Source organism: Tauraco erythrolophus, chromosome 22 (genome assembly GCF_009769465.1).
Source record: "Tauraco erythrolophus isolate bTauEry1 chromosome 22, bTauEry1.pri, whole genome shotgun sequence".
NCBI lineage: Eukaryota > Metazoa > Chordata > Aves > Musophagiformes > Musophagidae > Tauraco > Tauraco erythrolophus.
Window position 1 is genome coordinate 4,637,869 of NC_141486.1, and position 144,179 is coordinate 4,782,047.

The 144,179-nt window shown below is 44.8% G+C and overlaps 1 protein-coding gene across 1 annotated transcript; it reads right to left on the reverse strand.

Moving 5' to 3' along the window:
* Window positions 1–34,482: 34,482 nt before the first annotated feature.
* Window positions 34,483–94,715, reverse strand: BRINP1 (BMP/retinoic acid inducible neural specific 1). Its single transcript, XM_009981083.2, has 7 exons — window positions 94,498–94,715; window positions 62,589–62,779; window positions 55,844–56,013; window positions 54,443–54,548; window positions 47,732–47,968; window positions 42,128–42,350; window positions 34,483–35,623 (listed from the first exon to the last, which is right to left on the reverse strand). Exons 1-7 carry the CDS (start codon window positions 94,713–94,715, stop codon window positions 34,483–34,485), a joined length of 2,286 nt encoding a protein of 761 aa, XP_009979385.1.
* Between the last annotated feature and the right edge of the window lie 49,464 nt (window positions 94,716–144,179).

Genomic DNA, 144,179 nt, shown 5'->3' on the forward strand with positions numbered 1-144,179 from the left:
GAGCTATGGCAAGGAGCAGCTCATGGTGGGGGGAGCATGGGCTGAGGGTGAAAGGGAGCCCATGTGAAATGGCAATGGGAAAGAAACCATTATAATGACAGAAAAGAGAACTGGAGGATTAAATGAGCAATCAGAGGGAATGTCCGAAGGGCCTTAACGCAAAGGCAAAACTGCCAAATCCTTGATGTTGCTGATAAACATGAATAGTGTAGGGAAGGAGTGGGGCATCTTGGGGACTGAGATGAGGCTGGAAATGAGGATTTTGAAGGAAAAAAAAGTGCACAAAAATGCTAGAGAAAACCAGAAGCATTAGCCTGAGGCAGAAAAGAGGGATAAAGGATGTAGGACCAAAGCACAGATATGGAAGATAGATTTATGGGGAGAGGAGAGCCTAGGAGAGGAGGACAGCCAAGGGGAAACACTGGCAAGAAGAATTCACATGAGGGAGGAGCAATGCCATGGACAGGGACAGGCTGCCAGATCTTGGTGCTCTCTTCGTTTGAGTTTGTCACTTTGCTGTAATTTCACCTCCATCTATCCCTTCTGGAAGCACCTTGCTGAGTTTCCTAAGGATGACTTGTTAAAAGGAAAAATAAAAGAAAAAAGAAGGGGAAAAAAAAGGGAAAGAAAAGCAACAGCCACCTATTTCTGATCTAAAATGAAAAGGCAAGCTGTGTTTTCTATTTGGGCTAGAAGCTGCCTTTCAGAGCTCAGCTGGCATTTAATTTGTTTATTCTTTCCCAGGACTCTCTTGCCTGTCTCTGCTCCTGTTTTTCGCAGTTACTCCTAAGTGGAAGGCAAAGCCAATAACGGCCAGGTCGGAGGTGAACTTGCAAACCCACAATATTGGAGCAGATTCAGAAGGAAACAAACGGAGGCAGCTCAGGCATAACTTAGGAAATCGCTGGAGGCAGATGGGCATTTGGAGCTCAAACAAGAACAGGAAGACCATGACTTTGGGGCGGTGGGAGGATTTTCTGCTAGTTTAAAGAAGCCAGCAGTGCTGTCCTGGGGATAAAGAGGGGTGCTAACAACATCCCCAGCTGTGGGATGGAGCCCAGGTGAAACTGGCCTTCTTCTTCCTGGAGATGTGACCTTAGCACCGAGATGGCAGTGGGTGACAATTAATGGTGACAGCTTTATGAGCGTATCTGTAATGATGAGGCTTAGCTCCTGAACAGCTCCAAATGGGACTTCTAAAGGCTGTTAAACCAGCTGTGCAGAATTTTCTGTTTCACAAGAACAGCACTGGCAAGGCCTGTGCCAATTTTCAATGTGAGGATGTGCATGTGGGCATGCCTGTGTGTGTGTGAAAACTGCAGAGCACTAAAGCTCTCCCTGCTTCCCAAGGCTACTCTGAGGAGGAAGGGAGCTGGAAGCACAATATCCTTAGAAAGAGGATCATAACTCCCTCTGGCCTCGTCCATAGAAATGGGGACACTGAGGTAAAAGAAGACAGATATTGCCATCTGCCAACTTGCCATGCACAGCCTCATCCCCTGTTTCATGCTGCCCTCTCTCCCCACCACAGACACTCCAACTGCTTCCCCATGTCCTGGAGGAACTTTTTCCCTGAGCTCACACTCTCTGCACTCATGGATGATATTTTCCTCTGGGATAAGGAATTTCTGATTATTCGAACTAGAGGTCAACAGATCAGCAAGGCTTTATGACAGGTTTTAGTGGGGGAAACTGGGCATAGATGAGTAGTTACGAGGACTGGTTAATCAAAAGGCAGTGAAGAGAAGCAAAAGGACGTCAGCCTTTGACACTAGAGCAGATCACTTAAAGATGGAAAATAAGTGTAAAATATGTCCGTGTTTTACCCAGACAAATTCAACTTGAGAAAGGATAGGTCTGGAGAAATCAAAGGAAAGCAGTCAGTGTCTGACTTCTGGGAGATACTTCACAAAGCAGGAATCTCTGCTATCCCATCTGTCTGTCTGCATCCCAGCCTGAGTGCTGGGAGTCACCTCTCACTCAGCCGGGCTAAGCCTAGCTAAGCCACGCTCTCCCGTCTGGCAGAAGACTCCCTGCTCTGTTGTGTCCATGTCTTGCTCTGCCTCCGCGTAGCACGAGTCTCTGCAGAGTCGGCAGAGCGCCAGGATCTCTTTCACTTTGGGTTTGCACAGCCTTTTCCTTGGGATCCAGGGGGCTTGTTTGTATTAACGCGATTGGCAAACGCATTGTTCAAATATTAGCAGTGGCAGCAAAACCATTGTGCGGGGCTAGTCAAGGCGAGCAGTCTCTTCACTCGCAACAGTTAAAACGTGGATGCTGTTGCCAGGCATGTTAGTCACGGAATATGATCCAGAAAAGCCATCCAGCTCTGAAGCTGGCTGAGCTGCTCCGATCTTAGTCATTATTAATTTGACTGGGGATAAACCTACGTACAAAGCGAAAGGCAGTGACGAAGCATTTGACATTACGTTCAGCTGCCCCTGGTGTAGGGGATGAATGAGGCGGTCCTGCTGCAGGAGCAGGCTTAAGGGAGCTGTGCTGAAGGAGCCTTCCCGTGTCTGCATGCCAGGTTCATTGCACCTTCCCCTTCACCAATTCCAGCCATGTCATCCCAGGAGGAGGTGAAGCAGGAGGGTTGCATAAGGCTGGAGAAAGGTTTGAATCAGCAGCTTCAACACCACGGGAAAATGTCCTAATGGCTTTGCCACCACACTGATTATCTAAGATGTGAGTAAGGAGGTTTTCCAGATACTTTGTTGAATAGGACTTCACGGGAAGCGTTTATAGCAGTGAGCCAAATTCCACAACCCCACTGAAATCAATGGCATTTTATACCAGGTATGATCTGGGTCAATATTTTTATGATGATGCCTTCACTGATATACTGTTTGCCTAAAAAGTGGAATGAAATTGATCATAAAGCTCAGTTTATGCTTAAACATATGGACATGTGAAAAATGCAGTTCCTGTATGGTAATAAAAAGGATGGGAGGAAGATCTTTTAAATTCCTTATTGATGAATTTAATGTAGCGGACAATACCAAGTCAATGACATGATGAAGGGGCTGGGGTTGCGAGGTCCACATCTTTGATTTGGGCCAGTCCAATGGTTGATGAAAGTAAGAATTTGGGTCATTAACTCTTCATCTCCCTTCTGAGGCAGTGAAAAGGAGAAGTGCCAATAAGATCACAGAAATCTCCAGCTTACTTTCCTGTAAAATAGAGTGCCAATGATAGGAAGCTGGCAAAAGCATGCACGATACTGAGGATTAATAGGAATGTATTTGGATATCACTGCCCTGTATACAAAAATCCCAGACCTCTCCTCCTTCACCCCACTGTCCAATGGTACCAGCTTTCTTTGGTCTTTCAGGTAAATCCCCAGCTCTTGGAGACATGTACTAAGGAATACTCATTTTTTTTGTGTAAGTAAACATGCAGTGCTTTTTTTCTGTAGATGCAATTGGAAAAAAGCACCAAACCCCAGCTCTCTCCCACCATGAGCCCAGCACATCCTAAAGATTTAAAATAGAGAAGACACATAAACAAGAGTTCAAAATGTGCTTATAAAAACCTCATGCATTTTTTCAGCTATTATCATGCTGTTCGAACAAGGAAAGCTGGGCATACTCTGGATACAGTCAATGTGTCTCCTACTATAACTCTGTTGGAGCTGAGATGAGCTACATAAGCAGACAATTTGGTCCATAATTTTTGTCACGATCAGCAATTTAAAAAATAATCTCTGAAGGCAGTGGGTGTTTGAACACTGTTTTCTCTGCTCATGCTGACACTTTCCTTTTCTGCTCCATCCTGAACCAAGCCGTGTGAGCTGCTTGAAGCCTTGATGGTAATGCAACCTGGAGACGGAGTGGCCCTCCACCTTGTCAGACCACCCAGACCACAATTCTGCTCCACTAGGCTGAGACTAGATTACAACAGGGATAAATCCCTCCAGGTCTGTCCTCTCGCTTCTCCAGAAAACTGACATTTGAAAGAAAATCCATCCAAAGTTGCCTCTGCTTCAGGTACGTCACAGCAATGCCACATCCTCCCTTCCTCTGTGGGTAAACTGAGGTATGGAGGGGACATCTGTTTTGCTGCACATAAAAAAAGGGATCTGTATTAGCAATATGGATTTCTACCCCAAACCACGTATCTTGCTCATTGATACGATTTTTTTCATAAAACCAACCTTACACTTTAACTGAAAGCTTGTCTTTAAAAGACAAGAGAGCAAAACCTGTGGTTTTGGCAAAGTGTTTCTGTTAGAACAGGAAAACCCTGGAGCTTTTGATACATTATTGTGTTCATTTAAAATTTGTTAAAATTAATGGGGAAAAGAAAAAAATAATTAAAGGATGTTTTTTCTTTTAATATGTATAAAGTCAAAGAGATTGATGTACTGATTTTTTTCTACACAACTGGTTTTGTTAATGAAGTATTTTGTTATTTATTTACCTCTACAAATATCCAAGGACAGCTTCACAGCAGGTCTTATTTTATTCCCCAGGAAGCAGAAAGTTTGTGGGTTTAGGGAAATGTTTTTATTTAACATTTATAACAGAATACAGATCCGATTCACATGCAGAATTTTGTCCCACTAAGATATTTCAATATACCAATAGCAGAAAAAGTTAAACATAAACTTAATTTTGTTGCAAAATAGTTAAGGGATAGTTTGAAAATGCTAAAAAAATTATTTTATGTTAAAATCCTCCAAATATGTCAATTTGCCTCATGATAATGATATTTTGAGGCACATTATTCTCTCCCATGGGCTTCAGAGTAGGGCTTATATCTGTTTACCTCAAAGGAGATTTTGAAGCGATTTCTGTGATACTGATTTTTTCGAGCTGATTTTTTTTTTTTTAACTTGACGGAAACCAAATACTTCTTTGCAAATATTTTAATGGAAAATTCCTAACAAATTTCCCACAATTCAATGAACTCAATTGGATTCTTTAAGTGGTTGAAATTCCATGAAAACCAACATCCCGAATCTGTGTCCAGGGGAAATACGTATACATTTTTTAGTAGGTTTATTATGTTTGGATCTTCCTTGGTTGTGTTCCTGTGGTTTCTGCTGTTCCTCTGATTTCTGCTGTTCCCACAGATGATTGAGCACTATTATAATTTTGGGTGCTCCCCATTTGAGTGTCCTGGCTGCTTGTTATGTTCTGTAGACAGTGACCTGGAGGGGTGCAGGGAAATAGGAGAAGAAGAAAGATGCCTTCTGAGGAGCTTCATTTCAAATCCATGACAAACTTTTGTAACCACACAGCCTTAAATGGCATTTGTCTCCCATTTCCCCATCTCCAGACAAATATTGAGAACATTCATATTGATTGCCATCAGGTTGCCAGTCATCTTTCCAGCCTGTATATACTGATAAACCTGTGACAAATGCAGGAACATGAGATCTTGAGATGCAGCTACAGATCCTGGACCATTTGAAATGTTTCCAACAGGCACCTTTTATTATCTCTACAACCTTACTTCTTTGCTACCAAAAGCCAACCAACCATGAAATAGCTGGTTCAGCCACGTGAAGTCGGACACATCTCACTCTTGTTTTTTTCCCCTGTGGTTGTATTTCATACTGACTTTTGATGAGCCTTAGGGATACGTGCCCTTGTATAATCTGAAGTTGATAAAATGACAATGAGATCCCAAAATTACTGATAGGATAATATATGGTGAGAAAAAGGTACTGGGGAGAAAATAGAAACAAGAGACAATATGAAGAAAAGGTGAGGGGAGAGGGACAGGAGCCAAAAGGAAACAAGTAAAGGAAAGGAAAAACAAAAATAGGGGAAAGGATAAAAGGAAAAAGTGTAGATGGAGACAAAACTGAGAAGATGAATGGGTGGGCTGAAGGAAGGCAAAGGAAGGGGAAAGCTGAGTAAGGAGTGATGGAAGGACTCCAGAATGATCGGTTTTGCAGGTGCGTCTCAGCAGGTTGCCTCTGATCGACTCTCTCAGGGACACAGCATGTTACCTGGACTAATTTATAAAGGAAATGAAAAGGAAATGGACTTGTTATAATGAACACCATTAATTCACCTCTTCAGACTTCACTGTTTGAACAGAGAGTATCAAAGTACTCAATTGCCATTTGTCTATTCCATTCTTCTCTGTTGCCTGTTGGAAATGACTGGTGAGCACATACGCCTCCGAAAGGCTGCACAGCCACTAATTAGCATATATATTGTTTGTCCTGGTACAAATTTATAGCAAACAGCAATATTTTACACTCCAGTAAAGTTAATAAATGAGGCTTTAGGCTATAAAAATTCCATGTTCTTTTGTGCAAAGGTCAATTATAAATAGTTAAGCACATATTCATCCAAAAGCTCTGGGCTTCAGCACTGGAAGAATAAAATATATTTTGGTCAGTCTGTTTGCCAGCTGGACAAATGCCTCTCACACAGCCTCTGAGACACCTCTCTCCGAAAGACCGCTCAGTTGTAGAGCACTTTTCGCTGTGAGATGACTAATGTCCCTTTTTAGCTTAGAGGAGGAAGATGCTCTGAAGTGTTGGAGGTACAATAGGATCACACTGGGCCAGGCTAGGGGAGACTTTAATGATTAGACTTTGAGAAAGAGTTCTGGGGTTAGAAAATCAGATGCATTCACTCCATAGCTCCAATGATGCTACTAAGGACAAAAACACAGGAAGAAGCTCAAACTAAGGAATATGAAAGCTCTTCCTCGTTTTCAAGGGAGAAGGAAATGTGGGTTTAAAGATACCTTTTATTTGCATCATGGGAACAGGTAGGAGCCACATTGTGCTTAACACTATTAATAAATGAAAGAGAGGTGGCCTGTGTTTTAAAGGGCATCATCTGCATATGAGTAATGTAAGGAGAAGTTTGGCAGTTATGCACAGTATTACTGGTATTATTCTTTTTTAATACAGTTGCAACAGTAAGACTATATCCTATTATAGGAGGTGACATGAACGTATAAAGATAGACATCTCTCCTCAAGACTGAGAGCTTGTAAGGTAGGGGATCAATGCTGTATGGATACAACCTATTTCTAGTGCAAGGGGAGAGGTAAAGCATTGATCTTTCCTGCAACAGCGTTCTGGAGAACGGAGGCATTAAATCATAGAATTTTTTTTTTTTGACGGATCTTGGGGAAGCTGGTGTGTGACAATGTGACAAGGTAATTCAATCAGAGCACGCTGGAGATTACAGGATAGACTAAACTGAACGCAGGATACAGGAGGCTAGTTACTGGGAAGAGACGCTGCGAACAAGAGCATCTGAAGACTTGACACTGCAGGAGTTAGGAACGGAGCAGGCTGGAGCCCAGCTCACGGAGGAAGCAGTGTTAAACAAACTGTCATCCAGCATTTGTCATCAGTGTTAACCTGGTAACCAGGCAACTGAGAGATATGTAAGAAGCTCACTGCATCATCCAGAGTGAAGGGATGTGTTTGGAAGGGATGAGAAAGGGCTTAAGAGCTCTGTGATTCATGGGATCAGCAGCCCATCATCAGGCCTGTCAGGTTGGCAACTCAGGGGACACACACAGGAACACACAGACTTCATAGGTTAGATCAAGGGTAAAGCAGGAAAGTATGGAAATAAAGGGAAGAAATCAGCACAGATGAGGGCTGTACTGAAGATCCTAAGCTTCAAGTATTACCATCACTAGCTACATCTGAGCAATCCCTGAAGTTGCCTCAAATGCTTTTTCACTTTGTTTTTTTGCTTTCCGCAGGGCTGTGCATCCATGTGTCTCTGTGGAGCTTCATTCTCAGCTGTGGGCCATAGTCAGGCACACGTCATCCCTCCACTGCCCAGAGACCGCGCTGGGCACCACCAGCTCCAGCAAAGGGAAGGAGAGCCGCTGGACTACGGCAAACTTCCCTGCAGCAGCGGGTCAGGATGGAGGAATAAAGTGGTTGACAAGGACTATTGACATCCTGAGACTGGTATGTCTGCAGACGGGAGCAAGGAGACCTCCAAGTTGGAGTGTTTTCATGTAGGGAATGGTTTGAAGTTCCTATACAAGAAGTTTGGCAGGGAACAGAAAGTTCTATAGAGGAGAGAGCAAATCAGGAATGCTTGGCACAAAGAGAAATACAGCAAGGTTTTGGGACAAAGGAAGGGGTGGGAGGAAGGAGGAGATCCATCATGCCACCGGAAGGGTTGTTAACGCTCTTCATGCATCTAGAAAGGAGAACTCAGCAGTCAAAGCCTGGCTTTTCCACTCAGCCTGCTTTTTGCTGGGCGAACTAGGAAGCTGGCCATGTGAGCAGAGGGTGTGCAGAGTTACCAGTTCTCTGCTCTCGGTGAGGAGAAGCAGTGCAGAGGCACCCTGGACACCACAGACTTGTGTTATGCTCTGAATGGTAAAGTTGATTGAAGCTGAACCATTTCCATCATAATAATCTCTGAATTTATTTCCCTGCATTTCTGCCTGATCCATTCTTTTTTGTTTGACAGGAAGGGAGCTCTGCATCAGCAGGCCATCCAGCAGAGAGCGATAACAGGATCGGAAAGAAGAAGCAGTCACCCAAGGTCAGGAGAAGCCTTTGGCGGCTTAGTGCCAGGGTGGCTCAGCAAAGGTCACCACAAATGGGCAGAGATGTCTGGTTTGCAAAGCGCTGGTTAGCAGATAAAAGAGGCCAGACCTGAGCTGGAGTACTTGAGGGGTTTTGGAGATGCATCTGGCACCCAGGAAAGGGAAGGGATGCTGATGTCTGCACTTGATCAGAAAGAGACAAAGCTCAGCAAAGGCACCAATCCAGCTGTGACTGTCATGTTGGCTTTGCTTCATTTACGGTGCCTGTTAATTGCACAAGGTTCGTGTTGGGAACAGCTGGCAAGGTCCCTCCTTCTGTCCTGCTGCTGCATGAGCTGGTTTTGCTGTGTTCTTATCAGGATTTCAGTCCCAGGTTCTGGAGTGATTTATTCATTAACTGTTTGTCTCAAAGGTGACCCAGATCAGACTCAGGAGGTCCAAGAAGCTGGATGCTGGTCATCTTCTTGTCTTTTCTGTGTCCAGGCACCAGTTCTTATTGAACTGTGAAACAATTTCTTTCCATCTCAAACCATAAATGCTGATCCCCCAAAAAAAACAAACAAACAAAAAAAAGCATCTCTTGTGCTTGGATGTTTTCATGGCCCCTGTATTCTTCAAATTATAAGGGTTCCTAGAGCCATAGAAGTGTCATTTTTTAAGACAAAGTCACTTTCAATGGTCCCTAATTTCAGCTGATGTGTCTTTAAACTTGCCACTGGTGGTGTGGGTCTAACCTCCCTCCTGGTATTGCAGAAGTCACCTGGTTTCCAAAGTACCAGGTGCTGGACACTGTGCTGTAGTGAGGGCAGGATGAGAGGGATCAGCCCTGATACCCTGGGGGAGATGCTGGAGGAGGGTACACTGGCTCTACAGCCAATCCAACTCTGCTGCTCTTATTTCCACCTTGGAAGTGGGGCTGCAGGTCCACACAGGAGGCTGGAAGGAGCCTAAGGAGTGTGAGAGGGAGCGTCCTGTGATCTGCATCATCTCCTGTAGCTCCAACTGTGGGGATCTGAGTGGTTGATGGATACAGGTTAGTTGTCCATTCTCTCACCTGTATATATTAACCCCTTAGGAGTTCAAAACCTCATATAGATTCAGAAATTTGGAAGCTCAGGCTGGTCTCATCAAAGCTTTCAATATTATTACCTCTGCTAGTCAGAGGTAGATTCCAAATACCCTCAGGAATTCACCTTTAATAAACAGTCATGGGCTGAGGGGGTGGAGAGCATCCAGCAAGGCCTCCGTTATTGTATTTTCCCCTTGTTCAGTGCCGCCCTCGCTCAAATATCTCTGAGCCGTAGGGGGCTGGTGGTGGTGATAGGAATCTTATTGCAATTCATTTCTCATCCAAATTAAAATCAGCTCGTTCACTTCACCTGGCTGGGCTGACTGAGTGCCTTTGCTGGAGCAGAGTACGGCCAGTGGTCCTTGGCAGTGGCAAAAATGGGAGGTGGACACTGCAGACTCACTGCCTGAGAAGATGAAGGATCACTGAGCTATTGCAAAATTAAAGCTAGTCCAAGTGACCTCCTCCTGTTTCCACTGAAGTCAGCAGTCAAGCTTGGAGAGCAATAAGGTTGCCTTCAGGCCACAGGCTTCTGGGGATGTGAGGTAGCAAGTGTCATCTACATCTGGAGAAGGCTGAAGCAGAAGAAAATATTAGTCCTTTGTTAATTGGCAATGGGTACGGCCACCCGAGTGCCACAGCTAGAAACAACCTGGAAACAACCATCCTATGAGACATGAGTCTACCTCAGGTCTCCCTCAGGCTCTGCTGTCCCTCCTCCAGCGTGCTGCACAAGAAGTGGTCACAATGTCCAAACATCTGCCACAGCCACAAGTCCCCTTTAGCTTACAATGCTGGCAGCTTAATGCAGTTTCCTCACTGCAGCAGGATTTGGCCTCTCCAGGCAATGCAAGGAGATGTCAGGGGAAGCCAGGCTGGTAAAGCCCAGGACTGAGTTGTTTGAGAGACTTGAGAAGGTCATTTGACTAAGTAGCTGAAGGAGTTTGGGTAGTTGTTCTCGGGCTTATTCCCAAATCTTCTATCACCATCACCCTCTATCATAGAGGAATATGGCCTTGGCATCTTCAGTGGGAAAGAGTCAGTAGTGGGGCTCCTCTTCACTGCTGCTCAGAAATCTAAATTACAAATGCTTACCTTTGAAATCTCCTCTCACTTGGGTGTAGAGGCATGGGCTCCAGGGTTTATTTTATGTTTTACTATTTTATTCCCATTCTTTCTTTCTTGTCTTCAAAAGGCGCTTCTCACAATGCAGAGGGAGGATCTGTTTCTTAGTTTAAGAGGGGAAAAAGTAAATGTGGAACAATACTTGACAAAATAAGCCTATAAGGGAAAATCTTCCAGCAGTTTTGCTTTTTATTGCAAGTTATTATGTATACCCCCTGCTCTGATATTATTTTATAATCTAAAGTACTGCCACACAGTGAAAAAAAATTAAATACAAATATATTATTACCTCTTTGCCTGGCTTGATGGTGGACACCTTGGGTAGGGTTACCCACAAGGTGTAAGCAGCTGGTGTCCCTGTTGCCTTTGACAACTGCTCTTGACCCCTGCCCTGGCTCTGTCGCCTCATTTCCATATGCTGCAGAGCCTGTTGACTTGGCCAAGAGCTGGGAGTCTCCCAACTGAGTGAGGAATTTGAGCCTATGAAGCTATTTATTGTCATATATATACAACCTCTGACATCAGTTTCATTTCTTGTTTTTCTTGACCCATTTCGCATTTCTGAAGTCACTTTTCAAAGCCTGTTAGGAGCAGGTGTGCTCCCATGTCCTTGTTAAATGGCCACACTCTTTGGAGCTCCCGAAGAGCACAACCAAGCAGCATCACCTTATGTCCAGGGCTCAGACTTCTCGTGTCAGCTGCTGCACATCTCTTCCCTGGAGTGGGACAGCCTTGGAGCCAGACAGAGAAAAGCCGTGAGAGGCAAGGAGGAGGGGGAAGGACTGGGACAGACGCAAGAAAAAGGAATTGAAATAAGAGAATAGCAGGAGAAAGTGATTTGCCATGACAGATCAAGATGGAAAAAAGGAATACAGACGAATAGGAGGATAAGATAGTGTTAACATAAAGAGAGTGGGTGGGCGAGATGGAGGTGGAAGAGCAAAAGTATGTGGGAAGAAAGGAGAAAAGAGAGAAGACTCAAAAGGAAAGAAAATAATTGAAAAATGAGTCTGAGGAAGACAAAGAAAAGAGAAACTTACTTATTCCTCCTGGAGCTGCTGGATGCAGTTTGTGGATAACCATTCTGGGACTGTGTTTTAGATGCTTTTCTCACTCCATAAGTGAGTGTCAGCCTTTTGGGCTGTCCCTACTGATGGTGGCCTGGCAAGAGGACACTACAGCAAAAACCAGAGTGGTCCCCACCAAAAAGGAGTATTTTTTCCAAGGGTGGACTCTCTTTCAGGGCAAGCCAGGAGATCTCTCTGAGCATGCACGAGAGTCAGGTTGGGCTTTCTGCAGTGGCAGTAACACTCCTGTCTCCGGGCAAATACCCTGGGTCCAGCTTTGGGTCTTACCAGCCACAGCCACGAGATTCATCTGCATAAGGCTCAGCCCTGCAAACTGCTCATCCGTTTGCCCTTGCTCAAGGCAAAGTGCTTCGCAGGGTGTTCAGAGCTAAACAGGTGCTTAAGTACTGCCCAGAATCGGGGCCAGCATGCCCAGTACCTCACAGGATCGATCCCTACCAAAGCAATGGTTTGCCTGGTCATGGACTAGCTTGTGGTGGCTGCTTTTATGTTACAGACATTGTGGATATCACAAATAAAACAAAAATGTAGTCGATGAGGCAGCAGGGATGGAGGGAGAGTCTTTACAAATTTTTGGCTAAATTCTGCTGTTATTACCCTACTACTGAGGCAAACTCTCTCAGGAAGCTTCTGAGGAAAGTACATAAACCCTTTCACTGCCTTTTACCACAATTGTGTCCTTGGATACACCCGTTCCTGGGCCTTGAAAGCTTGAAGCCAGCTAGGACTGAGCAGAGACTACAACCTTCTCCTGCTTCCTCGCTTGAAATCACTGCCTGCCCCCCCTCAAAAACTGCTGAAACATGCTCTCCACACCTCCTCTGAGCTCCCCACTGTCAGAAGCCTCTTTAGATTTCCAATTTAACTCCTCCAGGGAGAGCGTGCCTGGAAGGAAGAAATATAAGCTTACTAAATTAATCTCTTAATCATTGTCATTTTAGTCCTAAAAAAACAGCCAAAACAATGGTGTATTTTTTGCAAACAAATGGAAGTCCAGAAGTGAATTCTCCCTTCATCTAATCACATCACTCTTGAGAAATCTTGCTTCTTGAGCTGATTATAATTATTTTTTTTAATAACGTGAATTTCTTTTAATATTTTCCATATTTAACAAGGTGAAAATGCTAGTCAAAAATGTTTTATTTTTGTACAGGGAGAAAAATAATGCATACACCGGGCTTTGAAGCCTTCTTGACTAAACATACCCACAGCATGCACAGGAGGATCCAAGCCCAGGACGTGTCTTGATAGACCAGGCTGTAACCTGCCACCAGTTTGGGCTGAGACTGAGAGGGCTTCTGCCTGTCATGGGTGGTGGGTGCAGAGTAAGACTGAACAGCAGCACGGGCTCATGTTTCCAGCTCGATACTGATGAAGCCATACTCATGATGGCATTAGTGTCACCTCTAGCTCCCAGTTTGTCACGATTATGGTGCACCCAGTATAAAGTTTCATAGTTAGATGAACGTGAATGGGTGAAGTCTAATCGACTGTCCATGTTAAACTATCATAACACATTCAGGGTCCAGGGGGCTGAAATAACCCATCTTTCTACTGCCTGTGAAGCTCGTAGGATTTAATTATGTTGATGTTTGGCCTGGTGATGCTATGCACCCGTTCTGAGTGAACTGCCTGTAGATTTATTGTGATTCGCCTGAGATTTTGGACGAACAACTGGTGTAGAGATTTTCTCCTTGGTATTAGTTGTCTTAGGGTAAGTCTCACCATGAAGAAATGGCTCTGCTGAGGAGAAAGTCTTTGAAGAAAAGACTGAAGCAAACCAGCAGAAAGCTCAGCAGCTGCAGTGACATTACCTGTATGCTGCACATAAAGAGAAGGGAAGATATGGATTGAAAACTGATCCCTGCTTTTCCTGTAGGAAGCATTGTGCTTCCTGCATCTGGGGAAAGTTTTCTCAGATTTGTGAAACAGAAGAGATGTAAAGAAGCCCCAGTGTCCTCTGCTTCCCCCTGCAACTGGATTAAATTGTGCACTCAGAAAGCAAGCCGAAATGGATTCCGTTTAATAAATTCTGTTTGAAAGCTGGAAGGGGGTTTGCAGCCAGCAGAGGAGGGAAGCTCTGGAACAGCCTTCAGCAGGAGGAATGAGTGGTGAGCAGCAGCCTGACTAGTTTATGATGAAGCTTAATCAGTTTACGAGTGGGATTGTGTGGTGCGGTTGCCTAAGATAGCAGGGAACTGGATGCAGTGACCTTTGAGATCTCTTTCCATCATGTATTTTTCATCTGCAATGAAGTCACAGGATATAAAACACTTAGTTCAATTTTTTTCCTGGAAGCTACTTTAGTTTACACCAGCTGAGAATCTGCCCAGTGTGGCCAGAGTCAAGGCTGGCAACCTTTAATCCTTGTAATGTGTGATAACACCTCAGTCCTCTCTGCCCACACCTGGCTTCCTGATGATACCAATGATATCTTTCTTCTGCAATGTCTTTTTCTATTGTAGAGATGTTAGCAATGGCCTATCTGGTGGCCACATTCAAATATATATTTTTGCCTTTGTCTGGCAATAAAAGATACCTTGAAAGAGCAAGGATGGTGGTGAGAGTGTCAGGTGGGGTCAGGAGGCACAGTCGTTCCACAAAAGGGAACAAAATAACAATGAGAAAATACCTCAAAACACTTTCCAGAAATAACAGCCTAATTAATGCAGCTTTTGTTTGCTCAGTGGCTGAACCTCCTTTTCCTATGCTTGGGAATGGCTACTGGGGAATATCAGAGGGAGCTCGACTTTGTTTCTAGGCTTTATCCCTAACAACCTGCTTTGATGGAGAAATGTGTATGAAATCTGGGGGACAGATAGACAGCATGCAACCTCCAGGTTGTGTCAGAACTAACCAGCGCAATGTGACCATGGGATGCAGAGTACTAACAATGCACTGCCTGGTTTTTTATATATCTATATGTGTGTATATATATATCACAGAGGGACAGTGTGCCCCCAATCAAAGTGCTAGATGGACTACAAACACAGGACAAAAAAAGAGAACCTGCAGAAGCTTACGATTCAATTCAAGTAAGTTATGACACAGAAAAATAATTCCAGGAAAAAAATATTTGGCAAATAAATCTGAAGAATTAATGATCTCGGTTGTAGGAGGATAACTCACAGAAAGACAAAATGAGTCTAATAAATTAGAAAGAAGCAAAATTAGCCTAATAAACCTTTGGCTAGAAGTTAATCATTGCTGTGCACAGGTACAATGTAACTTCCCTCTGGGTGGCCCTGAGCATGGAGAGTGACTCAGTGTGGATGTACCAGTCTGGACGCGTCAGAGTTGGGGAGGAAAGTGGGAGCCGAGGGTTTGTTTCACTCCTCTGTGAAACTCTTACAACCCATTGCTCATCAGATAACAGATGTCTCAGTGTGTACCCAGTCCATTCCTGATAGGAGACTGACACCGGGTGTGTAGATCGAGCTGTTAAGCTTTGTAAGACTTCCAGCTTTGTAGGGCTTTTTTCCCAGTTTCTGTAGTCAGCCAAAACAGCATCTGTTGTGCTGTTGTTTCTCTAGAGGTCTTCAGAGGTCTGCTGTGCACGCACTGCTGGTGCACACTGGCAGGGCTGGACCCATCCCTCTGCGTTTCAGGGCACTAAAAGAACGATCTCATTTTACAACCCCATAAAATAAATTTGTCCAAGCTGCACAGGAAAGCAAGCCCAGTTGCACATTTTTTGGATGAACTGATGCTACAGGGAACAGCCCAACAGTACAAAAGATAACGGTTTCTCTCACTGCCTTGTATTACCAAGAAGCACCTCTACATTTGCCATGGAAATGGCACCATCCCATGTGAAGGGGATGGTGTCCCTCCATCCACCCCTGTGAAGGGGCAGGTTAGAACAGGGAAGGTGCAAGATCAGCACTCCGCAGCCCCAAACTACAGCCGCGGAGTAGGGCGTGATGGTCCCAGACTTGCTCTGGCCAGCGTGTGCAGTCGCGTGTCTTCTGTGCATCCCCACTGCTAGTGAGGAGAGACTGGAAGTGCTGTCTGAAACTCCACTTTTAAGAAACCTCAGCAGCTGCCCAAGGACACTAGTTTGCTTAATTGCTGTATCAGTACACTCAGAGATACTCACTATCTCGCTATCGGCCCCAGCGAAACATGTATTATCCATTTGTCCTTGAAACCAGCCATCCCCTTGGAAGTGATTAAAGTAGTTGTGCCGGATGAACCGTGTACATCTTTTTTACTCCTGCTCCCCCCAAAAAGATATCATCCCCCCGCCTTCATACTAGTCACGACAGAGCTGCTTCTTTGCAATTTATTATGTTTGCACTCGTTTGTTTCTCTTCAGGCAGTCTTTGAGCCACCACATCCAGTGACCTCTGGCAAAGGAATGGGAAGAGCACACACTTTTATCCTGGCACTAGGCAGCAGCAGTGACAAATTGGTTTACTCTTCTGCCTGACACTGGGGGTTGTGAGTAGGGAAAGGGGGTTTTATTAGCCTGGACTTATTTATGCATCTAAATTGTGCTTTGTAATCTCTCCACTCGGATGTTATTTAAAATATATATGTGGGCACGTCTATTGCTGTCTGGGAATGCAGAAAGTTTTGCCTGAATGCATGGAACCTTCTGGTGGGAAATAAACTTGTCAGCACGATATGCTGGGATTTTTTTTTTTTTTTTTTTTTTTTTAACAGCTAAATATACGTGTTAAGCTGTGTATGGATGTATTCAGCTATGCTAGGAAAAGGAACAGCAGACACATCCACAACCACACTTTCCAGCACGAAAATATCCAGCCATTTACCAGTGAAAAGAGATTAGGAGGTGTGCAGAGCCACAAACACTTCTCAGAGCCTATGGGAACATTTTGGAAAGAAAGTCCTTTTCCCACTTCACTCCTAAACTGAGCAGAAATAGCCCAGCAGATGAGGGGCTCTCAGTGATTCCTGAAAGTGCAAAGTGATAATAACAATGATTTTGGTTTCACTATTGCGTGTTTTGTCAGCACCCCTCCTGCCCCCCGGTGCACATACCCCCACAGGCACGTCGACCTTTCGGTGCTGCCCAGCAGAAGGGCACAGGAACTAAAGCGACAGAGATAATTTGTCTGGAATTCGAAATACTGACCCCTTTTTGCAAAGCCTGTAAGATCTACTGATTAAAAGCACTCTCTGGCAGTTGGGTATTGTTGCCTTTATTCCTCATTGATTTAAAAATCAAGGAAAGGTTATAATACTTGAGGACTTTTCTGTAAGAGTCTACGTAACCATTTCTAAAAGGACACTTGTATATTCAAATATTCATCTTCCATTCTGGCTGTGCTGGTTGCTGTTGTTCTGAGGATGATCCGTTCAACATACTGTTCATCTCAGTTTAGTGCGTGATCAGAACGGTATTTTCACAGTTCCCATGTTGCTGCTATGTCCTCACCTCAAAGGGACCATCTCAGAAAACTGCATTTGTGTTCCCTCCTCCGCTTTCTTTTTTGTGGCTGATGTTATCTTGTGTTATCTTAATTACATGCTTTAAGGATGCCTGCTGCACAGATCATTGATGGAGTTTGATGTTTGTTAATATCACATTGCGTTACGAAAATCTGGTACATTAAGACCTTGGTGTCTTTCCAAATTATTCTGAAGACATAAAAAACTTAATAAGCAACCTGCTTTAACTAATACAGACTAAAAGGTTGGGAAGGGAGGGGGTGAGTTTGGGAACATGTTTAATGGAGGGGTTGTAAGTAAAATGAGTTAAAGAGTCCTTGTTCAGGATTTGCTATTCAAGGTCAGGATTTGGTGTCAAAATTAGGGTTAGTATTGGTGGGGATAGCAGATAACAATTTGTGGTCAAATCAAGTCAGCCTTCACGCTTGTATTTTAATTTTTCCCCAACCAGCAATTTGTCTTTAAATGCAAACACTTAACTAAATCAGGTGCAGATGGTTGTTTTTATCAAATGAATGCTGTTTTATCACTTTAAAAGCTTTTGTTTTTAGTCAAGTGAAGGAAGTGGGCAGCACTCCCTTGTTTTTGAAAGAAGAAGAGCATATGCTTTTTAATTTGAAATGTAGCACTAATAGCATTATCCACAGGGGGATAGGCAGTGCAATTGTGGATTGTGGATAATGCATTTATGCTCAAATATCCTTTATTCCCTCCTGAGTGAAAGAATTTAACAGCATATTGTATTACCATGCCGTGGAGAATATAGTTTACTCTAAGAGTGAATTTTTTGACAGTATCAACTCTGGTCTTGTTTTTGTTTTGTTAATTTTTAGGGAAATTCTTGATGAATTTGCAATGTTCTTATAACACTGTTGAAAAAAAACCCTCAGCCTACCGTGAACAATGAAAAAAATACTGTCGAGGGGAGATCTGGAGAGAATGCAGACAAGAGCCAGAGACAGTTTCAAAAATAGCTTTACTGGCATATTCTTTTTTCGCATTTCTCAGTCTCTGCTCTCTTCTCACCAGAAGTTGGTGCTCATGCTACCATGGCGCCAAGCTGGGGACGCAGCAAAACGGAGAGAAACAGGCTTGAGACAAGCAAACTCAGTCCATTTGTGGCTTTCTGTAGCAAACTCCTTTTCCCCAGGGCTGTCAGGCAAACGGTTTAATAACCCAGAATGCTGTGCTCTTTGCTTCAGCAAAGTTGACTCTCTGCATTCAGCCTTATTCACAGGTATCTCCAACAACCTCCCGGGAAAATGCTGAACAAACAGGAGATCACGGCTTGGGGGCCCGCGGCTGGCCTTGCATTGTTTGCTTTCTATTGTAAGGCTTATCTCGCCGTGTCATATGGTTAAAAACTGGAGCCTTGCCTCCAAGATAGCGGTGGGAAAGCAAGAAAAGCTTGTGCACATTTGTCTTCGGGTCAGTTTTATAATGAATGTACTGATGCAGCCCTCAACAAAAATGCAAGGGAGAAACTACAAGGAAGAGAGAGCAAGAACAAGTCCTAACTTCTTTCCCATCGTGCAGTTTTCTGGAAATGAAGAATCTGAACACTGCTTTCTCACCAGAGGACTGGCTGTGGTCCAGTAACCGTGTGAAGTGCTGGGCTGGGTACTTCCACTGTGACACAGCCAGTGCGGCCATCGCTAGCCCAGCTGGAGGGATGTTTGCAAAATTAAACCAGGTCTTGTACTCATTTCTCACCTGCCCCAGGATCTTGGGATGTCCTAGTAGTGTCAGAGATAGTAAGCCATGTCTGTTAGAGATATTGAAATCAAATTGAGGGACTAAGGATGAGAAGCTCAGTGGGAAGAAGGCACCACAGCCCATGTATGGCATCCAATCATTATTAGCCAGCTGGATTGAGTTGAATATAATGAACTAATTAACTAATCAACTCAAGGTACAGACCCTGCCTACAAGAGGCAGGCCATTTCCTCCTGGCTGTGGAAGATGCAACAGCATCCTTGGTGCTGCAGCCCAGGTTGGTGAGCAACAACTAGTGACCCTGATGTGATACATCTGAGACCCTGAGAAGCCCTGACTCCCTCGCTGGAGCCGAGAGCCAGAGCTGAAAGAGCCGGAGCCGGGAGCCCGAGCGAGAGTCCTTCGGAGAAGAAGGTAAAGCTGCAAGCCCTGATGTGGTATTTGCGGGAGGGAAGCATGCTGGAGTTGGATGAATGGACTGGGTCTCTGCTCACCTTAAAGCCTTTGTGAAAAAAACCTTTGAAAACAAAAATTGTAGAACAAAAAGGGGGAATTATGGCATCCAATCATTATTAGCCAGGTGGACTGAGTTGAAGATAATGAACTAATTAACTAATTAATTCAAGGTACAGACCCTGCCTACAAGAGGCAGGCCATTTCCTCCTGGCTGTGGAAGATGCAACAGCATCCTTGGTGCTGCAGCCCAGGCTGGTGAGCAACACCCATGTGGTGTGATGTGCAAGTGGGTTGGCAAAGGAGGTGAAGAGGTTTCTGAAATCAAGCTGGACTCTGAGTCCTCACCCACTACTTAGTAGCAGGAAACACAGAAAGAATTCCTGCTGTCTCCCAGGAGAATTCAGCTGAGGCCACAGCTTGGACCTGAGCTGACTCACTGATGGGCAGCAAGTACTCAGACCTGTTGAGGACAAGACCGGAGGTCTATCCTGCAGCTCCCCTTGCATGATCACAGAGCAACACTGGTTTGGTGTCCCTCACAGTGCTTTATTGTGAAGCATGGTAATGTCTGTGTCTTCTTCAGCAAAGTGAGGATTAAATTTACCCAGTTTTTGCTGTGTAAAAGTTTAGATGTCTAAGCCAGTGATCTAGCCCTCCTCTACAGGCTGTGAAGAGAAAGGATGGCATCTCCAGAGAATGAGTCACCTCTTCCATGTACAGTGTCTAAAGTGGGTGGGATGACTCATCCTCCGAAGGTAACAGTCTCTTTCTATGGCTTAAATGACTAGTTTCAACTGAAAGCCTAACTTTTGGGTGGCAGAAACTAGCCATCTTCACTGTTAGACATATTTGTCTCAAGTTATTTTCAAAATTCAGAGACAGGTGAGAAGGCTTACTTCTCAGTAGACGTCCCCTTCAAAAGACCATTTTGTGCTTTCTCCTCTTTATCCTTCAAAAATGGTGCTGAAATAGTTTGCTCATGTTTCATGGAGGCAGAGAAATTAAAGCCTGTTGAAAACATAAATAGAATTCACCTGACCCATCCCCAATCGACAGGCAGAAAGCTGCAGTTAAGTTTTGTTATTCTTGATGTTTCCTCCTTTCAACTAACTGTACCTTCCAACAGTCAGTAAGAAAATTTCAGTTGTCTTCAACGGGCTTTCATCCAAGCCTGCAGAGAGGGCAACAGAGAAAATTCAGTTGCAGAGGCAAATCAACAGAGGGGAAAGGTAATGACATGAGAGAGCTTAAAGACGTAATCGTGAGAGGGGGGAGAGGAGGAAACAGAGAGTTGCTTTAAAGGTTGAGCAGTAGAGGAACACAGAGGCAGTGCTCGGTGGAGAGGAGATCTGGGCAGGAGGAGAGGGACAAACTCGTACCCTTGAAACACGCATCTCTCCACCGCTGCAGCATCGCTTCCATTTGAAAATGCCTAACTGCTCTTCAGTTTAATCATTGTTGCACTTTTGGGTATAAGATGAATAATTAAGCCTGGGAGTAGAATTCAGCAAGTGTTAATAGGGCAGAAGGTACCGCAAAGTCCTTATAAAAAGCTGCGCTTGCAGCACAAAGTGGCTGCTGTTCTCTGCGTCCCCAATCACGAAGTGAGGAGCATGAAAGTACTAAATTAAATGAAGTGCATCTGTATCCATTCTGCCGGACTTTTTTTCCCCTGCGTTTGATACTATTGCTTGCTAAATAATATCCTGTCTCTAGCAAAGGGTGAACAATGTAATTCTAAATCGTCCTTCCAAATCAAACCAGGACAGACATCCTGCACATACCTTCCTTCCACGCCTCCCACAAGCACAGTCTTCTCCCTTATGTAAGTTAATGTTTAAAGAAAATATCTGGTGCCTTAAAGAGACAATTCAGTCTGAAGTGGCAGTATTATGGAGTTCATCCTCTTTGATGAGTTCAAGATTGCTTCCCAATGCTGTCAGAAGATCAAAAATGAAGAAATAAATGCCCACTTCAAACCAGGAGAGGCAACAATTAAACAATGTCTGAGAAGACACTGGGCCAGCTACGCCGCCCAGGCACCGTGCAGCGTGGGCGCATGCACGTAGCAAGAGAAGGCACAGCGAGGAAAAGCTGGAACTGGAATAAAATGCGGCTGTTAATCCATGTACAATGCAAGTTACAGCAATTTGCTGCTCTCTCTATTGTTTTTCCCCCATTCCGCAGTGTCTCTCTTTCCCTGAGCCCTCTTTTCCTCAGACTGTGGGCCACCAGGACAACAAAGGAGTAGCTCAAAAGAGAGCAGTGCATATTTGAATCACCCAAAACACACTCGGGGGCGGAGTGCAAGGATTGGTTGTTGTTCATTCCCGTGAGAGATCAGACTGTCACGCTAAACAGCAAATGCAAAGCTCCTCTCTTAGGTCTTCATTTTCCGCATGCACCCAATTAAACAGAACGGTATAAACTAATCAAATTAGGCTGGGAAGGAAGAAAGACAGATTGTTATTTTTAAATACTTGAGAGATGTTTGGGAATGGAAGGTCATAAAGGTAAAGAGGGAGGTCAATAAATAGAAAGGAGGAAATTATTTTTAACCATTACAGATAAGGTATTTTTAGAGCAATCACCTGAAAGCTCCCTGAACTACACAGAATGATAAGCACCGCTCAACACAGCAGCACTAATGGGAGCTGAGCTGCAGCCTGGCTCAGACCCATGTTCCCTCGCTTCTTTCAAGTGAGTTTTCAGTGTAATGACTTTTTTTTTTTTAAATTTTTCTATTTTCTCCCACCCTCTGTCCATACTGCCATCACTGAGGGTACCTCAGAGAGTCTGGCTCTCATATGGGTGTTTGAGGAGGTTTTCAGTTGTTGCTAAGTGGATGTTTTTCCCCCGGGTGTTTTCCCAAAAACCACCATTTCCTGTGTGCTGTCTTAAGCTGATCATCTTACTGCACCTTCCTGACCACTCCACTGAAGTGATGGTGACTCTGCCTTCATGGTTTTCCAGAGCAAGGGCAATGAGAAGGGATTTTTTTTTTTGATTCCAAGGATCAAAGCAAAACATAGAAGATGACAAATGATAAATATTTGACTTTGAAACATGAAAAAGAAGAAGAGGAGCAGCATCAAGGGAATAAATCTCTTGGGATGTCCTGCATTCCGAATGTACATTTTATATTGCTTGGATAGGAGTTGTGGATGCAGTGTGTAAAGATGTGAGTTTGACAAGAAAATAGAATCAGCCTGCAGACCTCTGGGAAATCACAGAATGTGTGTACGCTTTATGGTTTGTATAAAATTAGATGATCTTTTTTTCTTAGCAATATTGATCCTTGTTCTTTTATTATTATTATTATTATTTTTTTTTTTCTACTCTTATTTTATCGTCCATACCTGCCTTTCAGGTCCCTTGTTTGAATTGGTCCTATTTATGTGAAACAGGTTGGTAACTCTCGTCTCTTCTCTCTTTTGCTCTCAATAATTATAGGTCTCTTAGGAAAGCTGGCTTTCAGTAGAAATTTTGTGAACGTTTTGAAAGATTTTTATTAGAAAAGATTTGGATCCTGCACAATTACCAGTTCTGAAAGGTGCTTTGCCCACCTCCTCCAGTGGAAGTGGTATTGATCATCTCACAAAAGGAAGGCATGTACTTACAGAGAGAAAAGTTGAGGTCTGGTTGCTTTTTCAACATCAATGATAAAATTGCATCTAATGTTCACCTCATTCACCTTAACTCCACTGGTCTGCACTAATTAAGGTGGAGCAAGCCGTGCCAGTTATTAAAGAAGACCGTAATTCAGCTTGTGCTGGCCAGTGATTGCAACAAGAGGAAAAACCCAATAACTGATTCAAAAGATGGGCTTTGATTAACAGAAATATCTGGGGCTTTTGTTCACTGATTGTACAGCACACTCTGTAAAACCCTGCCACTATCAATGGCTTAGATGTAAGACTCAAAATACCTTCTCTGCCTTTTAAGTTGGGCTCTAACTTGTAAAGTCGTGCTTTAGAATATTGCAGATGATCATCGTAATTCTGCCTTCTACTTTGCAAAAATACTGTTCTGCTTGGCCATACATGCCACCGTCTTGCTCCAAGGTCCTATATCCAGAGCAGTCACATCCCACACAATAGCAAACTCCTTTTGGAGCAGTCACCTTGTTCCCTGTAACTCAAGCACTAGCGTAGGTTACAGAATGTTTTGCTCCTAGGTCTGGTTTAGACATCCATATATATAACAAGTTTGGTTCTTTCTATCCAGGACAGTTCTTCACCAACCTGATCTAGTAGAAGGTGTCCCTGCCCACGGCAGGGGGTTTGGAACTAGATGATCTTTAAGGTCCGTTCCAACTCAAACCATTCTATGATTCACCACTATCAGAACAGACTTTACTCCTTCACATCACTACCAGCCATCCTCAAGACACCTCCTGCAGTAAGCAGCATGTCCTCTGTGCCATGCCAGCAGAGCTGCAACACGACTCCTTTGCTACCTCTGGCACTTCGAGGTGAAAAAATATACACACAAAATCATTTTCTGGGGCAGCAGGAAGCCACACAAGTGCAAGAGCCAATTTGGGCGCTGTGTGATGTCTTGCCATCACGACTGATTCCCTCTATGGAACATTAGCCATGGAAGGTGTGACAGATGCCAGCTTTTGCAGATTGGCCTGAAGATCAGGGTGAGGGCTGCAAGAACATGAAGCAATCCTACCGGCTTCCCACACCCCAGCCCTGCCTGGATCAGCACATTACAGCTTTGCAGACAGGAGACAGTGTGATCAGGGATCACTCCTTCCTCCAAGGCCTCTCAGGAGCAGTAAGAAAGGTCTACATGTACTCAGTGAGGCCAACTTTTCACACTCCATTAGCCCAGATGTGATGAACTTTACTTCCCGTAACTAGCTCTGCTGATAGAGCTGACCAATTTTTTTTTTCCCCAGCTGAACAGTTTTCTCTTACAGATATGCGAATTCAGCAAAATATAATTTTTGTTGACATTTTTAATGGGAAATTATTGAAACACTTCATTTCCATTTTAGCATTTGGCCAGTTCTGTCTCATCTGGCATGAAGTAATCAAAATCCAGCAGAGAAGCCCTTGCCTCTTTCAATCATTTCCCAGAGTTTCCCTTCAAGAAGGTTGTCCTGAGATATTCCTGAGCTAAAGAAATATGATGAGATGTTGCCTTTCACTCTAAACTTTGAGAATGGCACTTTCCATTTAACTTTAGAACTTTGCTTCTCAGGATGAAAATGTTGTTACAGAAGGCTGCATTTCTAAGGAGAAAAGGCGTCTTGCACCAGCTGAAGCACAGAAAAGATGGTTTGACTCAAGGCTTTTAAAGAATTAACAGTTGCCACAACAGGACTCCTTCTTATGCAGCCAAGGCGGTGCAGAGAGGAGTTGGTCCAGGGAGCCCTGCGTGGTTTAGGCTTTTTATAGTGACAGATTTCTTTGCATAATGCCTTTTGGGTGAAGCTTCAGGTTTATTTTGTACTTATCTGATGTCAGAAAAGTATATATTAAGTCTTAAAAATAAAGGCAAGTTTTTTTTAATCAGCTTATTACAGCCTCCCATGTATAATAAAGCAGTTATATGGCAGTAAACCTGGAATCCTACAGGAGTTTGTTGTAAAGTGACAGATTCAGGTCAGAGCTGTTAACGAACAGCCAGATTGATGTGTGAGGCATAATGATGGGAGAAATGACATTATTGTTTTACAGGAGAGTGCAGAAAGGTAGGATAAGTCAGGTCTGTTACAACAACTGGGTACTCTGGCGTTTAATACCTCGCCTCTGGCCAATACCTGATATTACAGAGAAATTAGAGCCGTTCTACAACTGGTGAATAAAGTAGCCATATGGTAGATATGTGGGTTTGGCTCCTTAGCCCACTTCACCCTGACAACAAACTAAATTTCCCAGTTGACTATTGGTTCTGTAGGTACAGGCTTTGAAGACCACTGACATGGGCTGGGTATGACCAGAGCAGTGCTGCAGAAGACCCATTATTTTTCTTCCTTTGCTTCTGTCACTGGCGGAGGCAACTTTGAACATCTTCTGCCCTCTTTCTTGTTTTAAACAAATACTTTTTGGAGCACGAGTTTCTCATGTCCCTGTCATCGAGTTGGCTTTTATTCTATTTGTTGTTCTAAATTTGCTGGTCTTTATTTTCGTTGCATTGATCCTATAATAAATGCACAAGTAATGCTGACTTGAAGGCTGCTCACCCTATGAAGAATATCAGAGAGGTAAAGAAACGCTTTCTGAATGGGAATATATGCAGAGTGGCAAAAGCAATGGCTCTTCAACATTTCCTGGGAAGAGAGGGCAGCAAAAAATCACCCTTAAAAACAGATGAAGGACTGGTCCACCTTTGTGGAACTGACCCTTCGAAGCCCACTGGGAACTTCAGCTGGTGCCACATGCATCTTCCTCTTAATTAGTGCTCTTACAAGAAGTTTCTTGAAATCAGATCTCCTTTTTCTTATGTCTCAGTAAAATGCCAGCTACTCTGGGGTCTTGGTGCATGACTGAGGTCCCCCAGTGCTACATCAGAGATATTAATTCTCATTAAGAAGTGATGCAATTGTTGTTCATTTCCACATGCATTGTGCACTTCACTGCCTGCTCCAGGGTGCAATGTAAGCGTTCATCTCAGACTAAAATGCTCTGTGTAGGCTCCATCACAGTGCCTACGCTTACTGAACCCAGCCTGGGCACTGAGATTAAAAAAGTAATCTAGGATAGCAAGTTGTTTTTTGATCTTGGGACTCCTGGGTCTTTACAGCCCTGAGATCAGGAATTCCCCCAGAGCTCTGCACACATTACCAGTTATTGAGAACTCTGAATTTGAGCCAGAAAAATACATGGCCATGATCTTAACTCATATGGTTTTGAACAGTCCCTTTGACTTTCATGCATCTGCCTGCACATATACAGACACTCAATATTGCAATCCATCGTGCTCAGCACCCTGCAAATCTGAGTCCTTCACTAATCCTTCTAAACTCAAGTCTATTGACTTTCAAAGCAACCCACAAGGGTTTCTTATCTACATTTTGTGAACAAGCTGCTTGCTTAGGCTGAGCCTTTTTGCATTAGTCTTCAACCAGAGCAATGAACATGATTAGATTTTCATACCAAGAGAGACAGAAAGTATGGAGATGATATTTCCCATATATCCTGGAGTAAGTCAGGAATGAACTCCCTTCATTGAATTTCTTGTAAAAGCACAAAAAGATCAGAATTAGTGCTTAAATCCAACCCAGCCCATATCCAGGTTTTGCTTTCTCATGCTGGAACGAATCTTAACAGAACCCTGAGTCTAAATGTCTTAGGGAAGTTTGAAAACCACATCTCAGTAGTTAGATGCATGACATTTGTATAATATGATTCTGTCATCACATTGCAGAACAAGATTCAGTCCTAAATTACACCACAACCCAACTCAGAGGGAGATGCTGCACGCTGTCAAGAAGTCTGTCCCAGAAAACAGACTGAAATAAAGATTGCTTCGTCTCTAGAATATGGGCTTCTCTTTGCACCAAAATCAGGCAAAGGCTGTTCTTTCAGACTTGACTTAAGCATGGAACGTCACAAGTCTGAAAGAAAGTACACGTCGTGGTAGCACATCATTATATATCGTTCTCATGGTCACTATCAATGCATGTGAGAGTGAGGCATGCGGACACCAATAAAAGCGTAGCTGGAATACCCATTCCTGCTCTGTCTATTCTCCTCCTCTTACAATGGTCAGTCATAAGACTGAGACTCAAGACAGACTGTGGTCCCAGTTCTGTGCAGGTTTTGCCATAGCAAGCCAGTCTCTGTCCGTCTTGGGTTTCCCTTTCCCACCTACAAAGATCAGGCTAGCCCTAAACTCATCATGTCTGTTTAAGTGACAAGCTTGCGTTAAACCTGTGTATGCCTAGGACCAGCTACAACAAGACTTGGATTGCAATCAAGACCTCACAGTATAGATTAATAGATGAATTAATAGATATCTATTAATAACTTTAAAGATATGTAATATGAAAATATAAAAGCTTAACTAAATATATACCTGCATATAGAAATACAAAATATGTAAGTTGTGTTTCTGTCTTCCTGATATCACATTAAATCTCTTGGCTTCCTCACTTGTATTTAGCAGCTCTGTAATCCCGGTGCTTTTTTCTCTGTTCCCAACAGCATCTTGGAGAGCTCTTGACCTTCGACTCCCTTTGGCACACCCTGTTCAGGGAGATCTGTGAACACCTTGGAAAATCATCCCGGTTGAAATTCTTTTTCCTATTTACACAGATCTGTGTTCCAGACAACATGACTGACAGTAATAAAAAATGGGTAGCCCAGATGCTCAAAAAGTAGTGTCTATCCCACGTGTTTCAATCAGAAAATCTTGACTTTAAATTTATCTTTTTTAGACCTCCTTTAGAATTTCAGTCAAAATAATTCAGTTGGACATTTTCTGCTGGAAGCTGTTGTGTTGTTAAAAACTAAGGCATCTCACTGCAATTTTTCACTGGCAAAAGCATCCCTAATAAACAGAAAGAATCTGTGTGCTTTTCCCATTTCATTTCGCTTCTTTGTTCAGTTCAATTTGGTTGACTTTTTCAGTGGTATTAAAATATTATTTTAAGCTGCACTTACATGATGTGGGTTATATATAATATCTAATGGGCTGGTTTTGTTCATTACTGAGCCAAAACTGAAAAGAGGAGATGATGAGAGACAGGATGGGTTTGGGGATTGAAAGGAGTCCTCCTTGAGTGGTGAGGTCAGTAATCCAATTTCTTTTGTGCCTGCCTATATCTGTTCAGGGTCACCTAAGCAGATCTCGCTCCTCCACAGGTTCTACTGCCGTGATTATTTTTTCTAGCAATACCTTCTGTAGTTCTCTTGGGGAGGGACCCATGGCCTGTTTTTTCTAGGTCTCTACACAAGGTCAAATTTCCTTCTTGTCTGAAAAGCGAGTACTGGAGGCCAACAGGAACCACACAGTGATTGCACAGATAAACACTAAAGATGGGGGACACAAAACGGTGTTCCTGGGGCTGTTCCTGTAGATGTCTTTAATAGCAATTAACGCCATTAAGACAAACCTCACCTCATGTGTCCTGCTAAACTTAATCCAGCTCAGACTGGAAAGATACTCCTTTTGTGAGACCCGTTCTCACCAGTGTCTGGTGGCATCTTTGTCAGTATTTATCTGAGAAGCCACAGAGTTGGTAGGCTGAGAGGTACCACTACTCACCTGTTTCTTGTCGTTAGGACTCATATGGACAGTCTTGTATGTGAGAAGGTTTGTTCTGCATATCCAAGGGGCAGAGACGGGTACCATTTGTTGGGGTTTTTTGTTACACAAAAGGAAAGTCATATTTGGTTGAACAACCTATTTGTACCAAGCATCCATCTTTTGTCAGTTGAAAATTCAGGAGGAAGGACGGAAATTTCCAGCAAGGTTTTTATAGAGCTTTTAGTCCTCACTGTTTTCCATATTTATTTAATTTACAGAAGAGTAATAATCCTGATGACAGTAAAAGAAAGTAGTTTTAGATTACGGAAAAAAAGATTACTGGAAGAAGTCCCAAAGAAAATGTGAGGGGATGTTAATCGATATGTGGATTAGAAAAAGTATCTTGCAACAAGATCTATAATCTGACTGGCTCCAGCAGGTCTAATGTATCATTTCAGACTTTCCAGGGTAGAAGGAACATGGAAATGTCTTCCTCATGACCTCCTTATGCCTTGTCTCATCTGTGTCCCTTCTGCCTCTCTCCTAACACTCACCGCTGACCACCCTCCTCTGTCTCTCTGCTTTCAGACAAGAAACTGCAGCACCTAATCCTTGTGCCATTTTTTTCTTGCAGTAAGCACCAAGGTAGATTTATCAAGGAAAGTGTTTTAGCTGGAGGCAGGAGCATACAGTTTGGATTGCCATTCAGCATTTCTCCTCCAGCGCTGCCAACTGAGCAGCCAGGATGGAGATCTTGCTACACCCTGGTGCAGGAGATGCCATCTGCCAAACGTCCTCCTGAGTGGGGTTTTAGCAAGTGGGCTAAAAAGAACATCCTGTACATGGCAGCTGAAGTCCATCACAGCTGTCACAGGAACATACGCACGCAGCCTGGGCTGGAGGTGGATCCTGGCTCTGGAGGGAGGCTGGGCAGGTGGCCAATAAGCCTCCTTTACTTGCCCATGGTTCCCTTTGGGGAAAGGGTTTCCTGGGTTAGCACAGCCAGAGATGTCTCTGGGGAGCAGGATGGCACCAGGGAACGTTGGCATTCACGCATACCAGGTGCAGCTCACCCAGAAAGATGCTGACTCTGTTAATTGAGTTTGCCAGGACCTTTTGGCCAGTCTTGATTTCTTTGAGGTCACTGGCATAAGTCCCACCAGCTCAAAAAGCAGCAGATCTCTTGTGTTCTTTTACACAACAGCAAACAGGCTTCCTGGGAAGAGAGGAATAAGTGGGAAATTGTCTCCATCCTTTATTTACTTCCCTGCCTTCTGCCCTTGTTGTCCCCCTCCCCCTTACTTGTCCACCCAGTTCTCACACTGCCGAGAGGACATTTCTGCTCCAGGATGGTGGTTGTTGGAGCTGTGGAGGGGTCACTGGGTCTGACTGTGGGGGTCACTGGGGCTGTGCCCTTCGCCTCTGAGGAGGGCAAAGCTGCTGAGGTCCAGGTTCTTCCTGATGATTTCATGTGATAGCTAATTAATGGCCTCCCCACGTTTCCATGGCAACTCCATGCTGTGCTCTTAGCCCTGATCCAAATGGGCATTCTGTACACTTCTGAAGCCATAGCATCAGCATATTAATGACTTGCTGACGTCCTTTGCTTTCTGCCACATCGGCCGGTTAAGCCCAAATTTGAATAACTTACAAAAAGCACATTTCTTAGGAAGCTCCTGGTGTGTTCTCTCATGTGACTTGCAGCAACTGATCCCAGAAGTTTTCTGCCCTTGCAGGGAAGAAGTAGGTAGCCTCTGCTCTACCTGCTGCTTTTTGCCATGCTCTGCATTTGGGCCACCTGACATCTGGCTTTTTTTTTTTCTCTGTGTTGTTTGGAAGCTCCAGCTTTCATGCAGTCCCTAATTTAAGTTCAGCAAAGGACAGGTATCTGCCGTGATTTGGTAGGACCATCTCTGCATTAGCTGAGCTGGACAATCTTACAGATTGCTCCCTAACTGCTTCTCGTACAGGAACAGAAGCTGAGTTTCATTCCCGTACAGTCAGAGAATGGTTACTCATATTTCAAAGTATGAACGTTCCTTTTGTCATTAAACTCTGTAACAACAGCTACTGATTGTGCAGTTTAGTGAATCTAGTTTTATGGGTGAAAGGATTCTCTGGGTCTCACCTAATTATCCTCTATTAATTACCCTCCTGTCTAGTCATTGTCTTGTAAAACATCTTCTGACCACGTAGAGGACTTGGACATCATTTCCTCAGAAGCCCATTAACACCACTGTGGCACTGGTGTGGTGTCTCTACAGGGATCTGAACTACTTTCTGTTATCAAGACAAAAGTATGCCAGATGCCTCCACATTTTCTATTGCCTGCAGAACAAATGCCCTAAAACAAACCTGTGGGATCTGGTTCTGGATCTGGCTGTCCCAGGCTGTGCCCTTACCTGAGAAAGGGCTTATAGGACTGAGCAGTGGAAGCAGAGCATGTGCCCTGTTTGTGGCAGACATTTCTTTTATAGCCTCAGAATGTAGCATGGTCCAGGGCACATTTGATTAGGTTATTTGGGTTTGGGTTTCCTTTTGGTCTCCATCATAAACTTTGAGTCCAAAATGGTGACTGAGCTGCCAGATAACTTCATTTTCCCCTGCCCCAAAGGATAAGTGAATTTATTCTTGACATTTTGGCTTCATTTCCATCACAAAATTTCATCTAGGCATGTTGTAACATGGCTCTGGACAGTGGTGTTGATGTGCCATCATACCCTGGTGCCATGTTGCACCATCAGGTACTCTCAACATAGGTTCCATATGCTGACATCATGTCTATGCCAAACGTCCTTCCATCTCCCTACACTGGTTTTCTATTCTCTGGCTTCATTGCTCCCAGCTATGGTGGAAATGCTAGCTATGTTAGACAATGCCTCTGTAACTCCATGGTTGCCTACCATTGCTTGGGGCTGAACTGGACAGCAGTGATTTAATGTACTGTTGGTGCCCAATGTCTTGCTTAAAGTTTGCGGTGTTGCCCACCTTGCTGAAGCCCAGTAATACTGGGGGCTGATCATCCCAAGGCATCATTAAAGATACAGGAGAGTAATTGATTTGATCCCTAACAGTCCCACAAATACAGGGAATGACTCAGCTAGTGTGTTGCTAGCTACCCATGAGATCTGAGATTTAATTGCAACTTCTTTGGCTTCTAGTCACTACAGCTGGATACTTATCTGATAGGAAAGTAATTTATCAAATTAATTTCACTTTGTGTTAGCATGTTTACTACTCCCAGCCATGAACAAACCCCGTCATTGAACGCAGACTACATCTCAGGCTATAGGTTGCTCGTAAGCAGTATTCAGTATTTTTAGAGCAATAACTATAGTTCTTTTCAATGTCAGCTCTTTGGGTCATACATGTAAATTAAAGAGTACATTTCTATTCCCTGCTTGGATGGATGTAACTGTCAGGAACATTATTTCCACTCATAATTACAAATTTGACATTCATTTCCCATGAATACTCTCTACTATTTGCTTAAAACTGACTTCCATGCCTACTATTGCTGGTGAATTTTCTCCTGTCAGAAAGCTGACACAGGAATGTCACAACTATAAAGAAACCTCGTTGAGTGGTGAGGTCTCTAACCATGAACCCCTACTACATGAAGCGAAGATCAATCAAATGGAAAACAAACAAATGAACAAATTAACAAACTGGAGAAAGTAGGCAACCTTGCAACCTCTTTCGTGGACTGACCAGTACAGATAGAAAGAGATCTCAGTGCAAGTTAGAGCGAACACTAAGTTACTGCCATGGAAATCGATAGATCTCCCTAGAAACATCTTTGTTGTTTAATTCACCCAGCTCTTCTTCAGATGCCCTTCCCCACCTTTTGGTAGACAGACAGGGACTGATGTGTGCTTTTCTGACTAGGACTCCTTTTTGTTCTTACTAACTATCCCGATAGTTTCTCTTATGCCCTCAGTTGCTAGTTCAGCAGGAGAGTTCAGTGAATGCATATTTTCCTTAAGGTATCTAATTCCTTCTCAGTTTGGATGAGCATCAACCGAAACCGCACAAATTAAACTAAACCTGAAGCCAAACTTAATTGTCTAAGTCCCTGGTGTCACATGAATAACACCACAATGCATTTAGCTCTTTCCAGAGGAAGTGATGTTATTCTCAGAATCTGAGCCAAAGTCTCCCAAATAGGAAGATCAAAATTTCTACAAGACTATTTTGAGCTCGTTTCAATCAACATGTTAAATCTTGAGCCAGATCTGAATCTTGGACTTTGGGTCAAGACTGCTCACGCCAGTTTTTCACCAGGATGTTCCTCCAGCTCTGGAAGTCAGCAGGATGAGAGATTCATTTCTCTCTTCTAGGAGGGCAGAAATTCCAGCCTCTCACCAGCACTTCTCACAATCAACTTTAGCTAAAAAACAGTGACATTAAGAGAAACATCCCACTACTCACCTCCCACTGTGTTTAGGCTTCATCACCCAGCTCAGCTGATCATACATTCATATACTCCATTCAATATATTATTTTTTTTTTAAATCCAAACACACGAACACACACTCCACAAAATTTTACCCACCTTTTAGTTATGTTTTTGATAACTCAACCCTTTTTAATTTGGCTTTATCCTTGCAAATTCAGGGTAGATTTGGTTATTGTACTCTTTCCTCCCACCCCTCCCTTTTACTACTTTTGCAGGTATTTTAATAAAATTTTCTCATGTTCTCTGTATTTTTTTTGTGGACAAAAATGCGTAAGTGAACCAAGGATATTATTCACAGCCATTGAAAAAGGGATTTTTCCTCCTCCAAAGAACAAAAATTACATGTGTACCCTTCAGTGTCACCAAGTTTCCTTGGAAATGTATTTTCTTGCATTGTGCTTTGGTTTTTGTGGTGATGAGAGTTTCCCAGTGATATTGGAAAACCCAAAACCTGAGGGAAAAAAGCCAAACTCAGGTTTGCCTTTAAGTCTAGGTTTATCAAAGTGGCACATGATATTGGCTTTCTCTGTTTTAGGGACTCTGTTGAAGTACCTTAGAGATGAGTGACTGAAGATTTACAGGTGCTGATCTTCAAGGGATTAAGCTCTGACATCACTGAAGGCAACAGCAGTCTGATGCAGGGCATGAGCTCCAGTTCAGCAAAGTAGCCCAGGAAACCTGACATCCCATTCTTCAGCAAGTGCTGAAGAAAAAGTCTTCCAAGATGGAAATCCCAAAGTGAGGGCACCTGAGACCTGCCCCCACCCTCCACCTCTTACGTGTCTTCTGACCAATGAGGCCTCAGTTTTACTCTCAAAGGACTGCCATCACCTTCTGTCCTCCAGCAAATCTCAGCACAGGCTGTGTGAATAACTCAACGTAAAGCTGGCATAAATCTCAACAGAAGAAATATCTTTTATCTTTAACCATTTACTCCCACTATAGGAATAATGGCAGTTCTTTTACATTTACATATAACTCTTGTTTCTTTGTTTACTTTGATTTTTTTTTTTTTTTTGTCTCTTTGTCTTGGCACCTGCATAGCAGAAAACTTTACAGTTCATTACAGAAGTTTGCCCCTCTCTCTGCTCCTCCCTTTATTTACTCTGCTGCCCCTGAGGACTAGCAAGCAACACCCCCAAGGTCAAGAGAGAGTAAGGTGCTACCCTTTTATGACGGATTATAGAAATAACAAACATGCCTGACAGTTTTATACAGCTGCTAGAACGGGTTTAGTTTTCAACAAATGAAGAATTTCCTCTTTTTTTTTTCTCTTTCGTATATTAATTACATTTTACAAATTTTGTTTTTCCCCCCTTTCTTTACTTTCCCCCCACTTTTCTTTCTTTCTTTTTACTTTTTTCTCTTTTATTTTTTTTTTCCTCTTTTATTTTTTTACAGCAAAAGGATCAATCACCAACATGTCCACTGAAAAGTCCGGGTTAACAGAGTTTGGCTGTCATCTGGTCCGACTGTTTGAGGATCTCGGTGTTGTACAGGTCTAGAGCGTGGTTCACACGGATGATCTCGCTGTTGGTGAGTTTCAGGCGGTGCTTGAGCATACAAGAGAACAGATCCAGCTGGGGCTTCCCTGGAGCCACCGGAGGTGCCAGTCTATTGATTCGGTCCCGAATATCCAGCAGCAAGAGCATGACGGAGGAGGAAGAATAGAACTGCCCGCCTTGCGTGTACGACTGGTTGACCTGCTGCACGGCACTGCGCAGTAGGTCGGCGTTAAAACGCAGGCTGTAGCCATACACCTGCACATCCGAGATCTTGATGTAGAACTGACGCTTGGTGGGGTCAGAAAGGTCCACAGGCCCTTGGCCAGTCTCGTTACGCAGCAGGGAGGGCAGCCGAGTCCGGCTGCGTAGGTAGATGTGGACAGTCTCGAAAAAGGTTTTCCACCGGTTGCCCAGTAGCAGGGTCCAGTTGTAGCACTGGCTGTTTTGGAGACGAATTTTCTCCCAGCGCGGGTAGCCGTACTCCCCAAAGGGCATGTTCCAGCCCTCAGAGTGACTCCCACTGAACGGGTTGACGTAGACAAAGAACATAGGGTCCAGGCTGCTGTTGCGCATTTGGCAGATTCGCATGGAGATCCCAATAACCATGTGGATGAAGTCCATCCTGTTCTTGTTGCTCTTCAAGGTGAGGGACATGCGTTTGCGCCACCTGGGATCGAAGAAGGTGTCCAGGCGGATCTCGTTGCTGATGAAGGTGGTGTGCACGTACAGGCGGGAGTCCATTTTCTGCAGCAGGTACTTCAGCTCTAGGTCCTGGAAGTCCAAGTCTGTCTCAAAGCTGATGAACTGCTCGCTCCGCTCCGAGTCTACGTTCTGAGGCTCGCAGCGACCCCGGTAAAGCTTATAGCCCTTGTTGCATGAGCCACAGAGAGAGATGTTGGCAAGGCTGCACATGGCACAGCTGTTGTTGCCCCCAATGATGCAGGGGATGGGGCGCTGGCACAGGCTGGTGCCACCATGGCAAACGCAGCTCCGTTGGCTTTCCAGAAAGGTCCCCCAGAACCCATTCTCATTGCAGTAGAGCAGGGACTGGACCCGGGTTAGCCATTCCTGTATTGTCCTGCAGGTAGGGAGAAGAAAGCATTAGCATTGTGGAGCTTCATTGAGTCCTTGGTGTTGTCATCTTACTGGACCCACAGTGTTTTCAGGGATTTATCTGAGGCAAAGCTCTCAGAACATTGGTGCCCTGCCGTGGCATCTGGGAGCTGTTCCAGCCTATTTCTGGACTGAATCTTTCATCTACTGTTTACTCCTTCAGTGGAGAACAAAAGCCCTCTAAGAAATAGCTGTAAGCTAAGATTGATCATCTGAAGCCTCTCTCTTCACGCTGCTCTAAGAGCTGAAACTGGCACAGCCTCTTGCCAAGGATCCCATCAGTGCCACAGTGACAAAGTTCAACCATGGGAATGGAGCTGATAAAGCCCTGCCAGAGGCCAAGCTGCTATCAGACATTGCAGGTCAGCATAACTCCTAGACCAGCAGGAGAAAACTCCTCTCCATGTGATGGGCAATTCTCCACACTCTCCAAAACCAGATCTGCAACAGCATGAGGCAAAGCCAGTGGTAACCTCTGCGCATGGTGCAGAGCACAGTAACAGCAGAAGAGAGAGCGAAAAATCAGGGTGCATAGAGACAAAGCTGCTAGAACAGCTTCTCCTTTAAAAAAATCTGCTGCTAATTAACCTCCTTTTACAGCCTCTCCCCTTAACAAGCAGCCACACTTGCCCATTCCCAGGCCCCACCACTCCCATAACTGCTATATCAGCACCCTCACCTCCACGTCCTGCAGCGACTTCTAATGAATGACACCGTAACCCACGTTCGCTTTTTGTAGAACCGACTCGCCACGTTGCCTCACTGCCCCCTCTTTCCCCTTCCCTCCCCTCCACCCCGGGAAACCTCCGCACAGCGACTCCTTTCTCCGCAGCCTTCGGCAGAACGCCTCGTTCAGCCGCCTGCGCCCTCCCCTCCGCCTTCCCCCCAGCTAATGAATACTTCATTGTCTCCTCTGGGCAAAAAGTTCTCGGTAGAGCTGCAGTGAGAGGACTGGCTAATGACAAATTAAGATTCAGTCCCTGTAGAACGGGAGGAGTGATTATGGACAGAGACTCTCAGAGCTGGATTAGTGAAATTCATGGCACCTGCATCGCCTGACCTCCGAATAATCATTAAGCTGTAGGCTGTATCAAAGAAGGCATTAAATGATACAGCAGCAAAGAACAGCAAGATGATTAGGGGGAGGGAGGGAGCGAGCGGAGGGATGAGAGTATAAAACAGAGGAAAGCGCTGGAAGGAAAGAAATAATCAAGGATCAGAAGCAGAAAAAGTAGGGGAAGAAATGGGGGGGGGAAATGTGCAGGTAAAAGGAAAAATGAGAGAGAAATGCGGTGGGCAGGGGAATAGGGATGGAGAAAAGGAAAAACTGACAACAACTGAAAGACAGAGGACAGGCAGGAATGAAAAGAAGCAGGAAGAAATGGAGTGAAAGGAAAAAAAATGGACAGAGTGAGGAAAAAGGAAGCGCATTAGCAGGAAAATTCTGAAGTCTCAGATGTGGGAAGAGACAATTTTCACATTCCTCCTGTGGTACAGGGCTGCCAGGGCCTCTGCCCTGTTCACAGCTAACAGGAGCTCTCCTGCTAGTGGAAAAGACAAGGTTGGCTGGGGAGCTTGGGAGGAAGGCAGTGACCTCTATGTATCTGCTGTAGAGGGATGGTGACAGCCCTGGTCCCTGGAAAGAGCGCACTGGGCTCCTCCTGGTTTCCAGGATAGCTGTGCTTCGGAGGGGAGGGCACAGCACAGCGTGGCTGCAAAACACGTTGCTGAGAGCAACAAGCATTCTCAAAACCATCCCCTGGGGACCAAGTCTGCCTTCTGCTCTAGGTGAATTTTTCCTCACTTTTTCAGCAATATAAATATCTTTTACCCCAGCTAAGTCTTGCAGTTCCTGTTTGGAGAGCCAGCCAAAGGTGTTAGAATTTAGCAAGGCACCCAGATGCACGTTTCAATCTCCCGCAGGTCTTGGGAGCCCACCTTGATTCCTCCACACACCTCCTTGAAAGCTTTGTTCTTTGCTTCTAACCACTAATGTAAGCACAAAGCTGAGGGATGGTGAGCAAGTGGAGGACAAAGCCAAACCAAAGCAACCCCCCAGTATACACACACTGGCTGCCTGGCTTCACTGGGCTGGAGGAATTGCTCAAGGGAAGCACAAAGTTCCTGCACGCTGCCTCTTCACAGGATTACGCTTGATGACAATGGTGAAAATCAGAGGTTGCTTTGAAGAGAATATCTCCTGCAGCCTGAAGCTGGGACCCTAGCTCCCAATTACCAGTCTTGGTAATTTCTATCAAGACAAGGACAGGGAGAAGCCCAGTGGCTGAAAGAAAACGAAGGGCTGATGGCAGATGATAAACGTCCAGCTCCATCAACGTGCCCTTTCAGCATCCCTACCCCTGTACATGGGGTGAGGGACAGCATTTCCCCAATTTCCACAGCTCTCTGGTCACATTTGTTGGTTTTTGTGAGGCTGGGATTCCAGAGGAGGTGGTAACGGTTGCTCATAGGACTGAAGGTGGTTTGTGAGGTGGGTTTGACGCGGTGTTCAGCACTGCCAGAGGTGTGCCTGTTACACAGACTGCTGCCGTTTTCGTACAGCTGCCGACAGCCTCGTGCAGCTGCACACGGGAACGATGGCCAGACACGTGCTGAGCAGCTACTGTGCACAGATCTCGGCTCCAGCTCTGTGCAAGTGAACGTGACTCTCCCAATTTCTTCATGCACTCACTGGTGCACAGGATTCCCAGTGTGTTTGTGCAGCGCTGGACTGATGCTTTACGCAGGGTTTACATGTTGATAATGCCATTGAGTTCATGGGACAAGGGACCTCCAAGATCATCTGGTTCCAACCCTCCTGCCATGGGCAGGGAAACCCTCCACTACAGCAGGGGACATGACAAAAATTAGAGTCAGGTGACTATACCCTGGCTGTCTTAGGTGTGTTCTGTGTTGGAAGAAAAAAAAATGCTATCCTTCCGTCCTTCTCTTATCCTAACAGTCGGCAGAACAAAACAAGGACTCTCGGCTGATGTCTTGCAATCGAAATTAGTGATTTTCCTGTTCCCCACATCAACTTTGTGGAGAAAGGATGGGAGGAGACCAGAAAAAAGAGGGGTGGTTGTTTTTTTTTTTCTTGCTCTGTGTGCATATATGTCTTAGCATTCAGCAAAGACACAAGTAGGACAGAAAAAAAAAGAAAAACTAAAAGGCTACCCACCATCTGCTGATGGCAGCAATAAAGGACGTAATTAAATGAAAATGCAGAATCCAGGGCAGAGCTGGGCATCGACTACAAACATGACAATGGGAAGCGTGATAGACTGAGGGAGAGGAAAAGTGGTATAAATTACCCCATTTTGTCTTGCAACTGGGACAGGATAAGCATACACGCAGGACCAGTAACAGCCCTTCAACTGACAGGAGGCAACTTCTTAAACCACACACCCGTGATGACTCAGACTCATGTGGATGTAACCAAGAGACGTCAGGGCAGAAGGAAGCTGAAAAGAGCTGCTGTTTAAAAGCTGAAAGCCAGTAGCAGAGTAACCATCAGGTTTCATTTCAATTATTTTCTCTTTCGTTACAGAGTCATCAGTTTATCTTTCTTCCTCTTAATAAAAAAGTTATTTTGCCGAATGTTTGCTACCTCTGCCCGTTCAAAGTATAAAGTACTAGAGCATGTGAAATTAAAAGAAAAAAAGGAAAACTATGTCTTCAAAGGTCACTGTCAAGTAATTTTATATTCAACTCTAATATCTTACATTCCAAATTAAAATGAAAAAAAAAAAAAAAAGACATCCAGGCAAAGCTGTGAGTGATAGATTTTTGCCGTGTTTTCTTGCTGTTTCTCACCAGAGACACGCGGTCTCCTGGCGATGCTGAGCACTGGGAGCCAGGTAATCACACAGAGCTCTTTCACTATTTAAAACCCATCTGTTGAGACAAAAAAACCCATGTTTTGTAGGCTACTGTTGGGCTTTCAGATCAGAAGCAGAGGTCAGCTTATACAGAAAGGTGATGAATAATTTTTTTTCCTCCTGACTTCAGGATTAATCAGGTCCGGGGAGCAGAAGAGGCTGATGGGTGTCCCTTGAGACAGAGACGCAGCTTTATTGTAGATGGTGTCTGAGCTGATTAGAAAACCAAACCATACCAAAACAAAACCAAAAAATAAACAAAACAAAACCCACAAAAAAATCCCAAACAAAAACCTGATCCAGCAGGACAGATTCTTTTGTTTTGTTTTGGTTTGGGTTTTTTTTAGCTGCAAGAAAAAAGGTAGGAATTTAACAAGTTTTCCTTTGCAAAATCACCTTTCACTTTCCAACCAGCACTAGCTGCTGTGGAGGTACTTTTGGGGTTTCTGTATGGAACAGCGAAATAAAAAAATGCTATTTTTATTCTCAGCAGCTGTGAGATGTATTCTTAACTAATGACAATTTGGCTGGAGCCCAGAGCACGTATCAACCCCCCACCTCTTTTAGATGTTATTTATATTTTACATCCAGAGTTTTAAAATGCAACTATAGGTACTCATTCAACATTGAAGCTTTAACAACTGAGGAGTGGTTTCTTTTTTAAACCACCAAACTTGCCTGCAAAGAGGTGGTTTTTAAGCAACAGCAGTGCAGAGCGAATATATATATATACACACACACACATATATTTCCTTCTTAGTTGGTGCTAAAGGTCATGGAGAATCAGCCTAATTGCCAAAATCCCTACTCTTTCTTTCTTTTGGAAACACCACCTCTTCCCTTCCCTGAGGTCAATCAACAGCAATCCTATTTCTTTTTTGCACTGCTTTTGATTATATTATGTAGGCGTGATATTATGTGTATTAAAGAGAGAGAGGCTTGCTCTTCATAGAACCTTTCCATCCTTTCAAAGCCACTGGCATGCTTGGTAAGCATCTGTCGTTCTGTACAGTGACAATTAGGAACTCAGAGTATTTCCAGGCCCTGTGAAAAGAACACTGGAACACAAACCTCTTCCACTGCGCGCCCTCCCCTGCCTATCTGCGAACGCGGAGTGACAAATAAGAAAAGAAATGATAATATGCCTGGTGGTGTTGACTTAAAACAAATCAAGCACATCAGTCAGGTAGAAACCCAGCTGCCATCATCCATTTCATCCTCCTTCTCCCAGATTTTATAGTATTAGTCGGAGGCTCCCTTTCTGCGTGGCTGACTTTTTAAAATGGAATAGAAATGCTAAAGACGTATTTATCTGAACGCTTTGAAGCAACGTGGTTGGCTGGATGTTCGCTTGCTGCTGCTTCACTTTGTTGTTGTTGTGGCACGACTCAAAATAATGCCTGGACACGCTTGTGACTCCTCCATGAGTTGGCTTGTTTAGAGCGACTCAGACAAATGGCAGGAAAGGGCCAATTTTAAGAAGATCTCCAGACTTTTTTTCATCATCTCTTAAACTTAATAGATATTTCTCCTCATCCCTAGTAAGTCCATCAAGTCCTTGTCCAGAAACACGAGATTTCTTAGTAATTAAAGAGTTATTAAGCCCTGGAAGAGTTTCCTGAGCTCACAGTGATGTGATGAAATGAAAACCCAGTGTGCTTTGCAGCCAGGGAGCTGGGTGGTAACAGGAGACAGCACTTAATCAGTTCATTTTCTCTGAAGACTGAGTATTTAGATAATGAAAGAGGCGAAAAAACAGTTCTTCTACAAATATTAACTTGACCTGACCCTACCAAGAGAAGCATGGAGGACAGGGCACCTACACTCATTTTTTCATAGGTTTTCAGTGTTCACTCCAGACCATGTAGAAAGAAACAGTGAGAAATGTTTATTATAATCCATGGATGCAAGTCTCCAAAAATGATTGGAAGCTAACTTAAACTCAGCCATAGGTCAGGGCTGAAAGGAGCCAGCAGGAGGTCACTATTGGATATCAATAGTTGCTGTAGCTGTAATGGAAAATCTGCTCTCTCCATCTGTAATAACATTGCTGGGCTTCTGGTCAGCGCACGTTTGTGGGTGCACTCTGCTATTTGTAGAAGACATGTGATCTATTCCAAGTGAAACTAAAGCTTCTCTTTCACTCTGGCTATACTCGTTGAGGAACACAACTCAAAAATGGGCTGAAGCATCTTGTGCTCCATACGTCTGCTTTAACAGCAAATGGAGGCTTAAAGCTCGGCTGTGGTACATGACACAAGACCACTTAAAAAGCAGCTTAGTCTGCTTGGCTGTCTGATGTCAGCCCCCTAATAGTCTTGCAGAACACTGCAGAATAAGTGGGTGCTCTTCACCTGGGTAGGTAAGACCATACAGAACAGATGTGACTATGCTTACGTATGTGATAAAGATTACTTACACCTCCACAAATTTCAACCCACTCCCAGACTTTACCGTTTTCCCCAAAACCTTCATATTGGCACACCCTATATCCAAACACTGAGGCTGCTGGGTTTAGGTCCAAGCTCAGGCTCATCTCCATCCATCACCATCACACCACATCCATCCCCACTGAAAGCTGAAGGTACCTTTCTCTAGGCAGCTGGTGGTTAGGATTGTGCCGACACCGGACACTGAGGCCAAAGAGTTTGCGGGCAGTGCGCTGGATCTTCTGGCGCTGGGCTTCCAGGGAGCTCTGCAGCAGCTTGTAGCGGTTCTGCAGATCCCAGTCATTCCCCCAGTGCTGGTGGATGCTCCCAATGGTCAGGAAGTGGTTGCTAGGTAGCCTTTTCATGAAGGATTTAAACTCATCTGGAACATACAAAAACATGGAGAAATACAGAGGTGTCTGAACTATAGCAAAGTTACAAAGCTTTCCATCAGCAGGATGGAGAAACAGATGTATGAGGCCATCAGTGTTCTGCTAAAGGAACGTGATGTCCACCCACTCACAGGTCTGTCATTCTGCCCCAAGAAGCCCTCTAATTCCATGGCTGTTGCTGGTCCCATATAGGAAATGAAGCCCAGGGAACATTAGAGTGAAACAATACAGTTAATGCGCACGGGGTAGAAGAAAAAAAGAGAGCAAGTTCCCTGGAGCATGAGATTATAGTCTAGGGGTTAGGGACAAAAAGCAGAGAGTTGTAATCATTGTCAGTTAAAAGGTTCTCATTTAAATTGTTTTTCAGCTGCTCCTAAAATGCCATTTGTTGTTGAAGTCAAATCACTTTGGCTGTGTTGTTAAAAAAAAAGAAAAAAAAAAAAGCTTAAAAAAATCCACAGAGAAAGGGTTTGGATTGTGTTAAAATGTCCCACTTTCTCATTTTTTTAAAAGAGCATTCTGATTCTTTTTTCTCATTTAACTTCATTTGAGGTTAAATGAGTTGCTTTATGTAACAATGGAAATAAAATAAAATAGTTTGCAGGGCTAAAGTCAGAACAAAATGCGTCAGTTTTAGCCAAAGGAAAAAATTTAATTGATCCAAAAATATGCTGTTAAACATTGTTTTGTGATCACTTTATTTCTGTTTCATTTTGTTTGATAATGAAAAAAAAAAATTATGTAGGGTCTCTTTGAGTTTTTTCATCAAAAAAAGAAAATCTGATACTGTTTCTGTTCATGACCGCTCCATTCCTCCTAACTGAGAAGTATAGTTTGCTTAGACTCTGATTACCCGTCTGGGACATCCTCTTATTGAAAAAGCAGATGGTTCCAACTTTCTGAGTAGAAAATAACCCTATTTTTGATCCCAGAAAACTGTGTTTGACACACTGAGACCTTGAGAAATGTGAGGAGTGGGCCAGCAAAAACCCCATGAAGGGCAATAAAGAAAAGAACAAAGTTCTGCACCAGGAGAGAACAATCCCACGCATCAGTACAGGCTTGGAAACAACCAGTTGAATAACAGCTGCTAGAGAGGTCCTGGGGGTTATGGTGAGCATCATGGGGAAGGTGGGTCAGCACTGTGTTCTCACTGGAAATGACACAAGAGACATACAGGGCTGAATCAGTAGGTTGGGGAAGTTAACAGCCCCCTCTTCTTGGCACTACTGGGACTGCACCTGCATTTAGGGACAACCAATTGAAGACGGGTGTGGAGAAACTGGGGAGGACAGAGTTGAGGGCTACAGAGATGCTCAAGGTCCTGGAGCACAAGTCCTACAAGGTCAGGTGGAGGGAGCTGCACTTGTTTAATCTGGTGAAGAGTCCAAGGGGCAATCTAGTGACAACCTACGACTCTTTAAAATATACTTACAAATATAAAGGAGATAAACACTTCTTATTAGAGACAGATGATCTAACTAGGAGTAATAGATAGTTTTCAGCTTCAGAAGTTCAAATGATTTATTGAAGAACTTCTTCGCTTGGTAGTAATGCAGCACTGGAACATGCTGCCCAGAGACGTAGGAGAATCTCTCATTTTAGACTCTGCTAGACAAAACCATGGCTGACCTGACCTGGTGCTGGTGGTAGTTCTGCTCCTAGAGGGAGATTGGACTCGGGCCCTGCCATAAACCCCACAAAGTATCCAACAAGAAACACAGCCATCTTTTTCTGTAAGTTATCTACGTTGTTTTCCTTCCTTTCTTAATCCTTTTTTAAAAAATTACTTTGTCCCATTTTCAGAAAGAAAAGAGAACAATAGTCAAAAAAAGGCAAAAAATGAAAGCTTGTAAAGGCTAGTATCTTTTCCAAAAAAATAACTAATCCATTGTTGAGGAAGATCAGACCAGATAACTTACAACCTATCGTACAAAGCTTATATATATTTGCATAACAGATTTCCCATTATTCAGCAATTTGCAGTTCATGCTTAACTGCCTAACAAAAAAAAAAAAACCTGTGCATTAGTCAGAACCATCATTATATAGATGGTAAATGGATGTTCGTGTCCTACTCATCACATGGTGAACCAAGCACCTCATAAAAATAATTATCATCTTTGCACTATCAAGATCCACAGGACATCTGCTTGTCTCCTTTCTTCCCCAAAGATAACAGAGATATATTTTTTTTAAATCATCTCTCAGGTTTTCACTCTATCTGTAATGCTGCCTTCAGTGCCCTTCTCCTCCCCAAAAATGATTCTCTCCTGTTCAGTGGTCCTCTGAAACTATCATCATGTATAATTGCTTCTGTTGACCATGCTTATTACTCCTGGTACCTTTCAGCAGTAAAAGCCTTGCATTTGTTTCCCGCCCCTTATAAATCAATTTCCTCAAAAGCCTGTTTGTGCAAAAGACCAAGCTCTTTTCCCTCCGATGATGAATGTGCTACATTTTTCATAGAGACGGGTAAGGGAGAAATTTCAGTGCAGTGTGCACATTTTGATACTGCAGTGCAACGTTGGGGGAAAAACAAATGAGCAAAATAAAAGCTGGATGGGGTTGTTTTAAAAAAAGTGGGGTGAAAAAAGAAAATACTTTCCTAAAAGAATAGGTTCTTCGTTATTTATTTATGACTATCCCTGGAGGCCCCAACCAAGCTATGGCTGCATTGTGCTAAGCCTTCCACCTTTCTGGGAATAGTTGGTTCTTAACCCTGAGAATTTCCAGTTAATAAGGCTGTTTGCATTTGGTTCTATTTTATTTATCTGCACAGAAATTGTCGATGATGGCTAGGACTACATCTCCCACAATGCAACAGGGCCCCTCTTTTTGCAGAGTCACCCAGCCCCTGCAGGCAGTGCCATGGAAATGACGACTCATCGCAGGTGGTATAGGGCAGAGGGTCCAGCCTGTGGAGAACAGTGGTGGCATCAGAGCGAAATGGCTGTGTCAAGCATCTCTTTCAAAGATGAAACTTTCATTTTCCAGTGCTTGTCTTTTCAGTTAAAAAAAAAAAAAAAAAAAAAATCACATTTTCATCAGAAAGCAATAGTACTGCAAAACCCCCCATGACTTTTAATCAAAAGGCTGTTTTAAAATCCAGAATCACAGTCCTGGTGCATAATTTTCTGGCCAGCCATACTAAAATGCCAAGAATAAGGCAGTGTTATTTTTCTCGATTTACACATGAGCAATGAAGCACAGGACTAAGAGAGAGCTCCTGAGCTGATTCAAAGCAGCATCAGTTCACTGCAGCCTCCTCGACTTTGAAGATGCTATCCCAAATCACACCGACTCTTGCTTTGCCCTGCACGATTTTTTCAAATTGACGTAGGAATCCAACACAGATCAGAAACAGAATATAGATCTTTTAGGCTATCAGCAGCTTCCTGTGCAAATGGTATTTGCTTTCAGAGCACTCATGTGCTTTCAACCCACTTTTATTGGAAAAGCCTTCAGATGTCATTAGAGATTTCTTTTCTGCTGTTCATTATGAAGAAAATCCTCTAGTTATTGGCAATATTTATTAAAACAAAGAAGCAAAATAGTAATACTACATTCTTTTGTGATAGCAACTTTTGTCTCAAAGGATAAGTTCACGCATGATGCAACAAAGTGATGAATGAGCTGCAGCAGCTTTAAACATAAAGATAATCACTCCGTCTAGCCCTGAAAAGCCTCCAGCCCTGGGTGGAACATGGCTACAGCACAGCAGAGAATTGCACTGCAATGTGTCACTTCAACGCGGCAAATGAAAAACACCTTCCCCTGTTGAAATCTCAAGGGAAGGGAGACTGAATGTAATTATTCACCACAGTCTTTGCTTAGGTCAAGTGCAACAAGTACAAAATGTAACAGTAAAACAATCACTGTGGGACTGTAATTCTTCTCTCTCCATAGGGCTCTCACCTTCTAAGTGTCTGGGTTAGAGCCCCTGGGAACATAAAGGGGTTTGATGAGTGGTGGCCAACATGTGGCTCTTGAGCATCTTGTGTGGAGATCCTGTGCCAGAACTAGCAACTAGTAACACTTCACTAGTGGCAGAGCTGTGCAGTAATCCCACTTTGAGTAGTACTGAGCTAGCAGAAGATTCTGAAATCCACAGTTCAGGTTTGCCCTGGTGTACTCACCCCATCCGTGAATCTACAGAAACTCCCAGAAAGCCACTGACCTCTTCAGCTAGCGACCTACTTCTGGAACTGCCCCAGCCTTGTGACTCCCCATAGTATATGGGGGCTCTTGTCAAGATGGTCATCAGCCTTGGGCCATTAACTACTACTCTGACTTTGCTCAGCTGAGCACCAAGTTGGCAGTGTGAGTTGGACATAAGAATCTGTGCAACAACAGATGCACCAGCAGAGTCCACATATTGAAGTATGAAGCGGTCCTCAACAGCCCACTAAGGAAACATCGTGGGCTGCTTCGTTTCTACTATTAAAGTGACCTTCAGCATGAAGAAAGAAATTGCCGCTGAGAAGACTGCTGAAGAAGTATTCTTCAGTGCCTTGAATGGAGCTAGATGATCCCTTCCTGAGAGTTTCCTTTCCTAACATGGAGACCTGGACAGTTACGACAATAATAATTAAAGAAAATGTGTTGGAAAGTAACTGGCTAACGGTAAGAGATGAGAGGCAGAATAGGGATAAGAAGTTCTCGATTGAGTTCTGCCTAGTGCCCGTGTGGCTGCAGGGTAGACAGACCACTGGCTAAAGGAAAGGATGTAACTGCACTGAGAACATTGCCCTTTCTTACCTCAAGCCCTTGAGAGCAATGTTGCACACCTACTGTGGGTGTTACCAGCATCAATGTGGAACAAACTCCATTGACATCCCCAGCATCACACTGGGAGAAAGTGAAAGGAGAAGAGAAACGCTCCCACCCGCTGACATCGGCACTGTAGGAGAGAGAAGTCATTTTCCCTTCTCCTCTCGATCTCAAATGAGGTGTCATCTGGCCTGTGGTCTCTCTGTGAATTGCCTTTCGCCAAAGCAGAGTAAATCATTCATGCAAATCTGAAAAGCAATTTCTGCATCATTCATACTATGGAAGTTTCTCTGTAGAACTATTAAAGAGATATTCTGAGCTGGTTTAGTACCAAAAAATCAGGTTTTTAATCAAACAAATTAATCCATGGAAGATATCCTCTTATACATAGAATTACATACGGTATGTGGTTTTGTCTGTATGTGTATGGAGAAAAAAAGGCACTCTCTCAAGACTAAGATCACATTTTTGGGTTGTACATCCTCTATTTTTTAATCCAAACTGGAACATTATTAAAGGAATAAAAGATTCTCAACTGATATAATCTGGCATGTTTTGTTTGAAATAAATCAATTGAAAAATGTGTTTTGCTCAGTTACCTGAATTCTCCAGATCTTTATAGGCTTCTGTCCAGGTCTTGGCCATGTTTGCTAGTGTGTACTCCATGATCTGGATGTCGGTGATGGGGCAGTTGCACTGCGGGAACTCCTCTGCACACTGGCAGCCGCACTGGCTGTTCCGGCAGATGTACTCCCCCTCGCCATTGCACATGATGTAACTCAAGGCAGACTGGACAAACTTCTCTTGTAAGTACTGAGGGAAGATGATCTGGAGACCTGGCACAGAAAGAGGCAAGAACGTGGAGAGAGATTAAAAAAAAAAAAAAAAAGTCATTTCAGGTATCGGTTCTTCTTTTCAAACCTGTTTCATTAACAGCTTGGGAAAGTGATGCTGAGGAATTAAAAGCTACTGGGATATTTCTCTCGGAGCTTTCATGAGTAAGGAAGGTCGGATACCAATTTCACACCTCCACTGCAAGTAGCGAGTTAGCAGAGAGCAGAGCCCATCTGCTGTGTGAGAGAAGGGTGACAAGTAACTTCCCCCTCCCCAGCGCCCAGTGTACTTCCTTCATCCCAGTCCTGAATCCCAGTGCAGTACAAAGCATCTGAAGGCAAAGCCTCCCTTATGCCCAGGTGTGGGGGTTTTTATACTTTGCAGCCAAGTGCTAGTTCAGAAGTGATGAGCATAGTGCTGTTCCGGCTTGTTTTGAGAGAGACTGAATAGGTTTGGCATCACAGAAACAAGGAAACTACACCCTGAAAGAGAAAAGGAGACATAAAGGAAAACAGAAGAAAGGAAAATAATGCGAGGAGCGATTTATAAAAGACCCTTGTGGAGTTAAGTGCCCAGCTCCCACGGAATAAATACAGGAGTTGGGTACCCGAGTCTTTTCAGCTCGCTCCCTGCGAGGAAGGCTACTTGCCAAATCCTATAAAAGTGCAAATGGATTTAGTGCCAGTGATTTCAGTGGTGCTCTGAAGATTTACATTAGCTGAGAGATCTATCCCTGTGTCTCCTTCTCCATAGCAAGTGTTTGTGTATCCATCCATCTGTGCAGGCAGTAGAGTAGGTGTACACTTGCTCGGGTTCCAGAGGACATGATAACACTTCAAGCATTTGCCCTGTGTACAGTGTATGTGTTTTTCCACCCTGTCCTCCCTACAGATGTCCCTGAAGATTCACAGCTGTTTCCTTCTGCCTAGTGAGTGCTGCTTGTCTGCCTCGGCCAGTGTCTGCGGTGCACGAGGTAGAGATGACAATAACCTGAGCGAGCCTTTCGCGGGAAGCCTGGCCTGCTCCCCTTCCTCATAAAAGGCTCAGGGATTCTGGAGTGGGAGATAAAGGAGTTTATGGCTTGAACAGCAGCACTGAACTCCGGTGTAATGAAGGCACGCGGGTCAATTACCCATCTGTTTGTGTTTCTGTTGCACTGAATTACTGTATCCGTGGCTGACAGCTCATTGGAGTGGAATGAAAATAAGACAATAATTCAGAGGATGAGAATGTGCAGGAAGGGCTGTGACTCCTTTCAGGAGTTCAGGTCCATCTCTGATGGGTCATGTTCACCTCAGGCAAGAGAAAAATGGTGGGCAGTGCCCCTGGGACCCCCGTTACCCTTTTGCTTTTGGTTCCACAGAGACACCTCAGCCTTGATGAGGTCCCTCTGGAAGACCAAGTTTGGGGGATCAAGAGGCCATTGAAGGCACAGAGACCTCTCTTTCCTCTCCACTTCTGCTGGCATGAGGGCACGGTATGAGAGCACTGTGCCCAGTGGCAGCGAGCTGCCCCGTTGTCCAACCCAATTCTCAGCTGAGCGTGGAGCAGTGGCAGCTGCCAGGCAGGATGAACACAGACCAACCTTCAGCTGGAGAAGACGTTTGTGCCACTTACACAGGGAAGAATTTCGAGCCTGGCATTTGGAGGCACTGTGTCTGTGTAGCTCCTGCTGCCTTTTCTGCAGTGCTGTTGTGGGGAAGGGAAGGAACACGCAAAGGGTTGACCGCAGCATCCCTGCGAACACCTCAAATCTAGTCTGAGGAGGATCAGCATTTTGAGGTCCCTTTGGTCTTTCCCAAGATGTTTCTCAACAAGAAACTCAGTTTTCTTCCTGTTGTCTTCAAGAATTACTGAAGTTCAGTCTCTTTTAGGGATTTATCTGAAGGAACCACCACAGAGGGATGATCTCTTTTCAAACCTTCACACTGGCATTAGGGATGGTCCCACCTGCCAGGCTCCAAGACTCTCCTTCGGGATGGAAAGAAAGCTCAGCACTATTGGAGAACTGAGATTTACAAAAGGGGCTTGGAGAGCCTGAAGGCTGCTGTACTCACTGAGCTTGCAAGCTCATAGGAGAGGGGGGCTCAACATCTTGATGTGCATTGACCGTTTATTCATGGTCCAAGGCCAATGAATAAATCTTTCCACTCTCTGGTTCATGGAGAAGCAACCAGGGCAGGTTGCTCCTCCAACCTTTGAATACGAGGCCCAAAAGCCTGCAGGCTCTTCAGCTCACCATGTTTTTCTCTTTGAATTTTAACTTTGATAACAGTGCTGACATGCTGTCTGGTCCCAGTTACAAATGATACTGGCTTTGGAGATTTTTTTCTGGAGAGGAGAGGGGTAAAAAGGCAACTGAAGTTTCAGGGAAAGCACTTTCTGTGGCAAAGGACATCTGTTATGTATGTCAGTACATGCAGAAACATGAATACCCCGTAATCTCCAAAACATAACACAATCCCATCCTATACTGCAGAGTGCCTCGTGAATTCTTGCTTTTTGCCCATAAAACTTCTGGTTTCTAAAGAAACATTTCCAGGATCACCTTCTCTTGTAAGAAATAATCTCATGTTTAAGAGGTAGTCAGATCGCCTGTACACTTAGCATCAATTCAACAAAACACTTATCTAAACACTGAACTGTAATCAGGTAAGTAGTTCTGCTGGAATCCATGCAGTTATTTGTAGTGTTGAACAAGGTGCACATATTCAAAGAGGTGCTTAGACCAGGAATGCAAGTGACACACAAATCCAGCTGCTCCTCGAAACACAAGTGTGCGTACCTCAAATGCAAAGCCCTAACTTTAAAACTGCAAACTTGCTGTGGGGATCTCAGATCCCCACTCAGATCTTCCAGCCAGGAATTTCCTTGTGGAAGAATATAACGTTAGGATTACTGAAATACAACCATGTATTCACATGTGCTTTCACATTTGTACTTTGACACATATCTCTATATATGTATATATACAAATATATATATAAATAACAACACATTTATCATCACACCCAGACAAGGGCAGATTCATACCACTGTTTTTGGGTTTGTAACAGAGTAGCCTTGTGACCAGATCCTAGCAAGATATTTTACAAGCATCTCACTCAGTCCTGGTACCCACCTCCATCATTTATATGTAGGTTCTGTGCCATGCCAGGTGACTAAATATTGCTGAAATTCAATTGACTACAACTGCCAGTAAAGCACAGATATGAGGAAATGTTTTAAGGTATTCATTACAGAGATGAGATTGTAAGAGAGCCATACTGGTTGAGACCACTGCTCTGGGTGCTTCAGTTGCCACCTTGAAAGAAGGAAAACTGTGGTCCCAAGGACTGTAACAGCACACTAGCCCCACAGAGCACCTTGCAGCTGGCCATGCTAGCTGAGAAAGTCCTGCTGCCAGCCATGACCTTAATAAAACATCCCAAGATTCTGTTTTGCTCTCTAAAAATTTTCTTTGCATATTGCAAGCATTAAAATATATATATATAAAATTTTTAATCTTTCAGTGTTGTCTACTGATAAAGTCACCTCATGTCAGCAACCAAGCAGAAGGGCAACCAGGTCTTAAAGACTGCGATACTGAATCATTTTCATGGAATGAGCATCTCAGTCCAAGTCAGGGTGTACAAGGAATGGGCTCATCCCCAGCCTCAGTGGATGATAATACACACAGGAGATAATTTTGCTGGTGATGAGTATTAGGGAGGATATCTTAGTTTTGAAGGTAACTTATTGATCAGAAGAAGGAGTTCTGCCACTCTGTAAAGCATAAAGTTCCTCTTTAAAAATTAAGAGCAGCACAGATTTGGTATAAATTTGTCTTAGATAACTACAGGCACAGTATGAAGTGTTTGACAAGGGAACGTGTCCTTAATTCACCTAGAAAAACTATTAGAGAGAGATGTTTGGTTTTGGACTGTATATAAAAGGCTTCCTGCATTAAAAGAGGTAAATTTCCCTGGCTCTAAATTAGAGCTATTTGAAACATTTTCCACAGAAGAGTTCTCTGTTGAAAATGCAGTTTCATTGAAGCATTTTGTGAGAGCCTGTTGACTCCAAAAGCACTTTTGACGGGGAAAGGTCTAAATGTATTTTTCATACTTCCTCATTTTGCTTCACTGAAAAGCTGAAATGTTTTGTGCTGTCATTACTGCTCTGCCCATCTTGGCAAAGACTTTGTTATTAATTGTAATGTAAATTTTAATATTCTGTTGCCATATTTGACATAACGAACTACCTAATATGCAATATTTCCTGTTTAATGTCACAATGTTTAGAATAGCACAGAAGGATTTTACCATATTGAAATAGTCCAATGTTGAAATATTGACATATACCATCACACTGTCCAAGAGGATATGTCTCTGGAATTTTAATTCCCTGAAACTTTTCAAAATACTGGGGTTTTTTTCACTCAAATTTTCAAATTTCAGCCTAGGACACTTTTCCAGGTAACACACATTCTGGGGGAACACATTTTCCCACCAGACTGCTGCAGAACTGTTAGCATCTTCCCCTCCTATGCCCTGGTTTACTCCTTTCCCAGGCAGCTCGTGCATCAGCTGCACTGGAGGTGGAGGCAGGTGAGGGGACGATGCTGGGTCCACATGAATACTGTTTTATATATTTGTGATGCTTTTCTGTCCATGTAACCACAGGACCTGCACTGTGCATGCATCCAGGTCACCCCCCAACCCTCTGGGCTGGCTGACCTTCCCAAACCCTATATATAGGCATGAAGGTAGCTCAGCTCTGGGTCTGGCCATTGCATCTCCTAAAGAGCACGTCTTTGAAACCATGATTCTCAGGGCTGGGCGCCAGCAAGCAAGTTCAGAAACAGAAATTCTCCTTGTCACAAAGATGCTGTTCTTTTATTGAGCTGGCCCAGGAGCTAGAGTGACACAAAGGTAGCAACATGGATTTCTGTCAGCAGCTCATGCTCGGCTGCTAATCAGATCAGAGGAGACTCGGTCACGATCCATTACCTGCAGCCTTGTGACTAATTTCTAATGAGGCCTCTCAGAGCAGAGGAAGGATCCTGGGTAATTATCCCAAGAACCACACTCTAGATTAGGTGGAAAACACTCAGGTGTATCTTTAAAGGTCACCTTGTTCTACTAGGAAAAGCTCTTGCTTTCCTCCCTTCCCTCACTGTCTCCCTTGGCTTGGGTCTGGCTTCTCTCTGTGCTGGGTTATGCCATGAAGCTCCACAAAACCCACGTGTGGTTGACCTCTGAGGTCCTCTATCTGCTCCCTTCAGAAATCAAAGCCTCATCCACCTTACATCTCCTCTCTCTCCTAAATTTACCCTCTTCCTCCACCTCCTTCCCCCTCCCAGGCATCTTGCTTTTTCTCTTCTCTTGTAGGATCAGATAACCAATAGAGATCTATTGATTTACCTACTTACCAGTTTGCCTGCCTATAAACCGAGCTGCCTGCTTATTTAGCTGTTCACCTAGTTATCTGATGTGTCATCCTTGGGTTTTCATTACCAGCAGCCATGATCATAGTATATAAAAAGCCTCAAATTGTTTATTGTTAATTAAGCAAGAACCAGAACTCAGTGATTTAGATAATCACTGGAATAGTGAAAACAACCTGCCTATTATTTTTAAAGGCAAATAATAACAACAATAATAATATATCCGCAACATGACTCAGTAAATGAAACCCAGTTTCTGTGAAACCAAGATTAAAACAGCACTTGCCAAATTATACTCAAAGCGGAAGATGTAATGTAGCCCATTCATCTGAAAAATTAAAATTTGCGCAAGTACAAGGATTCCAGAAATAAAACCATCTGGGCAAATGAGCAATTAAATCCCACATTTCCTTATTTTGTCAAAAACTTGGGAATAACCTTAGTAAATTACATGCCCAGTGAATTTCCTCCTTCTACTGAAGTTGCCTTCTTGCTAACCAGCCTGTATTTATTTATTAATTCAGTCATGACCTCTATCTGTTGAATTCTGGACTAGCTCCCCAACTGGGACTGAAGCCATGGCTTCTAGCATCCAAATAAAACCTCTGTGACTTTTCCCAAAGATTACGGTCATTAGAGAGTCCCGAAAGCTGATCTGCCACCCTCTTACGCAAATCAGCAATTTGGGAGGGACAAAAGAGACGTGAACAGAATGCTCCTTCAATATTAATGGAAAAGGTCACGTTTATTTGTATCAGGGTATGTATAATACACAGAAGTCCATCAAAATTCAATGGCAGGGGGCACCCAGACACTTCACTGGGGTGCAGCCTGCAGGTCCTTGAGCCTTTAGCTCGGTCCCTGTCAAGCCCTGGCTCTGCAGTGCTGAGCATCATTTGAAGCCACCAGAGGCCACCGTTCCTGCCTCAGAGAATTTACAGAGGAAGCAGCAATCACAGCAATAAAAGGAAGGGAAAAGGCCACCCGTCTCATTTCATTCCCCCACTCCATGCCCTGTATTACCATCTCCCTCGTTCCTGTGCCCTACCTTGCAGGTGGAGTTTGCTCTCAGTGCTTTGCAGAAGGACAGAACTCACAGAGTCCAGATTGTCGTAGCTGTTACAGCCCAGGGGGCCAGTCCGAGTTTCTGTTACCTACGGAGGATGTAGAAAAGAGAGAGTGTTCCCTTTGATTGCAGCTTCACATCTTCCCCAGGCAGGTTCAGACCTAGTAACACAATGACCCCTTGCCACCAGCTGATGCAATCCAAAATGCATCTTCCCCAATTGGGAAAAAATGCCCTGCACTGGACAGGCACAGTTCTAACGTGTGGCACGCTCACAAGCTGAGAAAACAGAGTGAATTGTATCTGCTTTCTTTATGGTACTGCATGTTATTCCGGGCTTGGCAATGAGGTCCTGCAGATTGATGTTTCTCATAGAGGATCTCCATTGAAGAACATCAGAAGACAGTAGAGGAATTATTCCCTGGCTTCTCTTACTGGAAAGCAAGATAGAGAGATGGATTGCCAGCCCACAACAGTGCCTAGTGCTCCCACGACATATGTGCACATCATCCTTGTGCTGAGGATAGATGGAAGCACACATGACCTGCAGTGCTGCTGCTGCTGTGGTTGCTGTTGATTTCCAGCCATGGAGAAGAGCTGCCCTTCCTGAATTCACAAAGGATGATTATCTGCTGTCACTGTTTCAATATCTCAATTCGATTTCCCATCCAGAAGGGAACAAACCCAGCCATGAGACACCACAGAACAATAACAAGAGCTGAAACCTTTCAGAAATGGCTAACAATGACGACTCCATCCACACTGCCTTCCCTGGAGTGAACTCTGCAACAATAAAATCCCTCCCCAGTATAGGATAATTGCTTTCAGAGAAGGCAGCCTTTGTCTGCAGAGCTATTTGCCCTATTTTGTATGCTCTGAGCAGCTCCCCTTCCTTCCTGCTGCAACCCCCAAGCTGCCTCTCAGTTCGTTTCATTCCAGATGCCTCAGTAATGCCACACTGAGTTTTTCACCTTTTCCTGTAGCAAATTCATCTGAGATGTTTAGCAGTCTTACACCCACAAGAGGAAAATACTTCTAGGTAGCACAATGTTGCCCATTTCACAGACCTGCCTTTCCCTTCCAACCTCCAATGCTATCTGGATTATTTGTTCCTTCCCTCCCTTCCAGAGGTCACTGTCACACATAGTGGAAGTCTCCTATCCTACATAACCATCACACTGAATGCCTACCTGTTTCCAAATATTACTGGCCCTGAGGAAATAAATTCTTCAGAATGGTCCATAAGAGAAGAACTTACCCTAGGAAATCAGAGCAGGAACACGACAATTTGTGATCAAAAAAGACTGGCACAGTCCTACCTCAAATCCCTATAGTATTGGTATGGACACAATCTTTTTTTCTTCCAAAGGCAAGATATCATACCTTAATTGCTCCGGTAGAGATCTGGATCTCATGGAGTCTCCTCATGGTGCCATCACGGTCTACAAAGTAGGAGGAAGCAAGCTGGTGCAATGCTTCAACGCTCTGCGTAGCGTTTCCTGACTTTCTGTCGAGGCGGCTTTTGTCCATGTACATGGTCAAGGCCTCCTCTCCTGCAGCAGAAAGAAAAGGAGATTTCAGTAAGGCCCAGGAGGCTGCCAAGAAGGGTCATCTTAACAGGAACACAAAACGTCACATGTTGCACCTAAGGAAAGAAAAGTCTGACACCTAAAGCACTCTTAAATGAACCCACCCTTCCTCACCAGTACTGGAATCTCAGCCTCCTCCTCTATTCAGCCAGAAAGGCCAGGCCCACCACACTTGTAGATCGTCTCTGCTGAACTGAGTAGATAACGTTTTGGATGTTTATTAGCCAGTATAGCTTCACCACAACTGTTGGAAAGGATTCAGACCATTAGCCCCACTTGAGGAACACTTTTCTCCATGGGCAGTGCCTCTGGAGCGACACACACCTGACCAGAGAAGATGCCACTTTTATGTAATTCTCTCTGACCTGATTTCAAGAAGGAACAAATGATGATTTAAGTTGCAAATAGGACATAGGTGGGTACAGAGGTCAAACAAATGCTCATTGTACCTCTTTAGCCTCCAGTGGCCATGCAAAAGGGTAAGGGAAAGGGTTGAGTGAAAGAGAGTAGTCACAAGAAAAAGTAAATGAGAATGCTAAATTAAACCAACCACCCTTTCTGCTTTTTTCCTCACTCTTCTAGAGTGAATTTAAGTGGAGAGTGAAAAATATTGTGCAAGATAGGAGACAACAGGTGTTTCTGAGCCAGTCATCACAGAGAATCTGGGAGTGAAGCAGTTAAGACCTGATAGCACTAAGCATTAGCAGAAACCTGAACCTAACAAAAGATATAAGAAAAGGACACAGAGCTGAGAAGTAATATTTACCTAAAAGTTCAATTTGTGCTGTATGAGCCAGATTAAAATCCAGTTCATTCTTAACATAAGGCTGACATTATAGGAGGAGTAAAGAGGTAGAATACCATCCTGCATTCTCAGCATTTGAAGTTTTGGATTTAATAAACGAAGAGAATAGACACCTAGGGTAGGAATGTGCCATTTCTACATAGCTCTCAATGAGAAGAATGGTACTTGCTCTAATTTGATAGATGAACCACTGATGAATACATTGCCTCTGGCAATGATAACATGGTCAAAAAAAGCACATCACCACTTTTTAGGCTAAGAAATATTTTGCTTCTCAGCATTTTTGCTTTTTTTTTTTTAAAAAAAAAAGAGAACAAGCATGCCCTTTTCTTAAAAATCTGTATTAGCTGAAATCATTGGATTTGTCCGAATAACTTATTTTATTGCACATATGAAGAAAAAAAACCCACACCATCAGTAAGCCCTCTCCCTTGCTCTCCTTGGAAATTTTTCCAGCTTTTATCTGGAATCCAAATGCCTGAAAACAAACCAAAAATATTCTGGCTGAAAATCATAATATTTTTATTGGATTTCAGTTTTTCAAGCAGCTGATATGCTGAGGATCGAGCCTTCGGCTTTGAGAGGAAAAGTGGAAATTTTTGGAAGAAAGAAGATACTTTTCATCAAAAGGATTGATTGGTTACAGTCTTTTAATTGGCTTCACAGGAGCAAAGTGGAGAAGTTTGACACATAAAACTTCCTCTCTTTAATATTTTGTTAAAAATAACATACTGCCCTTTGGCCATGATCAAACTTGTAGTAGTAGCAGCATCATGACTGTTACTTCTTGCAAAAAGACTTTCACTGGAAAATGGCCAGCTTTGATTTCCTTTATCACCGTTGAGATGATTATCACCGTTGATGACTGGAAGAGAGGGAACATAACCCCCATTTTTAAAAAGGGGAACAAGGAGGACCCGGGCAACTACAGGCCGGTCAGCCTCACCTCTGTGCCTGGCAAGGTCATGGAGCAGATTCTCCTGGGAACCATGCTAAGGCACATGGAGAGCAAGGAGGTGGTGGGTGACAGCCAACATGGCTTCACCAAAGGCAGATCGTGCCTGACCAACTTGGTGGCCTTTTATGATGGGGTGACAACATCGGTGGACAAGGGTCGACCAACGGATGTCATCTACCTGGACTTGTGCAAAGCTTTTGACACTGTCCCGCACGACATTCTTCTCTCTAAACTAGAGAGGCATGGGTTTGATGGATGGACCACTCGGTGGATAAGGAATTGGCTCAATGGCCGTACTCAGAGAGTAGTGGTCAACGGCTCGATGTCCATGTGGAGACCGGTCACGAGTGGCGTCCCTCAGGGGTCCGTGTTGGGCCCGGCCCTCTTCAACATCTTTGTCGGTGACGTGGACAGTGGCATGGAGTGCACCCTCAGCAAGTTCGCCGATGACACCAAGCTGTGTGGTGCCGTCGACACGCTGGAAGGGAGGGATGCCATCCAGAGGGACCTCGACAGGCTGGAGAGGTGGGCCCGTACCAACCTCATGAAGTTTAACCAGGCCAAGTGCAAGGTCCTACATCTGGGTCATGGCAATCCCAGGCACAAATACAGACTGGGCGGAGAATGGATCGAGAGCAGCCCTGAGGAGAAGGACTTGGGAGTACTGGTGGACGAGAAGCTCAATATGAGCCGGCAATGTGCTCTTGCGGCCCAGAAGGCCAACCGCGTCCTGGGCTGCATCAAGAGGAGCGTGGCCAGCAGGTCAAGGGAGGTGATTCTCCCCCTCTACTCTGCCCTCGTGAGACCTCACTTGGAGTATTGCGTCCAGTTCTGGAGTCCCCAACATAAGAAGGACATGGACCAGTTGGAGAGGGTCCAGAGGAGGGCCACGAAGATGATAAGAGGGCTGGAGCACCTTTCCTATGAGGACAGGCTGAAAGAGTTGGGGCTGTTCAGCCTGGAGAAGAGGAGGCTCCGGGGTGACCTTATAGCGGTCTTCCAGTACCTCAAGGGGGCCTACAAGAAAGATGGGGAGAGGCTGTTCAAGAGGGCCAGTTGTGATAGGACAAGGGGTAATGGTTTTAAAATAGAGGGAGGTAGATTCAGGTTGGATATTAGGAAAAAATTTTTTACCATGAGAGTTGTAGAACACTGGAACAGGTTGCCCAGAGAGGTGGTGGATGCTCCATCCCTGGAGACGTTCAAGGCCCGGTTGGATGAGGCCCTGAGCAACCTGATCTAGTTGGAGATATCCCTGTTCCTTGCAGGGGGGTTGGACTAGATGACCTTTGAAGGTCCCTTCCAGCCCTAACGATTCTATGATTCTATGATTCTATGATTATGCATTGAGCGGCGTGAGGAGACCTTGGCAGGGATCAAGGCTCTGTCACACCGGGCTCCATCCACACAAACAGCAGAAAGATGGTTCCTGTCCCAGAGGATTTAAACCCCACATATCTGACAAGACACAACAGGTGGGTACAACAAACGGCCGGCGAAGCACAGGGTAAGAAGATGCCTGTGATTAGTGCGAAAACAGCAGTCGCTGCGCACCAGATGTCCGGCTGCTGTCACAGCATTTTCAGGTTTCGTCTTTGAGGTGAGTTTTAGAGGGAGATTTGAAGGAAGGTCAGGCCTTGTGAATTTTCATGAGGCAACTCGTTTGCCACCAAAAGGACGTCCGTATGGGAGGCAGCCAAGAGGCTTAGGGGAAGATAGACCAGATCGGTGTGAAAGTGTTGTGTTTTGAGCCAAAAGTTTGGTATCTCTCATAGTGGAAGTATTTATCTGCATGGAGATGCAGCAGACAAAAATGATGCTTTGCCTCCATTTCACAAGACTGTGAAAAGAGAGAGAAGACCTGGGATAATTCCCCCCTTTAACTGTGATTCTCAGAGGGATCTGCGGGATCCAGGTATCAACTCTTCTCCAACCCTACCAGTAACTGAAAAAAAACAGCTTTTTCTGGGGAAAAAAATAATACCTTCTTTTAATAGCCAAGATGCAAAAATCAGGACCTTTCAAGTCCAGACCAGTTCACTTTAGTAGAGGAATGCTGATACTGGAGATCCCTTGGACGGAGAGCAACCAGGAAACCTGGGGTGAACTGCATCAGGCAATAACAGTGGTTTCAGATCACCAGGAGATCCACCATCAGCTTTCAGTCCCCAGACACAGAGCAGGCAATGAGCAGCGAGACAGCTCCTGGGCATCACACAGGAGACACCTATGCTCCAGGGCAGTGGAGACCAGTGATTTCTCCACAAAAGCTCTCATTTTTGCTCCTTGAGGTATTTGGACCTCTCCACTGGGAGGAAGAGGAAGAAAAGAGGAAAGTAAAGCCCGAGATATTTGATGCTTCTCCCAAGAGACAAATACTGTCCCTAGGAATGAAGGGTGCTGAGCAGAAATAACGTTGCTGGAAACCCATTCTGTGTACATGTGTGCAGACCTGGAAAAGCACAGCATCCCCATGAAGGGTACGCATAAGAAAGCAACCCTTGGATCAAGGGAGGTTAATAGACTTTTGCTGCATTATTAAGTCTTAATTTCTCATCTATTAAGCGGATGCTATGTTCAAAGTTGTCTTTCCTTCAGGGCTTTCACTGAAAATTGGCTCTCAGCTCTGTGTGCTCCATCCCCGAGCACAGATGCCCTCAAAATGACCCTTCACCAATCCCTTTGTCAGACCTAAACTGGAGCAGAGCTGATTTTTATGAGGCTCCAGGGGGACCCAGCTGCTCAGTAGGTTAAAAGGCATCAGGGCTGTTTCTCATGTGGCCAGGTGTGAAAATAGCTGCTGTATTCCAGTGGGCTGGCCTGATCCATCACCCAGCCTCCCGGGGTCCATGCAACAGCTGGCATTTAAAAGCAAAACAATTTCCTGCATGTTTGTCACTCGTTTACAACTTAAGACATCAGGCTAAGATACAAACAACTGTCATCCAAGGCAGAACTCTTGTAACTTCTCTGAGGAGATGTGAGATCTTGGGAGAGCAAGGGTGCTAGGACACGTCTAGTTTTATATCCCAGCAGTCTTGTTTAGCCCACAGATTGTGATTAGAGCATGTCCTCCTTGCATAATACATGCCCCAGCTTCATCTACATTTTCCCTGGGACTGCCAAGATAAATCCTTCTTTTCTCCCCTACCATTGCTCACCATGCTCTGGGCTGATAGAGTATTTAGCACTCCTCTCCAACACCAGTTCTCGTTACAAGCCTCTGCATATTTAAAATTGTTGTGTTGTAAAATCAGGAGAAGAAACAAGCCCCTGTGAATAATTCATAACCTCACCCAGGCAAAATTAAAAATATATTTTACCATCAAAGGTCTTATTCTGAATTTCTACAAATGTGAGTGGCAAGAAGAAAAAAGCATGTCAATGGAAAGAAAAGTAAACCCACAATAAAAACTCTTAACACTTCATTAGATTCTTACTTGGCTGGCTTGGGGTCTGTAAAATATGGTCCTGAAAAAGTGATTTTCTCAATAAAAACTTTATCTTTACGCAGACTTCATTAAAGCCCGATGCAGGCAGTCACTTGTACTCTTCAGTGCATGGAAACCTGCTTTCTCACATTTCGTGCTGATGGAGCAGACGGTTTGAGTGCCTAGACTGGAAGAGCAGCCCGAGGATCTTTGAAGGACGTTTGCCACACAAGAGGCCATTTGACTTCAATGGAACGGTGCCAATTTACTTACCACCTAATTTGTGCATGAATCATATGCACACATCTAATCTCATCTACATCTCATCCCAGTGTCTGCAGAACGCTTTGGGAACAGACAGATGGCCAGAAATTCCTCAAAGTTCACTGCAAACTTTGCAACATGGCAAGGCTGGAGGTCAGGTACATTAGAAGAAGTAACACCAACAAACTCTGTACTAGAATCAGGACCATTTACCACTGCAGAATCTTTCTGATAGACAGTAGTTCTCAAAAGAAAGGTGTCTTAATGCACACCCTAAACCGGTAAAGAATGGCAAAAATATGAGAGGAAAAAAAAAATCAGCAACAAATATCATGAGGAGCTGCTGATTTTCACCCCTCCTGTTTTTAATACTCAGTAATTAAAATATTTATACAGCACCAGTAGCTTAGTCTTGGGTTAATGGCCCAACAGTGCTCTGTCTTATGTCACCACCGACATATTCCGCTTGCATGTGCAAACCCCTCCGCAGTCCTTGCGTGTACATTTCGAATTTTACTTAACTACTGTTGTTTCAAAAGCCTACTCCATGTTACTGCTTTCTTTTACTCATTCAGCACAGCCCTTTCCAGCCATCCTTTTCCCTGCTGCACACACTCCCTGCCCAACTGCTTAAGCCCCTTTCTCCTGGAGCTCTTTAAAGTCCTCCAGTTCCAGCAAGAAAGGATGCTTTTCCCTCTGCATTTGGTTTTGTTCTGGAAAAAAGAGGGATCAACATGTTCTATTGTCAAATTCAGGCCAGAGGGGCAGGAACGACAGACAGGCTCCCCAGCCAAACGAAGCACATCTATCGTGACGCACAGCGGGACACACACGTCGTTGCTGGACGAGCACAGGTGCACGACCATCACGTGTTGCGCTGTGAAATCATTCGCAAAGGCTATTCGCAAATCCAGGGATTTCTGCACCATCTGACGATGGGATGGTCTCTGACGGGGGATCTGAAGCCCGGCTTGGTGCTACCAGCCAGCCCCCACACAGCACGGCCAAGGGGTGCCAGGGCCATCCCGGTGCCTTTACCCCCCCAACACCCCTGTGTGAGAACAGCCCAGGTGCCACCTACCTCCCAGGGTGGCAGAGATGAGGATGTGGGTGCCGTACTTTTTGATGATGGTATCGATGAACTGCTGTGTGGTGGGTCTCCTGCCCAGGAGGCGGATGCTCCTCTGGAACTCAGGCATCAGGGGCAGTGGATTGTGGAGCAGGTCCCTCCGCTCAATGGCTGTGTTCCTCACCTTCCAACGGGCAAACTCCCTATGCAACAACACAGGAACACAACAGGGGTGAGGCTTCGAGTCTGGAGGGGCAGAGAGAGCCACAGAGGGCAGGAAAGGAGGATGGAGAAGGGGATAATCCTGTTGGACACCCCCACACAAAGGCACACGTGAGGCCACGAGGCTGGACAGAGGGGCAGGGGGAGGAGAAGAGGAAAAGCAAGACATTACTGCATAATAACAATACACTCCGAGGATCAGGGTCTGGGCTGATGAGGAGGTAGCCTCAGAGTCTCCAGAGAGGTTTGGCAGAGAGCTGCATTTCCCTACAAAGAAAGCAGGTTGGTCCTTTCATCCTCACAAGCTTTGGGGTCTGATGGCCCTCCCTAAAGCAGCAAATTCTTGTTTCTGTCACCGAAAGAGCTGGTCAGTTAGACTGTAGATCTAGACCAGTCTGACCATTGCTACATCCATGTCCACAAGCCTTCCTGGCATGCTTTTGCAAAGCAAGGCTGAAGGAAACACCTTCTCAAAATATCTTAATCTTTCTGCAACAGAAGTACAGCAAAAGATTATTTTTAAAAACAATACGCTTGATAAACCATCTAAAAGAATCAATTCAGATATAAGATATAAGCAAAGGCCAGGATGAAAATGGAGGTTTGTTTCTCTTTCTGCTTGGTGGTTTTTGTTTTTTTTTTTAAATATAAAATGATTTTCAAATCCCTTCTTTTAAACTGATAGCAACTGGGGAAAAAAAAATAATGTTTGCAAAAGCAGCTCTTTATTGCAGGTATCTTTTTTGAAACAGCATAGAGGGAAACACCTAGAAAAAAACTTGCACACCTGTGATCTAAAAGTCAGGCCTCTGAAATACATCACCAGCTGAGGACCTAAAAGATGAGAAACCTATTAATGTTCTTTGAAAAATATTAAGCAAGGCCTTCTTAAAAGGAAAGGATATTATTTATAACCACCCTCCTACAACGTATCTGCACTATCTTAAGCTATCTCCCAGATAATCAAGTCACACACTTCTGTCACTTTTCATTCACATATTCCTGTAACATGGGTTTTAGACAAAAATTTCATTTAAATAATAGGAATGACAATATCTGTCACTGACACGGCACTTTCTATCAAAGTGTGTCAACCAGCACCAGCAATCCCACTTTGCTGGTAGAGAATGTGACACAGGCAGATTTAGGAAATGCTGTAAGTCAGTTGCAAAGCCAGGATGACAAACCAGATCTTTCTTTCCCAGGTTGATTCTACACCCAGTCCACTTTGTGTGTGTTAGGTTATTTTACTTAATGCAATTATACATGTATTTATTTTGATTGCACCCCAGGCTGCTTAACAGCAGATGCATTCATTAAAATAGCAAAGTGGCAGCTTTTCACTTCAAAATATCTCCTTGCACCTGAGCTAATGCTCCCTCTGTAGCTCCTCGGCTTTCACAAGCCAAGTAAAAATGCCAAGACAGAACACCCCTCTTACCACATCTTAAGAGTCACTAGTGTCAAACCTTGAAATCTGCAGAAACACTGGTCTTTCCTAAAAAAAACTCTGTCAAAAGGCCAGGAAAAAACACAAAAAAACCCAAACACAACCCCAAAAATCCCATACACTGGTATCTTAATACCAGGAGTGGAGAAAACATCGACTCCAAAGTTGGCTGCAGATAATGAGTACATCACCATTGTTCATGTGTTCACGGTATGGAGCAGGATGTAGGTTTTATTACCTCTGTGTTCCAGAAAAGTGTAGAAGTCCAGTACTTAGTATATGTGGAAGAGATGTTTGGGGGTCCCACAGCTGATTTTATCAATAGATAAAATCTTAAAAGCAAAGACAAATAGCTTCTCTCTGACACTGGAGAGGAGTTGCTCTAATAATTCCTGATTAGAGTGGCAATCCAAAATCTCACTGTACAAGGAAATCTCCTTTGCATGAAGGAATGGTCCCCTCAGCAGTAACACTGCATGGGAAGAGGCGGATCTGGACACTAAAAGACAGGCAAGGTTTTAGAATAGAGATACCCATGTTCCCATAATAAAGATCATAACTAGCGAGCATAGGAAAAATACCATCTGTGCTTCCTCTCCAAAGACACAATTCTGCTTCCTGTAAAACTCAAGCACACTTTTGCTTTCAGATTACTGCTTCCTCCAAGCATTATCAATAGTCAGGAGGGACTAGAGCCCTCCAGAGCCAGCATGCTTTCAGAAAGAACTGAGGGAATGCTTCACATTCCCCAAAGTCCAGAGAGTTTGCTTTTGTTACTGTCAAGTTATCTATTCCAAAGCAAAGACCACAGAGTTGAAACATGCAACTGATCGATAGGGCCCTATTGATATATCAACACCCAAACCCTGGGAGTGTCCCCATTCTGTGTGTGGATATGAACAGAACAAACAGTTACAATTAGGACCATGGACTGGAAAGCAGTGGGCAATAAAAATGGGAGAAGGTAGGAAAAGGGAATGAAAATTTGGTAAACAGTGTGTTCAAAGGGAAAGTGGGTTCATTTTTGACATCGGGTCCAACATCACCTCCTGACACCACTGGCAGGAGGCAAAAGGAGGAATTTAAAAGAAATCATTACCATATCTTCCACTTTGCCTGCTGCCAGAGGACAATTCCAGTTACTAATCATGGAGTAGAGGAGCCCTTTGCAGAATCCACATCTAAAACATCATAGTGAAGACGACTTTTTCCACTCAGTTCTTATGCATGCCATCCCTCCCCAGGGCTTCCTACTCTGGGGACATATCACTGGAGGTGAAAGCCCAGTTCTATTATACTCTCCAAATGCTCGGATGTATGGCTTTCATAGCTGATGAGAAAAGCTGAGCAAATATGTTATGATGAATAATTTATGCAACTAACTTAGATGTTTATCTTCTGCTCATAGAATATCCATGAACCAGTTGCAATTCCCTCTAATTTATGCATTATTTGGATTTACTTAGTGACATTTTTCAATATTTCTTTTTTTTTAAGTTTTTGCATGGTATTTGGTTGTTTTCGCTGTATGCTGTTGATTGGTTGGGATTGGTCAAGCAAGTGATATGGTATCATTAAGCTTCCCGATTAGTGACCATAAATACATTTTAAACTTGGCTTCCCCACTTCCAGAATATTTTACATTGAAAGTAACCCTCTAAATACTAGCAATCTTCTGTGCAACTTATAGAACTCTGTTCTGTAAGACACACCCAAGATCATGGTACAATTTTGGAAAATAACATTAACAAATGCAGTTAGTAAAATCAGTTAATTATTGAGGAGATAAAAGATATTTGCAAGGAACAGTATAGCTCTGGCCTTAGGGAATGACCCAACCTGTAACTCCTGGAAGTCTGAAGAAACACCTCCAAGAAGAGCTTTCACTGCTAGACTTCATTGCACTTTCTACAAAAGCAGCTGCTATTTGCCAAAACTGAATCCATGGCACTGGGCTAGGTAAGCACACTCATCTGTTTGTCACCACTGAATTCTTTTATCTGTGAATCTTTGGAGGATTTACCAAGGCCTTGGATTCATGGATGATGTGTGCAAAAGAGCACTGAAGTCTTTCCTAACAGAAGTCATTCTCAGCTGCCATTTCACTGATCATTGCTCCTCAGGACCACCTGTAACACCACAGCATCAATGCCACTGCCTGGAAAGCACAGGTGAGGTCTCTACAGGTCTCAAGGCCCTTTGTAAGAGAGAAATATTGCACCCTTGCTTGCTCATTTTCCAGGTGGAGGACTTGCAAAGACTTGACCAGGATTACGATGGCACCCCATAATACAGTTTGGATTAGTACAGTCTTCTGACCCTCAGGGGAAATGCCTGGCAAGGACCTGAACTTCTGCCAGTGGGGAAGCTTTTAAGGGCTTCAGAAAGACGATAAACCTCTTACCAAGGAGGAGGAAGAGTCTGTATCCCTGATGGAGAGACGGGATAAGGAAAAACTATGACCTAACGTCTGAGTAGTGGGGGAGAGGCACTTGTTTATGCTCTAATGTCTCGCCAGCGTAGACAGCCCGTGCTAATGTGGAGCATACCCAGGAAAACGCCTGCCAGGTCAGCGGAGAGGAGTCTGCTCTCTAATGTCTGGTGAAAGCAGTGAGGAGCCATTCTAATGGCTGGAAGGGGTAGGAAGTGCTAATGCCTAAAGGGGGAAGGGAGCGGAGAGGAAAGAGAGGGATAAAGTACTGCCTCAGAGAGGCAGATACGCATATTTCAGGCCTTCTTCTCTGTCACAGTAAGGGGATATGTTTTGTTTGTATACGACTATCTGAGAAAATACTTGCCCCTTCAGAGTTTGTGTTAATGAGCTCACCATGGAGGCCATGCGTGTCAGAAAGAGGGAGCCACTAGGGATGTCTCAGTGCTCATTAACACTATGACCCCTCCAGGGAAACAGAAAAAAAGGGGGGAAAAATGCTGAAGAGGGAGGAAAAGTCAAAAGCCTGGAATGAGTACATCACCCAGACCCCCCACTGCACCAGCAGAGAGGCGAGGAGAATCCAAGGGCACAAAAATCTCTACCCACAGAGAGAAGCCTGAAAGAGAGAGGCCGTCGGACCAAATTAAATTCCCCATCTTCAAATGGCCAAGACAATCAAAGGACATAAGTGAAGAAATAAGTTCAGTACAGACCTCAGGGGCTGGTGCTGGAAACCAAAAAGAAATTAAATGCATTAAACAATGGGTGAGACAGTCTGTTTGAAAAATGAAAAAAAGTAAAAAAAGCAGAGCAGGAAGACACTGAACAAAGCCTATAACTGTCACTCTAACTAGATCACCCCAACACCTCCTGCTGATGGATATATTGCCTTCAGGGCAGTGAGTACATCCCACTCCCAGTGCACACTCAGCAAACAGAACCAGCCTCACCGCTTCCTGGGAACTGGGCAAGGAGAAGGCACCAGCTCCTTTCTGTTCACCTGTTCTTTATACTTTTTTTTTAGAGATCATAGGTCAAAAGCCATCAGCTGCTCCCCAAAGTGATAGGCAAACAGAGCCTTTCCAAAGGCAACACCCTCTCTTGTAACAGCAAAATACAAACGTTGCTTAATGTCCTCTACCTGGCGTATTACACACATTATCGACCCTCCGATGTCAGTAGGATCCCCAGTCAGAGACAGGGAACTCTTAGAGTCTTCCTATTCTCTTGGATTTTGGTATATACACAACAGCATCTGCCAAGATGTCTCTGCCCCTTGTTTTCATCCAAGCACCTCGCAATCATGAAGACAGACATTTTTGGACACCTCCAATGTATGTTGCAGACAAGCATTATTAGCTGTTAGAATGAGCATGAACCAAACCAGCCAGATTTTAGGCCTTACCCAAGTGAAAAACAAGTTTTGTGTCAGTATAAAGAACTTAGCCTGAAGTCTTCCAGACTCCTCCCAGATGCTCCTACAACAGAGCTGTGGGTTTGATGTTTTTGTTATATCTTTCTTTTTCTCAGCCTAATTATCCCAGGCATGGCGTGCACAAAATAATACTTATCTTCAGTCCTCAGGGTGATAGCTCTTCCAGGTTACTGTGAGCCCTTGACTCTGCAAACAATGCCATGGGAGCAGGATACAAGCACGACAACAGCACTGTAATGCTTATCTTTTACTGCCAGATCTGTCTTAATATGGGTCTGTTACAGGGTATCTGTGGTTACGATGGGGTCAGCAATGTTTTATTTCTAGTCTGTGCCCTCAAAATGCCAGACAGCCCCAGGCTGAGCAGTGCAATATTCCTTCAGCAGTTTCCTCTGCAGTTTGGCCTCTTCTCTATGTAGGCCAGCATGAAGAAGTCAGTCTTCAAAGCTGAGCTTTTCAAAGGACCTACAAGAATTAGTTTCCTGTAAGGGTTTGGTACTCATTCCCCCTAATCTGTTTAAGAAAACTCCAGTCTGTAGATTCAAACTACTTCCAAATTAGACAGAAGATGAAGCTCTGCCATAAAAAGAGAGGAAGAAAAACCCCAGAAATCTAATTCCAGAAAAGTAAGAAAAAGAAAACACTTAAGCTGGAAGTCTGACAGCATTTTCTGTAACAGCCAGGCAAGCAGACAGGTTCACATATGACAGCTGGCAGGTGAATAAGATAAATAAATTGACTATTGATAAATTCTATGCTGTCTGCAGCAGCTTTATTCCTATAAGGGCATTTACCTGGGACAGGACTGAACCCAAGGGGAAGACCATCAGTGTCTGGATTATTCAACAGAACCATACGGCAGAAATAAAATAACACTGTTGGACTACTTACTCCTTCACCCGTCTCCATAGGACAATGGAAGAATCTTCTGTCGTTTTTTTCCTTAGTCTATACTCTGGCCATGTGCTTGATGTTGGCTGAGGTATATGAAACCTCAAGAACTTACCCTTTTTGGGGCAATCACTTCAGCCTGTTGGATTTTCCTGTTACAAACAGAGTTTTGTTTTCATCTCTCTGATATTCTTATAAATATTAAATCACTCCGGGGTTGAAAACTTGAAGGTGGTTCTTTTTGTAGAAGGAGAGGGAGGTAGATAATAGGTCCAGGATGACATTAAGTTTGCAAGAAGCAAAAAGAAGGATAATTACTTCAAAGTTAGGTGGATTTCATGCAACCTTGAAAATGCCTTGGTAAACAGATTGCTCCAGCACTGAATTAAAAACCAATCAGACAGACGTGACTCTGAGTCTTATGTTCTTTATTAGGATGGGACTACACTTGAGTCTCTTCGGAGGCAATGTGTAATTGTTGGGTGCTGAAAAGATCAATTTGGTTAAAAAAAGATGAAGCTGGAGTAAATTTATTACTAGAGCACTAAAGCAGAGTGATTCAGCATAGGTAAGTACAAGTTAAAGATAGGTCATTAAATTTGATCATTTATTAAGTTTGCTTATTATTAAATTTGATCATGGCCAGGACATGGCTACGATTCCTAGCTCTGACTTCAAATTTAAACACAGCTACCAATGTGAGCAGACAATCACGAGCAAACACAGCAGAGTAGGTTACTACCCCTTCAACTGAACGGGGTCACCTCCAAGTTTTACATTTATGCATCCTCAGATAACATGTAGTAACTTCTAAACTGCAGCACAGAGTAAACTCACCAGCTACCTTCGTCTGTCATCTATTGATCTGTTCCTGCATTTCACCCGAGTCGCTGCTACAACTCCCTTTCATCACACCCATCAGGTTACAGTGCAAACTGCTCGTGGGACGTTTATTCCATTTGACTTTCCCAAAATGTTCTTTGCGCAGATTTCTTCGCAAAAAGCACACACCTCAGGCACTAGAGATACCCTTTCCAACACCAGCCTACTTAAGCCTTGTCCACCCTGGAGACTTGCTTGTAAGTAGTTCCCATTACTGTTAACACCATTTCAGCTGTTTTCAGCACTGGGCTGACGGCACTTCTTCTAAGCCACTGCAATTTACGTAACGGTTGATACTAGCTGCTAGAAGCCAGAGTGACATCTCTACAAGAGCTCCCAGCATTGTTAGCGCCGCTGCAGCTTAACAAACATTATCAACAATAGGAAATGTTCTGTTCGGTTGCTGTTTTCTTCCTAAAAGCTTACCTAAACCAGACATGGTTTATTAAGCTACTGAGGAAGCTATTCTAACAGGCTGCAGGGTCCTGTGCTCCAAGCACTGGAATGGACAATATAGAGACACCCATCCCATCACTGTGAATTATGATAAAAATCACAAGATATGCAGCCAGAACAGTCCTCCACTAAAATACCTGAGGTAGCCTAAAGAAACTCATCTATGAATCAGACATTTTGAGTTCTACAGTTAAGATTACAAAGACACTGACATTATTTTTCATAGCATGGTTTCCTGGATTTATGTTTCTGTGAGTATGACCCAGAATTCAGGACAGAGAAGCTACTGGGAAGTCAAGGAGATGTCAAGGAGATGCTTTCAAAGAACAGCACTTTTGAAGCAACACATGGAAACATCTGAGTTATTGAAGGAATTTTAGATAGTCTTGAGGAAACCTGGGATAATCAATACGATTTTAGGTTCTCTTCTCCACACTTCTTTCAGTTCCTTTCTTGTACACTCCTTTGCTCAACAGGAGTTACTCGTCCAGAGAGCTGATGGCATACATCAGCCAGTTAGACTTAACCAACAACAAGTTGGAAGGGAAGCTAGGACACAGGATGTTGAGACAATCAACTAAGGCTGTACAGGAACATGGGGCAGAAACAGAAAAAGGCCCCAAATTGGTCAGTCTTGTGCTGTAGCAAGAGAAATGGAGCAAACAGAAAATATACAATAACAACAAAGAGACCTTTTCACACTGAAGTGTTTGTTTGAACTCTAGTAGGTTAGAGGATTGAACTCTTGATGAAGTCCCTCCTCCTATGGCTAAGTAGTATAGGAAAGTATCTAAATTTGTTACTTTTGAAAGCAAGTTTGAAACAGAAGACAGGCAGACATATTTTAATTTAGAGCGGATAAGAAATCACCCAGGGGAGGACTCACCTGTGCTAGGTCATGGTGAGCACTCTTTACTCCACGGAGCCCCTCAGCAAGCTAGGCCTGCCCTGCCCCAAAATTCACTATCTAGATTCCCTGCCTACCAGTGCTCATATAAGCACAACAGCATGAATCAAAGGCTGTAACAAGAACGTAGTTTGGAACAAGTAATTTCATTAAATTGCACTTGCTTCATTTCCTGAAGATATAGGTGTGTGGACTACAGGATTTTTTTTTTTCCTCCTTATTTTAACTGAAGCAAACTGATAGCCTGTGGCACCACAGCCTCAGGCTTTGCCCTTTACTTATCGTGATTCACAGTTAACTCAGATTGGAAAAAATTGAGAGAGATGTGGACTTGAACCTTAATTTCTCATGTTCCAGGCTAGGGCACCCAACTGCTGCACTACTGACAACTTAAGCACAGCATTTGTCAATACTGGGAAAGTTAAGTATTGGAAATTTAGCCTTGATTGCCCTTTTTCTCAAAAAATCACAAAATTTTCTCCAACACAGCATGCAACCATGTTTCAAAACTTGAACTGTTGTTAGAAAATGGAGCCATCACCCCACTCCAGTCAGTCGTGCTACCCACTTGGCAAAGGCTCAAATTTGTCAGGAGGAGAAAAGAAAAAAAAAAAAAAAAAAAAAGAGATGTTTAAATACAAAGCCCCTCCTGCCTCCTACCCCAGCTGTGCCCTTGGGCAGTCCTGGCAGAGTCACCTGGGCAGAGCCATGTGGGCTCAGCCAGAGCAGGTAGTGATGGGAAAGCTGTCCCCTCCCGCCCACCCCTTGCTCCTGAGTCATTCTCAGCTGATGGAGACACCAGCAACCATGTAGGGCAGATGCTGGTGGGTGGCTTGGATGCCTGAAGACAGCCAGTTGGCAAAGCCACATGTTTACATCAGGGATCTTTTCCTGCAGGCCAGCTGAGGGGCTTTTGTCCAGGTTAGGTGAAGTGAAGGGGGTCCATACCCTTCTCTGCCAGTCCATATCTTTCAGATGGAAGGGCATGTCCAGGCAGCATATAGAGAATACGTAGGGAAATTCTGACTTGCAGAGATGCAACAAGGCAGACAGACAAATCACTGCCTGCTCTTACAGGCATACCTAGAGCCAACACATAGTCACCAGCCTCAGAATAACCCAGGAGATGTGATGAGGACCAGCACCCTTCATCACCCATGCCATTGCAAGGGATCTTGCAGAAAGTGTTTGTGGGCAGAGGTATGAGAACGCAAGTGAACAAAAACTGTTTTGACACAGTAAAATAAAACCACACTCCCCTCCCACATTGATCCTTGCTACTTTGTTCCTATAGTGTTGTGAAACTATTTCCTCCAAGCTGATTCAGGAGAAGACAGCGATTCCTCCTCAGGACACCCATTTCTGTGCCTTCACCCCAAGAGCTGTGGCTCAACATCCATTCGGTTTCCAAGCTGTGCTGATACATTCAGGCCACTCGCCAAGGGTTGCTATTTTAACAGTGACAGCAAGCAAACAGGAGCAGACACAGTGGCTATATGCAGAGACTGTTCCCCCTCCATATAGGATTCAGATGGTAGCCAGGCCTGAAATAGCTAGGAAAGGGCATAAGGTAAGAGGTGAAGGGCTAAAAAAATTAGGCTGCAGACTATAGCTGCAGCAAAATTCAAGCCATCCATAATCAGAGACATTTGCGCTTGGATCAAGATTAAAAAAACTGTCCCAAAAAGCCTGTGACATTTCAGAATTACAGTAAAATTGAAGAAATTTTCTCTAGGAAAAAGGTGACCCATTTCCTCAGACTACATCCCTCTTTAGCAAAAGAAAAACCTGAACAGAAGCTGTGAGGAAAGCCTTGAACATTCCCTGGTTGCTCCAAAATCTCATTTCAACAAAAATCAGTTTTGATGTATTTAATTTTCATTCCTAGTCATGCCATTTCAAACTCAGACATGTTTTGATGGAGGAAATAAAAAGACCACAATAAAATAAAAATTCACAAACTCTTGAAGAAAGGCAATCTTTTTGCATGCTGCAAAGTGCCCTGCAATAAAAAGACAACCATGGTTTTTTGCAGCATTTTATAAAGGAAAAGCTTTATCTTTGTCCTGTCCTATCCAGGGAGCAGGGACTAGTGAATGCAAATGCTTTTGTTTTCTGGGATCTGTTTGTGAAGCTTTGAAGCACTGCGTTATTCAGGCACATGCTTAGCAATTTTCCAATCATGAGTCACGTTTCCTTTAGCTGTTATTTGTGACTTTGATACATGGATCTCAAAGCACTTCTAAACAAATGTGTCACTGTAGACAGAGAAGCTAAGGCACCAGGGGATGAAGAACTTTTCCAAAGGAGAGACCCAGCACAGCCATGAACAAAATTAACCTAGATCTAGAGGCAGGACAAAGCATTTCACCAGCAAGGACCAAAGTAGATGGTGGGCATGAGCCACCACAAGGCTGAACTCACTTCCCCAGACAGCTGCTCATTTTGCCTCTGCCAAGAAAAGCTCCTGCCCAGGGTCATTGGTGCCTGCTCAGGGCTCGATGCACCTCTTCCCACATCATACTCAATAAGGCTAAGGGTGGCGATGTCACAACCCCGCAATGACCACAGACAACAGAAGTGGGTCAGAAGTACACGTCTATTAATAATCACCACCACGTGTAGATTCCCAAATCCCAGCCCTTTGGGGAAGGATGCAAGAGCCACGTGCAAGCAGTGGAAAAACATGGAGTGAGCTGGAGTGGTGCCACAGGGATGGCGTTGGACCTGATCTGTAGCAAAAGCAAGAGGAATTAAACACACACCCCTGGCATTTATCTTCTACAAGGTAATAGGACCCTAAAGGCTGTGAAATCAATCTAATAAAATGCAAACTGCTTCCTTTGGGAAGATTATGTTGATTGCCAGCTCTGTTGTGTTCAAATCAGCAAAGAAGAACATGCTGGATGGTCTGGGAGAGAAGGCTGAAGACCTCTAAAGCCTTCAGTGATACTTGTCTGTAACACTTCAGGTTGCACCTGTCTGAATTCCTGCAATTTTATGAATATACCATAGCCAAGAGACTGTTTTAGTGTAAAAAGGACCACTAGAGTACTTCCTTATCTTACAGAACCTCAAATTCACCTAAAATAGCCGAGAGAGGTTGTTACACCCATGTTGTGGACATAAAATCCACAGTACAGTGGAGGGAATGTAGTGAAAGCCCAGTACATGCAAACTGCCCCACAACGTGCAGAGCCACATAAGCACTTGTCCACACAAATTGCTTAATTCAGCTGCTAAAGCAAAATCCACTGACGTGCTAAGGTCCAGATGTGAAATTCAGGTCTTGGAGAAGTTAAGAGCAAAACCTCCTTGACTTCAGTGCAGGCAGTGCCCAGCTCCATGTGCAAAGAGGGTCTCAAAGCCCAGCAGGTCTCTAGGCTATAAGCAGAGCTACACTCCTGAATCAAAATGTAGGGTTTGGGACAGAGGCTGGAGCTGAGCTCCATACATCCCCTTCCTTGGACACAGGGTTCTTTCCTGTAGGGCAGGATAAGACCAGCTGCAAAGATTTATAGCCTCACCATTCAAGGTCTATTTAGAGGGAAAGGGATGTCAGCTGTGTGGGGAGAGTTGGGAGTTTGGTGATTTTTTTTTTTTTTTTTTTTTGGGGGGGGAGGGGGTGTTGGGGATTTTGAGGGGGAGGAGGTTTTTTTTAAGTTTAGCAGGGAGTGAAATAGAGGGCAAAGGGCTTATTCTTTAGTAAGGGCTCTTATGTCTCAGATTTTCATTTTGGCTTGGCAGGTATTTGCTTTGTGCTTTTATCATGGCTCAGGAATCCTTTGTTGAGTCTGGATGGGAGCTTCTACGGGGTTGGTTCTTCCCCTCTCGCCTGTTCTGCTTTCTTTCATGGTAGGCTTTTTTGTTTGTGCTAAGTTAAAGTCAGGATCTCTCTGAGGCGAAGTACTGGAAACTTAGTCTAGGGGGATCAGATGCTGAAGAAAAGCTAAGGGGAAGACCTCCCTTCATGGCTCTGTCATGGGGTGAGGACTGGGAAAAGTAAAAGCACCAGCTCCTACGCTAGCTAAAGCCATATATATGGCTGAATAAGGGATTACATGCTATTGCACATCTGAGCCTCTGCTCAGAAAGAATGAACTGGACCTCAGAATTTTGAAGCACATGCATATGTATATATTTATCTACTGAACAAAACAACAATTTCTGCAATGCTTTTTATTTGCCTTCTGGGTTTTGAGATTTAAAGACTCATATTTTCTGGCTTTTCTTTGCAATCCTAAAAGACGGCTTATTCTTATTTTTTAAACGGAAGTTGTGAGTTATACAATTATATGACTCAAGCCTGGAGTATGTAAAGAAGACAGGAAAAAACCTAGGACAAATCCCCTAACTCCTACAAATACTGGAGAAAAAAAAAAAAAAAAATTGTGCAGTCTGGTAGTGAGCTGCTCCCAATGTTTCCTGCTACTGCCTAGAAACCTCACAACTCCCAGTGCCCGAGCAAGTGTCAGGAAGGAGGGGGACAGGTCAAAGTGCCTCCGTGCAGTGGGTAGGCAGTGACCCCCTGGGCTCCAGCCCTACCCTCTTCTGAACTGGGATAAAATGCCAGAGGAGCTGAGCTGCTGCCCAGAACAGCAGGATGCTTTTTAGCACCCTGCTCCGTGCTGAGGCACTCGGTTTTTCTGCGTTCTCCAGCTCTTTGATGGAGTTCCTTCCCTCCTTCCCGCTTCCCAGCCCTCCCGTTCTTTTTTCCTTCCCCCCGCCGCTGCATTGCGTGGAGTAGCGCACATTTGGGGTCCTACAGCCCACGATCGTGCGGCAGGACGCGGAACCTGATGTAAACTTCGACCCGCTCGGGGCAGCGGCTGTTACCAGCCCGATGCGGGGAGAGAAGCGCCCGAAAGCTGCCGGCGGCGGGAGCGATCGACCGCCGGGGCCTGGGCAAGAGCATCCCCCGGAGGCGGCCGCAGTCAGTGCACGTTATCGCTCCAGCGTCGCAGAGCTCTGTGTCCCTGGCTTGTTCCTTACAAAGCCCGGCTGCTGGCGAGTGTCCTGATGTCCGGATACAAGCAGCAGCGGCTCCATCCTACGGTGTCTCTTTGCCGCTCTGATGTTGCTCCTTTAACTCACTCCCAAGAGATGTGAGGGCTATTCCCGCTGCCCTGAGCCCCAGCCCCGTGCCTCCATCCCCTTTTCCCACTCGTCCCCACTTTTGGACTCCAGCCCCGTGCCTCCATCCCCTTTTCCCACTCGTCCCCACTTTTGGACTCCAGCCCCTTGCCTCCATCCCCTTGCCCCACTCGTCCCCACCTTTGGACTCCAGCCCCTTGCCTCCATCCCCTTGCCCCACTGGTCCCACGTTCGGCGGGGCAGGTGGTGGCTGTATTTAAAGCCTCAATCTTCCCGGGCACTGAACCATGACAAACAGCGCGCTCATCAGCAGGGCCGAGTTTCACTGACTGATTGTTTTCTGATTCTGTTTGGCATTTTATCCCGGCTGCATAGAAAACTTATTATAAAACCATGTTTGTGTTCCATAGATTATATCTGCGGCTCACTGCGGCGGGAGTACGAAGCATGACAGACGGAGTCGGAGGGGCACGGCTGATGAAAGCCCCTGCCAAGGTGACAGGTGCCAAACTGCAGTGCAGTCACAGCGTCTGCAGAGATGAAAATAGGAGCCCCTTGATCAGCCCCAGGTTATCCTGGGGGTATTTTAACTGCTGCAATTCTCCCAGCCAGATCCGTGCCACATGCCACAAATAAATGTTCAAAACACAGATTAGTTTTACGTTAGATGACTGCAACAGTCCCTGCTGCTATTAAAAATCTGTTAGTCTTTCCCCCAGATAGCCCCAGGCTAGAGCGTGCCATCCAGTCACACCTGTATAAAGTCCAAGAGCCTGTGGTACAACTGGAGAGAATTATTATTTAGGTTTTCAGTCGTTACTTGGGTTCTGGGAGCAGCCAAGCCCTGGGAGATGCAGTCTGCAGAGAGACCATCCATACTGTTCTAAGGATTGTAATCCTTCAGATGGCCAAACGGTGTGCCTGGCAGAGTGGGAGATGGGATGCTGTGGCCCTGGAAGGTCCTTTTAGTCCCACATTCCTTGGATTGTGATATTGGATGTTTAAGCCTCTCTGTCCTTCCACCGTCTTCCATGTGAGTCAAAAAATAATGGTGTCTTGCGAGATCAGCTAGGCATGGCAGCAGCAGAAGAGACACTCTGCATTGTGTGTGCCACAAAAATAAAGCCAACTCTTTTCTAACCATGCTTTCTCCATCTTCATCCTAGCTACATTTCCTGAATGCCTCTGGCAATGCCTATGACCTATCCTATGACAAGGATCTGATTGGTGCTTTCCCTTGGCATCTCTCCTGGGGAGAACTAAACACGTGGAGTAACGTTTTGCCAACGGCTTGACACAAACATTCCCAAAACAGGAGAGGTGTCCACAGGAGAAGGTCGAGTAGGAAAGCAAAGTATCACTTCTAGAGAAACAACTAGGCATGGCTCCTTGGAGAGGTGGAAAAATGTTGCAGACTCCTTCTCTCCAGAGTTGTTGCTGGTCTCTAAAACATGCATCTGTGGACGGGACTTCTCCCTTTCCCCCATCCTGGAGCACAGACAGATCTGCTGGATTCTCCTGCCCACTTCCACTGCTTGTCTAAGAGCAAGCAGTCCCCCTTGTTCACATGTTGCGGATGCTGGTGGAGCAGAAGCCTTCACGTCAGCGGGGCTGGCCATCTGGAACAACCTTCATGTATCTCTCCATCTCATCGACTCTGTTCCATTTCAGTCTCAGATGAAATCGTATCTTTTTTTCTCTCCTCCCTTGCCTGCGACTCTTATTTTCTCCCTCAAACCGTCTCTGCTGCTATTTATTTACTCTCTGTAACTGTCCTATTTAATGCTGCAAAACGGTTGGGAAGATGATTTCTGTGGACCATGTTGCAGAAAGCAAAGAGGTCCTGTCATTTACCCACCACAGTGGAGCTGACTAAACACATCCCAGCATCGTGGGACGTGGAAATCTCGCACCATCGCCCTGGACTCTTTGCTGCCCTGTACTGTCAGGAACATGGTGTGAACGGCCACAGTGCCTTGGAGAAACTGTCAAGGAGACACTTATGAGGACTTCTTGCTAAAGCAAACAGCCCTCAGGATCAGACTGGGGGCTCCTCTCCTTGCACTGAGCTCAGGGCATCACCTTACTCCAAAAGGATAGAATGTCCTTTCCTGGAGGAGCAGGCTGGAGCGTTACACTTGCCATCTGGTCTTCATCCAGGGTGGACCATGCTTTCAAGAACCTGCAGGTCCTACAGTCTCACCATTTCTGGAAACCCTGGGATCTGCAGGAGTCAGATCAGCAAAGCACGATGAGTCTGTGAGGCTTCTTCCTACACTGGGATTTTTTATCACGCGAACGCCACGCTGCAGCTGGTTCTGGGAAGGCCTCTGCCCACACACTAAATAAATTCTGGTGCGGTGCGCTGCTTCTCTATGGAAACCGTACCCTGCATTTCTCTCTATAGGATTTTTCTCATTTCAGGCTCCATAATAAATTAACAAGAAGATGTTTTCGTTACACCAACCATAGGAGAGACTCTTTTCTGTACTCGATTAATCTTTAGTGATCTATATTAAATATTTATCTGAAGAAACGAGGCCTGTATTGCAGCAACATTTTCTATTACGAGACTTTATCATATCAAAAGATATTTTCCTGGCGCTGACTCCTTCATATATACCCAGCCAGAATTTCCGATGGAAAGGCACCCTTTTTTTTTTTCTTTCTCTCCCAGTGACCTTTTCCCTCCATAACAAGCTGCTGATATGTTAGAATTTACTGGGTTATAAACATTTTTTATCGAGTAGGAGGAAGCTGGGTGATTTGGCATCAGCTTCCCTAATAAAACCCAGGGGAGAGACTGTGATGTTTGACACCAATAAAGGCATGGAAGAAGCTGCAGCCTTCTGGGATGCTGGTCACGAATGACAAGGGGAGTCGGTGAGTGTCTGTCACGTAGCTTCGCTCTGCTGAGGCTCTTTTGGAAGGAGGCCAGCTTGCTGGCACGGGAGACGGAGCTGGGAGGGACCTGGTAAAGGGCTCCTCTGTTCTTTCCCAGTGTTACTGAAGCTGTGTGATCTACTTCAGGGAGCAGGGAGCTGGGATTCCTAAACTCTCTTTTCCTGCAACTGGGAGGTAGAGAGACACTGGGCAGCTGAGATATCTAAGAAGGGTTGAAGACCTTAGTGTTGGGTTCAGGCACTGGTCCTACAAGAACATGGAGAACTCACATGATAGTTTGATCTTGAATCAGTGGTTGGGTTTTCCCACCTGAGACAGACCTGGTATTGGAGATAGATACACAGAATTATAACTATTTTTATTGAGACAGACTTGAAAAGGAACCCAGACACTGGACTCTGTTTTGGTGACAGATGCTGAACAATTTAGCCAAAAAGATGGTGCGAGTTCACCAAGAGCTCGCAAACTAATACGTCTCTGCCTCCCAAGGGAGCAGTGATTTAAACTGGTCAATAACTAACTCATTCCACAAAAGCCTGAATAAATCATCTGATGACTAGATATACACACATTATAAATGTTTAGTTCTGATAATATATGACTGAGCTGTTATTTTGACAAATAGCTGGTGAATAATGTATTTGATGAACTGCATAATATTTTACTAATGATTAATTTATTCATTCGAAACAAACAAACAAACCCCAGCCTTTACCTCAGCTATCATAAGGAACCCTAAGTAATGGCTGCAAAGAGCTTTGAGATCCCCGGATGGGCTGTGTCTGTTATTCCTCCTTTTATCATTGTGTTTTTCCAGTGATTTATTACTAGGGATAATAAATCCATGCTTATGTTATGGACGGCCTCATTTAAGATTGTGACAGATGCTGTTCAAAAGATCCTGATTTTATAATGCCCACTGAAATCTACAGGAATTTGGCACTTAGGCAGTTAAGTACTCACACAAAATGCTGAAATACCTATTTTAATTCTGGGCCAAGCTGATCTGAAACATTATCTGCTGCTTCTGGCTGGAGACAAGAAGTGTTACGGTTGGGGATAGGTTTGGTAGGGCTAGTTACTACTATAAGGTTTAGTTGAGGATTGCCCTGGCTGCAGTTCTCCCTCTCCCTCACTCTTAATCCCATTCAGAAATATAATTTCTGTGAGTTCACAGAGAAGATAAAGGACCAAAGAGCAAGAGCGCTTCCTCAGAGCTTTTCTGCAAAGGCGGACTGATTGATTACAGATCGGACGCTGCTCCAACTTCCTTTCCTAAATGAAAAATTGAGAGCTCTTAAAAATTGAATAAAATATGCCGTTCTAAGAAGGATTTCCACTAGCATGAGCACAATAGGAGGTAGTAGCGAGTTGCTCAATATTTCTGTGTGCCCCGGCTAATCCTTTACTACTCAGTCCCTTCACACTGTCCCTGTGGCACCTGATGATAACTCATCTGTAAATGGTAAGGGCTTCAGTTTTGTGTCTCCAGACAAAGCTTAAATCGCTCACGTTTGGGAGGGCTCTGACTTCGGTTGTGGCTGGAGCTGTCCAGGAGATTATTCCTTTTTGTAGCTACTCTCAGGGCTGTAGAATCTGGCTTTGTTCCATGCTGGAATAATCTGGAACAGCTTGTAATGTTTTCACGAGACAAAATTTTGTCAAAATAGCTCATGTCTTAGATCTCTCTCGACACAGTCACTAGTGACCAGAGACTACTTCAAAAATATGTTGAATCCAATTCATCAGTGTGAAACACTACTACTAACAAAATACAGCATTTTGACAAAATCTTACTTTGGAGAAAATGTTTTTCTACCTCTCCGACACAATTTTATTACACCAAAAATGCAAAGACTTTGCCATCCTATCACCATCCTTGTAGAACTACCCCAGATCTGCTCCCCTTTCGCTGCACAATCCCCACCACTATGAGTGAAAATCCCACCCCGTTGGCACAAACACTTGCAAGACTCTGACAGAGAGCTGAGCTACTTCTATTCCAGCTAACAGACAGCATTAAAGTCTTTACCTTCAGATGCTCAGCTGCAATTGTGCAGGCGACAATCACCAATGGATTTCATATGTTCAAGTGGGGAGATGACGTGTTGTCTTTTTTAAGAGACATGATGCAAATACTTCAGTCCCCAGAAGTGAAAACAATGAACTTACTTTTGTGATTCTTCTGCAGAAGAAAATGAAGTCCAAATACAGTCAGCACCTATCCTGTAAGCTTATTATACAGTAGCATTCAGCCTCTTCCATGCCCTTGGTTCCTCCTTTGTTATATGCTAGAAGAGCTGGTAGGACCTTCTCTGTCCCCTATTATAGAGCCATTTCACAGGAAAGTATTCTCAGATTTCCTTTAACCCACCATAGGCCATGCAAGATGCTTCGGCCACCCCATTATCTGAGCGCACCTTAAACATCAATGCTCATGTCTGCACAAAGGGAGGTATGAGGCTCTAGAACAGCTACAAGCATGATACACTCTGCTCCCTCCCTACCTCTGCAGTATGCATGACTCTCAAATTGAGTGTGAACAGCCTGAGTGAACACATATGTGGAAGGCAAGTCTACCACTTAAGGGAGAAAGTGGCAATCCCCCTTCATCTTATCACAGGAACACCCCTGTCTTAGTGTGTGTGCAAATATTCCAGCAATAAAGTGCCCCTGGGTGGTGCATGTACCTCACAGAAACATTGGAACAAGTTATTTCAACATCCAAAGGCCTTTCTTCGCCTTTCAGATCAATTAAGTTCATCTGAGGTTATCAAACGATTAACAAAACATCAGTTCTGGCATTGCAGACTTACTCAATGTGCCTGTTTGGTGTGTGATCTCGTGGTAGGATGGAAGAGTCTGGAATATATTTCTCTCTGGGTTTGCAATGCTATTGCTCTGTGGCTTGTTTTCCCTGCTTATGCATGCTGACGAGATTTACTATTATGAATTGCCCCACAAAACTACCTTCAAACTCAAATTTAATAACCTAAGTGTTATGAAGATCAATATTATGGCTATTCTCATTCATATGATTAGCACTAATGTAATTTTGGGAAATATTTATGCTGCGGTAGAGACTAGAGACCTGGATTAAGAGGAGATCCTCAGCATCTACACAGAGAAAAGACACTATTCTCTCCAGCTGTGCACTGAAGTGCAATACTCAATCTCCGAGTCTCCAAGGGTTAGGATATTTTATGTAAGTTATCTAATAAGATAACAAACCAGCCTTACAATCCCTACAGCCATATTGCTAACTGTTTGAAAATCATGAGTCAGGCTGCAAAAAAGAATTAAGAGATTGGTTTTAAAATTCATGAGACTTTTAAAATCTGATAAACTTCAGCGTGTTTTCTTTTCTTTTTTCCCTTCTTTTTTTGCCTTCTGCTTTCTGAGTATGTAGGAGTCGTATTATCAAGTTTTCCTCTGCAATTATGAGGGCCGTAAACTTACTTTAAAAATTGAGTTGAGACTCTTACATAATCAGAGGACTCTGAAAGTGTGGGCTTTGAAGAGACACTGAATAGTCTTGAGATACGGTTCATCACGTGAGTCGGCAACACCTGCTGCACCGGTACGGCACGGATTTCACATATCAAATACTGCCGAGAAACACTCGGGAGTCTTTTCCAGGTGGGAGGGGGGAACCTGAGATTTCCACAGTCTGCACATGAATGGGGGGTAAGGGGAGGAAAACAGGGGGAAGGCAGACAAAATGCAAGGACAACATACTAGTCTTCTGGGGACTATTCATTTAGCTCTAACCAGAGATGAAGCTAACAACCTTATTTTCTTATTCCTGTCTCTCCTGCTTGCTCTTAGCCATGCAACATGCGGTTCTCCCTGTGCATCAAGCTTTCTCGTTAGCTTTACCCAGGCTATGCGCCTGCATTCCCCACGGAGAGACTCAGACATTTGGAGGGGAGTAAGAAGTAATGTTCTTTCTGGGGTTTTGCTCAAGAGCTGGAAGCCAATGCTGAAATATTTAACACTGAATACTCGACAGCCAGGTTTTCCTTTGCTGAGAGGGAAAGAACAAGTATGAAAGAAAGGGGAGGAAAAGCAAAATGAGGTTGGGCAGGGACACGTGGATAATGAGAACACCTTTCCCCCCCCGCATAATGCTCGGTTTCACCCCATCCTTTCTTCCACCTCCAAGTAGCTGTGGGAGGCGATGTCCCTCACTGCTCAGCGTTTGCATCCTCATGGATGCTGCACTGGTCAGCTACCGAAATCAGAGCTTAACCCCAGCCTCGGCTCCAGCAGACCTGCCAGGCGCTGCCAGTGCAAACCTTTGCACCTTGCAAAGGGGCACTTTTACTGCAGAAACGGCAAGATCCCCGGCCACATTGGCAGGGTGATCAGTGTCAGGATGATTGTAAGAGCTATCACGAAGTCAATCAGAGCCCAGAGACAGGTCTCAGCTATAAGTTATAGGGGAGCAGCTTTTCCCCTGGCTTTTCGTGGCACTCATTCATGGGAATGAGAGGCTGTTGCAGCATCACACATATTTAAGCCTCCAGACCCTGGTGAGCTGGCAGAGAGCATAACCATCAAATAAGGTTCCTCTTCAATGAACCTTGCCAAAGGTGTACCCCTGGGAGATAGAGAGCATCCAGAGGCTTCTCCTTAACCTGTCTCTAAAATGTCTAGTTTCTCCCTGCCCTTGCTAAAACTGATGGCAGGAGAAAGCACAGCATGGGTTTTTGGGCCAGCAGGTGTTGAAAGCTCACATGCCATAGAGGCTTAACAAAGGAGTCCCTTCAATTTGGGCTAAGGAACTCCAGGAGGCAAAAAAAACTCTTGTCATAACCCTGGAGCAGAGAATTTCCATGTTGCTGCTTAAAAAGTGCTGCGCACCATGGGCACGAGTCAGCCCGCAGGAACACAGTGGCACTGAGCTGGCTCTTGCCACCTCTAGACGATGGCTGTGCACAAGCAGAGGCTGCATTAGTGTAAAATCTGGCCCTGTGAGGCTGCACGAGAGCCGTGTACAGCAAGGGAGGGCATGTTGGTGTAACGCTGCCATAGCACAGCTTCTGCAGAAACTCCCCTTGCTCCAAGCAAGTGCCTTCATTGCAAGCAGAAGCACACGCAGGCCAGACCCAATTGGGAATTTGATGCAACAGCTTCCTCTCCCAGCTGCTTACCCCTCTGCTGGGAGCCATCTGCACATTAAAGCAGATGTTGGTTACACTCAGGTCATGTTTCCAAGCTTTCTGTTGCAGTCATAAGGGCTAGAGACTCTTCCCTCCCTCCCCGTACTGCTTTCTTAATTAAAGCTTAAATTCTGATGTCGTCACATGACTGTAGGAGCAGAGCCCCAGGCAGGCATTTAGTGCTCTGTGTTGTCAGCAGGACTTTGATTTAGAAGCACAGCAGATACTTCAGAGCATCCCGTCCCTCCGCTATGCCCCAGCCGCCTGGCCCTTCTCGCCGCTGCCAGCATCAGACCTCAAGACTCGCCTTTCAGAGCAGGGGCTGGAGCATGTTGGAGCCTTTCCCACGCTGCAGAGCATGGAGACGATGGGAAGGATCTCCATCCTGTTGAAACAGAGTGGTTGGAGAGCCAGGCAGCTGCGAGGAGTCCGGCAGGGAAGGAGGAGGAGGCAGCTGCTGCCTGCAGCTAGTGCGGCTGCGTGCCCCCAGCCCAGGCAGCCCCGTGGGTGCAAATACCTGCGGCTCCCATCCCTGCACCTCCTGCCCTCCCTCGCGGTATTTCTCACCTGGCGGGATGTATTTAACCAGTAAAAATGACTCCCTGGTGAAGGGAACCTCGTTGCAGCTTCCTGTGACCACCTCGTGGCCATCGTGTCGGCAGCGGAAGGCTGCGGGTGTGAAATCAGATCTGGTCGCCCGTGACGCAGAGCTCCGTCACCGAACAGCATCCCTCTCCCACAAACCCGGCAGCAGGGCACTGCCCAAATACTGCTTCCACCCCATTCCCCTGGAGCAGACCAGGTCCCACCTGCCCAGGGCTCTCTGTAGGGGAAGCCGAGGCTTCACCGAGCTGCCCACATGCTGTGTCAGCATGTGCGTGCCCCGGCACACAGGGGACCCGCTGGCTCCGCAAGGGTGGATTTCATTTCACGTTGCCTGGAGAGGAGATCCTGGCACAAGGGCTGACCCAAACCCTTCTCCCTCCCTGCTGCAAAGCTGGTTCCTGAGTTTCTTTTCTGATGTGTCCTTGGGTCCGGTACCTGCGCTTAGTGGTTTGACATGGGAAACCAGCCTGAATGGCTCCGATTGCCCCGGTGGGACGTGTCTTGTTCCATTTACAGAGACTGGTGGGTGGCAATCAGCAAAAAAGAAAGGAAAAAAAAAAACAACTTTCTGGAACCCAAGGGAAACATTAGAAGGATCCAGAAATAGAAAACCCCCTATAACAGGTACAGTCATGCCATCTCCCAGTGGTGCTGGTGCCAGAACAAAATTATTCCGTGCATCTAAAGGGATGATTTTTTTTTTTTAAATGTAACAGCTTCTCTGCTGAAATAAGCATCTGCCCCATTTGAAAGCAGAATTAATAATCTGCTCACAGAAAAAAAAAAAAATAAAAAGAAGAGCGAAGGCTTCTCCATGGCTTGTTAGCTTTTAAAATATGCTCCCAAACCACTGGACCATAGTCTGCTGGTCTGAAGAAATCTGAGATGAACGTGCAAAGTCATTGCTGTCGCAGCGTGCTGGGGAGCAGCCCTGGGAGGTCTGCTGGGCACAGCCCTCCGCTTTTCATGCAGATGGGAAAAGATCTCCCCATCAAGCAAGGTCTCAGGGGGGAGTGTGTAGAAAGCTGCCTCCCACCCCAGCAGGATGCAGATCTCTTTGGAAAGGTTCAGTGACTGAAAATATTTGTCCGTGATGCTTCTGGGATTTGTTTGGAGCATGGTTTTAAAATATTGCATTCTGGATTCAGAAAATAATTCAGAAAAATTCAGAAAGAGAATTTTTTGTGCTTGAGCCTGCAACTCGGCATTGCCGTGCCAACGCTCAACTGATCAGCCAAGAGCTTGCCCGGGTGAGCCCGCAGGGCAAGTGGTTACTGATCTGCCTTTCCAGGGACACAGCTCACATGCGTGCATCTCTCCAGAGGAACCGGTGTGTCCTGACCACAAGTGCCCTACCAGAACATGAACTTATCAACTGCATCGCTTCTGCCCCATTCCCCATGGCCTGAGCATGCGCTGCCATGTTGAGATGAGGGGCTGCCCATCCCCAAAGCTCAGCCAGATGTTCTGTACCCACATCTCAGCAGCTCTGAGCACATCAAAGGCTGGTGCCATCTATCCTTCCATGTGCCCTCTGTTCTCAGGAATATCAAAGAGAAGGAGAGGTGTGTCCTTCTGCCAAGTCCTGTGGCTGCCAGGGACGTTCATGAGCCTTCGCCATCTGAATCCGAGCGCAGCCAGAGCAGCTGCTCCTCCAGCCCCAACGAGGGCCAAGCTCCTTCTCTGCTCAGCCCAACGCTCCCAGGACAAAGTGCTGTAGGCTCAGCCCCTGCCGTCCCCCACTCCTGCCTTTATCCTGCTTATGCAAATATATGAAAAGCTTCCCATACGCAGGGAGACGCATTATGCAGGGAATGTGACAACACTGGTCCCTGAACTGCATGAAGAATGAAGGTTGTGGCTGAAGGAGAAGCTACATGATGGATCTGGCTGGTTCACGCCCATCACTGAATGGCTCGTGTTTGCCAAGCTGCTGTGCTAGAGCTGGTGAGACAGGAATGTAAATTGTGGCTCTGTTGTAAAGTTACATAAACTTGTAGTAATGTCATTTTTAGATTAACATTTACATTGAAGAAAACACTAGAAGGCTTCATTGTTTACATGCACTATGGAAATAGATTTAAATTTTTGGTTTACACACATTTATTTACAAGGCATTTACTGATTACAAACCAGTGTACATCGCTCGTTTACATGCATAATGTAAACTATGGAGATTGCCTATTTTTTGCCAGGCACTGCTGTACGGATCTCCACTGCTCCTTCCACGCAGAGGCAAGAGCCTCCTTTCATCTCAGCTCCCTCTGTCCTTCAACTGCTGCATTGCCTCTCCTAAAAAAGCCTTGCCTCTGACTGGGAAACATAAAAGTTGATGTCCCCTTTAAACAGATAGCATAAAAACCTAATAGGAAATCCTTGTCAGCAGAACTTCAGCACGACTAAAAAAGCCCAAGCAAAGATTAAAAAGCCCAACGGTGCCTATCAATTTGTACCAGTGCAAAGCATCACCTTAATGCTGTTTGAGAAGAACCTTCACGGTGCGTTTTTGGATGCTTCAGGCATCCAAACAACTGGAACAGGACTGAAAACTTGCCAGGACATGTGTGTGAGAGAGGAACCAGGGCTGCAGACGTGTTGTGCAGTTTGTCTCAGCCAGCAGTAGCCAGGTCTCAGCATCCAGCTTCGTTTCGAACCAGCACGAGCCTTCCCACAGCAAAGCTGCCATCCTGCTGCTCGGCTCGGCTGGGCCTCCCCTGCCCAGCGCTGCTGGGGAAATAGCTTTCTTCTTTATCCTAAGATGCTAAAAGCTGAACCCAAGGAAAGTCAAAGCTGAACCCTGGGGAATTTTAAGATTTCAAAGTCTCAGAGCGAACAATAAGGATAGCCAGTCTTTTTTTTTGTCTTTCGGGGTTTTTTTTTTTTGCCTCCTTCCCTGTTTCAAGGACAGGAAAAGTACTTGCAAATTCATCGTAAATTGAATGAGTAAATTGAAGAGTGAATAGCTAAACAAAATACACTCAAAATCAAAATGTTTGCCTTTTGACATTTTTTAAGTGGCTTTGGTTGACTTCGTGTTTTGAGATAAACTTTTACATCTTAAAAATTGAAAAAAAAAGTTTTTCACTGGATTAATAAAATGAAAATAAACAGCAAAGCTTAAACATTTCACTGAGTCTAAAATTAAATGTTTTGATTCTTTTCATTTTACTGAAAAGTTGAACAAACATCTATTTCAGATCAGCCCATTTTTAATGTCATTTTTGTTCTATACAACCAGTGAACCACAAAATCAATTATTTGTACAGCTCTAGTGACCAGTGGATTAAATTCAATGCAATAGAGAGACAGCAAAAGGAGTCAACGAGGAGTGGAGAGATGGGAGAAGAAGAATGGACCGAAAAATGATGGAAGCAGCTCTAACAGATCTTGTCTCTACAAAAACTTAGCACGCATTTTCACAACCACTTTAACACAACTTTAATCTGCATTGCTGCTGAAAACAGCAGTCCCACCAGTCCCCTTCTTGCCTCCATCCACACAGTCCTGTCCCTTTACTATCACCTGACCACACAATGAATGAGTTAACTTTTTTTCCTTTTTTTTTTTTCTTTGCCAGATTATTTTTCTGTCAGATCAATTCCTCAGTTGTGGAATTTGCATGAAACCTTCCTAGAAGGACTGGTCAGGACAGACAAAACTTCTGTACTAGAAGCTGCTAAAAACAGTCATAGAAACCACACTCACTAACCAGATTCTCCACGTCCAGTTGCATTCTGCTTTTGCTTAGAAATAATAAAAGCTCATAATGCTCCCAGCCACGCAGCCAGGGCAAACAGCCTTATAAACCCTGGCACTGCGTATGCAGGTCCTGGGGCCGTGGGCAATGCTGGATACGCTGGAATACGTTCTCCAGCCAATAAATTGGTGAATTTTCCTTGAAGTCAACAGCTTCTCATATTTATGTCACAGAGAATCTGGCTCATTGTTTTTAATTTGTGGTGCCATAAAACTTTGAAAGGTTTGTGAGACAGTTTTGTGAGACCAAATTTTTTTTCTCCTGTTTTATTTTTTTTTCCTCTAAGGGAAAATTTAAGCAGCAGAACAGCATATGCGTTTCTAAGACAATTGTAGCCCATGCTACATGCACAGCAAAGAACCTCACTTCGTGATAATTCCCTTCCTCTTCGCCAAGCGAATGACACATTTAGAGAGCACGTAGCCGCTCAGATTTGTGGGTTTTCTAGGACTAAATAAAAATCTCTAGTGTGGCCAAATGCATTCAGCAGTGCAAATCCCTTTATGAGCACCCAGTTTAGTGTCCACTCTGAATCAGAGAAAGAGGAAAATCACAGAAATGTTAGTTAGATGGGACCCTGGGGGTCCCTAATCCAACCTCCCACTTGAAGCCAGACTATCATCAGCTCTTGAGCACATCAGCTGTGCCTTTGGCCAGCCAAGCCTTGAGATGGAGCCATCACCAGGGATGGAGATATCCCTTACCTCTCCATTGACCTGCACCACCCTCCTGATGAAACAATTTTTTGAGGATTAAAAAAAAACCAAATCAGCTTTTTTTCCCCATGCGCCATCCCAACAAATTTATAGCTAGCTTGTGCAGCCAGTTACTCACAACCTTTCCCATCCCAGGAGCTGTATTTCTTTTTTATATATCCAGGGCCCTTACGGTAACAAGTGTACGTCAGCCATCAGTTTTGTCCTGTCACTCTGCAGGCAGAGGGATGGGACAGGACTGGCTGGTTTCTTGTCACATCCCCCACTAAGTTTTTAATCTGTTGGTGCATTTTAACTAGACTTGGCAGAGGTCTGGGAAGTATTCTGTCTTTGCAGGTTTCATGAAATTAGGCAGCCTCTAAATGGTCCCACTGCAGGAGAAGTTGCAAGGCGAGCAGGTTTCCCTTTTATACCCCAGGGTTTCCTTGCTCTCTTACACAAGAGCCAGATTTCCCTGTCACTGCTGTCATTTCAGAAAATGGAATTAAACTCCCACACGTGGAAAATCCACATTTCTTCTTGCACATGCACATTCCCCATCCAACCCCGTGTGATCATCCACTTTATATTGCCGTTGTCCCTTACGTCCAAACGTCTTGCAGCACTTAATTAAGTCTGCCCAGCAACACAGAGCAGACAAACACTGTCATCTCCCGTTCTCAGGGTGGCGGGGAGGGAACCAAGGCATGGAGCACTGAGCTTACCCACAGCCACACCATGAACCTGGGGTTAAAGTATACATACTGCATGTATTACCTCTGACATCCAACAACAAAGCCTCCTTTTTTTCTAGGAAAGGTTTGTTTTTCTAGAACTTGCTTGAACAGAGCAGCATCATTAGCAGAGTGCTCCTGTTCCAGTGCTTCTGCCGGGCTATTTGCATAGTGTATTCCAGTGCTCAGCCTACTGTTTCTTTTGCTTTGCCTTGTAGCTAAATAAGCAGTTTCTGGGAGAATTAAAAAAGACAACACAACAATATACTTCAAAGAAGTGGAAACTGTTAACCACTGTTTTCTGGTGATGGGAATGTTTCCTGGTCTGAGCAGTGCCCTAGTCCCAAAGCCACGCTGTGCTTCGCCTGTTTTCCAGCCTCCGTGCAGTACCGAGTACCCAAGGCTCTCATGACTAGGAACAACAAGGATAGTGATAATGAATATTCAGACATCCCACAAACCACTCTCAGCATCTGCCTTCCTATCTGCATAAGCATCGGAGTGCACAGATAATGATCAAAGCAGCAGTTTCCTGCCAGAGGCCCCCCTAAACCAGCCTTATTAGTATGAATCAATGCTGATTAATGTGCTTCCTTAATGCAATTGTATCTACCCCTACTGTCCATGATTTAATAGAAAACATCTCCCACTTTGCTTGCCTTGCTACTAATAATCACACGCAAGGTGTAAACCTTGACTGAGGGTACCAGGAAAAGCAGCGGTCCAAGTTTTGTGAGAGAGAGATCTAGAATCTGCTAAGTACACAGAAGGAGGAAATGAGCCTTTGGAGAATGTAGTAGCAAATTGCCTTTCCGTGCTAGGATGGTAGATCTGGATCCAGGCATCCTATGGAGAGATATCAGCAGCTATACTGTTCTACAGCAGTTCTGGTTTTGCAGCGCAGAAAATAGGCTTGGTAACTAAAACAAGCTCTCTGCTGCTGACAGACCTCTGGACTTTGGCGGTGATGGAAGCAGGAGAGTTGCATGTTTTAGTTTGGTGTTGCTTCCTTTTTAAAGTCAGCTGTAAAAAGAGAAAATGCTGCATTTCACCTTTATGCTGCTGTGCAACATCGACAGTGCCTTTATCTCTGTGGGTTTTCAATGTAAATGACACGGTCCTAATTTGCTGTGTCCATGCTCCTGCATAGCAAGACACTGGGGAAATCACCACTAAACAGGCGACAGCGTTTCAATTAGGGACGGGTGAGGTCCTCTCGCCTGATTTCACATCCGCTCCAAACACTTGGTGGCTGTGGCTGGTGTGAGGTCTGCTGCCATCAGCCCTAGGAGAACAGCAGTGGCCGGGTCAAACCTCACTCAACACAATCACAAGCGCCCAAAGGAACTGTCTAACTGAGGGACAAAGGACAAACCAGCCAACCAAAAAAAGTGAGGAAGAAAAGGAACATTGAAAGAGAAGACTGCACAGAAAATTCCCATGCTCCAAATCAGCTGCTTTTCTAAGGAAAGGAGTGATATCCTTAATGTAGACTATGTGTCTCTCTTGGGCCCGTCTAGTGCAAAGAGCAATTGAGAGACATCATTTGGGAGGAAAGAGGCTTCTATGTTGGAATTAAATAGTCGACAAAATCCCAACAGCTTTACAGATTCTCGAAGTCAATTTAAGGATCCCACAAAATGAGATTTTACCCCTGTGAGTTTCAGTAAAATGATATGTTCTGGAGGGGGGGTGTGCTCAGAGTTCAGCTCTCAGCTGCTAAAACTGGCTGTGGCTCCACTAATTCACCATAGCGAGACTGATTTCGACATTCCTTAAAAAAATGCATGGGCTCAATTTTTAAGTGGCCAGTTCTGCCAATAGGGCCAGATATTAAAACCAAGCAACCCTTCAACATCTAGCCAGACTCCTACCTATTGGCTCCACCTGCTCTGCTGAAGCATATGAGGTTTTCCCCTCCTCCTCCTCCTCAGCTGATCGCAGCTGCAGCAAAAGTTCATCCCAGAGAGCGTGTGTCTAAAGTGCTGAACTCCCAGCAGCTCAAACCATGACGTGACTGGATTTCTCCAAGCCCTCAGCTCCCTCCTTCAGCTTAGTGCGTGGTATTTGGCCATGAGATGCATCCCTTTGCGCCCTCGCAGTCTTCCTACATCTCTCCAAACTCTATCCCTAACTGCTGCCACCGGACTCCGTCTCACCTCCAGTTTCTTCTGCGCATAATGACTTCTCCAGCATTATGACCAGCTTGCAAGACCCTTCTCAGACACCTCCCCACACCCATAAGACTCCTGTGCACGCAGGAGTTGCTGCCCATTTTCTCCCACGTTGGAAGGAGGAGGACATCGCATCCTCCCCACACTAGAAGTGTCTTTCATAAGTGCTTGGCAATATCCAGCAGAAATGGAGAAAACCAGATCCCTTTCCGCTTCCTGGGTATAAAGTTCATCCTGAACTGAGATAAGCCTTTGAATTCTTAGCATTCTCCTATGAACCAAAGGAGAATTTGTGCCTCCCCCATAGCAGATAAAACTAGAAATTGCAGGCTTCACTTACAAGCAAGATTTTAGCTCCTTTATAAAGGTGGGGAAAGCAAAGCCACAGCACAGGCTGCCTGCTCCGGGTATGAATTCTCCATCATGTGAAACCTTTCAGCAGAGGTTGTCCACAAACCTCTGTCAGCTGTGACACAGGTATGGCTGAGTCTGCCTTGGGGAAGAGGCATGGATTAAACGACCTCTCAAGGTCCTTCCAGACCCATTTCTCCATGATTCTTAGAGACAGGATCCCAGGCTTGATGGATCTCTGGCCTGACCTACAGTGACAGTTCTTAGATGTGTCTGAACACATACATGGCATGTGTTTCTCTCCCACTACGGCCCCTGTAAACTGCTGCAGTGGCACTCGGGGCTGAACAGCTCTTTAGCAAAGGGCAGAGCCGCTGCCAGGGGCATTGCATGGGGCAGAGGTTTGCAGCCTCAATCAGAGTTTTTGTCATCAGGCAGGGCAGGAGGAGAGCTGGGGATACCCACAACCAGGAAGAAAGTCTTTTTGAAAAAAGTCATGTTTTCTCCACTCTGTGAATGCAAAGACAGTCAGGCATCCTTAGTGGAAGCGCGACAGCATAATTTCTAGTTTTTGGGGCTCTCTTCCCCCTGAGCTGCTTTGAATGAAGAGGACAAGCCAGGACAACATCTTGGACTCACGCTAACCTGCCCTTGCTCTGCAGGCTGGTGCGAGGGGAGGGGACGCTGCACTCCCTGGAGGCCATGGGACCGGCACAACTCATTTTTCTTCCTCACACATAGACGACGCCTTGCACGTGGCTATTACTCTGTGAGTGCTTTTGGCTTTCTGCCCATGGGACAACACTGCCCCATCCCCCAGCCGTCGTCTACGTGTATCTGCGTGCGTGCTGCCAGCAGGCTACTCACTAGTACCTTCCTACCTAATAGTTTGCATGGTTGTGCTTGCAAGTGTCGTTCTGAAACACAACAGGACTATGTAATTATGCACAGTTCTATGAGACTTTTGGAGTCTCTTTGGACTTCATATTCCCCTTCACTCCCAAGTGCTTCCTGCTTGAATAGGAGGCTCATATGAGCACCCCAGCTTTTCACGTTAAAATGAAAAAAGAAAAGTCTTTTTCTGGATGTCACGGCTGGCAAGAAGAATTTGAAACAGACCACAACAAAGGCTTCAAAACCTGGAAGGCAAAGGAAAATCCAAATTCTGCCTATTCTCTATAGTTTTTAAAAGGAAGAGTTTTAAACCAAGATCACAGTTCTGGGCACAAGTCCGACTCATACATGGAGATAGTCTGCGGAGGCCTGTGGTAGGCAGTGCACAGCTACAGCTCATGCACAGCGATGTGAGAACTGCCATACTGATATGTGTCTTGACGTCTCTATGTCTGTTCTTGCCCGTGTGAACCTTAAGCTATTGGCAGTTCACATGTATGAGTTTGGTACAGAAGCTTGGTCTGCCCATTGATTCCATAAACATGCTTGTGAACCTGCCTACAAACTTATCTGTTGCCACAAACGAAGTACACCCAAATCTTTGGTCCCTTTCTACCTCGATCTGTGTTGTACACATTGCCATGGCACCGCAGTGCCTTCATCTCACTATCAGAGCGTTACATACGAGTCTTTGAAGCAATTTGCACTGTCAGCTGAGGACCGTGGAGAACCAAAGCAGTGTTTCCAGGTGGAACGGGGACAATGATGCATCTCCCCATTGACTATGAGCTTTGAGCCCATGAGAACTGGCTGAGTTCCCACCACCTAACAACTTAGCCAAGCTACAGGTGCTGTAGGAAACCAACGTACCTGTATATTTTATATCTGGTTGTAAATCCTTGACGATGTCTTTCCACAAAGGATAAGTAGCTCCGTGAGTGGTGGAAAGGCCCCCTGTCTGAAATAAGCCAATCAAATTCCTTGGAGACATGTTGGTTGGTAGCAGCTGGGTCCTGGTGGGAGGGCTGTACTAGTATATGGTCCCATATAAACAGGAGGTAGAGGAACTCAACAAGCCTCCAGTTCATGCTTTTCTGTCTGCCTTTTTCCTCTCATTCTTGCTCCATTCTGTGGAGTCCTGTTGGAAAAGAGAGGGAAGAGGAGGAAGGAAAGAGAGCGAGAGAAATGGAAAGGAGGAGAGGGAGGAGGGAGAGAAAGAGAGAGCTTAAAAATGGGAATCGCTTTGATCCTTTGACAACTGTCTCTCAGGGTGAAAACAGACATGAGAAATCAAGTTTTAAAAGACTTCACTCTGCCTGTGTTATGGCTCAGAGTATTTGGCAGTGTTTTATTCATGTACCTAAGTGGTGCCTTTAACCTCCTGAACATACACCACCTTTGAAATAACCGGGTCCTGACCTGAGACAGCCTCACCCCAGCTTTTCCATCATTTCCCTCGCGAAGTCCTCCGCCGCGCTGCGATGGCGACGGAAGTCTGGGCGCAGGAGGTGGCTGCACCCCAGGCTACAATTACCCCTTTATTGTCCCTTTAATGCCGTGCCAGAGAAATGTGTTTTCTGCTTTCATGTCTCTCTGATGATCTGTAGCCCATACTCCATGCAACCTGAGCAATCTATAAAGACCCGGCTCTTACTTTTAAGTGTTGCCAAAAAAGAAATAAACCAAAATAATTACCCAGGCTTCAGTGACAAGCACATGCGGACACACAGACACACGCACACACACACAACTATGAAATCCTGCCAAACTTTGAAAGATAAATATCACCTCAACCTGCTTTCCCACCGGGGCGGTTGGGAGGTGCGTGCCTGGTGGAGGGGACAGGGTCTGCTGCTCTTTCGATTACGGCAGGACCTCGAGGCTCTTCCCAAGATCAAGGCTCTGCAGGGTGACGAACTGAACATGCATATTCGATGTGGGAGGTTTACTAGGGAGCTTAAGGGGACGCTCCCCATCCCCAGGCACAGGGCACGCTGTCGCTGTCCTGCTGCACCACCCTCCCCACCAAGCCATGACTGCGGACAGCCCCTCTCCCAGCCAGCTCCGCTCCCTGATGTGTTTAACAGCTAAGCAGACAAGACATACGATGAGTGGGAAGGGAAACGGAGGGGTGAAATGCCTTGCCAAAGGTTACGCAGCAAGCCATGGATACAGCTGGAAGAGAGCCCTCGCCTCCCAACTCCCATTTCCAGCGTTCCAGCCATCAGATCACCCGCCTCCCAACTCCCACTGTTGGCACGATGCCCTGCTCCGAGCGAAGCTGTGCACTCCGTTGGCAGAAGGTGAGCGGCTCACTCAGCCAGGACCCCGTGCCTGGCGTGGATCCCCCCTCCCCTGCTGCTTCCTAACCGCAGCGTGGAAGCAGCAGCCCGGTGCGTTGGGCTGTGCTCCTCAGTGCTCCAAGTTGCTGATGCTGCTCGGAAAAAGTCCTCTCCGTAGGCGGGATGTGTTCCTTCTCCTGCCCACCTCCTGTTCATCTGGCTGCCTTGCTAAGTTTTGGGGGGGATGTGCCAACGGAGCGGGCATGCGTGGGCAGGAAGAACAATCTTGAGGCTGCGTTTCCCCCTCTGGGAGCACAAACCTGGCCAAAAACTGTCCTCAGGACAAGTGATACCTACTTCCTTCTGCAGAACACAGTGCAGAGAGACTGTAGCCACTCTTAAAAGCAGGAGAAATTAGGCTATGCAGAGCTCTGCTACAGTGAGATTTAGCATCGGGCTTACTTGTACATCTCCAGAAACCCTTCTGGTTGTGAGTCTGAGTCCACCACAAGCTCTCTGAAAGTCTGCAATTCCCAGAGAAAAAAGGTTTTGCTAAGAGTGTGGGTGAGGCCAAATCGAGATGTGCTGGGGATGCCACGCACGTCTGCAGCACAGCATGTGACCGTAGGACCTCGGTATAGACCAGAGGGCATCAGCATGTGTGGCCACCTCCTCTGCTCCAGGAGCGTTCACCAGGAACATGTCAGAGCTGCAGCCCCTGGCAGCAAGCGTGCACGTCCTCTGCGCGGGCAGATCGAAGCCGGGAGTGCGACGGGGAGCACAAGTGCCGAGTGCGTGTGTGTGCGCGCGCGCCAGAGTGCGTGGGAGTCTGCACGTGTGCGCAGCATGTGTTTGTGGAGCTGCAGTGAGCTCAGCAGCACTTGACAGCACGGAGTTGTGTAAGTCTGGTTAAAAATGACAGTCAGCTGTTGCATTACATGAAGAAATGAAAAAAAAAATTAAGTATGAGAAAGTCAATGAGAAAATTAAGTATGGGAAAGTCAACGAACATTTGCTTTTTCTGTTGGGCACATATAAACTTCTTTCCAATTGCAGATAGAATATTACTGTTATTAAACGTAATGGTACCTGTAGCTCCTGACTGAAGAGGTTGTTCCTGTTCTGGAGGCATGTGTTTAATATCAGCCTTCATCACTGACTCCTACTTCACCCATAAATGTGGCAGATCTTGGTGCTTTAGTCCCTTGCCTCTCAGAAAGGAGAGAGACACTACCTTCTGTAAGGTAATGTTTCTACCTTACAAAACGGGTGTGGGGAGTTTCTAGCCCCACACTGAAGAGAATACAGTCTATTCCAAGTGAGATACAGTACAGTTCTGTGTCTACTCACAGTGGTCATGAACCCAAGGCGATTACTGGGACATGCTCCCAGCTATATCCTACCCTCAGCATTTCCAAATTCCAGTTCAGGAGTTCATTTCTCCTGCTTCTCCAGCCAGGCAGCTGCAAACTCAGCATATACGCCGTTAGACGGGTATGCAGATTTGCTGCTGATAATGATCAGTTGTTCTGTACACATTGTCCAAACTCGGTTGTCTGTTCATTAAACTCATCCATAACTACTTTCTTCATCAGCCAGCCTGGATCAGTTTTCCTTTAAACATTTCACTTTCTATTGAATTTCTACTGCAAAGAAAGAAGAGGAGCTTTTATATACCAAAGTGGAGTGACAGCTCACCCAGCACAGCACAAGTAAGAACTTAAATATGAGAAGAGCCAAAAGAAATGGGTTTCAGAGAAATCCCAGTGTGTCCTCCCACATGTGCGCATCATACATTTGGGAAATATCAGCTTATAAAAGAGAGGAGGTATTCACTAATTCCCCCCACGCACCTCTTCATCCTCCCTTCCTTTCCTTTTAGGTTAAAGTTACAGCCAGGATAATTAGAGTTGCAATGGCTCTCAATCAAGGGTTAAGATGTGGGGAGAACACACCTGGAGATCACTAGACGGGACGGACACATCTCCACTCTGGAAGCCGGCTGTGAGTATCAGTGCTGAGAGCAGGGAATGGTGCCTGAGGCAACAGAGGATGGTAGAGCGCAATTGGGTCTAGACAACTATCACACCATCAACTTTAATTTTTTAGTAGTATCTTTTTCCCCCCTGTAGCTGCTGTAGAGATGTTGTTTCGCATTAAAAATTAATACGCACCACGGGGCTGGTCCCCATGGAAGCTATAAAGCTTACTGAAGTGGGATTATTTTGTGTCTAAGGCAATATTGTGAGGTGCATTCAATCTAACTCCTAACAAGTTTGATTCCAAAATTAGTCTGTTAGGTGTCTTTATGGAGCTCCACTGCTGTAAGATATGTGCTGGAGATTTTGCAAAAAGCGATGGGAGAGGAAGAGGCAAGGAGGCGATGTCTCCAAGTGCACAGCCCTTGGGTAGGAGACCCAAAACTAACTAAAAGCTAAATCTGGTACAGAAGCAACCTCTGCACTAAAGAGGAGGCTTGGGGGAGTCAGACACAGGTTTTGATTCAGGAATCCAGCATTCTGCTCGATTCTGGCCCAGACACCCTCTAGGATCTTGGGCAGTGCCTCTACATGCTTTTTTGCCTCACTTTCCAATTATCAGCATGGAGACGCAATAGTATTTGTTTGGGTATTTGGACCATGAACTTGTTGGAGAGGCCATCAAACTGGGTATAGCACCTAGCAAAACACAGTCCTGCATCCTACATGGTTCATTAGGTGTTCCCATCCCATCAGCAATGAATGCCAACAATCTCAAGGCGTCAGCAAGCTTTGTAACACAGCAGTTAAAAAAATCCAGGCTACAAAGCCCATTTCCACTCAGGTGCACTACAGAGCGATGTGGTGATCTGGGTCCTTCTGATTGATGTCAACAGACATGATCATGCAATTGTCACACCTGTTAATAAACACGACCAGTGGGTGAGCTAGGACATAGGCTAGAGTTCACAGTAATTAAGCACTGGGAGAAGAAAATGTTAGATGTACTGATTCTGAGTCATGTTACAGTCAGTTTCCAGCATTGTCCATCATGAAGGCATGTCCACCAGTGCAAGGGGAGATTTCTGTTACAGCCCGTTTCAGATCGCTAGGCGCTTTACGATGGCCTTACTCTAGGCTGAATTCAGCCTGGAACATTAAATGTTTCTTGTCTTAGGAGTCTTCAGGATTCTTGGAGGAAAAATAGGCAAGTACTTTCTGTAAAGTGCAAGTTGTATTTGAATGTACACTTAATTTCATGGTGATTGATATCTGTGTGTTAATTATATTCTATTTTAGGCAATACCTTTGCTGTCGCAAGGCAGCGCCTTTTATCCAAGGAGTTGAAATTGAATTAGAGACATTAATTAAAGCTCTCAGCACTCCAGTAAGGCAGGCAAGTGCTGTTACTCCCATTGTTTCTTGAAATATGAAGAAAGGAATAAAGCTGGGTGTCTACTTAGCCACTAAAAAGGTGATTTTTATACAGTGGGATAGCTCAGAAGGATAGATTTTGCACAAAATGATATTGCCAGGTCTGTTTCGTACGAGGGAGGCTGTGTAGCCCCAGATCACTGCTGTGAACGGGAGGGTAGAATGCAGGAGCTCTGATGCTCCATCACTTGCTGTTAAACACTCTGCAACTCCTCTGCCTTCTGGGATTTTCTACCTTTCTTCTAACCTCTGCACCTTCCGTTTATCCCTTCTATTAGATTCAAATTGATCTTGCACACATCCCTCTGTTTTCTCATGCTCATTGTAAACTATTTCCATCAGAAATGCAGACTCAGGAAAGACAAATTACTGAGCACATTATTTGCAATAAAGAAATAAGTCCCCTATCTCTTTAAGCTTCATGCACCAATAATTCTTTCTTGTGTCCCACATTTGGTTCTTGGCAGGTTGAGAGAGGTTTCTGCCTGCTGCCATTTACCAGAGGGAAGAGGCTAACAATTGCTATTTGTATCTGAAACACTTCTGTTCTGCAGCAACTTCACACGCTGCTTTAGGATGCTGATAAATTGGTAAAAGACTAAAGTGTCAAGGGAGAGATGAAACAGCTTATGTTAGTTTAGAGCTCGACCCTGTAAAGTGACGAACGTCTGACCTCATTTCAGAAAACAGCTTAAGTGGATCCTTAATTTTAAGTACGGGAGACACTCTCCCAGGTTTTATTCAACTATCCCTGCTTTAAGTTAAGTGCACGCTCACATCCCTGCTAGACAGGTAACTCCTGCCCTACACCTTCAGGATTTAACTCGTGTTAAGTCGCTGGGTGCGACGGGAGCAATAACATTTACATCCTGCACCTAGTTCAGAGACGGCTCATGAAAGTGCTGGAAGGCAGTTAGTGCCCAGGAAGCAGCTTTAGCTGGCCTTTGGAAATGCTGCCCAGCAATCCAACCAAGCTGAGGACATCTTTTGTGTGTCAGGGCCAGAGGAAAACAGAGAACACGGATGGAAAAGGATGGGGAACCCAATCTCTCTGTGTTTGTTAAATCATATGAAATTCTGCAGATAAACCTGAGCCCTGGGAAAACAGAACATGGCCATTTCTGCTCTAGATGTTTTTATAGCTCAAACTACAGAGGTTGATATCAGGCCATGTTGTTGAAGGCCAAGTTGGATGAGGCTTTGCACAACCCAGCGCAGTGGAAGGTGTCCCTGCCCATGGCAGAGGGGTTGGAACTAAATGATCTTTAAAGTCCATTCCAACCCAAACCATTCTATGATGCTATGATATTCATCAGTTGAAACATTTCTGAGTAAAGAAAGGCAAGGAAGAAGGATGAGAAACACCTCTCCAAAAATACCAACATAATCCACAAATTCATTTTCACCAAATTGGTCATGCTGAAAAAAACAATGATGGGGACATGTCAGCGTTTTGGTTGTGAGAGCACCAAGGGGAAACATTTCCAAACCTCCATTTGAAACTAGTAGAGCTTTCTCTTTTTCTCCTTTTGATTTGTCTCTCCAGCCTCTGAACAGAGAACAGTGACAAAAATATTTCTTTTGACTCCTAATGACTTAGAGGAGAAAAAGGTTTTTTTCTTTTTGGTTTGTCAACATTTTGCTTACAACTTATCAGAATATTCAGTGAACCAAAACCACCCTACAATCCTTCGTTATTAATGCAGTTCAACCAGCAGCCTAAAGGGAGCAGATTTTGTGCAGAAACTCTAATTACTCCCTGCCTATAGCGAGGCGAGAATCACACTGGTACCAACTAGGTACCTGTTTTCAGCCTGTTTGTCCCCACACTTCAGCTAATTATAAACTCCTGGTGTTATTATGATGAGGATGAGAGGCAGCTTGAGACTGAAGAACTGCGGCAGGCGTGCAACCTCCATCAAATCACAACATCAGGTGGTGCTGGACAGAAGGAATTAAACTCCATTAGTCCCCATCATAAATCTACTAGCCAAGGTGCCAAAGCCACCGCTCTGAAATCCAGGATCCACAGACACTTTGGGGCTCTGCTTAGAAAGGGGATCCATCAAACAGTGCTCAGTAGGTTGGGAACTGAATTAGAAGGATCTCCTGCATGTGCATGCAGATACATGGTGAAGCGTCACTTTTTGAAGACAGTCCCATCGAGTCTGAGACTGGAGCAGTATCGTGCTAGGTGCTGTACAAACAGAAACCAGAAAGGCGGTCCATGCCCCAAAAAGCTTACAATCTAATTAGAGAAGACCAAGGACACCAGATGGCCAGGGACAGATGGGGGAACGCAAGGGAACAGTGAGATAATACCGCTCAGTGGGCTGCGGAGCAGTGGTGTCAGCACACCAGCAGCCCTACTGTTGGCAAGATTTTGATAGCTATTGTCATAAATGAGAGTTATAAATAGGGAGACTGGATAATGAGCTAGCTCTGTAGATGTTTGTGAGGAACTCCTCTCATTTGTGAAGTGGCAGAGATAGAATGAATATAGATGATAATAATAATGATAAATTGCACTTTTCTGAGCTGCTTATTAAAAAAAAAAATATGGTGGGTGGTGAGCAGTGATTTCTATTAAACACTGGCCTGGACTTGAAATTATTTCTACTATTATTAAATTATTGTCCAAGCTAGTCCACTTTGCCATAATTTCATTCTAAGTTACACAAAAACGCAGCTCTGTCTTCTGTCTTCCTCTGCATTTATACACCTCGTATTAAAGTCCAGTCATCTCATAAGTGTTAATAGGTTTTTATCCTTGCAGTAGCTTTAGGAGATGGGGGAATGTTGTTTTTCCCACTCTGCAGAATGGGAATTGAGACACAGGGTAGATTAATGGCTTGTCCCAAATCATTTTGTAACTGCTTCAGGAATTCAACCCAAATCTCTTAAGTCTCAGCTCAATGCTACGTCTCCTTGCAGTACCCTTCCTACGCACCTTCCTGCTACTATTCCAGAATTAGCTATGACTTACCACAGAACTGTTTAGAATTTTTTTGGATTGCTCATTTTATGTCAGAAAAATGCCAATTCATCAGAGGCAAAACGCTTTGTAGAAATTTGTTGATTTAAGGGAAAAAAAAGCATTTTGATAAAGTCAGCTTTTCTTTAGAACAGAATGTGTTGAGTGTTCTGTTTGGAAAGGATCGGATCAAGATTGTGTTTTGTTTTTCATTACATGTTGAGTAATATACATTAAAAATCAAAATGAAGTGTTTTCTTAAACAGTATGTTTTGACTGAGCCAAAATAGAGTTTGTAATTTATGCATAGAAGGAAATGTCCAAATTCATTTAATACTTTTCTTGCATTTTGAAACAAACAACACCTGCAAACTACACACAATAAACTGAACAAAAATCGTGCTATTCCCTACAATTTTTACTGGAAATTCGAGAAAGAAAGCAATCTGAAAACTAAGTTCAGGGAGGCCTGTGTCAGGGTCCAGAAACCCTAGTTTTTGCTTTCATGCCTGTTCTATTCCATGTGCCACTCTTGCCTTTCTAATAGATTCCATTGTAACAATTTGGACATGTAAGCAGAGAGCTTGAAGGAAAAAAAATCGATGCCAAAACTGCCCTGAAGAGCAATAATGTAATGTTCAATCCAAAAGGTCAACTGTTACCCCACACCTGACATTCTTTGCAACATTTTTGTTGTTTTGAAGTTCATTCCTGGGCAGGGACTTTACCACCACAGCCACACGGAGCCATCCCGCTCCGTAGGGTTTGGGAAACGCGAGCTGACACTGCTTGTTTCCATATGCTTGGAAGCTGACATTACCTAACGATCCTCGCAAATGATATATCATCCTTTTTTTCTTGCTCCTCAGAAAGGAGCTTAGCTCTTGACCTGAGTCTTTTGTGTTCCTCAGCCCTTATTGGAGGAGCAGAAGGGGTTAAAATCCACAGGCCATTGCTTCTCCTGGTACAGCTCCTGCTGCTCCGATAATGACAGCCCTGCCTGCCAGGATGAAAAGCACCATTTAACTCAGTGCTTTCTATGGCCACCAGGTTCTGCCACCATTCACGCTGGATGAAGCCAAGAGAACCAGGGGCAGCTGAAGAGGGGAGGGAAAAGGGACCTTGAGTGGTTGGCGGCTGCAAATTCTGGCCCTGGGCAGATCCACCTCTCTTATCACACTGAGCAGATGAAGAATTTGCTGTGGCCATAAAAATCTCCCTGTGTGTTCAGCCACGCCGGCTCCTGCAGCCATTGCCTTAGACCCTTGTGGCCTGCCAGGCCACTCCAGAGACATGGTGAGACCTCACAAGGACAACATGGCTCAGACTTCTGCAGAGGAATGGAGCTGCAACTAGAACCAGGGTGAGGATGACCCGTCACTGATGTGGGCTTGATACCCCACAACTGCCTGGCGAATGATGCCCAGTGGCTGAGACACATCACACCAATCATTTGCTGATTTAAGTATTTTGGAAGGATTCCTTTAGCACACAGGACACTGGTCTGAGGCTGAAAACCCTCAGGTTCAGCTCCTTCTACTGCCTTCTCTCCCCATATAGAAGAAGTTATATGCACATTAATTCTCAGGAGCTTAAATTCAGGCTGGAAAGGTGAGCTAGAATATGTAGTATCCCCAAATAACACCATTTTATTGGCAGCTTCTGAAACAGAAGCCAGAAATCTTGAGTGAGGGTCTCCTGCTCTAAGCATGCATCTATGCAGGCTCTGCAGTGGCAGATTCTGCTGGAAGGTCTATTGAAGTCAATGAGCCTTGGGTTGGACCTCATTGCAAAAAGATAATCAAATATCATATTAACTCTTAATTCAGAACAGCGTATTAAATTAGAAGCTCAAATTAACCTGAAACTGCATTTATATAATAAGAAGATTTAAAATCTGTGTATCATGAAGGTGAGGGAACTCCTAGCCAAAGCCATTCTCACCATCCCAGAGCCAATCTACCCACAGCACTGCATTTCAGCTTAGCCCTAAGCCTGAAGCCTGGGTTTTCCACTGAGGCAGAAGGATGTGTGGAAAATAAAGCCATCTCATACTTAGCAGTATCAATCTGTCAAACACAGAGGGCTGTTAATATCTAGACCCCAAGCAATCCCGAGAACTGAAACATCTCAGAGGATATTGAGAATCTGCACCGGCATCTGACCATCACAAATAGCCTCTTCCATCAGCGCACCGATCCTGCAACACAGCTTTGCTAAAAACTGAAGGAACTCAGTCCTTGCTAGGATTAAAGTCCAAAACCACTCATGTCTGAGCATCTCAAACATTAAAGCAGTTTGGTACCCACGTTTAAGGCCACCTCTAGCTGTGAGTTTTATTTATTTCCTTCTTTGAGGCTGTTCTGCTCTATGCTAAATCCATCTTCTGACCACCTGGAGCGTTTGAGAGTCTTGGCTGTGATGCTTGTCTGTTTAGATAGACTGTAAGTAGAGCTGGTCAAAAAATTTTGACAGAACAGTTTTTTGCAGGAAAACTCAGTTCTCTTGAAATCGAAACGTTGCATGGGAACGTGTCAATTTTGACAAACTTTTCTATGTTTGAAGTGTCAAAACAAATCATTTTGATTTTCTCTCTTCATTTCAGTTATGCTGAAATGTTACATTTTGAGGAGATAAACACATTATTTTTATGTTGTTTCAATTAATTTGTTTTGACATTTTTACATATTCTGCATTGTATTGGTATGTGTTTAAAATACACTATATTTTGCATAAAACAATTGATGGTGTTTAATTTATTGTATGTGTTATCATTATGCAATGCTAAATATTTCCCAGAGCATTTTAGTGCTTCAACACCACAGAAACAGAAGATATTGATGGTCTCAGATTATTATTGCTTTTGAATTTTTAGGCCGTAAGAGCTTAAAAAAAAAAACAAAACACAAATCAAGAGGTGAGAATACCCCAAGGAGATAGCATGTCCATTTTCCAAGCAGCTCTGTCAGCTCCATGACTGAACAGCACAGCTCCACTCCCCTCTGCACATCAGAAAACCAACTTCTCTGCTTGCTAAAAAAAAAAAACCACCCAACAAAAAAAAAGCAGATTTTCCCAAGGTAGAATTGGTGTTTAATGTTTTCATGAGCATCAGGGATTTAAAAGTCTGAATGCCATTGACCTACTGGGGCCTTTGGCTTCTAAACCACTTATGTACTTTTAAAAGATATATTCCACTGCCTTCTTGGAAGTCCGCCTGATTATTTTTTTTTTCTTCTTCTTTTAAACCATATTTTTACTTCTCCCTGCATAGCAGAGGGGAATTGCTACCCACGAATTTGTGCCATCGAGCCCGTGCAGGTGGAGGTGAAAGCGGGTTGGAAAAAAGGGCAAGGCCAGTGGCAAAAGGGAAGGAGAGAATGGCAGCGCAGAGCAGAGCCCGTAACGAGGCAACTCGATTGATTCTTCATTTCATGGATGAAAACGTCCCCGACGGCTCCTGTGCGTTCGCCGCAGCTCGGTACGGGATTGAGGGTGCCGCGGTGCCGCGGCCGGCGCCTGGCGGGATGGCGGCGGGATGAGGAGTCTGTTTCAAACATGCGTAACGCGAACCCGCCTGTGATGGTGGAGAGGCAGGAAGCAGAGCACGGCTGTGCGTGGCCACCTTCCCTTCTCCTCCCTTCCGTCAGGCAAAAAGCCGGTGTAAGGAGGGAGGGAGGGCTGCTCGGCCCCAGCCCCGCGCACGCTCCGCAGGGCTGAGCACACTGTTTTGTGCAATAGGAAGGAAAACGAGAAGCGTCCCCCGTTTTGGAGGTTTATTTGAAGTGGTGGGGGGCTTTTCTCTCTGCTCTTTCTCTCAAAGGGAGGTGTCTCTGCCGCCAGGCAGCGCGGTTTGCAATCTGCATTCCCCCACGCCGCTGCTCAAAGCGCACCTCTGCATGCAGATTCGCCCAGTTATCTCCTCTTGCTCCAGCTGGGCTGTCACTACGGATTACAGCTTCTGGCTAACGGCGAGTCCTGCTGCAGTTTGGGACTTCCATTAAAGGCTGACGTTTCCACCTCCCCGCCCCACCGACGGCTCCATCCCAGCCAACATTCCCACACGTGTGGCCTCATCTCTGGAGTGGGAATGGACCAAAACACCTCAGTTTGTTTCTGTGTTAGGCAACAAGGGAACAAGTGGAAGGCAGAAAAAGATGTTTGAGGATGATAAGTTTTGAAAACTGTGGACTATTTACTCGGAAGTTGATCTTATTCCTTGTCATCAGCACATCCGTAATACTGTAGCCCCATCCCTCTGACAGCAACAGTACAACTGAGCACTGAATTATCTCCTGGAAGAGTCCTTGAGGGAAATGCTTCATTACTCCAAGCCACGCTGTGGAGTCTCTTTGGAAAGGAGGAACACTCCTGCAAGGAGATATCGCCCGTCCATGCCAGACACTGCAAATCATTAGCCCTTCATTGCCAGAGGGTTTGAAGGCTGCTGACAGATCAAAAAAGAATTGGCGTAGACACTTGACCTTTCTCCATTGCCAGGAGGAAATCATTGACCAGGAAGAATAGCACATGCTCTACTAGGCTCTACAAAGGGAGGGAAGAGGGTCTGGAAGAATTCAGAGCTATTTGTAAAACAAACAACTGCTGTTTCCGCACAACCTGTGCAGTTGGCCAGGGTTGCCATCACTCGTGGGCATGCTGAAGGGGCGAATTCCAGTTTGGCACGTGCCAGGTGCCATCACAACTCCTCCTGCTCCAAAGGGGACACTCAGAACGAGGCTCTGCCCAGAAGGCGTTCTTGTGAATGCTGAAAGATTCACAGCTTTGCAGGCTGGGAACAGGACAGGACATGCCAAACTGTAGTTCACAGTTTCATCGGCACGAAGGGAGGAGCGGTCCTCTCCACCAGCACGCACGCAGATCACTTCTGCTACATCTCCCCCACTGCTTGATAGATCCCACACGCCTCTGCAGCCTCCTAAAGTGACTCTGTCTGAAAGCAATCCAGAGCAGGCGTCACATTTGTTTCTTCAACAGCCTGACTCCCAGAAAGATCCTGTGCAATCAGCTGGCCAAATCCAAATCTGAAAAACACCTCCACCACTGGTCATGATTAATTAATTCTGCTTTGACATTCCCCAGGGCACCTAGCAGCTAGTCAGAGCTGCCGGAGAAAGAGACACTGCTGTGGAAAAGGGATAAACAGACTTTCCTCAACTGCAGCCATGGAATTAGATAAGAAATAGCTGGATAGATAAATAATTATCTGTGAGCTGTAAATCAAATGCAGAACAGGAATACAGCTAGCTGGCTTACCCCTGTGAAATCAAAGGTGTTTGGAAGGAGCTTCCAAAGAAAGAAAGGTATTTAGAGTCTACTGTGCCCATGAAGACATAGCCTGAAGTTATCTATCATGTCTAATGTGACTGTTTACAGTGACAGACAGCTATTCTTGGACATTTTATTGTTGGTACAATATTCTTGGACCAAAGCAGCTCAAGGAAGCTTCCTCCTAATTTACATCTGTTTTCTCCCTCCTCTTGTCTGGATTGCAGGCTAGGCAACATTTTTGTTCCCATGGCATCAATTCAGTTTTCCCCTACCAGTTTTTGTACTTTTGGCCTGTATTCCTCAGGGAGCTATAGGTATCAGCCCAAAGTGTGGATTCTTCAGCCACTTCTCCTATCTGACCCTTAAACACCTCCCCTCCCTAAATCCATACGCTCTGTCCAGATTTGTACATTAACTACACAACAGAGGCTCCAGTGACAAAAATGTTATTCAGCAGGACTTGAGGAAGTCGGCAGGAGTTCCAGCAGCATCCTGGATTCAGGTACCGACCCTGTGATGTGCGTTGTACCAAGCAGATGGTGGTCTAATCCCTGCCAGCACGCAGTGCCCAGCGCACAGAGCGCGCCCGTAACCCCTGTCTGATTGAATATGCATATCGGCATCTGATCTTGCTCGAGCACCAGAAGTCCCTGTGCACAAACTCATCCAGATGAATCAAGTGCAAGACACCCAGGTTTGAGATGCTGTCACAGCAAAGAGGAGAAATCTGCTGGTTCCCCTTTGCCCGCACATCTTGCTCTCCTTTCGGCCCATGTATCCCTGAGGATACAGGTCCCACCTTTCAGCTATCCTTATACTCTCCTCCTTAGATGTTCAGTTTGGACTCCGCTCCCATCTCAGTGAGGGTTTCCGAGCTTGCAGTCGGGTCCCCTGCCTTCCTTCTCACCTTCGCCTGGAGTCTGAAATCAGTCCAGATCGCTCCCTTCCCTCCCTCTTTGCTACTCTTCTCCTTCACCCACCTTGCTCCTTCTTTATCCATCGCAACGGACACAGCCAAGACACATTATTAACACTTGCCACTTCATTCGTAGTCTTCTACAGGAGAAGCAGAGGAGGAAAAACGAGGAAGATGTGTAAAAACGGAGGGTAAGGAAAGTTGAATTAAAGGAAGAGTAAAAAATGGATTGAAGGTGTGAATAAGAAAGCGCAGGAGTAGAAGTAGTATGAGAAAAATATAATGGGTGAGAAGGAGATTTATAATTAATCTGCAGTCTAGTGAGAGGGCAGGGGCATGGAAGTCAAGACCGTAGGCTTCCCTATATGCTTCTGCTACTGATTTACTCTGTGACTTCAAACGAGTCTTTTTGGTTTATCTTTTTATCTCCCACTGCTCTGTACCCTCTGAATATTTGAGGTATGAATTGTCTTTAACTGTGTGTAGCATAAAGGCAACTGCAATCATAAGCACTGACGATGCGAGACATCATTTTTAACACATACTAAAATTAGGCACAAAACTGTGCTTGGGGATTGACTGACAACGTTTATTAATTCAGGTTGAACCCATTAGATAGTTACTGTCAAAAAACAGGACGGGAAAAATTTAAAAGAATCAAAGTACATGACTGCATCATTTCTTAACTTAAATGCCTCATATTGAAATGTTTACAAAGCAGATCTAGAAGGAAATGAAGAAAGAAAAAAAAAACAACACAAATGAAAGTGAAATAATCCAGTTACGAAAAAAAGTTATGCATTTCTTCAAAATTTAAAGTTTTGAAGTAATTTTCTCTTCTCCTTTCCTTCTAGTCCCACATATTAAAAAAGTCTTTTCATTATTCCCCCCAACTCAATTATGTTTGAATGGCTAAAAGTAATTTTTTCCTTTCATTTTGTGTTTCAGAACCAAACTGACAAAAAGAAAAAAATCATTATTCACCTATCCCCACTAGGAATTACAATAACTGTCTGTCAGATCTTCATAACAACATGAGGGATCTCAGCAAGGCTGAGTTTCTGTGAGTTTCTTAAGCTGATGACTTTCATAGTCCTTTGCTCTCTTCTAGTCTAAACCTGCATTCAGCAGAGAACTTAAAGAAAAATAATTAGATTTACAGAAAAATAAATGAGCAAATCTTCGTATCAAAAATGAGAGAAAAGTTCCCAGGAAATAATCTGAGGCTGGATTTACTTTTTCTATTAGAAATTGCCATCTACTGCTGTTTTATTTTAAGACAGCCAGAGCATCCCTTTTTACCCTCTATTTCTCAGAATTCTTTCTTTTCGCTTCTCTTGGCTCTCCTTTTTTCTAAGCACCACTATCTCTAACACATAACCAAACAGGCATGAGGTCCCTACCGAAAATTAGAGCATGTGATGTCCAAGTGCACCTGACACTAAGGAAAAAACCTCATAGCTCCCTGCAATCAGCCATCCCTGATTCAAACCACCCAAGTGCTCTCTGAATGAGACACAGACACGCAGGGCTGGGAACAGCATGTACTGGGGCTCCTGCTCCTCAGGCATCGTCTGGCATCTGTCCCTGTGTCTGATCCCTCCAGCGCAGGACCCCGCTCACAGCCACCCGCTGCCAATCTCAGTCCCAGAGATATCCAGGGAAGCATCACCTGCTTAGCTTCCTGCATCCAGTGGATTTAAAGAAGATTAGGCACGTATATAGGAGTTAGGCAGCTGAATATCTCTGGGTGTTTCTGCCTTGTCAAAGAACTTGGCTTCGGGTTCCTCAGCCATAGACACTGCATTTGTTTTGGCTTGCTTTGGGGTTTCTTCAGAAGGAAACAAGCTTCCAATAAGAAGAAATCCAGTTCTGTGTATATTTTGCTTCATTAAGATCAGTTATAGGCAATATGAACAAGCACGAACCCTCTGAGGTCTTATTGTCATCTTCCACAGTCCTTCAGCGTTGTCCCAGAAGACGCTGCGCACTCCAACACTCTGCACGTGCACATCAGGCACGCAATATGCAACCTGAACATCTTACTACAAAACTATTGAATTTCTGAGCTGGAAATCAGCCCTCGCATCCTTTCGAAAGCCCAGAATTTTAAAACTACACATAAAAATAAGATCCAGAGTGTATCTCATCTCTCCTGTCGATTTCCTTTTCCCCAGCTCCCAATCTTGCAGACAAGCAGTAAGGCTGTGCAAGGGCAGCAGAGTGTGTATTTGTCCCCAGCCCTTCTGTCCACCTCTATTATGGCACCTGAGGGAGGGCCATGGCCCCAGCATCAAAGGAGTGTCCCTTTATCTGAGAATATGAAGGGTTTGAGGACTGTTTTTCACTGTCTCAAGGCTCAATGGAAGAGCTCCATCAGAGGAGCAGCAGTGAAGGAAAAAAAAAAAACCAAACAAAACCCACTATGGACAAAATTTCCGTCTTCAAACTTGAAAACAAACAAAGTAATGAGAAGCACTGCAGGAGAATCCGCTGGTAGGAAGGACTTATCAGCCTCTTTTGCTCTTCTTTCTAATGGAAGCGGCTTTATCATTAATTGCTATTTACTGCAAATGCTGAAGTTGGTAAAAAGACTAATGCGCTGCACTGAAACAGCAGCCTTGATTCAGGCTTCTTAAAGCTCAACACACACGTGTGTGTTTGTGTGTGTGTGTGCACACGTGTGCACGTGCACGCTTGCACACCTCAGTGTACATATTGTGCAAGTAAAAGGCCCATGTCCATGTGCAAGGGAAGGAAAGGGATACAATTAGCATATTCTTCCCTTATATATTCCAGTAAAAAGCCAACTTCATTAGTGATCTTAGGCAATGAGAGGAGAAAATAATTCAGGCCGGACTTCCAAACATCGAGCTGTTTTGCTGGGGTGGAGGAGAGTTAGATGCAAACCAGTGGTGCTTTTGCCCAGCAAAAATAAATGCCTTTATGCTTCTGCAGAATATCAGTCTTCGGGGGGCTACATTTCCTGAGGACTTGGATTGTTGAATTCTTTATAAAATGCAGATTTTTCCCCGTGCCAAACTTGGAGCCGAGTTCCCTGAGTGGTTCACATCCGCTGTGTGAGATGTGTAAGAAATTCAGCTCCTAAGCATGGAAACACATGCATTTAAAAAGCTCTTCTGAAAGATACCAGCCTAAGTGACCTGCCCAAGGTCATATATAACCCGTCGGTGACAGCATCGGGATTGAACTATCTTGCTACGGTGCTGCTTTATTCACACGGCGCTGTTGCATCCCAAAACAGCCGCTGCTCCCGCTCCGCTGCTGCCTTCCACTCCTTATCACAGTCTCCTTAGAGACACATCTGTCCTGCGCTCCGTAAACCATAATATACCTATAGTCTTTTATTCACTATCTGTCACCATGCAGTTTTATTATAGATCCCTGAATTATCCAGCCTAGTCTACAATCTGCTTATTCGTGCCAGCCGTTCTCCCTTTCAACCCTCGCCTCACCTTCCAGCCTCGTCAGTGTTTTAAGTCTCCCAGGTACTTGAAATGCAGGGACAATTCTGATTCCCTGGGGAAAATCCAGCAGCATTTCACTGAGGCCAGTCTACTGGTCTCTCTCTCTCTTTTCTCTCTTCTTTTAATGCAGGTGGTTAGAAATCAGAAACTAGCACTGGTCTCTGCAGTCACATTTGAACCAATCCTTCAAGAATACTAACTCACAACTGCCATTTTAAAGCTCTGATCCCCATTCTTGCTGTCTATAAAATTTTATTCGCCTCCCTTCTCTCCTCCTTTCATCAGAAATCAATCTCCCAATAATGCAGGTAAACTGCAATCCTACCTCACAGCTTTTTTTTTTTTTTGCATGTATCTTTCTTATACATTTTGCAGAACGAAAGCTCCCTCGTCCATCCTTCCCCTTTCCAGCCAAGCCTATAAGCACAGTTACCATCACACCTACACAACACCTCGTCAGCAGATTTGCACCTGCCCATCACATCCCTCTCTTGTTTGCAATCCAGCAAGCGAACGAATCATTCACCCCAATGTGGCAATTTGTCTCAGCATCCACACTTGCCTTGCTGGAGAACTTTGTGTTCCTACCTGCCAGCTCTCCCCTCCCTCCCAGCCACTCACACGTCTCTCCCAGGGCTTTATTCCACCTGGACTATATGCTTTCCTCACAGCCATCAACTTCTCATCCTTCCCACCTTCCTGAAGTTTTATTACATGTCCCAGCCCCAGTGCAGGTGACCGTGGAAGAGTAGTCTCCTCTCTTCACACCTGGTAATGCTTTTAGCCACTGGACAAGTGGTCCTCAGCAAGTTTCACCTGCGGAAGCTGAACACCCCTGTCTGGGTATGACAGCCTGTTCTCCCTTCACCAGAATGTCTATGGCAAGAGGAAAAAAAATGGCTGATCTGAGAGGAAGAGTAGAGAAAGGCACGTTCCACTTTCCTCCCACAAACATGGCCACAGTGATGGCGGGAGACCATGGGCATGATGCAGGATCATGGCCAGCACATGGCAGGCAGCGTGGACCTCTGTCTGGTGGGGCACCTTGGGACACTCTGGGGTGTGGGGCTGTGGCATTGGAGAGAAAACATGGGGAGAGGAGATGGGATGTGAATGGGCTCCTTCACTGATCTCTCTCCGCTCCGTCACTCCTCCCAGGCTAGTCTGGTTAAATCTCTAGACGCACCCAGACATTTATCTCTGCCGCAGCCTTCCTGCGTACGGTTGGGCAAGTTCTTTAAGGTGACATTTTACAAACACCTTGGAGGCTGATTTTCCCAGTGTTCAGCGTATCCCGCTGCGATATTTAAGGCCCTGTTTTCAGAAACATTCCGTTACCTTGCCACCGACTACTTTCAAAATCTGTCAAGGCCAAGCCCAAGCTCCCATTCCTGCAAACTGAAATGCTTCCACTGGCTCTAATAGGATTTGAATTGATCCTCAAGCTTTGTGCTGCGCTTCCTTTGGTACAGAGCAGATGTGACAGCATTCCCTTTTTCTTTTCCTTCTCCTCTGTCTGGACTGCAGGCCCTGGAGGGCAGGGAGCGTGCATTCGTACGGTACCAAGCACTGGGAGACTCCAGGCTCATCCGAGCTCTGCACCATCCTGCAGATAACGGTGGTGATAGAGGAAACTGAAATGTGCAGCTCAGGGTCATTGCCACTGCTTATAACCACCCATTTCATGTTCTACTTCAATATCTACTGTAATCAGTGAAATTACTTTTGTGGAAGTTGACACAGAAGAAGAGATTGTTGGATTGATACTCTGTCTGGCGTTGATGAAAACCTTTTTATAATACCTTAATCCAGCACCCACAGAAGCAATTTGCTAATCTCTTGCTGACTTAGCTTCTACCAGGATCGGCCATATCCAGTCATATTACCCGGCCAACGATATCATGTTCTTTCTATGCAGACAGAGAATGTCCTTTCTGACCCCAGAAGATGGTCAGCTTTTGCTTTGAAGCATGAGATCTGATTACCATTGTCCTAGATTGCAGCGCTGCGAATGCTGTTAATTGCTACAAAGTTATGTAGCCTTTTACACTTCAAATCCATCCAGACTTTTATCTCGGTGACATCCTGCAGCAGGGAATTGTGTAGCTTCACTATATGCTGAAGAAAGGACTATTTCGTTTTAATTTGCTTTAAAAAGTTGTGCCCTTTAATTTTGATGTGTCCCCTTGTTCTGGTATCATCAAAGCTTTAAAATGTTTCTGATCACTTTTCATTCTAACCTTCATATACTTTTGTACTGGAACCCAAATGTCCCTTCTTACTACTAGTTTCCCCAGACTAAATAAACTATTATTTCCAGGCTTTCCTTATTTAACTTGTTAATATTTGTAAAGCAATTTGAAATATATTAATATGGTTCAATTACAATATCACTTCTATTTTCCATCCTTCCTTTTAATGTCTCAAGTATCCATCTAATTTGCCATCAATCTCCATTGATTCTCCCTCTGATGATATGTTAGTCTTTATAATATCCTGGGGAATATTTCTTCTGCCTTCCTGACCAGCATTTTGGAACAAAGAAGCTGAACTCCGGCGGATCATAAACATGATTCGCTCTGTACTCAGCATGTGTACGGATTTGCAATTGCTTAGACTTTGATCCTGGAATCAGGTTTCATTGTGTCCGTGGGACTGTAATTAAGAGTTTGTCTATGTGATTCAGATTGCAGGATCTGGCCCTTTGCAGTCAGGATTGCACTGGATCGGCGACACTTGAGCACATATTTGAAAGCAAACCTATCTGTCACCTTCCTGGTGACACTGCACGTGACAGTCCTGAGACAACTGTTGATTTTGCATGTCCCCAAACAGCTGAAAGGTTATCCCAGGAGTGGTAGCACTCATTCATGCTTTTCTTATCCTTCAGTGTCCCTCTGGTTTGGTTAGACCACTTGTCACTTGTTGCCAGTGTTAACCAGGCCCGCTCCAGCTCCATCACCAAAACATATCCCTCCTTCCTCCATGTCACCAGCAAATACCCTGAGCAACACATCCAGTTCCCATCCCTGTCTTTTAATGTTAACTCTTCTCCCCCAGGAAGCGGATAAGAGGATTGATACACATGTATCTCTAAATGCACAAAAAGGATTTTATCAAAATACTTACGAGAACTCAAATTACTGCTATTAGGTTACTTTAAGCCAGCACCATATAAATACAATTTAACGAGAATCCTAACTGGTGGCTTTTCCCTGGCTGATGAGATTTATCTATTCGCTGGCCTAAAATATGGTACAGCAACCCACCATCATTTTCAAATACTTTATAGTTCTCTTTCAGGAGAGTGGGAACAGCAGATAAACACATTATCAGCATTCTCAGGCATAAACCAGCAAAGCCTGGAGTTGTTTTGCAGAAGCAACTCTGAATTTGGACGACGTGACATAAGCAATTCTAGAAATAGCTGCTGGTCTTAAGGCTACATTACATGTATCCTCGTTGCTGCTTTTTTATCTCTGTTCACAATTTTAGCACAGACATTATGCCGTCTCTGTCAGTTCTTGCCTTCAACTTTCTCAGTATTTCTCAAGCATTCTTCAGTCTCACCTTGTACCTCCTAAGCTCTCCCTGCTCCCTCAAAACACATCTTTGATTTTGACTGCAGATCTCCCCCAGCACAGAGCAGTGCAAAAAATGCTTGGAATAACTCTGGCATCCTCATATTCTAGGCAAGGAGGTGGTCTGAGTCAGGAGGGACCCATAGCCACATATGTACCCCAGCATATGTCTGAGGGCTTCGCTTACCCGCTCACCATCTGTACCTGCTTGAAGAGCAGTCACATGCCAAAAGCAGCCAGGCTGCTCCGGCACTCGTAGCCTGCTTCACTGCTGTTTATTCCACCGATCCCAGAAGTCCAGCTAAAGATTCACACTTGCTCATCCTGATTCTCCTGCCTGCCCTGAATCATCAGCCTCCTCGCTAGGGTGGCAGTTCATTTCCTTCCATCCTTCCTCGGGTAGTTTTAGTTTCTTTGTGCTTTTCTAGTTATTGCTCTGAACTATTGAATGAACTTCTTTTATTCTTTCTTCTGGTCCCAGGAGACACACCTGGAATGTAGTGCCTGCACAAGGCAGTGGTTTTAAAGCTCACTCTCCCCATCTTCCACCCTGCTTAGCAAGTCAGCATCCACAACTGCAAGGATAAATTACCACAAAGGTCTCCAATGTTAGCAATGTATCTGACAACCTCACAGGCAGCTCCAGCGGGGTAAAGAGATGGCTATATGGGATCAGTTGTGCCGACTCAGGACTTCTGGCCAAAACCGCATCCAAAATCATGATGGACACAGCAGTCTAAAGCGCAGGTCAGGTTCTAAATCATGCTCTAAATCAAACCCTAAGAAAGAGATCCTCGCTCACCATGAAGCCGGTAACTCCCCTGGCTTCAACAAGCCATGATGATTTACAGCAAGAGGTTCGAAGCTTTTCACAGGGGCCACTGTGCAACACATTTCAGCTGTAATATGCATAGATATAAAAGTCCAAGCTATAAGAAGACTTGTCACCTCCAGGCTTTATCTTCTGTAAACCCCAGGCGAAAGAGTGCACTTTCTATCAGGGCAGCCATGAGACAGGTCCCAAGCATGAAGAGACTGCAAGAACCAGAGCTGCTCTGCTGGAAATCGGGCAGGGCAGGAGAACGGATGGGAGTGTGAGAGCTCCCTCTGCTCCTACATTCTGTTTTGATTTCCAACAAAAAGCCCTGGAGCGAATTCTTTTTCTGGAGCTTCTCTTGTGCGTGAGAACCTCTCATAGTTTTGTTTGCAAGCTTTTGTGCCATTGCTTGGTGTGTGTCAGCCCAGAGCTGGCTTTGTTGTAATTTGTGAACCTCTGGGAGGAAAGATGTGATGGCAATACTCCGTTCAACAGTGCCTGCTGCTAACACACAGACAGGATTTGTTCTAGGGCTTGAAAGCCATACCGATGCTCCTGGCACCTGAGTTTCTTCCTCTGCCCAGCATTTCTAGCACCAATATAAACCGTGAACAACAGTATGTGTCTGGCAAAGGCTATTCACTCTGTCCTCCTCTGGAGGCCACCGTCTGAAGCTGGTTTAGATTATTAGCTCCAATTGGTTGCTGCTGCTCTGACTTACTATTATTTCTATTGCCAGTGTAAGAAGTGATCCATCAGCGGTGCAACTGGTTGTTTTACTGAAATAAGAGCAGGGAATCGTGTAGGAGAGTTCAAGCACTGGGGAACACTATGTCAACATCTAGAGACATGCCATCTCCGGAGCCGCAGGGGCGTCGGTGCTGCCACGGGTACCGTTCTCACCCAGCACCGCGCTCCGAACGGGCCTGTCAGCAGACACAGCAGCAGCCTTGTGCGTAGCTCAGCTCTGTCAGCTGCACCTTGTAGGCAACAATAAAATGGATGTGGAGCACATGACTTCAGAAGAACAAATAGCAAAAAGAAATAAGCGTATTTCTCTCTTTCCTGAGATGCTGCTTGCAGGTCCTGTCTCAAGGCTGCAAGAAAACAGCTCAGTGGGCGTGGGGGCTGCAGAGGTGGACGTGTTGTGTTAAACTCCCAACCTGATCACAGAGGGAATTCCTGGGCCTGCCTTAGTCCCTTTTCAAAATAAATTCCTCCCTCCCACTTGTCGTACCACTTTTTCTTCCCTGAAACAGTACGGCTTAGCCTGTCGAGTCAGCACGAGCTATCCTACACCTACTCCCAAACCCTGCTGAATGTCACCTCCGTCTAGTCCAGCACTGCCTGCGTTTGACTCTCTCCAGACAGAAGAACTCAGTAGATATATCCAGTTTCCTTCCTCAGGCGTCTCTGCTTGACGTTTCCCTTTTCAGCATCAATTACAAGCTGCAAGCCTGCTGCAGCCCTGTCCACCCAAGCTCCAGTTCCAGCAGGTCGGCTGGATGTGACAGTGCAGAGGCACCGTGAGCAGGAAAAAACCTCCCCTGGCATCTGAGAACCCCCTGGGGTATTGCACAGAGCTGGGAGGAGATGCTTTGCCCTGACTCAGCTCAGCACCATGCAGTAACTCAGCATCCTGCTCCGGGTGGCAGCCATCTTCCAGGCAAGAAGAACTACAGTATCAGAGCCTGGTCCATCAGAAGCCAGAGCTCGCTGTGAACGGATGTTCTCCCTTTCTGGGAAGCCGCTCTGTGTGGCCTGGAAGGAAACGGGCCAAGGTCCTTGTGGTTGTTAAAAATCTCGTGATACTTTTGCAAGAGGGATGGTGTAAATCAAACCACAGGGCACAAGCTACCTAACTCCGGGTAATTTATATTCTGCCTCACTAAGTTCATCTCTGCACTTTCAATGCACGAAGCGATTTTTCACTTCCCCTGTAGTATTCGCTGGCACAGAAAAGCTGCTGGGCTCTGTCCCAGAAGTAGCTGCGTTTCATCACCGGGGAAAAGATTCCTGCACGCAGCGGGCCGGATCCTCAGCACGACTCCCGCACGCACCAGCGGGCTCGCAGCGAGAAGGAATCCGGCCCGAACCCATTCAGCTGCACCTGGGCTCCCCGGAGAAGAGCCCCCTTGTTGTGTGTCGCCCACCCCCTCCCGCCCCCGTGTTATTCTTAGCGCTTGGCTCCGGCTCGCCAGGCCGGGCCGGGGGGGGGAGGCAGACGAGCCCCGCCGCTCCGCGCCGCTCCGCGCCCGGCCGCTGCGTGGAGCCACAGCGCCCCCTCCTGGGCCACGGCGGCACCGCCCGCCCCGCGGCCGCGGCGAGGCTCCGCGCTGGCGCAGCGGGGCGCGGAGGTGCGCAGCGGAGCGGGGGGGGGGGGGGGGGGGGGGGGGGGGGGGGAGGGGGGGGGGGTGTGGCTGGGGGGGGTCCTGCGTGCGGGGGGATCCGCGGCGGAGCTCTCCTTCCGCTGCGCGGCCGGAGTCCCTCCGCGGTTTTCCATGCTGTGCCGCAGGGTGCTTTTGGGGCTCTTCAGCCTCTTTTCTGATCTTTAGCAATTTTAAAAAAAAAAAAAAAAAAAAAAATTCCTGCCTTCTTAACGGCTCTGCATCAGCTGGAAAGGCCGCGTCGACAGAGAGCCCTGGATAAACTCTGGAAATCCACATCCGTTTGGGGAGTGGGCAGGGATGCACCGGTTCTGGATGGAGGCAGTTTCTGCAGCGCTTTCCCAAGCCATGCGCTCAAAGCAGGCGGTGGCACTTCTGCCTGAGCACAGACGGAAGGGTTTGGCTTTGAACTATTTCTGTTACACAGACAACAATGATCATTGTCTGCTGGCAGACCCGGTCCCACGTAGTGTTCAGCATCAGCCTTACACGTACCTCCAATGTAGTAAACAGTGGAGGTGAGGAGGGAAACACAGACACACTCTCCGCCATCTCTTTTGGGACACCTTTTACCTATAACGAGCCAATTCACCAAACTTTCCCCCTCTCCAAAGTTTTAACATGGACTTTAGTCAGCCACATTACCTTTCCAGCTCTTGGAGGGTTGCACAGTCTCCTGACTAGGCCCTATGGAAAAGAGGGGAAGGGGAGGAAGGTCAGAGGGGGATGTTGACTAAATACATCTGACACCAGTGACATCATCTCCCCTGCGCATACTACGCCGATTCTGATTGAAGGGGTTTGCAAAGGCACGGGAGTATTTGTGCTCTGAGGATGGGAAGGTTTTGCTCTGAACCCGGGTGAGGCTGAAGTGGAGCCTTACACCGTGTGGTTTAGCTACAGATGCTCATGTGGTTTTGCTCACACAGGGAGAAAAGCAGCGTACTCTAGCAGAGCACTTCCCATACTCACAGACTCCAGCTCTTGACCAGGGAAGGCATGATGGGCATGGACTTGCCACTGCTCCCCCAGCCATCCTCCTGGCCCCTGTCTGCTGCTCCTCTGCCTTTCCAGGAGCGAAATCACTACTGAGTCCTGGGAACACACAAAGAGCAGTAAAACAAACGTAGGCGCACAAAATGTGGCGAGCTTTTTCTGCTGAGTCGCAAAGGGCTTTGGAGTCAGACAAACCCCAAATCAATGCCTGGAACTGACTACGAGGGAGAAGACTACGCCGGGGGAACAAACCGCCTACTGAGAGACCTGCGAAGACGACAGTGCGTGTGTGCTCATGTGAACGTTTGATTCGCACGACGGGAACATCAGTGCGGTTATTGCTGCATGTTACGGTGTGTGCTCATGTGTAGATCAAGTCTGTGCTGGGCACAGGGGAACTGCGGGGCCGCATCGCTGGAGTAGGCGATCGCTTCCACGGGGGATCGAGACCAGGATGCCGTATTTAAGCACGGGGTGGACTGTGCGAGTTCGACAGCGCGTGTTTTGTGTGCTTAGCGTGTACATGCATGCAAGGGAGACCACGACTGCTTGTCTATGTGGTGTGTGGGAGGGAGAGAGCCTGGGTTTGTCTGTCTGTCACTCACAAGCAGATCTGATCAATCTTTTTCCTTTATAAGGAATTAAAAAAAAAAATCCTTTTGCATTTCTTACACCAAAGCCTCATCTCCTCTTTACTCGCTACCTCCTCCTTTCACCATCCCCCAAATACTTCTCTACAACTCTTCAGAAAGCAGCTTTACTGCCATTAACAAATTATTATTATGCACCCAGAAAAACAGCCAAAGCAAAGCATGAAGGATCCTTCTGTCCTACCTGGTGCAGATGTCAACCACAAGGCTAAATTCATACATGAAGACCGCCAGCATTTCATCTGCTGCTTGTTTCTCTCCATGAAACAGAGACTGCATCTCAGAAGTGACACCCCCTTCCCTTCCCTACTCCCAAGTAAAAGCACAGGGGACTTTCCAAAGCCAAAACACACACTCACACCTACAGCTCTCCTCTCTTTGGATTATCGTCGGGTCTCTAGACCCAGGCTGTGCTGGACCTCGGGGATGATGTAATGGCGTGGCAATGCCCTCTGTCCCCCTATTCCCCAGGGACTGGAAAAGGCAAAGTTATGCTCCACACCAGCCTCACAGGCAGCACAGAGAGCGGAGCCGGGGAAAACCAGTCCCTTGCGCTGTGGGATGCAACTCCCCCCCTCCGCGACATCGCTGCCCTCCCCCGGCTCTGCTGCTGTCTCCCAGTCCCCACTGGAAGTAGAGGCAATCAGCCCAGTGTGGGATTCGAGACGACAGACTTTCCTTTTCCTCCTTTCCTTGCTTGTCACTTGCGAGAACGGAGCAGTGGATTAAGTGGAGATGACACCATCTCCTTGGGGACGGTTCCCCCCCCCTTCCCTCCGGGATGTATCGATACTCCAGAATACAGATGGAGCCTGGCTACCTCCCACCCCCACCTCGCCGCCAGCCCAGTCGAGTCGGGGGCTGAACCCCTATTGCCGGCCATCCTCCAGGGGCTGCGTCTTTCCCCAGTAGGAACCAATATTCCCAGTCTTCCCAGTCCCGGCGAATCTCGGCCCCACGCTCACCACACACACACGCAATCGCTAACCGGGCTGCAGGACTTCTGCCATCCATCCCCCCAACCCCCCCCCCCAATAACTCCGTGCTGCCCAGGGCGGGGGTGCAGCGCAGAGGCAAACGTGTGCGCGGGGGTGGGGGGCGCGGAGAGGTGCCGCGGGGCGCGTTACACAACGCGGCCGAGGCAGGACGGGGGGAGCCCGGGGGGAGCCCGCAGCCGGGGCCGGAGCATCGCTGCAGCCGCAGCGCAGAGCTCGCCTTACCTGATGCTAATGTCCCTCTCTGGCAGAGATCTGGTCGCCCGTGGGTTTTATTCGGCTCGGTAGGAACTTGTGGGAGAGCTTCTCTGTCCAGCTCGCATACTGGGTTCTGGGCTGATAATGCAGGCGTGAAAATCCTGGGGCTCTAGCAGTCCTTTTCATGCTCAGACAGAAAATCCCCTTCCTTGATCCAGATCGCGGGCATTAAGGGCAGAGGCAAAAAAAAAAAAAAAAAATTCCTTTTTTCCCCACCTCTTTCTTTTGCTTTTTCTTTTTTCTTGTTTTTTTCCCCCTTCCCTTTTATTCCTGTTCCCCCTCTCTTCTGCTGCTCAGTTCGTAGCCATCGGGGGAAGGAGCAGAGGCAGCAGGGAGAATGGAGAGGGGGTTAGAAATAAAAATGAAAAGGGCTCCAGGAGGGAAGCGAGAGGCTGGGCTTGCCACCAGAGGAGGGGCTTGGAGCGGGCTGGAGAGGATGAATGGGGAAGAGGAAAGCAGGGAGGAGCCCCAGCCTGGCCATTTTATTCTAAGAAGTGTTTTGTACATAATTAGGGAAGGGGGAGGGGCGGGGGAGAGAAGGAGGGACTTAAGCCAGACGGAGCCTGGGCCGCGGGAAGGGAGGATGAGACAGGGAAAGGCCGCTGGACAGGGCTGTGGGGGGATCTAAACCTGTCTGGCCCTCGGATTTGGGGAGGAGGCTGCAGAGGGACTGCTTGCGATTCCAGGCAGCCCCCATCCATTTAATTATTTTTTTTTTCTCCCCCCAATTTTCTCCTCACCGGAGCCAGGCAACACAGGGCTCGATCCACAGAGCAGGGAGCTGCTGGGGGGTGTGTGTGCAGGCTGTCCGCCAGCCTGACTCCGCACTGGGGGGTTCCCACCTGCCCTCGGGGAGGTGGGAAGGAAGGAGCCTCCTCCGACCGCCCCCCCCGCCTCACCCTGCCGTGCGGGCGCGGTTCAGCACCGCGGACAGCGCCGGCCCGGCGGGCCCGGGGCCCCGCGCCGCGACGGCTGGGGGCGAGCGGGGCCGGCTGGGGGCGAGCGGGGCCGGCTGGGGGCGAGCGGGGCCGGCTGGGGGCGAGCGGGGCCGGCTGGGGGCGAGCGGGGCCGGCTGGGGGCGAGCGGCCGCGGGAGGCAGCGGACAGCCGGCCCCGCTCCCGGCCGGGCTGGGTCCGCCCAGGAGGGAGGGGGAAAGTCCCACCGCTGGGCTCCGGGAAGGTTTGGGATGAGGAATGGAGACGAGGGTGGCTCAAGGGCATGACCCACCCAGAGAAAGCTCAGCAGCTCGGCAAAGGCAACCCGGCGCAGGAAGCACAGTCCCTGCCGTTGTGAGGGGTTTCTAGCCAGGGACGCCTCAGACCAGTCAGTCACTAGGCTGTGCTGGGCTGAGAGAAGGGAAAAAAATTCAGCCACCTTGTGCAGGGTATACAGGGCAAGGAGGGTACCAGGAGACACTCTCCTTCCATCTCCCTTCTCTGGCCTGCAAGGACACTCTGTCCTTCTCTCACCTATCCCCTGGGCTACAGAACATTGTCTTAAGCTAAATCTTCAGCAAATCTTTCCTAAGCAGAATTAGAAGCTGTTTCGTTAAACTCTGGGCTGTTCCAATAGGGCTGAAGCTTAGCTTATCTCAGTTACAGTGTACCCAAAGCTCCTGAGTTTTACTTTTTTCCAAGTGACTGTTCAGCCGCAAAACACGCTTCCTGGTGAGCCACCCCTGATTCTGTCACATTGGCTCAAATAAAAGGCTGAAATTACTCTCATGGATTCCCCTGGTAAAAGGCCACAGAGGAATGGCTCACACCACAACAGAGAAGTTTGAGGGATCAGGTCTTACACAGAACATATATCTGCAAAGCACTTGTTTAAACAAATAAATAACATTTGGGGCTATCACTAGTGTGTTTTTTCATTGATTCTCTTGACATTTATTTGAAATGGAAGAGGAATCCTTCTGTCCTTCATGAGGTTGTTTGAAATCAAAGCAAAGGCTCCATGAACAAGCTCTGTAGTCACATGGGATTTACCACTTCAACTAATGCAACAATACTGTGTGTCTTTCCCCATTACATCCAGGAACACTATTGTGTGGTTGGGTCTAGCAGGACATGGCATCACCCACCCTCATATTTCATATTCCTGTGAAGAGGGAGTGAGAAAACAGAGGTGAGATGATACTCTGTAGGCACTCAAAGGTCTCATGGACCTAGAGAACAACTCGAATATTCTCTACAAAGTAACACCTTCTCTTCCAGAAAGTCAGAGTCAACAAACGCTTGGGACAAGTGTCCTGCCTGGAAACAAGAATTGCTATCAATAGCATAAAAATATAATAAAGAGGAAAACATAAAACAAAGTGAAGAGAGTAGTTTTCTTATTGTTTTCCCATCCCCAAATGTTTTCCCTCTTTTCTCCCCCAATTCATACACAGACTATTGCCGTCTCTTTCCCAAAAGCTTTTACTGTCTCTGTATCAAAAGAGGATTATTTGGTGCATTGAGTATTCAACATGTTCTCTTACAGTATTGTTGTGTTCAATGAGCTTTGCTCATCTGAATGGACACTCACTGCATAGTCCACTGGTTTAATTTGCTGCTTTGGAAACCTAAGCAGGTTACAGCATATTTAGCTATGTGTCTGTTCTTATGTGTCAAAGATAAGGTTTCTGGATGCCATTTTTAAAAACAAAATTATTTCACTTCAGTAGCTTTCTCTTTTCAGTGTTCTCTTCTTTTTAGTCTTGGATATTTCAACTCACCTTCTCCCTGCAATGAACAAAGCCTGGATCTTCACCCCAAATCAGTAAAGCTCCATTGAACAGGAATTTCTATTTCTTCTTCCAGTAAGGACTTTTTTTGAGCTGTTAACAATTTTAGCATGTCCAATCCTCACTTTTTTTTTGCCTCTTTCAACAGTTGTCTTAAAAGCAATATTTAGATTTTTTTTAAACTATAATATTCTTCCCATGAAGAAAATAGAAACTAGTCAATCAAGGAAGGATGTGAAGGAGAACAGAAATTCGCAGCACACATGGTGTAAAAAGAGAGTGTGCAAGCACTAGGAAAAAAAATTATAGTGGTGGTAAGGATAGGGAAACAGTAATTCGTACTGTCTATTAGAAGTTTAGGAAGACATCACATGAAACAGATTTAAAAAGCAGAAAGAAGCATTCATGTTGTTCATATAACAGCTGCCACAAAAAAGAGCAAATGGGCAAACCCTCAAGTGTGTCATGAGTGTGGGTTAACCACATTATTCAGTCAAACACTGCACAGCTGCTCACTCCCCTCCACCCCTCACTCCAGTGGGATGGGGGAAAGAGGAAAGAAAGAGTAAAAGCAAGATAACATGGGGGTCAAGAGAAAAATTGTTAATAACTGAAGGAGCAGTAGAAGATGAGATTAAGAAAACAAACTAAACCAAGTGATGCAAAGGCAATCACTCACCGCCTCCCACGGGCAGACCAATATCCAGCTGGTTCCCAAGCAAAAGATGGCTAACTTCACTAAAATCCTCTTTTTTCCCTTTTTATTGCTGAGCATGATGCTATGTGCCATGGAATATCTCTTTGGCTAGCTCAGGTCATCCACCTGGTTGTGTTCTCTCCCAACCTCTTGTGCACCTGCCAGTCTATGCACTGGGGGAGCAGAGTGAGAAACAGAGGCAGCCTTGATGCTGTGTAAACGCTGTTCAGCAATAGCTAAAACATCAGCGTGTCAGCAGGATTGTTTTGGTCACAAATCTAAACCACAGAACCATAAGAGCTGCTATAAAGGAAATTAACTCTATCCCAGACAGGCCAGTACAAAGTGCCATTATTTAGTGCCAACTGCATACGGTGACTGCTTCATTTCTATTTGTGATTCTACAGCAAGAACTCACTTCACAGTCCCTTGAGCTGGTGAAGATAATCAGACTCTACTCTGAGTTCTTCTCATGCTACCAGCAAACTTTTCCTTTCCACATATCCTGTTGCATTGCCCTCCTTGAGGATGCAGAATGTATTCTTGTCAAGGTTTTGCAGACTTCATTGTTTATTACAGGCTAAAAATGGATTAAACTTGCTTTGTGAGCACTGTATTGATATTCTGTTGCTTTCCCAGTCTCTTGTGAAATGTATTTCCTCTTTCTCCTCTGCAAACAATATCACAGTAAGTAGTGATCTTATTTAGACTGTGCTTTGTGTTGGTTGCAGAGATATCCAACTCCTAAGCAAAAACCATATCCGTTTGCTGTTGGTATCCCTTAACATGTGGGTGGGTGTCTCACTGTTCACAAAGCAGGTTGAGTGATACGAAGGGCTGTGTGCCCAGACAAATACCAGGCTGTTTTGATGGACAGTAGGAAGAAATCTGGGAGGGGGCTCAAGGGTTGAGGCTAAGGGGCAAAGAGCTAGGATCGACTGTTTCCAGCATCCCTAATGCAGAATCAAAGGTTTACAGTCAAGGCCTGAGCAGGCCTTGCCTGAAACCCTCTGCCAAGCTAAGCAAAAATGTTGGCAGGTCCCAGCAGAGTGGGAAGAAACAGTTGGGAATTGTTTTGGTTTTTTCTGAAAGGAATTTCTGATGGCTGGTTCCTCTGCCTTAAACTGAATCATCCTTAGTGCAGCTCCAGAAGCCTGAGAGACTCTGAACTCACTAAGCTTTCCAAGTAGGTGCTTCTCCACCTTTGCACTGCTCTTAAATTAACTTATCCCAAATTATCTTTTGAGATAAATCCCTTTCCATCAAACTAACAAAGGAACAAATGCCACAGCTTCACAATTGAACTTCAGCTGTCCTAGACACTCGCCATTCAGGATACTTGTTCTGAGCACCATGAGCTTTTTGGGGGTTGCAAAACAAGATTTTTAATTTGCTGAGATCTAGCTTTCTGATTAGTTTTTTTTTTTTTAGGGTTTTTCCTACTGGTCTTGGGTAGGAAGCAGATGTCTTGTGAAAAAGAAATAGTGATTTATCTCTCATTGAAGATTAAAATAAGAAAGCAACCACTATAAGGTCAGTTCTAGGAAAATGTAGTAGGCAGAAAGAACAGTGAGAACCGATTGTTTCCCAGCTGTCATTGATATGAAGGTTCCTGGTCAAGACTACCTGATGCAAAATTAATGATTTGATTCATTGCATTCATGGGATATGAGAACAAGCCAGGCATTTGGCTTCAGGTGTTTGTCTAAATATTCTCTCCAGCTAACAGAAAGGGGTAATTTTAACAGAAAGATTACATCTGTAGAGTTATCTTAGACATTATCTTTGACATGGGATGAATTTACTTCTGAAATTAGTACTCTGTGGTGACTTTAAAGGGAACCAAATCAGCCGTTTAGACTGAATTCCTAAATTTTAGAGGGATGGAGCTAGAGGAGTTAAATACTTTCCTCTAGAGCTCGCTGAGGTGCATGGAAGAGCAAGCAAATGAACCCATATCTGCTGATTTCCCCATCTTAGTCACAAATCCATCCTCTTTATTATCACTCTTTCATATTCACTATTGTTACTATTGTCTGGTACCAAGTACAAGTCATCAGTATTCATCACCTGCAGCTTAGTTCCTTCTGAACTTGGACTAAGGCTTTCAAAAGGGAACTACTTCTAACTCCCAACCCATCATGAGCTGTACACTGCACAGAAGGCTTCAAGCCTCACTCTGCCTCTATCTGCAATCACTCAGCACTTCAGACCACTCGAAAAAATGTCGGTAGATGAAACCCGCGTGCAGTCAAATGCAGGGACTAGAATGTTCAATTGAGCTTTTTTTCCTTATTCCTCGCTCCAACGTATGTAAGTTCTTGCATCTGCTTCATATCTCTCAGAGCCCCAAAAACGCTCGTTGCAAAGGAGATGGCAAAGCAAGAGGCACTGATACAGCTCAATGTTTATGAAGCAGGCATGAGAAAGAGATATTAGCTTGATTAACAGGGGCTGCTGGAGGCAGCGGACAGCCACTGTCATCTGTAGTCTTTCTAGGCTAATTCTGAAGCACGTCAATGAGAGTTAGAGGGTCAGTGCTTCTTTTCCGATTGACCCCAGAGAAGCCAGTGCACATCTAGCAGGGCTGTGCTAAGGTCGTACAATCAGAAGTTAGTGCAGAATGACGGTACCACCCACAGCACAAAATCAAGTCATAACATATATACATATCCGACTGCATGAGTGTTAAATTGATGCTGATAAACTGTAACTCTATGGGCATTTTTTTTCCAGTTTCTAAAAGGGATGGCACAAGACTTTTTCATCTTTGTCTTTTTATCTCTGGATTATTTATAATGACTAAGTCACCTGGCTATCTGCCACACAACAAAGTGGGCAAATTCTGTTTTTTGGAGCCCAAGGATCCATATCACCAGGGCAGGGAGTCCAGCACTTTAGAACAGATTCATGCAATCAAACTGCACCTTTTCATCAACACTAGTCTAGGTCAGAAGGGACTATCACCATTATCTTTGCACATACCTGGCAAGTACTGAATATAGGAAGAAAAGTAAGAAGTAATTTTTACTTTTTTTTCCTCCCCTGCATATAATTTATTATTTATTTTGGAGAAAATCTGAATTTGAATCACTAAAGAATGACATGTTTTAGAGCATGCTGCTGCTGTGAGATAACTGCACTTTGCCTCAGGTATGCAGTGAGTCACAAGGTTGATAGCTGGTGCATACCAGCACCTTGAGAAGTGGCGTTATTGTTACCTTACAGTAACCACACGCCTTGAGCAGCATTATTTCTCATATACAATAAGGACTTCTCATCTGGTTAAGAAAAAGTTGATGTGATCGATTTTCAGGAACTACTTTGAAAGGAATATGCCCAAGTGCTTTATAAAAACTCTGCATAAACACAGCCTCTCAGGAAATTCTGGCTAGTGGTAAGAACAGGAAAGGACAAATCAAAATATTCAGGAATCTGTTTCTGGAAACACAGTCAAGTAAACCAAGAAGGAGCCTCAGCATACCTATGCAGGTGTCTAGGACTGAGATATTAGTGTGTAGTGTGAGACACAGCTGCCAGACTGTTTAGATGTAGCTTTTATGTCAGTTTCCCAAGCAGCATGTTAAAGAGTGTGTATAAAACTCCACCTTGTTTATTTTCTTTGGATGCTTCCCAAAACAAAGACTGCTACTTACTGTATGTATGCACACCTCTCCTTGAGCAGTCCTGAACTCAGCTGCTACCTTTCCCTGCTAATGGTAATACTACTGACAATGAACTTTGCCTATGTGCTTCTTCATCTGCTGTTGCCCAGACATGCTCTGGTACCAGCATGTTCCAGCTTTCCATATCAAACACTGCATTTCTTCAGGAGTAGGTTGAACATTAGGCAGAAATTCAGCCTAGGGGATCCTGCAGGTACTTATTGCCTATCTTTTCACCTCTTGGTACCCATTTGACAGTGCCCAGTTGTCTCCCCTAGAGCACTGCCATCCCCAAAGTTGCAGTAGATTCACATCCTGGGATCAGCCTTCAGAGCAGACACTGTTTTTTGGTTGCCAGCCATGAATTCTGCACACAAACCCTCAAGGCAACTTACAGTGCTGTGGCTACTGAGCATTTCTTTATGTAGTGTGCGATTCTTGTTTTCAAGCTTTTCTTTTGCCTGTGACACCGTCTCCAGAAATAAATATTTATTTCCCTGCTAGTTTTAGATCATTTCCCTCCAAGCTAGTCAGAGTTTAACTCTTCCCATGTTTCTTGAGGAAAATCACCCAGTTCACCTCCAGAGAGAGTGATCTATTGCAGAAAGTGTGCAGGATCAACTCAAACACCAGGTTTCTATTTTTGGCTCCGCTGCTGGATGGCCACATAATCACAAGGGGGTCACTTTACTCTGCTTGCTTCTGCTTCCATTTATATGATACAAGTGATAGTACATCAATCTAATGCTCTTGTCTTGTCAGGATTATTGTTGTTTGTATAACTTTTACCTAGAAGCCAGAACTGAGCTAACAGCAGTTACCCACCCAGTTTTTTTGTCTACGCAGCAACACGAAGGCACAATGGTAGCAACTTAAGGTATCTGTGGGCAATGTTAGCAGGGAGTGTCATGATTTGTATCTACATCTCCACTCCTGCAGTTACTCAAGTAGCAAGACTAAGCCATCACAGGAATGCTAACGCACTCTACCAAAGCCTCATTTGGCTTTGTAGATCATCCTGGGGGAAGTTATAAGGCTCACCTCACAGACCTCAGTATCACAACAGGTGAAATCACAAGGAAGCCATAGTCACCCTGTTGTTTGAGAGGGATGCAAGAAGAGCATGTTTTACACGAAACCAGAGGCAGAACTGGGGCAAACCCAGATATTCCAACCTCAGTTAAACACCTTTAATCTCCAAATCATCCATGCTTACACATGGCACTGACAAAAGCCACTATACAGGGGCAAAGTAATTATTTTTATTCTCTTTCTTTCCTTGCTGCTTCACCAATAGTCAATCAATATAGTCATTAAAACTCTGAGAATAGGTTCAGCTGATTAATCTGCACCTTGAGTACAACGCAGTGAGAAAGGAAAACAAAAACCCCTCAATCATGTAGCTCTTCCACAGCCATCACCAATCCCTTTGTTTGGGAAGAGGGGCACATCCATGGATGTCTGTCTCACAAATGAGAAGGTACAGGCCTGAGTTTTCAATAGGCATTTGGAGCCTAGGAGATATTTCTCACCAGGGACAATTTGTAGGTAGGTCAGATTTCGAGGATGAACTGACTGAGGTATCCTTTAAATAGCTGGCTTATTGTATACTTAGTGTATTCCTTTAACAGGCTTATGCTATCATTAAGTCTTCGATGGAAGAAGGGAGCCATTGTGCCAGTGTAACACCGACCTAATTAGCTTTGCTGAGGATTTATTTAACAGGTTTATTCTAACAAGTTTATTCTTTAAACGTCTGATAACTGATTTGTTATAACTCTTTTTAATGAGTCTGTCTTCCTCTGTTGCATTTAATTCTTTTTGCTGCTGCTCAGTGAGCTTTTGCATCTACATAGAAGGCTGATTGTGCTGTGTTTAGGCTTTGATAAGCTGTATTCTTGCCGTGGATATTCATTTCAGTGTATTGAAGTAAGTGGATGTTCCTGTATTCATGCGAATAAGAACATGTGGGAGAAGGAACTTTTCTGTATCACATTTTGGTACAGTGAATTCATCCCACTGAGGTCCAAGCAATCTTATAAGCTATCACGTTCAAGTCCTGCTTGCTGAAAGACAAGACTCCTATTGATTTTCAAGTGGGTTTCTAACCAGACCTGTAGACAAAACTCCCAATTGGTGCACTCACCAGCAAAATGGTAGGTGGAGGATTGAGTACAAGATAACCCCAAACATGGTGTGATCCTGCTTATATATCCACAGCACCCTGAGTTTCCCTGGGGCGACAGAGTGAGATGCTCTCTAGACTTTTACAAGAGCAATATGTTAAGACTGAGGGTTGTTCTGACCCTGCTGCTGATGGTGAGATAGATTCAAATCCTCTGACCGGGCAAAGTGTTCTATTACAGCCTCTTTTCCTGAGAAAGGGTAGTGTATGTCAGAGCATGCATACATGTACACTCAGCTGCTTTGTATAGCCCCAGACACGAAGGTACTTAAACTTAGCTCTATTCTAATCTATATTACTTCTGCAGGTAGGGAAACTCAAGCAAGAACCATCAAAACATGAATCAGAATTGCCCCATGGATCATTGGAACAGGTTTTAGCTTTCCCAGCCCAGTTCCGTAATCTCAGGCTTTGTGTTCTCTGCACAGAAAGAAATATCATCTTGTTACAGACTAAAAGAAGAGGAAAAAAGCACCTATACTTAGGCCAAAATATATTATCTTTTTTTCAGACTCAATAGGAATTAAAATTAATAATACATAATTTGATTAATATTTGAGCATTATTTATGTATTATACATAACTAACTAAGAAATATGGTTAATGGCATTTGACTCATTGTTATACCATATAAAACTTGATTCAGATCTTAGTGGACAGACAAACTCCTCTTTTGATGAGCTTATTCACAGTCATGTTCAACCAAGACGTGCCTCAGTTACAGAGAGCACTATGAAACTGATGTCTGGTGACAGAATTTTGTGTCATCTTTAGAATGTTATTTTACACAGCAAAGAGAAAAGAAGATTCAGGGACAAGCCAACACTTTTGCCTCTTAGAAACTGTGAATCTCTTGTAAGAATGAAGTAATGTCTCTGTGGAAAGAGAGGAGGGAGTGTAGGTATATGTCTGTGTGCACACAGGGAGACAGAAAGTCTCAATCTTCTAGATTTATTTCAAAACACATTTAGGATAAGGTGGGAATATTCTTATCGCTTTTATAGATGAGATCCTGACAGACTGAGGGGACTTATCCGTAAAGTAACATAGAAAAGATGTGCCCAGGCAGTAAATTTAACTGTTGCTTCCAAAATAGCAAGCCTTTTTCCTAACCCCTGGATCAACCTTCTTCTAATGGAAGCTTTCAGTCCACAGTGTCTCAAACCACATGACCTCATAGCATCAGAAATAAGTGAAGAATTAACTAGCATGGCTTTGTGCATAGAGGAAGTCTAGAGGCCCTGGAGATAACTGGTTGTTCACTTTTTCACCATTCCCAGTGTTTCTTTTGAGAGTCTGCTAGCAAAGGTTTTATAGTATGAGGGAAAAAAGGAAAAGGAAAAATTGAAAAATGATTCTCCACCAAAATTTTACCAAAGACCTCTCAACATGGAGGGAAATATTTCCACCACATGATGATATATCTGCTTCCTGCTATTACAGGTAACCTTTTCCACCCCTTGGAGTCCACATGGGGGAACATCTCTAATAACAGAGGGCTCAAAACAATCCATCAAAAACATGGTTTCCCCAAACAGGTCATATTCACAGGAGACAAAATGTTCCTTCTCAACACTCGTTATAAACATACAAACCAACCAATATCCACAGAATAGAGATGGCTGTACATTCCCTGATGAAATGATTTTTCATTCAAAAATGTCAGTCTTTTGATATCAAATTTTGCAGGCAAAAGTTTGGTGGTTGTTGCTTTTTAAAAAAAAAACCAAAAAATTCTCAGTCATGGGATTTTACTTATAGTAAAAATAAAGAGAAACAAACTTTCCATCTGGCACCATGGGATGTGCAGATGAGTCCAGGAGGTCAGAGCGTGGGACTCTGACTGGGATCTCCCTGGCATCTTTGCCCAAGTACTGAGTAGAGTACTCCTTGAAGCAGAGTTTATAGGAAAGGACATTATGAATCAACCTTATGGGTTTCTCATTCCTTCCATCCCCTGTGCTCAACCCTCTGACCTACCAAGTGATACCAAAGGTACAGCAAGGCAGGGGGTGGAATCGCAGTGCCTGTGCTCTTTGACACAAAGGGCAGTGCAAACGGTGGGACTGCAGCGTCATTTCTGTCCATGTCCTTTCTGTAAACCCCAGGCAGGGGCTGGCATTGAGGAATAACCATATTTCGCTTCTGGAGCGCATCCATATCTACAGTCACAGTCCCTTCCCTCACAGACAGTGTATTACAGAAGTAACTTGAGACAGGACAAGACAACAGGCTCTGAGGACAATAGTCCCACCCCATCATCACCAGATCACTCAGTGCTCTCCAGTTCTGTGACTCAGCTGTGATGATAAAAAGTCATTTCAGCTTTAGCCAAAGCCTGACCTTAGTGACAGTACAGGTTGTGCAGAGACTGTTGACTGAGGATTTGTTTTAACATTTCTGACTAAGAGGAAAAATCTCATGCCCATAGCTCTCCAGTTTAACTTGTAGTCTACAAGAATAAATCTCTACCATTAAAAATAAAGCCCCTTCCACCACTATGGCTCCCCAAATGTCACTGTTTATTTCCATCCCTCCCCCTGCAGCTTTGTGTGACCACAGGACAGAGCCTTTACATAGTAAGTGATGAGTGTCCGAGCTGACCTCCATAGGTTTAGATCTTATCTATCCATGGCAGCAAGGCCAGCTTCTACCAATCAGCTTCTGTTCTGTTTGCAGGGATAATAAAAAGAGATATACCTTCACTCCCCACCAGTTTAACACAGTTGTTTAATACAGTAATTCTGTGAGAATGTGCGTGTTGTGAATGACTTACTGTTATTACATGCATTCAGGGCAGCCTAAAGATTCAAAAACAGAGATAAAAGTGCTATTAGCCAAAGGACCCCTTTGCCCACAACAACATTTATGAAAATCATTTTGTTCTCTTGCAATTTGATTTTCCATTTTATGAAACAGTAAAGCATTTTAAAAGGAGAGTGGAAATACATTTGCATGCCAGAGCCACCTCAATCAGATCGGGAGAGTGGCATGGGATAGCCTCTCCAATTTCTCTGTTGCCTTCTGAGAAGAGCCATGGTCTTGGAAATAAAGCAGCAGGACCTAACCAATGCAGTTATTTTCTGCCAACTGGTGGTAGGGTACCAGAGAGGTTAGAAACCAGGCTGTGAAGGTGAAGAACAACTCTGACAGGTGTTTGAACAAGGATATCCATTTCAATTACCACAACTCCACCTCTTGAGCAATCCCCAGTACGACTCTGAACAGTTACTTTCGCTTTTGCAAAGCAGGGGACTGGGAAAACTCCTTTCTCCCATTTTTTTCCCTCTATTTCAGAGAAAGGCTTTTGTTATGGTCTGACTTGTCATTATAACTCCATATATGTGCAGCTCGAGCTTACTGAAGCTCCATAATGCCAAGGCTTTGTCCATTTACTTAATTTTTATTACATGAGAATTGCTTCCTTCATTTGGCAAAAAAAAGTCCATTCATACCTCCTTACATCAGTAGAAAAAAATACTACAAATCTTACTTAGCAAAAGAGAAAGCACACTGCACTGCTCCAAATCCCTTTGTTCTTGTTGACTTTAAAAGCTTTGTATTCTTAAGTCATTATTGTTACCTTGGAGAACAGACTCTTCATTTTAGAATACTCTGGATTCCAAAAACTCTTCTGACTGTTCAGACATGTTAAGCTCCTCAGACTGCATATGTCTCTGAACATCCCCTAGTACAGCAGAACCCCAATCTTTGCACGCATTCTGAATTGCTCTCATATTGCAGTTAATGGCAATGTTTTCCTGGTTTTTCACTGGAGTAATTTCATCAGTTGCTACATGAAACAAGGAGAATGTTCTTAAAGCTTTTTAATGGGTGTTCTTTCTGCCTTTTGAAGGTTAGTCAGAGCAAGCAGAAACATCAATATCATCCCACCTGGTGTACTGGATTTGTCAAGCTTACCAGCTTCAGAAAGCTGAGGTGTGCAGGAATGCTTACAAAAGTGCAAAAATGACATTTTTGCCATTATTCTTTTAATTAATGGTTGGTTAAAGCTGGACCCCATCTTCTGCATAATTTCTCTGACCACTGCACTTCCAGTGACAGCAAAGGAGTTGCAAGGGAAATGGTTTGTACTTAGAAATACAGAAAATAGTATAGAAAAAATACTATAGATACCTAGAAAATACTATATCCTGCTAGAAAAAGACTGGTGATATAGCAGGTCTGTTTAGCCTTCAGAAGGGAAAGCTCCAGGAGATAAGTTCAAGCATTTATAAAATTGCCACATTTTTCTCTACAATCTGTGCAAGGTACTTTCTGTAAAATACAAAGCTAACTTAAACAGAAAAGGATATTTTATTTGAATTCTATTTTCTGATCCTTCAGAATGGTCACCAAAGATATTTTCTAACTTCTCTGCTATGAAAACTGAAAACTTAAGTCTTAAAGAAAGTAGCTAAAAGATGAACTATCTGAATTATAATATGACACCTGGATCTGGGTGATTTAGAAAGTAATTGATACTATGAGATTTATAACAACTCAGTTAAAATCACACCAATGCACATTACTGAAACTCCTTTTTTCCATATTTTGTCAGGATGCCTTTTAATAAACCTTGCACTTTTCATCATTTTGTAAATAATACAAATTCTCAGATTGCAGATGTTCCCTCCTCCTTTCTGACTCCGTTCTCAGGCTCTAGCAAACACTGCTGAGCACTCCCAGGGGTTGCCTCATTTCAGAGGTCATGGCTTCCTTTTCTGTAAGTTTGTTGAAGGTCCTTTAAGAATTACTGTCATGACATAAAGATCTCTTGATATTGGCAATTCCATATCCCCAAGAAAGCAGTGCAAAATTTAATTACTTTAAAACGCTGCCAGAAACTACTTTTGCAATAGGCAAATTTTTCACCCAGAGCCAAACCCAAGCAAGTATCTTCACAACATTAATGTGATCACAATTCTAGGTCGTTTCAGTGGCAGGTGAGCAAATTTGTGCTCTTGAATTAAAACACCTCGAAAGGACAAGATGACCTGCCAGCAAAGAAACAAGGCATCTGATAGTAAAGGGTGTCCTCCCACCGAGTTGTAAAAGGGAAAGTGGCATTAAGCCCTGTCCCAGGACACTGCACAGTTCCTGGAGAGACCTCTCCCACAGAGCCAGATGTAGACAAACAAACCAGCCCAACTGGCTTTTCCACCCACTCTATTTTCTAAACGTTGATTAGATTCTGCAATCACAGATCAATTGATAATTTCATAAAACTAAGTGAACGGTTGTCAACACTAATCAACCAGTATGATGTGTATGCATTGGCCTTCAATCCTCTGCTCAAGAGCGTGTGTCAAAGATAAAATGTCTCTTCACAATATCTCTCCCTCCCACACTCCCCAGACTATTGCCCTTTATAGACTGAGTAAGTTTTTGTCTAATTGGTTACAGCAAAAAGAGAAATAAGTAATAACCATACTCAGTCTGCCTCTAGTACCTCCCAGATAGCTGCGGTGAGGAGGCTTTGCTCTACAGGTGGCCCTCAGGAAAAGTTTGTAAGGCTGCTACAAGGGAAAACACACACAGACTTTTAGCTCCACAATTGAGGACTGTATTTTTCCTGTGCCTTAGTAACAGGAGTGAAATGACAATCACAGGAAAGAGTTTTGCCATGCCTTTTCCACCTATACTCTGGGGCTGGCTGTCTTCTCTTCTCGAGGTCCTCAGTGTGCACTGTGACGACATGACAGACACAAGGCTATTTCCCTTCTCTGTTCTTCCTCTTTTCCTATCCTAACCCCTTGGACCCACGTCCATCCTTGAATGAGTATGGATATTAGCCAAGACATGGGAAGTGAGGCAGAGAAGTAAGTTACTAACAGTCACTCAGAAAAACTGACCTGAAGTCTTTCAGAAGAATCAGTGTATTTATCTGCTTCCACTTGCTCATTTCACCCTAAATAGATGCAGCGATTCCTGTTTACTCATGTTTCTATGTATTATCTCCATTCTTACTTTTCTGCCCTCCAAGCACTTTGTTATTCTTAGAGCTTGGTGAAGAATTTACAAGCCATATATAAACTCTTTTGCTGCTGCCAGACTATTTCATAAACAGACTTTAATTTTCTGAAGGACCATTGCTGTGCAAAACCATTAGTATCACAACCAGGACTCCTCTTCTAACAGATGCTCAGAAATGTTCACAAGCTGAGCGTTACTGTGCAGCAATTGGTCACTTAAATCATAAGGTCCTGTTGAACCTGTTTCCATATTAGATGATGGCTCTAAACACTTGCAACTAGAGGCTCATAGAAAGTTTATGCAAACTCTCACGCAACATTGCATTCAGCAAAACATGACTGTTCAGCTTCACATACCCTGGAAGTGAACACAAAGAGAGCTGGCTACTCAGAAATTCCAGCTGAGGTTTCCAGAAACCTTGTGTTGAACAACTGTTCCACAATCACCTCTCTACATTGCTCTCTGATCATGAAAAATGTAAGCCTTTTTGACTTCAGCATAAACATGGCATGAAGTGTGAAATTAACCCATGTTGTACATCGTTTGGAATGACCAGTCACATGTACAGTCTAAATAATTAGCAAAATGATTAATAGCCTGCTAAATAATTAGCACATGTAATTAGGTATAGACTAAAACGAGAGCCTAAGTATGCGTGCTCCTTAAGTTTGGGTTGCAGTGAACAAGATCAGAATGTAAACTGTGTTTTAAGCCCATCATTGCATAACCTGGCTGCTGTGGCTTTGGGGTAACTGTTGTAATGATGTAGTGTGGGTCTTGATATTATTTAGATAAAATGACATCATCTTCTTTTTCTTCTACCATCCCCTGTTGATTAACATCAGGGGTAATCTCCTCTAACTTCTTTTTATAACATCTCTGTCCCCAACAACTTCTTTAGAAGAGGTAGGATTTACTATTCTTTAAATCCACCTCCAGAAACCAGTGGCGGGCAGCCAGGACCATGCATACAGAGGACATGCCCCATTGCTTTCGTCATACCACACACCCCTCTAGAATCACATACTCAGGCCTGCACTTCCCTAGCTGAGTTGTCTTTCTCCAGACACATCATCATTCAAACTACTTTGAGTGACACTTTTCACCTTAAGGTTTCTGTAGAAGGGGACAGAGGAAGAGTTGTTACTAGCTGACCTGGGACTTTCTGCAGCAGGAAGGAACCTACTCCCTAAACGAAATTTATGTTTGAATTCCTTCCACTTCAAGAGTTGCACAAGAAAATGCTCATTGACCAAAATCAGAGGAAGCTGTTCATCTCCATGACCAAGACCAGCAGTACTACCTATGCAAAGTGAACCCGTAAGAATCCAGAGGCCTTCTTCAGAAAGTCAGTGGATGGCCACCTGCTAGAAGGACATTTGGTATATATGCCTCCCCTCTAAAATTGTAATGGATGAACAGGAGCCTTGCATGATCCTCGGAACCTTCCAACAAACCGTTCATCACTGGCAGCAGACGGGCTGGCTGAGCGGCACAATAAGCAAATCCTGTCTCTCCCTCTCAGGGCACGTTCCGTGCCGTTTCTAGCGTACATGCAGGTCTCCATCTGTGGTTGTGCTGAGCCAGGTCTCCCCTGGGTGGGTGTGGGGAGAGAAGCTTTGGCTGCATTTTTTCCCCTGAGGCTGATGTGATATATTAGGTGCAGGTGACACTTGGGTCAAGTGAGCACCTGTTCTCCTGGGGCCTCAGGGGAGTCTTACTAACATGGGAAGAATTTATTTTAACAGCTAGAAACTGGGGGAGATTATCACAGTACATTCTCTCCCTGGGAGTTGTAAACAGCTGGAATTCACTTCTCCCCTTTGGGATGCTGCAAAGAAAAGAGGAAGGGTCTCTCTACAAGGGCAGGAGGAAGAGCTTTAAACTGTAAAGCTGGTCTCTGTGTTAGCTTTCAATTTGGATTGCAATAGTCAACAGATATCCTTGGTCTGCTAAGGATAACAACTCCATCTCTCCACCATGGAAGTTGGAATACAGAGCTGAGCCCATTTTATGTTGTCCAGAGCGTTTGAGATTTTTGTCAAGACAAGGGATGACTTCCATACAAAGACCTTTTGGAAAGCAGGGGCTAAAAATGTGGTCATGCACATACATACGAACATCTCATCTCAGTACATTTGCCAGCTGCAAGACTAAAATAAAAGATTATCATTGACAGGTAACTGAAAAGGTCAAACTCCTTTGCCTATTCAGTCTGAGCCTACTAAGTCACAATCCCTACACCATTGCCTACCCAGTCAGTCAAGAAAAATACCCCACATTTTACAGAGGCAACTAGGAGAATCCTACAGGTCATCAGTCTGGGTTCCAACAGAAGCCATGGCCTGTGTTTGTGACTGGCTGATGGTGTTTTAATAGCTCACGTAAAACAATTTTTTTTGTCTTAACCCACTTGTCTTTAAAAATGTTGATTTTAGCTCTAGTTTGAAAATTACTTTCTTTTGAAGTCTCCTTTAATGTTGTTGTCTTACTTAGAATAGTTTTGATATTAAAAAATAAAGAATCAAAATGTAATACTTTCTCTAACCCTAAACGGAAGTAATTTTGTTGTTCTGGTTTGGTTTTTTACTTTTCAATTTGCTAAAAGCTGTTATTCACCAGCTCTGCTGAAATCACTGCTCTTCTCTCGCTCCTAATGCTGGTACTACTGGCATCAACTCAGTAGATGAACAGAGGAGTTTAGTCTTCTAAAGCTGCCAATCCCACATCTTTCAAAAATGCCAACTGGGCTTTCTGTGATAGCGATGACCCACTGTTAGCACCCGCAAAGACAGAGCCAGAGCCAGGATCCAGGGTGAGAAGCCTGAGCAGCTCCATGGAAATCAATCACATACATCTCATTTCCACAGGGGTCAGTTGAACACCTCCCAGTCTCTCCTAATCCCTAAATGTAAGCACGAACCACAAAAACAGCGCCTCCTCAAGAAGAGAGTTTAGGATTTGGCCAAAGGATTTTGTTGAGCAGGAGACTGGCTTATCCAGCTATGCAAGAAAGCTTGCAGCAGCATGCCCCTCCTCTGCCTGCTCAAAGACAGGGAGAGGGAAGGAGCAGTGTTTCTCACAGTGTGGATTCTGCCAGATGAACCTCTGCCTTTCTTGCCAAGGCTGTCCAGTTCAAAGGAGCAGAACCCTTACATCACCAGTGGCTGCCATGTCTTCAAAGTGGCACTCTCTTGAAACTGTCTGGCTTCCACTATGGAAAACACATCACTCCCAGTGAGACACTACTCCAGGAAGAGTCACTGTAAACAGAGAACAGACTTTCTGTCCCCAAGATTCCCTCACTGGCCAGAAAAAAATACCCCCATACTCCTCCCAAAGACTTTCCTCAAGGCCATATGATCCCCCCCCACCCCTAACGATTCCATTGGTGCTGAGAAGGGATAGCCGTGGTAATTAAAAGGTAGCAAAGCTCCTCATCTGCATGAATAGGGGACGAGTCAATACTGTTCAATCTGCTGCCGAATTGACTGCAATCAATTTCTCTTTCTGTCCGTCCAAGGCTGCAGCTGTAAAGTGCTCACAATCTGATCAATGGTGACCTTGAGAGCAATGAAGAGACACAAAGCCACACTGCAAACAGAGGCAGGGATGCAGAGGAGCCTTCGGAGCAAGCAGAAGTGAAAGGGAAGGCAAAGCTTAACCTTCTTCTACAGCAAGGCAGAGGTGCATTTTGGACAGCTGATGACAGCCAGGAGGAACAGGCAATGTGTGGGCATGGGTCCAGTTTCATCAGCCCTCCAGAAAGTGCAGTGAAGTGAGGAAGAGGGGGGTTACCTAGGGGAGTAGGGTGGATCTTGCCCAAAAGATTTTTAGAAGTGATACTGATGAGCTATTACCACTCCCTATCTACCATCTCCATCCTGCAGGGAGGTCAGGGTGAGGAAATACTAGAAAGCAGGCAGTGCCAGGCACCCAAGGCAGCCCAGCATCTCTGCTCAGCTTTAGGATGAGTCTGTCCACCTCAGGTAGCTCCTGCAGAGTTGTCCAAAGAAATAAGCCAAGATTGTGTCTTAGCACTTTCCCCTCTCTCTCTCACTCCTGACCAGCTACAACCCAACCCAATAACCAGTAATGAATTAATAATTAATCAATCACTACCTGATTTAATTTTCAGCTTGCAAGATGAGAAAAAAGAAATGAGATCTTAAAATAATACTCTGCAATGGGTTGTGTCTGTCTCTGGCAAATGCAATTTAACTGCCTTAATGAAATGCTAATTGGTAGAAAATATATATAAAAACCATCCTGAATACTACTCTAATTAAATTTCCTTTTTCCAGATCTACAAGGCAAAATGCTCAGTGCAGAAAGAACAGTAAACAGACTCAAAGGCTGTCCTTTTCAAGGCAGGATAAAATCACAAAGAACTGCATAAAGGTTCGTTGGGAATAACACCATTGTTGTTCCTAATTGTGCGTGTGTGTATGTGGCATAGCTAAATAAAAAATGTTTATAAAGAGCTGCCTGCTCCTCTGCTGATGGACTGGAGGCGCTGATCTGACAATTAAAGCATCGTCTCAGTAATAGCCATAAATAAATAGGCAGCATTAGAACAGACTTGCAATAAAGATGATACTGAGAGCGGAACAAAATGAGAGGCAGCACTGAATGGGGAAGGGTGAGGTGTAAGTCACATTGATCTGCTCTTTCTTCCCAAGGATAAGGAAGTAATGAGATGTCCTTACTGTGGACCCCCAATACTCAGCAAAGCTGTTACAAAGGAAGAGAAGGACAGGTCTTTAACAAGAGGTGACAGGTTTGTAAGTTACTTTTAGTCAGAAAAAGAGAAAAAAGGGAGTAAAGTGGACACAGCCAGAGCTGGTTACAAGTTTTACATGGGGACTTGTGTAGGGAAACATTGATTTGTCAAAATCCCAGCTGCTTGCAGGCCAGGGTCAGTTCTGACCCATCTTTTACAATTCATAAAAGTTTTGAATTGTCAGAAGCGTGACACTGTCAAAGCATCAAGTTCCCAATTTCAAGTTGCAATGGCTTTTTGTACAGCAATTTTAGATCACCACACTAAAAGAGTTTAAAAAAATAAAAAACACAAAACCCCCCAAGAAACAACCACAAACCCAGAACACTCAATTACAAACACAAAACACCAGCAGACCTGACACAGATACTGGCCGCTCTCCTCAAATTACTGACCTAGGAACACATCTGAAGTTAAAAAGTCTTTGTCCTCTTTTGGAGAGAAAAAAGTGCTGACACTCTGAAAACCCCCTTGAGCTGAAAGTGCAGTGTCCTCTCCATAATGGACACACTTCAGCACAAACTCATCCTCAACATTGCCATTGGCAAGCATTGCCTACCTCTCTTACGTAGCATCAGTTTTCTCAAGCAAGACACCAGCAACGTTGGTAGCTTGAGTCCAGTGGTCCACACAAGCAGTAAGCTTCACATACTCCATCAGTATTACTATCTTTAAACACAACTTGTCAGCACAGCACCTTCCTAGAGACTTTAAATGCCTTTGCAAATAGCCTTTCCAGCTGAGTATAATTACCTTAATTAAAACCCCACCTCATCCTTCTGACTGGAAAGGTTCACGTAATCACTGTGTTTGTCTTAATGATCTCGTTAGCAGCAGGCTGGCAAAGTCCTTCATCTCCTCTGCCAGTGGGCTGAGACCTGAATACTTATCATGGGAGAAGTCACACAGGTGTCTGCTCCTGATGGGGTGGGTATTTGGGATGGGGCTGGGTGACAGAGGTCTGTGTTCTCTTCTCTGTATTTTCTCTATGGGACAGGAACCTCCCAAACCTCAAAGAGTGGGCTTGGGTGTGTCCTGCTGCCATGCCAAGGCAAGGGAATGTCTTGGGTATTGTCTATGCCTGGTTGGGGACAAATAGCAAGGTAGCAGTGGCCACAAGGTAGCAGAAAATACCTTTGCTACGTGGTCTAGAGGAGACAGGGATGTTTCTTCACCTCTGGTCTAAATACAGCAATTCAGTTTTGTTCTGCTTCCCAAGGAGCCTCTTATGGTTCATAGAAAGCAGAGCATAACTGCTTTTGATATGCATCCTGCTTACTTTCTGTCCACTCCCCATGGCTATGCCTATACAAAGCTAACCGCTCTCTTCCTCTATTGCCACCAGCCTCATGAAGTCCAGAAATAGGCCTGATCATTTATTTTTGCTATACATTAGCTAATGTGTCTCCTGGGCAGCAGATTATTCTAAAAAGGCTATTTCTGCTCCCCACTCCCTAATCCTTGTTCCACTGTTGGAGAAAATTTAATTGTCGAGCAGAAAGTGTACCTTGGTTTTGGGGCTGTTAGGAGCTAAAATGAGGCAGCAGGATAGTCTGGCTTAAGTGGGTCTGGGAGATGAGATCCTGGCTGCTTCTTCCTCCTTACTGGGTGTGCAGGCACCAGCACTGCTTCTTTTTCCTTGCTGCCATGAAAATTGCCTTATTGAATTTTTAAATAAACTGTGCTGGTTGGAATATCTAAAGAGCCTTTGCACAGACCCTGACGGGGATTTTTCTTTTTTTTTTTTTTAAATTAAAAATCTTGGCCTCAGGCAAAATGGAAATGTCTTCAGATTTGCAATCAGTGCTCATGTAACCTATCTGAAATGCAGTTTATAAACTGGTGATTTGATGGGATTTGTTCCTGGGGGCCGTAATGAATGGATTTGCGGAATCTCAGAGCCCAGGACTGCACGACACAAATTGCTACCAATGACCATTACAAGGCACGGGGGGAGAATGGGAAAGAATAGGAAAAGAGCAATCCAGTTCTAATCGGGGAGTTGTGCATGGGAGTCACGTTGTCCTCTCCTTCTGACCTCCTCCTCATCTTTGTGTTTAACCCACCAAGATGCCCAGTTTGTGCCAAGGGCAACACCTTAAAAAAATTTGTTTCCAAGTGGAAAACTTCTGTGAGCTCCAAGACCAGCCATCCCTGTGCACCATTCACCTGATGGAGATGGGCAATTAATAACTAAATATCTGCTGTTAAAGGCTGAATAGGAACTGTCACAAAGAACCTGTTGAGGAGAAAAAGGCTTGAACTTTGTCCTGAGGCAGCTCTCCCAGATCACCGAGCTGGATCATCGGATTAGCTAAAGCCAAAGGGAGATCCTCCCAGAGGAAGGGCTGGGGAAGGAGGGAAAGCAGTGAGAAAAATACCTTGCATGCTCTTTCCTCTCTCAAGGACACAACTCCAATGACCTTAGCTAAAGTTTAAACAGATGACCAAGTCACTAATGTTCTTGGG

What these genes read in the sequence shown, in the direction of transcription:
- BRINP1 (XM_009981083.2), bottom strand. Translation starts at nt 94,715, where the DNA reads ATGAACTGGAGGCTTGTTGAGTTCCTCTACCTCCTGTTTATATGGGAC. An exon ending in TCTCTACCGGAGCAATTAAG is followed by an intron (nt 54,549 to 55,843) that starts GTATGATATCTT and finishes CATCCTCCGTAG; the next exon opens with GTAACAGAAACTCGGACTGG. An exon ending in TAAAGATCTGGAGAATTCAG is followed by an intron (nt 42,351 to 47,731) that starts GTAACTGAGCAA and finishes TGTATGTTCCAG; the next exon opens with ATGAGTTTAAATCCTTCATG.